Source organism: Salmo trutta, chromosome 21, assembly GCF_901001165.1.
Source record: "Salmo trutta chromosome 21, fSalTru1.1, whole genome shotgun sequence".
In the NCBI taxonomy this organism is placed as follows: Eukaryota; Metazoa; Chordata; class Actinopteri; order Salmoniformes; family Salmonidae; genus Salmo; species Salmo trutta.
Window position 1 is genome coordinate 10,228,168 of NC_042977.1, and position 137,560 is coordinate 10,365,727.

The 137,560-nt window shown below is 41.8% G+C and overlaps 1 protein-coding gene across 1 annotated transcript; it reads right to left on the minus strand.

Annotated features, from left to right (window-relative positions):
* Positions 1-42,917: 42,917 nt before the first annotated feature.
* Positions 42,918-117,160, minus strand: LOC115156646 (potassium channel subfamily T member 2-like). Its single transcript, XM_029704161.1, has 30 exons — positions 116,864-117,160; positions 116,582-116,661; positions 116,232-116,331; positions 113,291-113,335; positions 112,657-112,705; positions 112,411-112,470; positions 111,916-111,990; positions 111,531-111,614; positions 111,183-111,277; positions 101,551-101,731; positions 100,728-100,892; positions 100,337-100,473; positions 100,004-100,067; positions 92,240-92,348; positions 91,901-92,009; positions 91,489-91,638; positions 83,551-83,753; positions 83,064-83,280; positions 82,101-82,206; positions 81,643-81,815; positions 79,265-79,336; positions 78,777-78,911; positions 57,288-57,399; positions 52,653-52,754; positions 52,137-52,220; positions 51,559-51,687; positions 51,246-51,266; positions 47,580-47,892; positions 44,585-44,675; positions 42,918-43,725 (listed from the first exon to the last, which is right to left on the minus strand). The coding sequence occupies exons 1-30, from the start codon at positions 116,956-116,958 to the stop codon at positions 43,611-43,613; spliced, it is 3,471 nt and encodes a 1,156-aa protein (XP_029560021.1). The 5' UTR covers positions 116,959-117,160; the 3' UTR covers positions 42,918-43,610.
* Positions 117,161-137,560: the final 20,400 nt, after the last annotated feature.

Genomic DNA, 137,560 nt, shown 5'->3' on the forward strand with positions numbered 1-137,560 from the left:
AAGGAGACCAAGTCAAGACGCTGGACAGGGTGGATTCAATTATAGTAAGGCAGCTTTATTAAGACACAAAGATATTTGGCATAGCGTGCACGGACTCGTTCTGTCACCTCTTAAGGAGTCAGCAGAAGAGAGCCCCGAAAACATGTTGTGTTTACATTTTATACAGTGTAACAATAATGAAATGACGTAGGTTGAGTCTGGTAGATTCGCTCTCCTGACTGGTCGATGAGTGTTGAGGGCGGTCCCGTCCCCGACTAATGTCGACTTCTCATTGGCTCTTGACAGTGTTCTTTGTTCTTGAAACCCAGCCCTCAGGGATGTGTGTGTGTGTGTGTCACGAGTCTACTCAGCCTACACTACTTCTAGCTTATCTTCATGTGTGTACCCGAGAGTCAGACACCCAAGGACAGTGCCTGTTTTTATGCTACATTTAGGACAGTTTCTGCTACCAGCCCCTCCCGTACACCTGTCCTTGAGCGGCCCCACAACCAGGCATTGTGTGTGTGTGTGGGTGGTTAGGATTAACTGTTCTGCAAGATGTTATCTTGGTATAATGATTGTGTAAGGTTACTGGCAGTGTTTAGGCAATATCGCATTAGTATCAAGAGACATAAAGAATATATTTATTACAAATCCCCCTCTTCACGTCTCCAAAGAGACGTGACCACCAAACAAGTTTAAAAGTAAATTTGCAGAAGCAAATTTTTAGTCCCCCTCTTCACGTCTCACAAGAGACGTGACACATCTAGTCTTGAAATATGTAAGTAGGTTCTGCTTCCTCAACAGTAAACCAAGGATCATTGCCCAGAGCTGGATTCGGTGTCCTCCGGGGTCACTTCCATCAAAGGCATCATTCCGGTTGCCCATCTGCTCCGTTATCAATCTCTCCAGAATTCTGGTGATTAAACCTTTCATACCTGGCATATACTCATCAATCAATCAACACACTCATACCGGTGAAAGCAGCCCATAATACAGTTCTTACAACACTTTTCCATTTCCCAAACATGGGATGTGTTCTCAGGAATGTACGTGTATCGCTGAACCTAATCATTCTACCTACACTGCCCTCTTCTGCCAATAACATATCGAGAGTCAGTCTATTGTACCAGGTCATGAGGGAGGTGGCGGATAATTGATCAGAGAACCTCTTTACTGCATCCCCGTTTTCATTCATGAATCTCTGTTGATTATAAAATATGTCATTAATCCCATCCACATTTTTATTTGTTGTCAACCACCAAAATAATGTAGTGTTAAAGCCTTCACATATTTGATTCATAGCTTTGTATTCATCTGGAACTTCCCTGAGGATGCCACTAGCATCCATCTAGACAAAGCTACTCCCATCCTGGTCAAAACTCCTCCTGTGCCTACTTTAGCCTCCTATAACTGGCCTCTGATGACTAACTCGAACTGGTTGGACCAATAACCCCAGGGCGCAAGTTCCTAACCACCCTTTGTGGTAATTTCCGTCGTATGCGTCCTTTGCTGGTACTAGCCCACCCTTCATCAGTTATAGGTGCTGTGAGGTTAAGAATGTTCTATTCATCTCTCAAACCTAAGTCAGTCACATCACCAACTACCTTTCAGTCATTAAAATCATCTAAGTTCTCGGTGCCATTCTTGTATCTATAACACTGGTATTCTTGATTTTCTTTAATGCCTTATTCTGTATGTCACTCATCAGTGTATTATATAGTTTATCTTCTACTTCTTCTCAATGACAACGGTATCGTATGATTTGTACCAGAAGGTGGTGGATCTGAATGTATCAGTCAGATTAGACTATGATGCAGCTCAGAGTCTCTACTCTTCCCAAAAACCGCCAACCCTCACCTGCCCTTAGTCTCTCTGCTAGGTGTCACCCCATACTCACACCTCTAGGAGCACACACAGTGATGAACGGTCGGGATAGGAAATCTTCGTTAAGGAGGTAACCCCCGGACCTTATTGGTACTCGGTTCTTCTCCTAACTCTGTGTGTGATCAGCAGTGCTCATATGTGTACATACCTTCTTGCAGTGGGTAACGTGGACCCAAGTGACTCTCTCAGCTTTTCTAATGGCAAAGGCAGTGGTTTAACAGAACCTGGTATGGGCCTTCCCAACGGTGTTGCTTCCAGTTTTTTCTCCTCAGGGACTGGATCCACACCCAGTCTCCTGGTTGGATTGAGTGAATCACCTTCTCCTGTAATTAACCTGTTGGACACAAAATCTTGGACATACGGGTTTGGTTAACAAACAGTCTTCTCATGTGCTCTGCTAGTATTTCTTCAGCTTCTATGTCTACCTGTTCTGGTATCTCTAACTCTGTCATTCTATAGGCTCTACCTGATTAGCTAAACTGTCATCCATCATTTAAAGAGATAGATCCTAGTAAACCAACTCTAGGGATAATATCTTGACCTAATATTCTAGCTACCATAATCATGTCCACCAAGTAAGTTGGGAATGCTTCTACCCATTTGCTATACTTATCTGTTATTGTTAAACACCCCTTCTTCCCCTCAATTCGGAATAGTTCAATAAGTCAATTTCCAAATGTTGGAATGGATATTCTACAAAAAATGTTTTTGTTTAAGTAATTATCCTAACCTGTTCTATCGCCTGCCCTACCATACTCCCCCTATTTATACATGGCTCAGGCCATGTATCAATATTGCTGCATATCTAAACAAATTATCCTTATGTCAGCCCTTCTCTTGTAGAAGTGCCCCCTTTTATTTTCCACGTCCAATTCGCCCTGGGGCCTTCATCCTCGGCTATTCTGTAACAATTCTCTGTCAAGTGTTTTATCTTCTTTAAGATTTATCTGTGCTGTTTTGTATGGTTTTAAATGTCTATGTGCTTGTCTATGTAAATAGTAACTTTTCTCTCCTTTCTTATTTCACCAGTTCTAGTCAATGTTACTATTTCGGCCTACTGTGCAGAATAGTGTCTGGGCAATGGTTCAGTGTCTAACACCTGAAACCAACTAAGCTTTCATTGCTCTTTTAGTTAGGGTAACAATTACTTTCAACAAAATGATCATATCTCCTCCTAGCGATTTTACCAAACATAAACTTCAAATCAAAACTAAAATACATGCCTGCCAATGGAGCCGATAGTCTCTCCATGAATTAATATCCTAAAGCTAAGTGAACCAAATTCTCTTCCTATCTACTCCTGCTGGCCCCCCCCTCCTTTCTTCCTGCTACTCCCCAACCCTCAAGGTTTCAGCAGTGCAGGGGAGGATCTCTCTGTCTGCCCTTCTATCTGTCTCCAGCTTTTTCTCATAACAGAAAGTATCAAATCTGGGTTGTTTCCAAATATCGACTAAATGTCTCATTGTCTCCTTGGTTGCACTCCTGAACTTTAGAAAAATCAACCTGTCTAGATATTGCATATCTACTTAAATTTATCTCGATACCCTCAATAATCCTGGATCACCTACAGATGTCATATATCCCTGTCCTGTTGACATAAGTCTACCATTATTAAACTTATTCACAACAAAATATAGTAATAAATCTCTTACACTGAATTCAACAACAGCTGACTTCCTAAGGGAAAATAAACGTATCTAGATCATGTAAAAAAATACCCCTGCTACTGGTCAAAATATTTTCAAATCACATAATCAGATCAAACTGACTCATCTGATTTACTCCACCCAGGAAAAATATTTTACCCTTATTGTTCTAGGAAAATAGACTTAAAGAAGCCTACCCTTAGTCTAAGGCAGTGGTTCTTAACCTTGTTGGAGGTACTGACCCCCACCAGTTTCATATGCGCATTCACCGAACCCTTCTTAATTGGAAAAATGGCTCTCTTCACCTTGAATTCAGCGAGCGTTGTGTTCTTGTATTGTCCATCTCCATGCAGCTTAAGGAAGTGTTCTCTTAGTTTTGCCGGTGCTAGACTAGAATTGCTCAACTTGGCATTGCAAATCATGCAGTTAGGACGCTGACTCTCATCACGTTCCGTTATACATGTGAATCCATATTGTACATATTCGTCCGACCACTTTCTTTTTTTGCCCGACATAGTTAGTATGAAGGGATTAAAATATTAAGAAAGAAATCACACGACGTACCATCACGACAGTCACAATTCGACTACTGAGCGCGCTAAATTCCCTGCAGCACAGATAGGCCAAGCGATGTTGCGTGATCACCTGCAGCCAATGATGGCCAAGCGGGGCGTGTCATCACGAATCATATGAGTCGGGTGTGTGTCTTGACCTCCGCCGAACCCCTGAGACTGACTCACCGAACCCCTGGGGTTCGATCGAACCCAGGTTAAGAACCACTGGTCTAAGGCTTTGCCCTTTTAGTCTTCTCATTGGTTCAAATTGTCAATTGTGTCTAAGAACTTTAACTCCATCATAATTATCAGTTCTCCAAATTCCCTTAAAATCAATATCACCAATGACCTTAATTCACCATCCAAATGGCTTTTCAATGTGGCTGATCAGACCACACAGGAAAAGTCACCAGAGGGGTCAACAAGTCATACCACCCTTTCAGAACCGTGTTTCTTACTACATTAAACAAATTAAAGCTAAGAACTTTATCTACATTTGTATCCCAGGTTCCCAGAACATCCCTTATCAAAAGAATTTCGTGTGTTTATTAAACTCAGAAAACAAAACTTCCAAAATGCCATGTGTGTATACCCCTTTAAGATATCCTGTCCCTAGGATTTTTTCCAAAGACAGTTAAGCGCTCCATTTTCCATAAAATAACCACTTGGTCAGCATTTCCTCATACTACACCGATTCAAAAACCCAAACGTTAACTACAAACAAAACCTAAAAATACTTTATAATTCCATTATACTCCCCCCGGTCATTAGTTTTAAACATAATTGAACATGCGCTACCCTTGGATACAATACTGTACTTCAAACCTATTAAACTCCCCTACTTTAACATACTACTTGACTAATTTAACCCAAGATTGCTTAAAACCTTAAACCCCTTCAGTTTGTCTGCAAACCGGCCCATTCTGTTTGCTAAGAATACCCTGCCATTATACACAACTGTGTTTAATGTGCACCGTCCCTGTAAAAATAAAATTAACTCCACCTGCAATTCACTTTACTAACTTAATATTTTTCCATGCAATGTTCAAATCCCCACCAGTGAGAGTTCCTAAGGATACTCCGGCAATGATTATGAAAATAACAAACAGGGGAGCTGATATCCCCAGCCTCTCCCAGGGAGGGAGATAACCCGACCCTGGGCGTGGCGCCTTAGGTCGTGGAAACGGGAGCTGTGGTCCCATTTTCCCCAACTAAGGTTTCAGTGGTTGGAATCGAATTTTAGGGCGCACAAATCGGCCCTGGTTTCAGTCAAAGTTCTGGAAGGGGTTGGGGCCGGAGTGCAGTGTGTAAGGTGGTGCCAAGGCGCGCCTGATTTGCCTTTGACCTGAACAGAGTGTGAAGTAACTTCCTTCACTTCGTACGGTCCAGTCCACCTGGGTTCTAGCCACTTTCTCTTGTGGACTTTGACCCTCACCCAGTCCCCAACTTTTACCTTCAGTGGTCGCGAGTCTCCCGACAGCTCCCCCTCTTGGACCTTGCGGATCTGTGTGGAGAGAGCTGCAGACAGTTCCGTCAGTTTTCTCACATAGTCAGACATTCCAATTCTCAGCACATCAAGAGGGGGCATATGACCTCCCTCCCTTGGTGGGCCAGGCATGACTCTCCCCGTCATTATCTCATGGGGAGAGAGATGGGTCCCCGCCCCTGGCAAGGCCCTCATGGCCATCAGTGCCAGTGGTAGGGCTTCCACCCAGGTTAGCTTCGAACCTGCACATACCTTAGCAATCTTAGCCTTAAGAGTTTGATTTGCACGTTCTGCTAGGCCCTGAGATTGTGGCCTGTACACTGACCCGAATTTGTGCACAATTCCAAACCTTTCCTCCACCTGTCTCAGGTGTTTATTGCTGAAATGGGATCCGTTATCGGAACGGATTTGTCTCGGAACCCCATACCTAGGTATGAGGTCTCTTTGCAGCCATTTGATGACTGATTTGGCATCTTCCCGTGCCGTTGGTATTGCCTCTACCCACCTAGAGAACCTGTCTACCATTACTAACAGGTACCTTTTTCCTCCCACCACGTTATCTGCTCCCATGTCTGTGTAATCTATACTAATGTCTTGGAAACAGGCATTGGGTACTGGGTAAGCATATCTGTTTTTTTATATGGAAGCGCCCTTCTAGTCTCCTCTATAGCCCAAACTCCTATTCTCAATTCTGCTTCAGCCTTTTCTCTGTTTTTAGTTCCTTGTTTCTTAAACATATGCCTCCTGTTGTCTTCCACTTCCCCTGCTATTCCTTTCTGCACTGCCTCCTTCAACCCTTCTTCCATCACTAACAGCTGGCTTTTAGTGGGGACTCCTCCGCTAAAATAGCCCGCCTGTGTCCATCTCAGTTTCACTTCCTCCCACACCTTTCTAATTGCTTTATACTGTTCTTCTCCTCCCGCTCTATCCTGTATTTTTTGTTCCAAATATTCACTGAATTTAAGTTTGGTCGGCGGAATAGACGCCATATTTATTTATGAATTACCCACTATCCTTTGTATACTTAGCCCGTCGTTGGTCAAGACCAACGATGTATTCACGGTGCCGGCACAGTCTTACCTCTGGTGCCCCACCCTCGTAAACAAAGTTATTTTGAAATATTAGGACTAATATTTTGAATAGGCTAAAACATTAACCCGGTCAATACCAACTCCCCGGTGATTACCCCAATTTGGTGTTCAATGTTATTTAGGTCCCCCGCAGTACTTGCACATCAAATCCTCACTCAGTTCTATAGACAGACAGATCGCACACCCGGGCTGAAACCCAAACTATTGGTATAGTTTCGGACCTTCGGGGTACGTACAAACAAGCACACTCAAACAGGGCTGGAAACAAATTCCAGACGCACTGGAGGCGCACAAATCCCTCCCTAAACAAAGTCAAAACCGGAACTATTTCTAGATCTCCGGGACGAAACTAAACACGTTATTACAATGTACGGGACTTCCGACCAAAATCGGTTTATCTACCTACTTGCTACTTCAATTATTCCCTAAGCAAAGTCAAAACCGGAACCAGAATAAATTCCAGATCTCCGGGACGAAACTAAATAATTTTAACAGGATTAATATGTTTAAGTTATATTTACTTTACTGAATCCGCTTGTTCTGAGTGTTCCCTTCTGGTCAGCTATTCCAGTAGGCCTTCTCTAGTTAGCAGATGTATACTATCAATGTTGCGCCACACAGGCTTTTACTTTAACAGGGAAGTCACACAGACTTTGACCCACACAGGATCGCCACACAGGCTCACAGATCCACACAGGATCGCCACACAGGCTCACAGATCCACACAGGATCGCTCTATCCAGTCAAATATCTTTGTAATCAGCCTTAACAGAGTAATACAATTTGCATTAAATTTAACAACAATTCATACTCACACCCAGTACTACTGATCAAAATTTGGATAGGACTATAATACAATCTGCAGATTTTGTTTTAACAGGCTCTGCTTACCTTTTTTAGTCGAGCTCGTTGATCAGTTTCCCGGGGCAAGCAGAATCGCCGATGGCTCCTGCGGACAGGTCACCCGTCCTCACAAGATTGTCCTGGACTTGTCCCCTCTCACATCAACCATCTATGGACCGAATTCAGAAGTATGAAACCATCCTCTGCTACCAAGTTTTGTTGATGAACAGTTACTTGAGAAGGAGACCAAGTCAAGACGCTGGACAGGGTGGATTCAATTATAGTAAGGCAGCTTTATTAAGACACAAAGATATTTGGCATAGCGTGCACGGACTCGTTCTGTCACCTCTTAAGGAGTCAGCAGAAGAGAGCCCCGAAAACATGTTGTGTTTACATTTTATACAGTGTAACAATAATGAAATGACGTAGGTTGAGTCTGGTAGATTCGCTCTCCTGACTGGTCGATGAGTGTTGAGGGCGGTCCCGTCCCCGACTAATGTCGACTTCTCATTGGCTCTTGACAGTGTTCTTTGTTCTTGAAACCCAGCCCTCAGGGATGTGTGTGTGTGTGTGTGTGTGTCACGAGTCTACTCAGCCTACACTACTTCTAGCTTATCTTCATGTGTGTACCCGAGAGTCAGACACCCAAGGACAGTGCCTGTTTTTATGCTACAGTTAGGACAGTTTCTGCTACCAGCCCCTCCCGTACACCTGTCCTTGAGCGGCCCCACAACCAGGCATTGTGTGTGTGTGTGGGTGGTTAGGATGAACTGTTCTGCAAGATGTTATCTTGGTATAATGATTGTGTAAGGTTACTGGCAGTGTTTAGGCAATATCGCAATAGTATCAAGAGACATAAAGAATATATTTATTACAATACACATAAGGCAATTCTAGGTCTTGTGACATAAGTTGGTTAAACTATCCCCAATTCAATGGAGTTGCAACCTTCTGCATGCACAGTGCATTCGTCTATCACATATGCAGTGCACTCTTCCATCACATGTACTGCTGATTCTCAAGATCTTGCACACTAATGAGATGCTATTGAGCCCACACTACTACACTGTCTGAGACAAGGACTACATGCTTTCTGATAAGTTTTGATTACAATACTGGGTGGGGTGAATATATTTTATATGACATACATGATTTTTTGTTAACTAGTATATAGTAGCCTACAGCAAAGTGTGATTAAAACATTTCTAACTCATTAACAATTTCTGCTAGTTAGTTTTCGCTACCATGTGGGTTTTAGCTTTCTTGAGCCTGCTAACTGAGAGTTAATTCACCTGTTTCCATACATGTTACATTTTAAAACATCTGTCTTACAAAGTTGTTTAGTCTAACTGCTTAACTATTTATCTGTACATGGAATTGTATTTGGGTTTTTTTAACAAAAAAAATTATAATCTTTATAGGAAAATACCACAGGCAAGATCTGATGTGTAGAGATATTTCACTGCAGCTAATGTAGAAGGAAAAGCTGTGTACATTTTTAAATACTGTGCCAAATCATATGTGAAGAATGCAACAAAGATGCAGCATCATCTGGCCAAGTGCATAAAGTTCCCTCAGCGCTCACAACAAGCAACCTCTGACAAAAGTCCCTCTACTTCTATTCGAGGTGAAAATGGTGAATCAGACACCTTATCGATAGCAACAGCTCATGGTCCTCCTGGAATCAGAAGTTTTTTTGACTCAATTGAGGAACCGAGTCAGAGAAATCTAATGAATGTCTTGCTTGAGCTGTGTATGCAACTGGTTCACATCTGATGCTCACAGGCAATGTGTATTGGAAGAGATTTCTGAATGTACTTCGCCCAGCATACACCCCTCCAACCAGACATGCTTAATCTAGTCATTTGCTGGATGCAGAGTTCAACAGAGTTCAAGTGAAGGTCAAGCAAATTATAGAGAAAGCAGACGGTATTGCAATCATATCTGATGGCTGGTCAAATGTTCATGGGCAAGAAATAATTAACTAGATCTCTACCCCTCAACCAGTATTCTACAAGAGCACAGACCCAAGGGACAACAGACACACCAGTCTCTACATTGCAGATGAGCTGAAGGCAGTCATCAATGTCCTTGGACCACAGAAGGTATTTGCATCGACAATGCTGCAAACATGAAGGCTGCTTGGTCTAAAGTGGAGGAGTCCTACCCTCACATCACACCCATTGGCTGTGCTGCTCATGCATTGAATCTGCTCCTCAAGGACATCATGGCACTGAAAACAATGGATACACTACACAAGAGCCAAGGAAATGCTTAGGTATGCGAAGGGTCATCAAGTTATAGCAGCAATCTACCTCACCAAGCAAAGTGAGAAGAATAAGAGCACCACATTAAAGCTGCTCAGTAACACCCATGGGGGGGGGGGTTGTCATCATGTTTGACAGTCTCCTGGAGGGGAAGGAGTCTCTCCAAGAAATGGCCATATCACAGTCTGCTGATATGGACAGCCCCATCAACAGGATCCTCCTGGATGATGTATTTTGGGAGAGAGTGGTAAGCAGCCTGAAACTCCTGAAACCTATAGCAGTAGCCATTGCACGGATTAAGGGAGACGATGCCATCCTGTCTGATGTTCAGACTCTGCTTGCCGATGTAAGAGAAGAAATCCGTACTGCCCTGCCCACTTCATTGTTGCTCCAAGCAGAGGAAACTGCAGTTCAGCGTACATGTTGGACCCCAAGTATGCTGGCAAGAGCATCCTGTCTGGTGCAGAGATCAACAAGGCCTATGGTGTTATAACTACCGTGCTGACCAATACAAGGGTTGAAAAATTGGTGACCATCCGGGCAAATTTGAGGATTTTGAGCCTGACAACGCTAGCTTACTCGAATTGACTCACCAGCTAAGGTAATTTAGTAGTTCTAGCAATGGCAAACCAAATGTCGATTGCTAGGTTTTTCAAAAAAAGACGTCTGGAGGAAAAGGAGTGTGTGCCAGAAAATAATTTGGATCAATCTACCGATAGCTTCCAGAATGAAAATTTGAATCCTACAAGGCGACCCATGGGCCTAGAAGTCGTGGGACTGTATTGGACCAAATACATGGTGATGCAAACATGGATTTTATAGAAAGAAACCGTACACATGTTAAAGTGGTCATAGATATTGTTATAATGTGTGCAAAGCAGGATATTCCACTCAGAGGACATAGAGAAACCAAAGAGGCAATCAACAAAGGTATCTTTTTAGAAATCTTCAATTTCATCTCAAAGTATGACTCAGAAATACAAAACAGGCTTAATGAGCTACCTCGCAATGCCCCGCTTATGAGCCCCGAAATTCAGAACGAGTTGCTGGAGTGTGCAGCATCGTTGTTACTGTGGAGGATAAAAGATGAAGTTCATTCTGCGCCTTCCACGTATTTTGCCATACTAGCAGATGAATATAAAGATCAATCTAAACGAGAACTTATTCCTGTGTGCATCCGATACATTCATGCTGGAATGATTAACCTGTTAGGGTATAGGGGGCAGTATTTTCACGGCTGGATAAAAAAATGTACCCGATTTAATCTGGTTACTAATCCTACCCAGTAACTAGAATATGCATATACTTATTATATATGGATAGAAAACACCCTAAAGTTTCTAAAACTGTTTGAATGGTGTCTGTGAGTATAACAGAACTCATTTGGCAGGCAAAACCCTGAGACAGATTCTGACAGGAAGTGGATACCTGATGTGTTGAATTGACTTTAAGCCTATGCCATTGAAAAACAAAGGGGTTGAGGAATGTTTTGGCACTTCCTATGGCTTCCACTAGATGTCACCAGCCTTTACAAAGTGTTTTGAGTCTTATACTGTGAGATCTGACCGAATAAGAGACTTGGAACGGTGATGGCCGATTAGACCCCTGGCGTGCGAGTTGATGGTGGGTACTCTCGTTCCGAAACGTTTTAAAAGAGATCCCAATGGTCCGCCTTGAATTTTATTCATGTTCTGGTTAAAAAAGTCACTAATGTTTGACATGTTTGAACGAACTTAAATATATTTTTTCCGTTCGTGAAGTGAAGTGAAGTCCGGCTGGCTTAGATCATGTGCTAACAACATGGAGCTTTTTGGACATAAATGATGAGCTTTTTTGAACAAAACTACATTCGTTATGGACCTGGGATTCCTTGGAAGTGACATCTGATGAAGAGAATCAAAGGTAATGGATTATTTACATAGTATTTTCGATTTTAGATCTCTCCAACATGGCGGTTAGTCTGTATCGCAATGCGTATTTTTCTGGGTGCAGTGCTCAGATTATTGCAAAGTGTGATTTCCCAGTAAGGTTAATTTTAAATCTGGCAAGTCGATTGCGTTCAAGAGATGTAAATCTATAATTCTTTGAATGACAATATAATATTTTACCAATGTTTTCTAACATTAATTAATTATTTTGTTGTCATGACTTGACTGCCGGTTATTGGAGGGAAACGATTTCCTGAACATCAACGCCATAGTAAAACGCTGTTTTTAGATATAAATATGAACTTGATAGAACTAAAAATGCATGCATTGTCTAACATAATGTCCTAGGAGTGTCATCTGATGGAGATTGTAAAAGGTTAGTGCATAATTTTAGCTGATTTTATGGTTTTGGTGACGCCTGTCTTTGAATCGACAATACATTACACACAGCTATTGTCAATGTACTCTCCTAACATAACCTAACTTTATGCTTTCGCCGTAAAACCTTTTTGAAATCGGACGACGTGGTTAGATTAAGGAGATGTTTATCTTTCAAAGGGTGTAAGTTAGTTGTATGTTTGAGAAATTTGAATTTTGACATTTATTTGGTTTCAAATTTGTCGCTCTTGAAATGCACCTGCTGTTGATAGGGTGCGCAACGGGTGGCACGCTAACGTCCCACATAGCCCCAAGAAGTTAAAGAAAGAGCTGTTGAGTTTATGGAAACCGCTGATTTGTCTGCACAAGGAATTTCTCAGAAAATACTTGGAAGTGTTGCAACCCCTGAAGTTGGATCCCGCTTCAGTCATGTCAGGGAACAGAGGAGGGGTACATGTCCTACTAAAGCAAACATTTAAGCAAGAGGTATAAATATAAATTGTAACATCAAACAGTGGCTTGTTTGCCCATTGAGATTAAAGTGCGCCTGAAGATGAGTTTTATGTTGTTGGCAACTGGTCTAAAGTTACTGTCATATTTTAATATGCTGGGATAGGTAATTATTTGTGTAACGAGGTTGCTCCAAGTACTATGCACTAGTATAAAATGATTGTATTACGAAATAATATACGGTGCACATCGCAAAATAAATGTAATAAGTAAGTAGAAAAAATGCCTATCCAACTTTTTCTAGGCCTATCCAAAACAAATACATCTGGCTACGCCCCTGGTGTAATGATCATGCTGTTTAATCAGCTTCTTGATATGCCACACCTGTCAGGTGGATGGATTATCTTGGCAAAGGAGAAATGCTCACTAACAAGGATGTAAACAAATTTGTGCAAAACATTTGAGAGAAATAAGCTGGAACATTTTTGTGATCTTTTATTTCAGTTAATGAAACATGAGACCAACACTTTACATGTTGCATTTATATTTTTGTTTAGTGTGTAGGTGATGCTAACCCAGACACACCTGTCTAAATGTATGTGAAATAAATGCTACTCCACCCTCCAGCCACATCTAGCTAAGTGGATGGATCAGTAAAGTCTAGACATGTTCACATGTTCATGAAATACAATGGTGGCCGTAATCCCTTTCAGACACACCTGATTAACTTGATGGGTCATGTAATCATCTGGCGATGTGGAGTCTTTTGTTTAGACATGTAGTTAGCTAAACAATGAACCATAATCCCAACCCATACAATACAAACAGATTGTCATAGCTAGCCACCACTCATAAAATGCAGTAGTATGTATTTGCAAGTAGCTAAAACTAACCAACTAGGTTCAATGTTAGCTAGCTAGCTAACATTAGGCTACAACTAGCCATGCAAATGGGTTTCTGAGATATGAATAATATTACTACTCAGAACGTACACGTAACGTTAGCTAGCGAGCAATCAAGTTAAGGTTCGCTAGCTAGCTAACAATACTCTTTAACTTGTAATGAAAACAACTTTCTGCCTAAATTAGAAACGTATGATATCTGAAAATGTAGCTAGACTCTTACCCATATACATGCAGGAACGCTTCATGGCAGAACCCCTTTAACGAAGTAAGATGTCCTGTGTCTTTGTTTATACAGCTTGTTTGGCCCGTTGTGACAAGTCACTCTGGGTTCACACTGACCGTGTGCAGAAAGTAGTCCATCACAACTTTTTCCCACTGATCTTTGTCGATATAGTGCCTGCTAAATTCAGGGCAGCAATGTTGTTGAGAGCAGTAGTAATGCTTTTTCAGTTCTCCATGGCTAACATATCTTTCAAAAAAGCTTCAGTAGCAAGGATTATCTACATACTGAGCAGCTCAAGTTATAGACAGAAGCATGCTACATGGCAGACCAATCCGAACTCATCTCTCGGCATGTCCAGCCCATCCATTATCTCAGCCAATCATGGCTAGCGAATAGGTTCCTGTATTTTTCCATGGCTGAACCAACTAGGCTCGTAATTTAACAATTATATTCTTATTTACAGATGGCATACAAGTTTGTTATTAAGGCACATGAAAGTTCACATGTTCCCGAAGGCATTTCTGTCAAACGCATTTTGATGGAGATAATTGTTTTTCAAATGCCTCTCCTGTGAATTAGTGACGTGCAACATACTCATTCATACATATCTCTCTCCCTTTCTTTTCTGTGTGTGTGTGCGTGCGTGCGTGTGCACAGAGGAGATAGACTGGCTGTCTGAACTGATAGAGTTCACACATAGATGGATATATACAATAATATAATATACACTGAGTATACCAAAACATTAGGAACACCTTCCTAATATTGAGTTGCTCCCCCCACCCCTTTTTGCCCTCAGAACAGCATCAATTCGTCGGGGCATGGACCCTACAAGGTGTCGAAAGCGTTCCACAGGGATGCTGGCCCATGTTGACTCAAATGCTTCCCACGGTTGTGTCAAGTTGTCTGGATGTCCTTTGGGTGGTGGATCATTCTTGATACACCCTGAAAACAGGTTGAGCGTGAAAAACCCAGCAGCGTTGCAAAACCGGTGCACCTGGCACCTACTACCATACACCACTCAAAGGCACTTACATTTTTTATCTTGCACAATCATTCTCTGAATGGCACAACAACTCAATCCATGTCTCAAGGCTTAAAAAACATTATTTAACCTGTCTCCTTCCCTTCATCTACAATGTTTGAAGGGGATTTAACAAGTGACATCAATAAGGGATCATAGCTTTCACCTGGATTCACCTGGTAGGTCTGTCATGGAAAGAGCAGGTGTTCTTAATGTTTTGAACACTCAGTGTATAAGCCATTTAGCAAATGCTTCTATCCAAATAGACGGATGGATGGATGAAAAGGCTGACAGACAGACATACAGACAGACAGACGAATGTCAGTTAACAGAAAAAGACAGACGTGTGTTAGCACAGATAGACTGACAGACTGACATTGACTACTACAATAGACGTAATCTAGCACAGACAGACCAACACACAAAGACAGACAGGCAGACGTCAACCATCACAGACAGACAAAAGCTATTTTTTTTTACAATACAGAAACAAATTGCCCAGATGTGGGCTTGATGTATATACTTTTCCACATACTGTACATATACAGTAACACAAAAGTATACTGACCATCAAATGCATGTTGCTGTCATTCACTATTTTCTTAAGTACAGTATTTGTTTCTTTCTTTTTACAAGCTATTGATACACATTGTAAGTTAAATAGGACCCTTTTGGATAACTGAGTTAGTTAATTTTGTAAGGATGAAAGCCATTAAAGCGCTAATTCGCGTTAGCCGACAAACAGATAGCTTTTCATAACTTTTTTTATTAGCTGGTCAGAGGTGTAACCAATGATGTACAAATCTCTTGCTGTGTGTTCGGCCTGGCAACGGTGGCAAAATGAGTTACCTTCAGCCCATATGTTAGAGTAGGACGATGGCCTCCTCCGTTCGGCCACAGTGGGGTCAGCTCTTTGAAAGGGTTTCAGCTCCTGGATGATGTCACTTGTGAGCGCCTTCATCTGGTCCTTAACCTCTTCCATGATTTATTTTTTTAAAGCCTGCTTCCAGTCAGTTTCCTGTGGACGAGATCTCCTACAGCAGAACACATTACCTCAGCCATCCTTTTCCCATGATGTTCCTTTTCAAGTAGCAGGGCCTCCTGGCATATCCGCAAATCCCTTTTCTGGGTTACAACGGGCATACAGTTGAAGTCGGAAGTTTACATACACCTTAGCCAAATACATTTAAACTCAGTTTTTCACAATTCCTGACATTCAATCCTAGTAAAAATTCCCTGTCTTAGGTCAGTTAGGATCACCACTTTATTTTAAGAATGTGAAATGTCAGAATAATAGAAGAGAGAATTATTTATTTCAGCTTTTATTTCTTTCATCACATTCCCAGTGGGTTAAAAGTTTACATACACTCAAATAGTATTTGGTAGCATTGCCTTTAAATTGTTGAACTTGAGTCAAATGTTTTGGGTAGCCTTCCACAAGCTTCCCACAATAAGTTGGGTGAATTGTGGCCCATTCCTCCTGACAGAGCTGGTGTAACTGAGTCAGGTTTGTAGGCCTCCTTGCTCACACACGCTTTTTCAGTTCTGCCCACAAATTTTATATAGGATTCAGGTCAGGGCTTTGTGGTGGCCACTCCAATACCTTGACTTTGTTGTCCTTAAGCCATTTTGCCACAACTTTGGAAGTATGCTTGGGGTCATTGTCCATTTGGAAGACCCATCTGCGACCAAGCTTTAACTTCCAGACTGATATTTTGAGATGTTGCTTCAATATATCCACATCATTTTCCACCCTCATGATGCCATCTATTTTGTGAAGTGCACCAGTCCCTCCTGCAGCAAAGCACCCCCACAACATGATGCTGCCACCCCTGTGCTTCACGGTTGGGATGGTGTTCTTCAGCTTGCAAGCGTTCCCCTTTTTCCTCCAAACATAATGATGGTCATTATGGCCAAACAGTTCTATTTTTGTTTCATCAGACCAGAGGACATTTCTCCGAAAAGTACGATCTTTGTCCCCATGTGCAGTTGCAAACCGTAGTCTGTCTTTTTTATGGCGGTTTTGGAGCAGTGGCTTCTTCCTTGCTGAGCGGTCTTTCAGGTTATGTTGATATAGGACTCGTTTTACTGTGGATATAAATACTTTTGTACCTGTTTCCTCCAGCATCTTCACAAGGTCCTTTGCTGTTGTTCTGGGATTTATTTGCACTTTTCGCATCAAAGTACGTTCATCTCTAGGAGATACTGAGATACTGAGCAGTTTGATGGCTGCGTGGTCTGATGGTGTTTATACTTGCGTACTATTGTTTGTACAGATGAACGTGGTACCTTCAGGCGTTTGGAAATTGCTCCCAAGGATGAACCAGATTTGAGGAGGTCGGCAATTTTTTTTCTGAGTTCTTGGCTGATTTCTTTTGATTTTCCCATGATGTTAAGCAAAGAGGCACTAAGTTTGAAGGTAGGCCTTGAAATACATCCACAGGTACACCCACTGGAATTGTGATACAGTGAATTATAAGTGAAATAATCTGTCTGTAAACAATTGTTGGAAAAATTACTTGTGTCATGCACAAAGTAGATGTCCTAACCGACTTGCCAAAACTATAGTTTGTTAACAAGAAATTTGTGGAGTGGTTGAAAAGCGAGTTTTAATGACTCCAACCTAAGTGTATGTAAACTTCCGACTTCAACTGTATTACCTCAATTACCTTGACTAACCGGTGCCCCAGCACATTGACTCTGTACCGGTACCCTCTGTATATAGCCTCGCAATTGTTATTTTTCTGCTGCTCTTCAACTATTTGTTACTTTTATTTGTTACTTTTTTTAGGTATTTTTCTTAAAACTGCATTGTTGGTTAAGGGCTTGTAAGTAAGCATTTCACTGTAAGGTCTGCACCTGTATAAGTCGCATGTGACAAATAAGATTTGATTTGATGCTCGGCCCAGGTAGATATTGTGTTCAAAGAATTTCGGATGGAGCCAATGCTTTTTCAATGGGAGTCATCCATTGCCGGATGAATGAAAACAGATGACAATCGAAGATGATTGTCAGACAAAAAAACTCACAAACGGTCCGTCTTTTTATGTACAGTGTCTTCAGAAGGTATTCATACCCCTTGACTCATTCCAGATGTTGTTGTGTTACAGCCTGAATTCAAAATGAATTAAATAGATTTCTCACCCATCTACACCCGATACCCCATAATGACAAAGTGAAAATATGTTTGTAGAATCTTTTGCAAATTTATTGAAAATGAAATACAGCGATAACTCATATACATAAGTATTAACACCCCTGAGTCAATACATGTTACAATCACCTTTGGTAGCAATTACAACTATGAGTCTTTGTGGGTAAGTCTCTAAGAACTTTGCACACCTGGATTGTACAATTGTTTTTCATCTTCAAGCTCTGTCAACTTGGTTGTTGATCATAGCAAGACAGATATTTTCAAGCTGATTTAAGCCAAAACTGTAAGTAGGCCACTCAGGAACATTCAATGTCATCTTGGTAAGCCAGTGTATATTTGGCCTTGAGTTTTATGTTATTGTCCTGCTGAAAGGGTAATTTTTCTTTCTGTGTCTGTTGGAAAGCAGACAGAACCAGGTTTTCCTCCAGGATTTTGCCTGTGCTTAGCTGTATTCCCTTTCATTTTATCTTAAAAACGCCCTGGTCCTTGCTGATGACAAGCATGCCCATAACATGATGCAGTCACCACCATGCTTAAAAATATGAAGAGTGGTACCCAGTGATGTGTTGGATTTTCCCCAAACATAACGCTTTGTATTCAGGACATAGAGTTCATTTCTTTGCCACATTATTTGCAGTTTTATAATATTTTTATTCTGTACAGGTTTCCTTCTTTTCACTCTGTTATTTAGGTTAGTATCGTGGAGTAACTAAACTAAGCAAAAAAAGAAATGTCCTCTCACTGTCAACTGCGTTTATTTTCAGCAAACTTAATATGTGTAAATATTTGTATGAACATAACAAGATTCAACAACTGAGACATAAACTGAACAAGTTCCACAGACATGTGACTGACAGAAATGTAATGTGAGCAACGGCGGGGTCAAAATCAAAAGTAACAGTCAGTATATGGTGTGGCCACCAGCTGCATTAAGTACTGCAGTGCATCTCCTACTCATGGACTGCACCAGAGTTGCCAGTTCTTGCTGTGAGATGTTACCCCACTTTTCCACCTAGGCACAAACAACTTCCCGGACATTTCTGGGGGGAATGGCCCTAGCCTTTACCCTCCGATCCAATAGGTCCCAGACGTGCTCAATGGGATTGAGATCCGGGCTCTTTGCTGGCCATGGCAGAACACTGACATTCCTGTCTTGCAGGAAATCATGCACAGAGCGAGCAGTATGGCTGGTGGCATTGTCATGTCAGGATGAGCCTGCAGGAAGGATACCACATGAGGGAGGAGGATGTCTTCCCTGTAACGCACAGCGTTGAGATTGTCTGCAATGACAACAAGCTCAGTCCGATGATGCTGTGACACACCGTCCCAGACCATGACGGACCCTCCACCTCCAAATCGATCCCGCTCTAGAATACAGGCCTCAGTGTAACACTCATTCCTTCAACGATAAACGCGAATCCGACCACCGCCCCTGGTGAAACAAAACCGCGACTCGTCAGTGAAGAGCACTTTTTGCCAGTCCTGTCTGGTCCAGTGACGTTGGGTTTGTGCCCATAGGCGACGTTGTTGCTGGTGATGTCTGGTGAGGACCTGCCTTACAACAGGCCTACCAGCCCTCAGTCCAGCCTCTCTCAGCCTATTGCAAACAGTCTGAGCACTGATGGAGGGATTGTGCGTTCCTGGTGTAACTCAGGCAGTTGTTGCCATCCTGTACCTGTCCCGCAGGTGTGATATTAGTATGTACCGATCCTGTGCAAGTGTTGTTACACGTGGTCTGCCACTGCGAGGACGATCAGCTGTCCGTCCTGTCTCACTGTAGCCCTGTCTTAGGCGTCTCACAGTATGGACATTGCAATTTATTGCCCATTATTGCAGTCCTCATGCCTCCTTACAGCATGCCTAAGCCACGTTCACACAGATGAGCAGGGACCCTGGGCATCTTTCTTTTGGTGTATTTCAGAGTCATTAGAAAGGCCTCTTTAGTGTCCTAAGTTTTCATAACTGTGACCTTAATTGCCTACCGTCTGTAAGCTGTTAGTGCCTTAACGACCGTTCCACAGGTGCATGTTCATTAACTGTTTATGTTCATTGAACAAGCATGGGAAACAGTGTTTAGAACCCTTTACAATGAAGATCTGTGAAGTTATTTGGATATTTACAAATTACCTTTGAAAGACAGGGTCCTGAAAAAGGGATGTTTCTTTTTTTGCTGAGTTTACAATGTTGTTGATCCATCCTCGGTTTTCTCCTATCATAGGCATTAAACTCTGTCACTGTTTTAAAGTCACCGTTGGCCTCATGGTGAAATCCCTGAGCGGTTTCCATCCTCTTTGTCAACTGAGGGACTTTACAGTTATTGTATATGTGGGGTACAGATATGAAAATAATCATGTGAAACACTAGTATTGCACAAAGAGTAAGTCAATGCAACGTATTATGTGACTTGTTAAGCACATTTTTACTTCTGAACTTATTTAGGCTTTCCATAACAAAGGGTTTGAATACTTACTGACTCAAGACATTTCAGCTATTCATTTTTTATTAATTGTAAACATTTCGAAAAACGTAATTGTACTTTGTCATTAGGCCAGTGATAAAAAAAAATCTCAATTTAATCAATTTTAAATTTGTCTGTTACACAATAAAATGTTGAAAAAGTCTCTACAGGCTCTGTACATCCTTAAAATTGTAATATTTGGTTGCGTTGTCAACCAAACTTAATTCAATATTTATTTTGTAATACAGTAAATAGACTAAAGTTAAGGCTATCTTAAAAACGAATGTAGGTTAACAGTATTTATTTAACCTTAAAATGAGTAACACATCCATGGCCAAATTTCGAGGTTACTGTAACTATAATTGTCTTCTTATGTAATCATAGAAAGCATGCATGTTCAAGATAGCATGTAAAGTCACAGGTCTGTGGAGCTCTTTACAACTGCTATAATAATCTGTTCAGAATCTCGAATGGCATTAATCACTTGCACTATGTACTTTTAATGTAATCTCAACTGCAATACAGGTCATTTGGTTGTGCTATTAGACGAAGCACAGTGATAAAACTTAGCTTGGAAATAAAAATACTATTATGTTTTTTTCATCAGAAATGATTGTTTATAGGTACCTTCATGTGTGTGTAAAACATTACTGTTTTCAGATTTTTAATCTGAACATCACCTAGCTATTTTACTGTAAATCGTAAATGTAGCATTTGCTAAATTACTAAAATGTAAAATGTAAACATTTTACATACAGATCTCATATTACTGTATTGAATTTGTTTTTTATATATTCATGTCACAAATGTATCATTTGTACAGTTCTTTATTAAATGTTTTGTTATTTGTTACATTTGAGTGTGTAAAACATAGCAGTACTACTTATTTCTCTGAGAGTGAGGCAGACATATAGCATTTAGCAAAAAAAACATTATTTGTCTCTCTGAAATTAAATCATCAAGTGATAGATTTTAAACAAAAACATTTCTGTCATTGAACGTTTTAATCATGTAGCAGACACTCTTATCCAGAGCAATTTACAGGAGCAATTATGGTTAAGTGCCTTGCTCAAGGGCCCATTGACCAATTTTTCACCTTGTCGGCTCTGAACCAGCAACTTTTCGGTTACCGGCCCAACACTCTAAGCGCAAGGCTACCTGCCACCTACACATTGGGAATTCAACAAACTTTTGGCTGTCTTTTTGAGTGGCTGAGTATAGGTGGCAATCTCACTTATCACGACTCATCCAAATATTACTAAATTGTCCACATTGAAATGACGTGGTGTACCCAGTGGGATCCATGTCCATGTGTTTGAGTGTGGCCGTAGCCAATGCAAATCTCCTTCGGTCTCTCCCTTCTTGTTTTTACATCTACTTTGTATCTCTGTGTATATCCCTCTAATATGATGAACCTACTAGGCATGTAAACATTTAGCATACAAAATGTCATACCCAAATCATCTCAAACTAAATTACTTCAAGCCACTGAACTACACAATCCCTTTCAGAGATGAACATGTAATGCATATGCTAAGGGACATTGACATTAGTTTTTGCTTAGAAAATGCTGATATTAGCGGATGGTGGAAGTAACTAGATTAACAAAACCGAAGTGTGGGTTAAACAGTCTACCCTTGTCCATAGACTGCTTTCAAGGTAAGGAAACAAAATATATATTTGTAATTTAGCTGAAATGTCCCTTTAAAGTGGCAATCAGCAGTTGCTACATCCATTTTAAATTAAATGAATGATGTACCCAATGATTATTGTAGAATATAACTGATAAATGCCTCATGAGCTTAGTTCAACTTCCGTACCCCTTCATAACCCAAAATGTAAGCTTATTTTACTCCAATGTTTGTAAACAAAGTAAATGTAAACAAGCACTATATAGCCTCAAAACATGGTTAAAACTATAATTTTTTTTTATCATGGATGGTCAGTTCTTGCATTCATAGCTCTTTCTATACATTTGAGAGTGGTTACATTTCTCCAGCCATATCCCTCAGCTTTTTACCACGTTATTGTTTCTACTACTTTAAGGATATTATCAATGATTTGATTTGGTGGGAAACTTGTCTATCATCCCTGAGCTATTATCCGTGAGCTCCGAATTCTCCCACATGCTGTCACCTACTAAGAAAATTACCTCGATAACAGCATTTATCGAGGTAATCGATTTTCGGCAGTTTTTATCGACTTTCGGCAGTTAAATGCAACAACAAAACATTATTTATAACAAAGCAATCGGTTAATATGGTTTTTGAACACTATAATTTGTTCATTTGCATGAAAGTTGTACTTTTAGTTTATGGTTGACAACAGCTTGTTTGCTATTAACCAATCAGCGTTTTGTAGCGAGTTCAAAGCATGTGAATGCATCCAACTCGTATTTACGACTTCACAAATGGTAAATAACACCTTCCCACTTGGTTGAACGCAGCATTAGCAAGACTTGAGTAGATTTTAAGGCAAGGAATTTGACAATCTTGTGGCGAGCCTTAAAACTGCACGTAAACAACTGTCAAAGGAGTGTGTTGGCATGGTCTCATGTTTAGATGAGATTACTCTCGGTTGACCAGACACAAATATTAGGTATCTGCTTTTTAGCTATTCCTCTCTCCTTTAGAAACATCTACTTAAAACAGAAAACCATTAGAAGAGACCAGCTAGCTACTTCCTTTAAAGAGTCCCTTTGTGTGCTTATATAATGTTTTAAATATTCATGCTCTCCCCCTAGTTCCCGGACACTGTTTTAATAATGGGCTCCAAGTCTGATTTACGACTCAAATGTATGAAGCTGCTAGGAGTGGGGAAAACATATACGCTAACGCCTGGTGTCCCTTTAAAGAAAAGGAACAGGAAATCTATGTGCTGTGACCCAGAGAAGGTTACTGCAGTACCTTGTAATTGGCCCACAGAGAATTGCCCTTTTCTAGTCAGGATGGAGGGACAGTTTTCAAGGCACAATCTGCGATATTTTTTTTTTAAATGGTCATTTCCATTAATATCCATTGCTTCTTGAAGAATATAGGTTAATGCCTCATGAGTTTAGAACGGTCTCTTACCCTATCATACTCCAAAATACAAGGTACTCCATTGAGTAGCTCCATTACTCCATTGAGTAGCTCCATTACTCCATTGAGTAGCTCCATTACTCCATTGAGCAGCTCCATTACTCCATTGAGCAGCTCCATTACTCCATTGAGTAGCTCCATTACTCCATTGAGTAGCTCCATCTATGAATTTGAGAGTGGTTACAATTCCCCAACCCAATTCCTCAGCTTTATCGCAAACCAAGTGGTGGGGCTGTCACGTCTGGGCTGAAACACAAACTAAGAACTGTGTCTTTAAAACTACTCTGTATGTTGATGCTGTGTCTTATCTCTTTGAATTAAGATGTATGCATGCATGTTGTTGGCAGCTATTCTCATTGGTAGACACCCTACTGCTAAGTCTGCTGTATGACACATAGGAAATGTTCATCAGATCAATTTCACACTTGCAAGTATAAAGCATTACATTCATCTCCTGTGGTTGTTATCAAGGTTGAGCGTTTCACTTGACATCTGATGTAAGTTTCAGTCCAAGAAGGCAGGAGAATCATTGAGATACAGGTGAGAATGCCTATCAATGACAACAGTCACCCATGCGCTACGCTCAGTACATGTCACAATTATCTCGAGTGTATTTCTGCAGCATCTATTAGACATCATCTATTAGACATAATTACACATAATCATATACAGTTGCTGGAAGAAGAAAAAAAATCCCCATTAATCCATTTACAAGGATGATTCAGGAGGACCACCGCCCATTTCCTACTTGGACAAGCCTCCTCTGCATAGTGATATTTCATTATGGGAATAATTATTGGCTCACCTATTTCTCACACACTGTCACCTTGTTTCAATAGTGTGATTGTGAACACTTGTAGTGTGACAAATCCCCCTTGCTTGGGTACATCAAAACTATGATGAATATCAAATACATGACCAGACAGATAGTTTCAGGACTGTTTTCCCTCCACAATTGATTGGACAGCTTTGAGGCAGGAACGCTCGTAGAGGCTTGAGGTGGGTGATGGGAGCAATCTAATGTACTCATACAGAGGCTGACATATACAGGAGTCGCCATTGTCACGTCCTGACCATAGTAAGATGTTATTTTCTATGGTAGAGTAGGTCAGGGCGTGACAGGGGGTGTTTTTCTATGTTTTGTATTTCTATATTGTTATGTTCTAGTTTTGTATTTCTATGTTGGGTTGTTCTAGTTTTTGTATTTCTATGTTGGGCTTTGTTTGAGATGATCTCCAATTAGAGGCAGCTGGTCATCATTGTCTCTAATTGGAGGTCATATTTAAGTTGGTGTTTGTCCCACCTGGGTTTGTGGGAGATTATTTTTGAGTAGTGTTTGTTTCACCGCTGCGTCACGGTTTGTTGTTTTGTTTATTCAGTTTATTTATGTATTGCATAGTTTCACAGAGTACATAAAATGTGGAACGACACACACGCTGCACTTTGGTCCGCTCATTCCTACGACAACCGTGACAGCCATGTCATCTCATTTGTATCACATGCGATGGACAGAAATGAAATCCTCCAAGAGTGGTTGTTGTGGTGTAGCAAATCAAAGTTTATTGGTCGGGTGCACAGTTCAGCAGATGTTATTAGCGGGTGGAGCGAAATGCTATTAGCCCCTAACAATGCAGTAAAATGTCAAACAGGTGCAAAAATAATCAATTTAAAAAATGAAAAACAACAAGAAGGAATCCAATTAACAACCCAAATAGCATTGTAACAGTAATCCAAATGCAATATCGTGTCTGACTATGACTACATTATATGACATGCTATTTTATCAGAACGATTACCTAACGTTTAATTGATTACGTGATTGAATTAAAACATGTAACAATTAAACCATTAATAACCTGGGGCACCAAGGAAGCAATCATTTATATAGCGTGGTTATCTTCTCTATTAAAAGATCTGAACATATTTTATATCAATAGCAGTCAATTATTATTTGTCATCTCGATCGGTCTCATTCTGATTGTCGTAAGTACTTGGTTATCTGCACGAACCCTAGCTAATAAGTTGAATCAGCAATACACAAGTTGGCTTAATTATTTATTTACTAAATACCTAAATAATCACACAGAATTACATATATACACACACACAGGATAGATCAAACATCGATTACTCATCATGTCATGAAAAGCCCCTAGTGGGCTAACCCGATATGACGGCTGGTTACACAAAGGAAGGGGGGTTGGGTTTGAATGAAAGAGCAGGAAGACTGAGGGACAAAGGGATTGGGTCTATCAGACCTTGAGAAGCTATGCTACCGTAAATACAGAGTCTTATGCATTCTACTAACTTCCCATTCGGAAAAGGAAAATACAAGACATATATATTTACTGCTGCGCCTTGATAGATGGATGAGAGCTGGAAGACTGCTTCACCCAGCAGAGATCGCCATTGTCCTTTGAAGAATCTTTCTGGTTGTAGTGCTGTAGAGCGGATACGGTAAAGCACCCTGTCGTTCTTCGGAGATTGTTTGTCCTCGTCCTAGGTCACGTACGTTTACAGCTGCAGCTGATAACTCGACATCTAGGAGGTATCACTTCTTTAGTGTATAATAGTTCAAAGTTCATACCAAGTTGCTATAATCAGCTGGCGCTGTATTCTGGCTGGTCTAGTCAAAATTCACAAAGTTGAAATTGGCACTTTTAAACGTTAGGCCAGCAGTCCTAACATTTCTGGAACTAAATGTTAATTTTGTTAGTTTGTAGTTGAAATTAGCCCTTTTAAACATATGGACACCAGTCCTCATGTCATCGGGAACTGAGTTTGACTTCCGTCAACGTTATTTTGTACTGGGAGAGAAGGGCGTGATTCATAGTTCTCAACCAATGTCTGTTCACTTGGGCGTGGCCACTGAGTGGGCCCACGTTTTACTATGAAACAATTCTCTTATTTAGGAGGCTAAAATTACATTTCATCTTTTCACAAATGGTTTCATATTTAAACATTTAAATTGCACAACAATTCCTTGTGAATCTGATAACTAGAATGTGTAGACTTTCCAAGATACAATTTATGGCCGGGGTAGGCCGTCATTGTAAAATAAGAATTTGTTCTTAACTGACTTGGCTAGTTAAAAAAAGGTTAAATAAAATAAAAAGGTATTGGGACAGTGACACATTTTTTATTGTTGTGGCTCTGTACTCCAGATTATAAATGATACAAATAAATCAATTCAATAATTTTTTATTTATAAAGCCCTTTTTACATCAGCAGTTGTCACAAAGTGCTCATACAGAAACCAAACCTAAAACCACAACTTCACCAAGACATGCTAACCTCTCACCATTACGGTAGCAGGGGAGGTTTGCAATTTGGGGGGGGGGTTGATAGTTGTGCGTCTATAACTTTCTCACTAATCATTATTCACAATTCATTCAGGATTATCGGTTATCATGGTAGCATCCACATTAATGTAGAAGTCAATAAAAGTGACTCCAAAATGACACAATACATTATTTACCATTCATTTCTATTGAGCACAAAATGAACAGAAACACAACCAAAACCAACAGCAAATGCATCCAACAAATGTGTAGTCACAAGCTTTGATGTAATCATTGCTTGCTATGAATATGGGTCCAAATACTTAACATTTTACTACTTGAATACACATATAGCTTGCAGAGAACACCGCAATAAGAATTTTAATTGAATTACCACAATGAATTATTGTAATGTTTGTTTATTTAAGGGATGTGTTGGGGATGTGTAAGGAATGTGTTGCCAATTGGCGATTTGACACGAAAATAACATTTTATTCATTTATTTATTCCTTCCTTCCTTCCTTCATATAAGTGAAGTTGTCCCAATACTTTTGGTCCCCTAAATGGAGAGACTATGTACAAAAAGTGGTGTAATTTCTAAACGGTTCACCCGATATGGATGACAATACCCTCACATTAAAGCTGACAGTCTGCACTTTAACCTCATAGTCATTGTACCATTTTAAATCTATAAGTGCTGGAGTACAGAGCCAAAACAACAACAAATGTCACTGTCCCAGTACATTTGGAGCTTACCGTATAAGTAAATATGTGGTGTGTATAAACAGTGTAACTAACATGCAATGTTAAGTGGTAGAAATATTAGAATGAGCTGTGTCGAGAATGTTATTGTAATGGTGAGAAGTTATTATGTCTTGGGGGTATGATATTTGTGTGTCTGTAACTTTCCCACTCATCATTATTCAAGTGCTGAAATGCTTTCTCTCCCCTTCCTTCACCCTTTTATCTTTCCCTTCCCTTCCCCAGATAGGTTGAGTATAAAATGGCACCCTATTCCCTATATAGTGCATTACTTGACCATAGGGCTCTGGTCAAAAGTAATGCACTATGTAAGGAATAGGGTGCCATTTGGGAGGCACAAATAGGCTTTCAGCTTTGATAGGAATGTACATCTCTGCAGTGTCACCCTCAGGTCCATTTCGGGGTTAATTGGATGCGTTTGCTCCAAATCCGTAGCTTTAGTGTTTCAGTCAGAGGAAGTATTTGTTCTGCAGGTGGTGCTGTGCGTATGTCCTTCCCCCAGGCAGGGAGGCAGATATTCAGGCAGACAGGCTGTTCCCATGACCCCTCCCCTGGTTCCCAGGCCCCAGGGCTCCAGACAGAGCTAGGAGGATTCACCGTGCTGACCTCCTTCACACCACAGCCTGGCTCACTGGAAATCTCAGACACAGCACTCATCAGACCCAGAAGTGTTCTGTTCAGTTTTCATTTGGCTGTGTTTGAGAAGTAGATCATCTATGTGTCAACTAATTGTCACTTCACCGATTGCTTTCAAAATAGAAACTGAGAATATTCATATAATTACCTGAGCTAACCACTTTTTCTCCTGGACTTTACTATTGGGAAAACGTGTGAATCGATGTATCAAAAGGATGGGGGTATCGTCGGAAATCATAGACACGGGACCAAAAACATTTGACACGTGTTTATGTGTTTTGGTACAAACCAACATTTCTGCCTTGTGTTTAATATTCTAGGAAACGTCAATCATGAATAAGTAACGTCACACATCTTTTGGTAAAAGCCATGCTGGAAGTTGATGGGAGATTGTAAGGGGGGGAGTACAGTTTTTTATATTTGACATTCAATTAATTACATGAAGTCCCACCAAAAAGGTTGGATTCCATGGACTTTCGGTCTCTCATTATACAATTGTTTATGTGCCATAATACAGTCAATATTTGATGGTTTTTTTTATTTAAAAAAAGTTGAGTATCTTACTCCATTATGCAGATGTTACATTTATCAGAACTGCATTTTTGACCTTATATCAAAGGTCAAACACGTCAGCAGTAGAATCAACACATGAAATGAGACTGAAATGTCGGGAAGTCTTTTGGATCCTTGTCAAGATTTATAACCAGGTAATCCAGGTTGTTTTTGAAGATGTTAATTATGGTAGATATTAGAAGAGAGGCGCATGTGTGTGCGCGTCCGTACATTGCTTGTGAAAGAGACAGGGACAGAGAGGGAGGGAGGGAGGGGAATAATATGTAGTGCAGATGAAAATGCTCACTTTATGACTGTATATGCAGTTCTGCTGTGAGATTGTTGGAATAGATTGGGAGATTTAGACTTACAGAGACGACCAAATCCAATTCCTCAACTTTTCAATGACGTTTGCTTGGCAGCAATATCTCCATGAATCTGAGGAGAACATGATGAACTTTTGATCAATTGACTCAGCTGTGATACCCTCAAGGTAAACTCATCTTGTGTGAGGGAAGTTGACAGTTTCAGAATTCTGAGTCACACCCCAGCTATCAGATAACGTTCTGAGAACCATATGCTTTTTTGAGCTTGGTTGTCCTATGGTTATTTGGAATACAACCTTCCCAAAACGTTCTGGTAATGGTGCAGGATAGTTGCTTGGCTTTGGAACGTTCTCAGCACATTTAAAGAACTTGACCAACATTTTTTTATTTTATTACAGAAAATGTCCAGGAATTTCAAACACGATTACATTTAATTTCAATTTTGTTTATGTCCTAGGAATGTTCTCCGACTGGTTTGACATTGGGAATATTCTCAAATAGTTCAGAGAAAGTTAAGAAACAACATTCTTCTCTCCGAATTTCAGTACTTCAGCATACAATGAGTGTACAAAACATTGTCACATGTTCTTTACATGACGTAGACTAACCAGGTGAAAGCTATGATCTCTTATTGATGTCGCTTGTTAAATCCACTTCAATCAGTGTAGATGGCGGCGAGGAGATGACGGGGATGGGCAAGACAAAAGATTTAAGTGCCTTTGAACGGTGTGTGGTAGTAGGTGCCAGGCGCACTGGTTTGTGTCAAGAACTGCAACTCAATATTAGGAAGGTGTCCTTAATGTTTTGAAAACTCAGTGTAGTTTCCTACAGGTTTCCTCGTGGTTCTATTTAAAGTCATGTTCTCAAATTGCTCTGAGAACATTAAGAAAACTTTCCATAAAAACCCAAAGAAAACTTTCACTTTCAGAGAATGTTGTTTAAAAACACAGTTTTCCCACATCAACCAGACTTGCTTTATCCTCTATCTTTTTAAGTGTGTTCAGGTGTGTTGGCCGTGCCCACTAATTGGCCATGCCTGATCTTAATAATTGCTTATTTCCTTTGAAATGGGCTCTGTTTGAATAGACTAAAATGAACAGCTTTAAATGCATAAAAAAAACAAGGCATGCTAGCGCCATTGTTGATGGCGCAGTGGATTCATTCCATGGGAAAAGAACAGACGATTATACAGTAGGTTCTAATCTCACTGATGATGTGTCACAATAAAAAAGAAACACATTTGCATGATTAGAGCCTAAGCAAATTAATTTCCATGTGTGCTTGGAGTTCAAAAAAGTTTACCCAAATGAAGTTAGCAGTGTTATTAAGCCAGGCACCACAGGCTGAAATGACATTTTTTGAGATTTTTTGTACTTTGGTCCATTAATATTAATTTGTTTTTAAACTTGATGAAAATTTATATTTTCTTTAGTTTATCATACTACTATCTTCAACATTTTAATGAATTGTAATGACTTTAAAATTGACACAACAATAACTTCAAAGCTCACTACATTACACAATTTCAAAGCCCATTTCACAGAGAATGTTACAAACTGGACTATATTTAGTAACTTACTTTGAAGAAATTGTGTTTGGGTCTAAATTGTTGTTTGGTAGTTTAAATTCAGTGTATTTGCCTTTAACTGCCATTTCCCAAAAGTCAGACTCTTCCCACATGCAAACTCATTTTTCTCAGCTTCAGAAGCATTTGCATTCACCACATGTTGTGTGGTTATCCTTAGATATATTCTCCAGACTTGCCCAGAGGGAATTGTTTATATTCTCCATTTTTTAATTCTAGATAACATATTCTCTCTGTAAAAATTGGCCAAAAAGGCATTTTACATGCATGTCTTTTCGTGTTTTACAGACAGAAAGATGAAAAAAGTATTTATCCAGTATTTATTTTGGGGCGGCAGGTAGACTAATGGTTAGAGCTGACAAGGAACAAAACTGTCGTTCTGCACCTGAACAAGGCAGTTAATCCACTGTTCGCTGGTAGGCTGTCATTGTAAATAGGAATTTGTTCTTGCCTAGTTAAATAAATAAAAAAATACACAATCTAGTCTGGTCCTGAAGTGTCTTAATAAAATGAAACCAAAATATTTTAACTGACTTCATCCAGGGTCCAGAAAAATGCATTTGCGCGATATGCAAATATGTACATATTTAATGAGATATTAAAGATCAGTCGAGCAGTGAATTTCAACCACAAAGACCAAGGAAGATTTCTAATGACTCGCAAAGAAGGGCACCTATTGGTAGATGGGTAAAAAAATATCCCTTTGAGCATGGTGAAGTTATTAATTACACTTTGGATGGTGTATCAATACACTAAATAGATACAGGCATCCTTCCTAACTCACTTGCTGTAGAGGAAGGAAACTGCTCAGGGATTTCACCATGAGGCCAATGGTGTCTTTAAAACAGTGAAAGTTTAATGGCTGTGATAGGACAAAATTGAGGATGGGTCAACATTGTAGTTACTCCACAATACTAACCTAAATGACAGAGTAAAAATAAGAAAGCCTGTACACAATACAAATACTCCAAAACATGTATACTGTTTGCAAAAAGGCACAAAAGTAAAACTGCAACAACAAAAAAATGTAGCAAAGAAATATACTTTACGTCCTGAATACAAAGTGTCATGTTTGGGGCAAATCTAATAACACATCACTGAGTACCACTCTTCATATTTTCAAGCATGGTGGTGGCTGCATCATGTTATTGGTATATTTTTAACCTTTATTTAACTAGGCAAGTGAGTTAACAAATTCTTATTTTCAATGACGGCCTAGGAACAGTGGGTTAACTGCCTTGTTCAGGGGCAGAACAACAGATTTTTACCTTGTCGGCTCGGGGATTCAATCTTGCAACCTTTCAGTTACTAGTCCGACACTAACCACTAGGCTACCTGCCGCCCTGTATGCTTGGATTGAAAACATATGTAATAAATTATCAACCCTGCAAGCGATACAAGACTATTATTATGGTGGGAGATTGTCACTTCTAGCTCAAAAGCCCAAAAAGGACAGCATGTCACGGCTGTGCTTTATAACAGACTTCAATCATCGCTCAAACAAAATCAAAAGTGCAATCCTGAAATAACGGCCTTTCACAAACAGTATCGATGCTCTAGCCTCTGGTGGAAAATTCCGCTCTGTTTTCATACACGATAGGAACACTGGTTCATTCTTTCCAAAAAACATGACCATTCGTTCAAACTGGTAATCATTACCAGGGAACTGTAAGTGTGGAAGATGTGTTCAATATAACAACACTGGGAGCAGCCCTCCTACTACTGTAGGGTTTGAGCATTGCATGAAGGTAGGGAGAGGCAGTTCCTCTCGCTGCTCCTTAGGCAAGTACCATGGTCTTGTAGTGGGTGCAAGCTTAGACTGGAAGCAAGTGGAGTGTGCGGAGGAGCGGGTGACATGGGAGAACTTGGGAAGGTTGAATACTAGGCGGCCATTCTGGATAAGTTGCAGGGTTTTGATGGCATAAATGGGGAGCCTAGCCAACAGCGAGCTGCATTATTCCAGACGGGAGATGACAAGTGCCAAGGATTAGGATCTGCGTCACATCCTGTTGTAGATCATGAACCTGCAGGAACGAGTCACTGTTTGATGTTTGCAGAGAATGACAGGGTGTTGTCCTGGGTCACACCAAGGTTCTTTGCACTCAGTTGTCAACTGTGATGGAAAGGTCTTTGAGTGGACAGGCCTTACCCGGGAGGAAGAGCAGCTCCGTCTTGTCGAGGTTGAGCTAGACGGGGTGGGCCGACATCCAACCTGAGATATCTGCCAGGCACGCAGTGATGCAGTGATGGAATTACAAAAAGTTTCCATGGATTAATTACAAACAGCCAACAAGTCCTCAGCATATGTGGGAACTCCTTCAAGACGGTTGGAAAAGCATTCCAGGTGAAGAATCTCAAACAAATCAAAATATATTTTATATTTAACACTTTTTTGGTGACTACATAATTCCATATGTGTTATTTCATAGTGTTGATGTCCTCACTATTACTCTACAATGTAGAAAATAGTAAAAATAAAGAAAAACCCTGGAATGAGTAGTTGTGTCCAAACTTTTGACTGGTACTGCATATCTTCACCAAATCTTTGCAAACTGGTTGTCACGTCCTGACCAGTAAAAGGGGTTATTTGTTATTGTAGTTTGGTCAGGGTTTGGCAGGGGGTGTTTGTTTTGTGTGTTTTGGGGTTATGTTCTATGTTCTTCTATTTCTAGGTTTATTCTAGGGTATCTATTTCTATGTTGGTATTGTTTGGTGCTGGTCTCTAATTGGAGGCTGCTGAATCTCGTTGCCTCTGATTAGAGTCCATATTTTAGTAGGGTTTTTTCTCATTGTGTTTGTGGGTGGTTATTTTGACAAATCAATTGTAAATTTCGGTGTTCCTCAAGGTTCCGTTCTAGGACCACTATTGTTTTCACTATATATTTTACCTCTTGGGGATGTCATTCGAAAACATAATGTTAAATTTCACTGCTATGCGGACGACACACAGCTGTACATTTCAATGAAACATGGTGAAGCCCCAAAATTGCCCTCGCTAGAAGCCTGTGTTTCAGACATAAGGAAGTGGATGGCTGCAAATTTTCTACTTTTAAACTCGGACAAAACAGAGATGCTTGTCCTAGGTCCCAAGAAACAAAGAGATCTTCTGTTGAATCTGACAATTAATCTGGATGGTTGTACAGTCGTCTCAAATAAAACTGTGAAGGACCTCGGCGTTACTCTGGACCCTGATCTCTCTTTTGAAGAACATATCAAGACTGCTTCAAGGACAGCTTTTTTCCATCTACGTAACATTGCAAAAATCAGAAACTTTCTGTCCAAAAATGACGCAGAAAAATTAATCCATGCTTTTGTTACTTCTAGGCTCGACTACTGCAATGCTCTACTTTCCGGCTACCCGGATAAAGCACTAAACAAACTTCAGTTAGTGCTAAATACGGCTGCTAGAATCCTGACTAGAACCCAAAAATTTGATCATATTACTCCAGTGCTAGCTTCCCTACACTGGCTTCCTGTTAAGGCAAGGGCTGATTTCAAGGTTTTACTGCTAACCTACAAAGCATTACATGGGCTTGCTCCTACCTATCTTTCCGATTTGGTCCTGCCGTACATACCTACACGTACACTACGGTCACAAGACGCAGGCCTCCTAATTGTCCCTAGAATTTCTAAGCAAACGGCTGGAGGTAGGGCTTTCTCCTATAGAGCTCCATTTTTATGGAATGGTCTGCCTACCCATGTGAGAGACGCAGACTCAGTCTCAACCTTTAAGTCTTTACTGAAGACTTATCTCTTCAGTAGGTCCTATGATTAAGTATAGTCTGGCCCAGGAGTGTGAAGGTGAACGGAAAGGCTGGAGCAACGAACCGCCCTTGCTGTCTCTGCCTTGTCGGTTCCCCTCTTCCCACTGGGATTCTCTGCCTCTAACCCTTTTACAGGGGCTGAGTCACTGACTTACTGGTGTTCTTCCATGCCGTCCATGGGAGGGGTGCGTCACTTGAGTAGGTTGAGCCACTGACGTGGTCTTCCTGTCTGGGCTGGCGCCCCCCCCTTGGGTTGTGCCGTGGCGGACATCTTTGTGGGCTATACTCGGCCTTGTCTTCGGACGGTAAGTTGGTGGTTGTAGATATCCCTCTAGTGGTGTGGGGGCTGTGCTTTGGCAAAGTGGGTGGGGTTATATCCTGCCTGTTTGGCCCTGTCCGGGGGTATCATCGGATGGGGCCACAGTGTCTTCTGATCCCTCCTGTCTCAGCCTCCAGTATTTATGCTGCAGTAGTTTATGTGTCGGGGGGCTAGGGTCAGTCTGTTACATCTGGAGTATTCTCTTGTCTTATCCAGTGTCCTGTGTGAATGTAAATATGCTCTCTCTAATTCTCTCTTTCTTTCTTTCTTTCTCTCGGAGGACCTGAGCCCTAGGACTACCTGGCATGATGACTCCTTGCTGTCCCCAGTCCACCTGGCCATGCTGCTGCTCCAGTTTCAACTGTTCTGCCTGCGGCTACGGAACCCTGACCTGTTCACCGGACGTGCTTGTTGCACCCTCGACAATTACTATGATTATTATTATTTGACCATGCTGGTCATTTACGAACATTTTAACATCTTGACCATGTTCTGTTATAATATCCACCCGGCACAGCCAGAAGAGGACTGGCCACCCCTCATAGCCTGGTTCCTCTCTAGGTTTCTTCCTAGGTTTTTGGCCTTTCTCAGGAGTTTTTCCTAGGGAGTTTTTCCCAGCCACCGTGCTTCTTTCACATGCATTGCTTGCTGTTTGGGGTTTTAGGCTGGGTTTCTGTACAGCACTTTGAGATTTCAGCTGATGTACGAAGGGCTATATAAATAAATTTGATTTGATTTGATTTGATTTATTTTCTGTTTAGTTCATGTTAACCGGACACAGCTATTTTCAGAGATGTTGGATTGGGTTCAGGTCCGGGCTCTGGCTGGGTCACTCAAGGACATTCAGAGACTTGTCGCGAAGCCACTCCTGCGTTGGCTTGGCTGTGTGCTTAGGGTCGTTGTCTTGTTGGAAGGTGAACTTTCGCCCCAGTCTGAGGTCCTGAGCGCTATGGAACATGTTTTCATCAAGGATCTCTCTATACTTTGCTCTGTTCATCTTTCCCTCAATCCTGACTAGTCTCCCAGTCCCTGCCACTGAAAAACATCTCCACAGCATGAAGCTGCCACCACCATGCTTCACTGTAGAGATGGTGCCAGGTTTCTTACAAATGTGATGATTGGCATTCAGGCCAAAGAGTTCAATCTTGGGTTCATCAGACCAGAGAATCTTCTTTCTCATGGTCAGAGTCATTTAGGTGCCTCTTGGCAAAATTCAAGCGGGCTGTCATGTGCCTTTTACTGAGGAGTGGTTTCCGTCTGGCCATTCTACCATAAAGGACTGATTTGGTGGAGTGTTGCAGAGATGGTTGTCCTTCTGGAAGGTTCTCCCATCTCCACAGAGGAACTCTGGAGCTCCCCAGAGGAACTCCAAGGCCCTTCTCCGATTGCTCAGTTTGACCAGGAAGCCAGCTCCAGGAAGAGTCTTGGTGGTTCCAATCTTCTTCCATTTAAGAATGATGGAGGCCACTGTGTTCTTGGGGCCCTTCAACGCTGCAGAAATCTTTTGGTACCCTTCCCCAGATCTGTGCCTTGACACAATCCTGTCTCGGAGCTCTATGGATAATTCCTGCTCTAACATGCACTGTCAACTGTGGGACCTTATATAGACAGGTGTGCCTTTCCAAATAATGTCTAATTAATTGAATTTACCACAAGTGGACTCCAATGAAGTTGTAGAACAATCTCAACGATGATCGATGGAAACAGGATGCACCTGAGCTCAATTTCGAGTCTCATAGCAAAGGGTCTGAATACTTATGTAAATAAGGTATGTTTATTTTTAATACATTTGCTAAAATTTCAAAAAAACTTTTTTTGCTTTATCATTATGGGTTATTGTGTGTGGATTGATGAGGAACATTTTTTATCAAGGGGTCTGAATACTTTTCGAATGCACTGTATATGAGCACCAATGTGGTTTTATTGTGTATGCAAATTGGAGTGGGTCTAGGGTTTCTACGATAACGGTGTTGATGTGAGCCATGACCAGCTTATTCAAAGCATTTCATGGCTACAGACGTGAGTGCTACGGGTCGGTAGTAATTTAGGCAGGTTACCTTAGTGTTCTTGGGCACAGGGACTATGGTCGTCTGCTTGAAACATGTTGGTATTACAGACTCAGACAGGGAGAGGTTAAAAATGTCAGTGAAGACACTTGCCGGTTGGTCAGCGCATGCTCGGAGTACACGTCCTGGTAATCCGTCTGGCCCAATGGCCTTGTGAATGTTGACCTGTTTAAAGGTCTTACTCACATCGGCTGCGAAGAGCGTGATCACAGTCGTCCGGAACAGCTGATGCTCTCATGCTTACTCACAATATTTCTTATTCTTAACAGTGATTACAATGAAGGTGAATATTTTTTTTACATTTAAAGATAATTTGTTAATCTGAACCATTCTGAAAATTTTGCCATGCCTGAGTAGGCTTCATTGATTAGTGCATTGAAATTATTGTGTGATTGTCACGACACCGACGGATGGTGGCACCCCCCCTCGACCGGGCGGGGCTTGGCGGTCGTCGTCGCCGGCCTACTAGCTGCCATCGATCCTTTTTGTTTCACTTTCTGTTGGTTAGGTCTAGGTAGGCACGCACCTGTTTTGGGTTAGTTATTAGTAGTAGTTTAGCGTAGTATGTCTGTGTTTGTGCGTGATTATGTTCCTTGTCGGGTTTGTGTGCTTGAGGAACGTGTGTTTTTTTCCCCCCTCTGCCTGTGGTTGTTTTTTTTGTGTTTTACCACCGCAGAAGTATTTAAGGGCTGCGTCCCTATTTTCTGACGACCATAACAGTTTTCTTGAATTAAAGTGTGTTCAAGAATTGACTGTCTCCTGCGCTTGACTCTACCTCTCCTGCTTCCTTGAGCCAGCCTTGACAGTGATAAAACAAGTTGGTATCATCAGCAAAATGTATAGGAAGTACAGTAGACGACACATCAGCAAGGTCATCCATATAGATTTGGAATAAAAGGTTCAAGGATTGTAATGTAAACATATTGTATGATTACTTAAGGAAAATAGTTCATTTCCACTTTTTTTTACATTAGCTAGCATGCCCAATTTGAAAACGCTAGCTCGAACATCCCTGACCTAAGTGTCGTAGCTGACTTGCCCTATTCAAGATAACATGCTACAGATCACTGAAATCAGGCTGGTTTAGACACTGAATAATTAGCTAGCTAATTAGTAATGTTGTCACACCCTGATCTGTTTCACGTGTCCTTGTTATTGTCCCCACTCCCTCCAGGTGTCGCTTGTTATCCCCAGTGTATTTATCCCTGTGTTTCCTGTCTCTCTGTGCCAGTTCGTCTTGTATGTTCCAAGTCAAGCAGCGGTTTTCCCGTACTCCTGCCTTTTGCAGTCTCCTTTTTCTAGTCCTCCTGGTTTTGACCCTTGCCTGTTCTGGACTCTGTACCCGCCTGCCTGACCATTCTGCCTGCTTTGACCTCGAGCCTGTCTGCCACTCTGTACCTCCTGGACTCTGAACTGGTTTTGAAACTTTGCCTGTCCACGACCATTCTCTTGCCTACTCCTTTTGGATTATTAAACATCTTAAACTCCAACCATCTGCCTCCCGTGTCTGCATCTGGGTCTCGCCTTGTGTCATGATAAATGTAGTAGTATAAAGTTGTAATTTACAATCTACAAGTAGCCGTACACCAGAGCTAACGTTCATAAGAGGTTCACACCTTTCTTCCGATGTTGTTTGATCAGTGAGTAGGCCTATCATCTGGCCAAAATGACATGAAAAGTGATCAAAATATATGAACAGTATTGCAGTAATTTCAGCAGTTCAGAATTATTTTGATTTTAGATAGCAAAGCAATCGACATCCTATCCTAAACTTGTCGGAAGCGAGAGGCATCCTGCTGTCATTCGTTAGCCATGTCATTTTGAGCTGCATCCCATTTCATGCTAGCTCTGGCCACTCACCTTAACTCCTCTGAAAGGTGTAAAAGCATTGATTGGATTAATTGTCTACCAATACAGTTACAACAATCCACTACTTTTAATCTTTGAGGGGGGTGAATGAGTGCACAGGTGAGAAGGGGTGCATGCACACGCACATTGTCTTCCCATTTTCTAATTAGTCAACAATCATTGAAGCTGACAGCTGACTTGTTTCAAAAATGATTGCTTTAAAAATAATCAATATAGTGACAATCTTTTTTTTGAAACAATCAAGCTGAGTGTTGTTTTTTATCTCATGCCCAAATGGAATTAGACAATTTACTCATCATCTAAAATACATTTGCAAGACTAGCCATCCCCTCTAATTACTTGGCTCCATCTGCCCCTCTGTTTAAGAAACTCAATATCCAATTATGCACCTTCATTTACAAATACACATACCTCCCAGACATCCTACCCAAACCCTTCAATCGATTCTTCCAGGTTCATTCCCAAATCCATGCATACAACACAAGACACTCCGATAACCTTCACCCTCCCCACTGCCGCACCACACATTTTCACTTCTCTATCAGATACAGAGGTTCCATACTCTGGCATTTATATCTTCACATTGCCAAAACATCATCATTGTACATCGTCTTTTTGGGGTGTGGTTTTCATATAAACCCATCTGCACTGTTTTGACCTTGTTTTTATCTGTACTGTTGTGTCTTTCACTTATCTTCTTTGGTGCGAATAAATCAAACCTAAAAACAGGTGTAGACGATTAAAAGATGCATTGTGATCTGATTGTGATCTTGGGAGGTAGTCAGGCACGCATTGTGTCTGGATATCTTACCAGAATAGATGGATCTGGACAGTGAAACCATTTCTATCATCATTATCCCGCCGTCTAAAGTAATTGAGAGGTGGCACCATTGACTTACGGCATCAATATGTGTCTTAAAATATAATTATTTAAGAATACCTATCAAATGATTTGCATATAGGAAATCTGGTCACAATGTGAACACAGTGGATGGATATGAGACACATTTTAATCCCATGTGTAGACATATTTCTGAGAAGGTGGGCAAAATCAGAATGTGGACAAGATCAGGGCAAATGACGCATGTTAGCGGCAGGTATAAACAAGTCTTTTTTTTGGTCATTGTGTCAATTCAAAGTTGGCAACAATGTCACCTCGATGAACACTGTGATAGTAACCAATGGTGTAACTTTTACTAGGTACCGTACATGGGGGACCTGCCCCCCCAAAAAAAACTTTTGAAAGAGACAATATTATGGTACGACTATGTATGTGCATGAGCAGCGAGGGTTAATTCTATTGGATAAAACAGCCATTGAAAAGCAGTCACCACTGATATCAGTATTCATCCCTTATACTGTACATAAAACACATTTCACAAAGTGTGTGAAAATGTGTCTTAAAAATGTGCCTTCACGCGACAGCTGGTCTCTGTAGTCTGCTCTCTCTCCCTCCCTCTATCTCAATCTCTCTCCTTCTCCCCCTTTCTCTCCCCCGTCTCACACCATTGTAGGTAAAGAAGTACCCTTGAGTCTCAGATCTAAACGTTCTCTTTCCTTCTCCCTCTCTATCTCTCTCTCCTTTTCTCTATCCCCCTTCTCTCTCCCCAGGCATGTAAATAAATGCCATCGAGTCTTAGATCTAAACTACCATCACTGTCAGCACACAGGCCTTGATGTTTGTTTCCCCGATGACTCTTCTTCTTCCTTCGATCTTACACGATTCCCGTGGCTACAATTAAGGCTTGAATTTGCATATTGAAGTGTCAAGCGAGCAGCGAGCGCTGCCCTCATAAGCAGAGATGAGGTTGTTGTTTCATTTCTTTATGAGACCACAACGATTGAGATTACGTGAAGGGATCGTTTGCTGTGGCTCAGGAGACCACCACTTGAAGAGGCGTTGACACCTCAGCGGTGAAAGATATCATCCAAAGACATTAGCAACTTTTTAATGTGACTAAGCTCCCCGCTAGTCCACTACCTTACGTGTCCCCTGCTGTTTCCCGGCATGTACGCATTTTAGCGGCTCTTCATTGAGGACCTGTCCTTTAAAAAAAGGACGTTTCTTTTTGAAGATGATGTTTCTGGAATGAGATGAGTGGTGCTGATGAGACGTGTTTTGATTAATTCTTTATTAATTAATTAAAGGAAAATATGAAAGAGTGTGAAGGAAGCGGAGTGAAGCGGAATAGATCCAAATCATGACAAAAAAAACATTGGATTACTTTCCCCAATATTTTTTTATGTTGATTTTCACTGATCTCCTTCCTTTGAGTAAATTCAGACTTAGATGTTCTAGCATTGGCAGAGACAGCTGTGGAGCGCCAATGAGGTGGAGTATGTAGGCTAGTGCTGCAAATCAACAGCTATGTCTTGTTCTCGGTACAGTTCTAAATCTCCCTTGGGAGGCTCACTGATGTTGGGTGTGTTGTTGTGTGAATCTCAAAGGGTGGGTGTGTAATAGGGCAAAAAAATTGAAAACAGCATAACACAAGATCATTATTTGGTGTTCTAGATCATGAATTACAGAGAATGCTATTGGTCCTGGGAAGGATGCAACATTTCCCCGATTTTATTTGTCGATGAGAGATGACATATCACAAGCCATTGCCAAGGACTGTCACCTAGAATTTCAATTTGCAAGTTGTTTGTCATAAGCATTATTTCATTCCATTATCTGGGTAGTCTTATAGTGGCCAGAAATCAATGATAATTAATGCAAGAGCTATTCTTTCTATTAAGAAAGCATAACATTAGAGAAGACATCCCCAAAAATCTACAGATTTGATGGCAATCCAGGGTGGGATATACTTCATATACAGTCTGTGTTTGGACAGTTGTGATTTTATCACACCAACTAAGCTGTACCTTACCGTCTAATAAATGTGAGTACTACTTTAGATACCTCACCCAAGGGCATTGTAAAGCTGTCAGTCTGCCATCTCCCTTCTTCTGAGATTTCTACTGTCTTCCTCTGAGCTCTCAAGCCTTTGTCTAATGCCACACAGAAACAACATTATCTAACCACACACACACACACACACACACACACACACACACACACACACACACACACACACACACACACACACACACACACACACACACACACACACACACACACACACACACACACACACACACACACACACACACACACACACACACACACACACAGATAGACACGTGTGCCCTCTCTCTCTCACACACATCCACCACCCACTCCAATACAGAGAGCTTTATCTCCAGTACTCCATGCCTTTGGCACTGCCCACATCACAGACCCAGGAAATACCGGAGTCCAAAAAACACTCCTCACCTGCAGACTAGAATAACTAAAAGACAGTATATATATATATATATATATTCACAGAAAATGAGTTGTTTCTATGGCCACTCTGTAGGGCCTACTTTTGAATACTATTATGCTATTATGACTTATGTCATCGTGATAAAATGTTGATTAACGTGCACGGTCCCTGTCAAATAAATATAAAAGCAATTTAATGCAAAGCGTGGTGCACTATACAGCCGAAAATGCGCCTTTTAAAGGCATTTTCCCCGCATTTCCCCCATCGCACTATTGCATTCGTGGTAATTACTGCGCATTTTGGCTCAACCATAATTTCCTTTAAAAGTATGTTAGTGCGCCGTGCTCTAACATGCCTTGCATTAAATCCCAGTCTAAATAAACTTAAAAGCTAATGAAGAAAAGAGTTCCCCACAAGTTCAGAAATCTATTTGCATTCAAAGTGTGCAAAGATAACGAGAGTAAACATTCCATTATTTATGACAGTCAATATGAATGACAACAAACATTCAACAGGTGAGTATAGTGCAATGCATGATTCACATGACTATACAAATGAATAAATAAACAGTAAATATGATATCATGAGGTATAGAGAGCAATGGTAATAGAGCAATGTGGCGTCTTTTTGTAGGCACTAACTCTGGTATGGCTCGTTGGGCAAAGCCTATGGGGAAATTAATGTTTTATTTTTTTGGCAAAAATAACGTCTGTGGTAAACAGAGGCTTATGAGATCTTCTAAGTTTTGTTCTAGAACACAATGTATAGAAGTTCTCCTAAGCCTGTGTTAACCTCAGACTTTATTTTCGCCGTTTATCCCAAAACCCTATTATTTCCCCATTCATTTCCGTCATAGCAATGGTTGAACGAACCAGAGGTTACTCATTTCTGTTTTTTTAGGACTACAAGCTGGCGAGTTCTATACTGTAAACTATGAGGGCAGATTTTTGCATAGCAACCCAAACAGTTCAGTCACCACCCCCCAAACATGCAAACAAATACCACCATTTACATTTTAGTAATTTAGCAGACGCTCTTATCCAGAGCGACACAGTTAGTGCATTCATCTTAAGCTAGATAGGTGGGAAAATCACATATCTCAGTCATAGTAAGTACATTTTTTTGCAATAAAGTAGCTATCAGCAAAGTCAGTGCTATTTGGATGGGGGGAGGGGATCAAGTGTGAGGGTTATTTCATGAAAGGCAATAAATATTTGGGGTGAGGGGTGAGGTGGGGGTGTGAATGCTGTGGGATTATACCATACTAAAATACTATTTGACGAGGTAGGGTTTCAGACATATTTGGAAGATGGGCAGGGACTCTGCTCTCCTAGATGAGCTTTGACCATGGAGTGTCTTTAAAATCATATGAGTTCCTAAACTGAGTTTATCCTCTGGAAAAGCCACATTGTGAAAGAGAGAGATACAGTTTAAGACACACGTATATCTATGTTAATTGAAAAGTAGATAAAGTATGGGGATGATACATTCCAAGATTATATTGATTGCCCCACCCCATGCTCTGCGCAATGCAATGTGAATTGTAGCACATAACATAATTACGGCATTAAAGGGATCGTTCACTTTGTTGAAGTTTTAGCTCATTTTCGATGTTGTCATTTCATCCTAACTGTTTCACATTAGTTGGTTATTTAGCTCGTTTTATTATTATTATTTTCTAATTTAACGTCCAGAATCTCCTGGCAAGGATGTAGCAGTGCAAAAAATGAATTATCCCTTTAACACCCCAATACTACTGTAAAGGCAGGTTGTGTGTAGGTATGGATCAGAAAGAAGACTCCGTCTTGGTGTGCTCCCCAAGACAGGTGTTGCTTCCCAGACTCTCCCTGCTGTCACCAGCCTTAGGGACATACCCCACGGGATCTGAACGGATGATATACCTGTAAAACAGGATGGAGAATTCCTCTCACTCTGAGTGGTTTGATATGTTCAAACATTTGTTTATCCACAAAATAATACGGAAATGGGAGTAATATCGAGTAGGAGACATTCTTGATTTTTTTCAACTTTTATGATCTGACACACCATTTGAACATTGAACAGTGTGTGTCGGCAGAGTGTCGGCAGTCAAACTCCTTGGAAGACCTTGGAAGTCGTCAGCCACTCAGCCTTGTTAAAATAAACCAGAAGGTGGCAGTAGCGTTGTTTGGCAATGCATATCCGTGTGTATTGCTTATTGTCTAGATTCCAAGCTATCTGCGCTAATGTTGCTATTTTGTAGAAAGCCCTTATTGATACTAGCCAGATGGCCACAGCTAGATAACTACCTAGCAAGATGACGAAGAAACGATTTAATTCACTCTCTATGATCCCATACTGCCAGTACCAGCCCGTAGCCAAATGTTTAGCTAGCACAGGACACTGCACTAACTCAGCAGCTAACACTGGCAGCTGTTTCATGGAAAGTAGCTTATCCATTGTGATTTAATTATTATGTCAATACTAGCTGCAGTGGTTAGCTAGCTTGAAGGAAGTATTTAGTGTTGTGCTACCATCCCATAGCCTACTTTGCATATGAAGTGTGACTGGCTCATCCGTGGATGTACGGAGAAAATGCCCTCTTTTTTTATGGGGTCGTCACGCAGCAGGTACCACTTTTGTTCTAGCAAGAGACGGAATGGCCGTCCACTGTGATAAGTACCTATTGGCAGTGAGATTCTAGGTGTTTCATGCTTTCGTCCGCACATCGTGTTTGAGTGCGTCTTTAGCCCGTAATTAACTACTTACTGCCATACTTACACTATGTCATTCAGTTCCAGTTTGGTGTCAGGAGGTGGGTTGATCAACACATATGTGTGGGAATGAGTGCTCTGGTTCTCGCTCATGTCATCTAGAATACGAAAAAACAGCAAATCATAGGTCCTAGTGGTCATAGGTCCTGTTCATACTTGTGAACTGTTGATAAAGTTTAAAACGTACAGTTTTTAGCCATCTCAAAATTTGCATCAGCCAATTAGAATTGTCGACGTAGTTGAACATGACAGAACGCTACATGTTAGCTTTTCCCATGAGCTAGCCTGGCACACATAGCCCTATGCTAACACGTCCAGCTGGTAGCCTAGTCAACAAAGGTAAACCTTGAATTTTGAGGTTTAAAATATCCCTCTGTTGGCCAAGTTTACCTATTGTAAGCAGTGGTGTAAAGTACTTTAAAGTACTACTTACTAAGTAGTCTGTACTTTACTATTTATATTTTTGACAACTTTTACTTCACTACATTCCTAAATAGAATAATGTACTTTTTACTCCATACGTTTTCCCTGACAACCAAAAGTACTCGTTACATTTCGAATGCTTAGCAGGACAGGAAAAGGGTCCAATTCACACACTTCTCAAGAGAATATCCCTGGTCATCCCTACTGCCTCGGATCTGATGGACTCACTAAACACAAATGCTTTGTTTGTCAATTATGTCTGAGTGATGGAGTGTGCCTCTGGCTATCTTCAAAACATTTTTTTTAAATGGTGCCCTCTGGTTTGATTAATATAAGGAATTTGAAATGATTTATACTTTTACTTTTAATACTTAAGTATATTTTAGCAATGACATTTAATTTTGATATTTAAGTATATTTAAAACCAAATACTTGTAGACTTTTACTCAAATAGTATTTTACTGGATGACTTTTACTTGAGTAATTTTCTTTTACAGTATCTTTCCTTTTACGCAAATATGACAATTGGGTACTTTTTCCACCACATGCCATTGTTTGGTGGATAAAGTTTAAGATCTTTGATTGACTGATACGGAATTTGATACAGGAAATAATCGTGGCCAGCTGATTTTGTGTTAGCATAGGGCTAAGTGTGCCAGGTAATTTTGTTATACACTGAACAAAAATATAAAACGCAACATGCAACAATTTCAAAGATTTTACTGAGCAACAGTTCATATAAGGAAATCTGTCAATTGAAATACATGTATCTATGGATTTCACATGACTGGGAATACAGATATGCATCTGTTGGTCACAGATACCTTTAAAAAAAGGGCCGTGGATCAGGGGCGTAGATCAGAAAACCAGTCAGTATCTGGTGTGACCACCATTTGCCTCATGCAGCTCGACAATGGGCTTCAGGATCTCGTCACGGAATCTCTGTGCATTCAAATTGCCATCAATAAAATGCAAATGTGTTCGTTGTCCGTTGCTTATGCCTGCCCATATCTTAACCCCACCGCCACCATGGGGCTCTCTGTTCACAACGTTCACTTAAGTAAACCGCTTGCCAACACAACGCCATACATGCTACGCTGTCTGCCATTTACGGTTAAAACAGGGATTCATCCGTGAAGAGCACACTTCTCCAGCCTGCCAATAAGGTCAAAACCCTGGTGAGAATGACGAGCACGCAGTGGACTTCCCTGCAGTCAGCATGCTAATTGTACATCTGTGGCATTGTGTTTTAGAGTGACCTTTTATTGTCCCCAGCACAAGGTGCAACTGTGTAATGATCATGCTATTTAATCAGTTCATTGATACAGTATGCCACACCTGTCAGGTGGATGAATTATTTTGGCAAAGGAGAAATTGTCACTAACAGGGATGTAAACAAATTTGGGCACAAAATGTGGGAGAAATACGTTTTTATGCAGATGTAAAATTTCTGCTATCTTTTATTTCAGCTCATGAAACACAGGACCAACACCTTACATGTTGCATTTATATTTTTGTTCAGTGTATTTTGTGTTTTTATGTGCAATTATTGGGAGACTATTCAGCCTGAAGAACACCACGGGAGATTACTCGGGCTGGTTCAGAGCAGGGACTGGCGACTGAGGAGCTGCAGGGAGGTGACTTGACTCAGCGAGGATGGCGAAGCAGTGGAAAGATTTGCAAGGCAAGGTGGAACCAGTCTACTTGCAAGTCGTCGCCACCAACGTGGTTTGGACAGCGATGGACGCTGGATGATTAGTTCTGCGAGCTATTCTCAAGGAGTGCAACCACTGCCATCTGGTGGACTATTTAAATGTGTTATTGTTTTGGTCTTTGCACAGTTGTTGAATTATTTTGACCATGTGATGTTTACTACAGATCAGCATTTAACTGTGAATGTGTAAAAAATTAAATGTGCTGAAGAGGACCACAATGGAAATAATTTTTTACTTTTTAGTGTTATGCTCAACACATTTTTTATGCATTTCTGGCTGCATTGTGTTTTTAAATTGTCAATTAAATCAACCAATCTCATGGGAAATGCTCAAATGTAGCGTTCTATCACGTCATCGATTCTAATTGGCTGATGCAGATTTTGAGAAGTTTAAGTATGGACACCCAGTGATTTAAGCTACGGCCAGCCAGAGATTTTACAGATTGACGGATGATGGACAATGGAGATGGACGGATGATGGACAATGGAGATGGACGGATGATGGACAATGGAGATGATTGTTCTTTAAAACCTCACAATGTCTGCCTTTCCCACAAATGCAACTTGTCCGAAAATAGTTAAATAGAATTTAAACTTTTGACAGACAAAAACGGACAATGAGGAATGCGGCCAAACTGAGACGTATGAATATGTATTCAATTATATGCATTCATCATTGTCCGTTTTTGTCCGATGTTGACTGACAATCATCTCTGTCGTCCATCCACCCACCCATCCATCCATTAATCAACTAAGCCAGAGTATCATGTTTCAAACACATAACGTATTTTGCCTTCTATTCCAGGTCTTGGAAATCCAACTAGCAATCCCCCAAAAACATCCCTCCTCAGGTGTGGTTTCTCACCGTAAGCCGTGGCAGAGAGTCCCAGGCTCTTCATCCGGTTGTTCACCAGCTCAGCCAGCTCCTGTCTCTCCGAGCGTCTGGCCCTCAGACCCTGCTGGGCCCCACTCTGAGCCCCCCTCTGGTTCCCCCGTTGGCCTCTCCGGCTCAGCTTTCGTGCCCACTGCATGCTCTTCCTCCTCAGCAGGGGGGCCTTCCCGTCCAATGGGTCGCTGGAGTTGGAGCTGCGGTGGAGCCCTCCGGCCACAGGGGGAAGCTCTATGTCGGTCTGCTCCTTGGCGTCGTCAAAGTCCTCGACACATATCGAGAGCTGTGACTGAGTATAATCGAAACACAATGCCATATAAATTAATGAAGTCCATAGTATGTCCATGGTGAAACAGGGTAAAATGAAATGACCAGAACAAAGTGAATTAAAACACACAGAAATATGGAGTTAAATTGATGCCCAAAAAGTTTCACAAATGATCAAGAGCGAGGCCAGAGAATTTATAAGTGGTTTTGACGATGATTTCTTACTGACATTACCACCAGTGGCGAGTCTCACCGCGTTTGTCAAGCACAATTTAACCAAGACATATTACAGCAGAGGAAATCCACCTTCATCTGCACTAAAATGAGATTTAGGGCTCTATTTTTGGCTGGTGCTAAGGAGGCGCAAGAGTCAAATGCACGTTAGTTTGCAATTTCTTCATGTAAGAACTGGCACACTAGAATTTTCCACCCCTTATACCAGGTTAGGCAATTGACCTGTCTAACATCAACTGCTCGCTTGCACTGAGGTGGGAGGGATGGTAATATTTGAGGTGTGTCCTTAAAATCAAGCGTAAAAGTGACAATTTCATGCAACACTAAAATAAAATGTCAAGACCCACCAAAAGCAGGTCTTTTAGAGCGGCAGCACAGCCTATCCAGCCGGGATGCCCATGGAACGAGATTATTATTTGCTTCCTCCCATTTCATTTCATTAGATAAAAAAACAAGAATAACCTACCCTCCCCTTAATCAAGGCTGGTTTAGCAGCTTCACAGAAGTGCATATTTGTATCCTGGACAAATATTAGCCAAGTAGCCTATGAATAAAGGGGTTTTAAATTATCTACTGAGAGTGTCTTGAAATATTTGAGTTTTTTGCTTTTTTTGGATGAGTGGGACAAAATTCCTCCAAGAGCGTGGTGGGACTGATCAACAACTACAGGAAGCATTTGGTTTGAGCAATTGTAGCTAAAGGTGGCTCAACCAGTTATTGAGTGGGACAACATTTTCACACGGGGGCATTGGGTGTTGCATAACTTTGTTTATGAATATGTCACTGTTGTGCTATTTGTTCACTCAGGTTCCCGTTATCTAATATTAGGTTTTGGTTAAACATCTGATAACATTCAGTATAAAAAATATGCAAAAGTAGAGAAAATTAGAAAGGGGCAAATACTTTTTCACAGCACTGTATATGTTTTTTTTGCATGGGCTGCGTCTCAGTCCACCGCATCCACCGCTATGCCAGCCTTCCACATCTGCAGTGTAAGGCACCTGTGCTGCAGCAGTGTTTATCAGACCATGAGACATCCCGAAAATCGGTCTTCTCATGAAAACGGTTTGGCCTACAAACTAATATGACTACTCTATGGAAAGATGAGACTCTCACAAACCTAGGACCAAAACAAACGGGACTCGTCTTAAGATAACCGGTACCAGTTTAAAAAATGAATGGATGTATAGAAGTTAGTTTTGTGCCTACCAAAAAAAATTGTTAAATATGTGTAAAAAAAATATATATATATATATATTTCCTGAGCTTTCTTATACAGTTGAAGTCGGAAGTTTACATACACCTTAGCCAAATACATTTAAACTCGATTTTTCACAATTCCTGAAATGTAATCCTAGTATAAATTACCTGTCTTAGGTCAGTTAGGATCATCACTTTATTTTAAGAATGTGAAATGTCAGAATAATAGTAGAGAGAATTATTTATTTCAGCTTTTATTTCTTTCATCACATTCCCAGTGGGTCAGAAGATTACATACACTCAATTAGTATTTGGTAGCACTGCATTTAAATTGTTTAACTTGGGTCAAACGTTTTGGGTAGCCTTCCACAAGCTTCCCACAATAAGTCGGGTGTATTTTGGCCCATTCCTCCTGACAGAGCTGGTGTAACTGAGTCAGGTTTGTAGGCCTCCTTGCTCACACACGTGTTTTCAGTTCTGCCCACAATTTTATATAGGATTGAGGTCAGGGCTTTGTGATGACCACTCCAATACCTTGACTTTGTTGTCCTTAAGCCATTTTGCCACAACGTTGGAAGTATGCTTGGGGTCATTGTCCATTTGGAAGACCCATTTGCGACCAAGCTTTAACTTCCTGACTGATGTCTTGAGACGCTGCTTCAATATACTCACATAATTTTCCTGCCTCATCATGCCATCTATTTTGTGAAGTGCACCAGTCCCTCCTGCAGCAAAGCATCCCCACAACATGATGCTGCCACCTCCGTGCTTCACGGTTGGGATGGTGTTCTTCGGCTTGCAAGCCTCCACCTTTTTCCCCCAAACATAACGATGGTCATTATGGCCAAACTGTTATATTTTTGTTTCATCAGACCAGAGTACATTTCTCCAAAAAGTACGATCTTTGTCCCCATGTGCAGTTGCAAACCGTAGTCCGGATTTTTTATCGGGGCTTTGGAGAAGTGGCTTCTTCCTTGCTGAACGGGCTTTCAGGTTATGTCGATATTGGACTCGTTTTACTGTGGATATAGATACTTTTGTACCTGTTTCCTCCAGCATCTTCACAAGGTCCTTTGCTGTTGTTCTGGAATTGATTTGCACTTTTCACACCAAAGTACGTTCATCTCTAGGAGACAGAACGTGTCTCCTTCCTGAGCGGTATGATGGCTGCGTGGTCCCATGGTGTTTATACTTCCGTACTATTGTTTGTACAGATGAACGTGGTACCTTCAGGCGTTTGGAAATTGCTCCCAAGGATGAACCAGACTTGTGGAGGTCGACAATTTTTTTCCTGAGTTCTTGGCTGATTTCTTTTGATTTTCCCATGATGTTAAGCAAAGAGGCACTAAGTTTGAAGGTAGGCCTTGAAATACATCCACAGGTACACCTCCAATTGACTCAAATGAGGTCAATTAGCCTTTCAGAAGCTTCTAAAGCCATGACATCATTTTCTGGAATTTTCTAAGCTCTTTAAAGGCACAGTCAATTTAGTGTATGTAAACTTCTGACCCACTGGAATTGTGAAACAGTAAATTATAAGTGAAATAATCTGTCTGTAAACAATTGTTGGAAAAATGACTTGTGTCATGCACAAAGTAGATGTCCTAACCGACTTGACAAAACTATAGTTTGCTAACAAGAAATTTGTGGAGTGGTTGAAAAACGAGTTTTAATGTAAACCACCGACTTCAACTGTATCTCCTAGAGATATTTTTGCCATTTATGAATGTGTTATTCAATACGTTGCCATGGGATTTGGTACTAAAGATCAAATACATTGATTTTTATTATTTTCTTAATCCCTAAAGGGGAACTAAAATGTAAAAATTCAAATACCTAAATGATCCATGGTATGACCATCTTAAAACAATTCCATATGTCAGCTTGAATATTAATTGGTTTTCACAAATCATGGAATCTCATAAATGGGGCTGAACTTACTTGGGAGTATGGCTCGCATTGCTTACGGGGAAATAAAAAAGGAAAGAGGAATAATATCAATGACTCTTACTGTGTTGTAATGTGCTTAAATAATCATGAAAGCATGCAAACACTAAACATGTTAACGTAACAAATGAAGAAAAACACACACACACACACAAAGCACGACAGAATGACTTCAATGAACCATAATGACACTATAATCAATGTCGCTGTAATATGTAATTAACTCAAACATTCAACCTAAACTGGCATTTTACAGCCAAACAAATTATATAACATTATTAGAACACCCTTGGAGTCTAGAGGGCACCTCGGAGGAATCAGCCATCTGGGATTCTGTCCTGTAGATGCCGATGGGAATGTCACCGACAGTGGAACACAGTTTCTGATAGAGCCTTCCATACGTCTGGATCCACAGGTCATCCTCGGAGATCTGCATCTAAAAGGTGAGGAGGAGGTCATTTCCAATGCCATTTCTCTATACAGGAAAAACACATTCCTTGCAGCAGCAACATATTTGATCTAGACTCCAGAAACACTGTGCATTACACTATAACCATGAGAAGTACACCGACTGGAGTCACTTACCTGTCAATATAAGGATTTGGACAGACAAGGGAAGCATGCATTAAGCAGTTTGCTGAGTATATTCTCAGATCTTAACTGCTGTGCTGTCACACATAGGACTACTGTACCGTACAACAGGTGCATCTTAAAATAGTCTACAGAAGCCTCCTTACTTCTTTCCTTCCATCTGACATAAGGAGAGGAAGCCACATTATACTATTGGGATGAACCAAGAGAATCCTTGCCTTTTTGCCTATCATCTGGAATGAGAAGGAAGATACTTTTGACTATTGAGGTGCACCCCGACAGAGAGTAACTCACAGAGCAGAGGAAGCCAGAACCCGGGGTGGTGTCCAGGCCAAGCAGCAGCCTGGTGATGGAGATAATATAGTCTTTGACAAACGACTGGGAAAGCAGACCAGGACAAACAGAAGAAAAGTTAAGGAAATGATGTCAAAGAGTGTTTTTGTGCACAGTAATTTAATAAACAGGGGCATTTATGATCAATTCAACTAGCATTATATCCTATGAACACTGGGATACATATGAACACATTGTATGTTCCATTAAGGGTTTTAAAAGTAAATATCTGGTTGGTACATTTTTTGGGCAATAAATAACTATAATCACTCCAGCACTTGCCCTTTCGCAAAACCAGTCTCTGCCACAGAGATAACCTTGTTTTAATTAGCCTCTGTAGGCTAATTAAAGAGATTAGCCTCTGTATACAGTACCATAAACCTCTAATTAGGTAGCTACCTCAACAGTGAGTATACATCCAACAGCATTCCTATGCTCTCTGCTGCAGTACAGTACAGGTTATTACTGCCTGGTTACCTGGTAGAGGAGAGTGTCCAGCATGCCGATACTGAAGACCCTCCCGGCAGCGAACGGCAGGCGGAACATGAAAGCCAGGTTGGAGCCTTTCTCCCGCTCTTTCTAATAAATAATAAGTCATATTAATACATATTTGTAGAGTGCTTTTCAATACATGCAGGAATCACTCTTTCTGCTCCCATAGATATACTGTATACCAGTCAGGGACACAGAAGACCAACAAACTAATGTTAGGACAGCATCACAGGGTGTATAAATCTGTAGCATCCATTTAGAATTTCTTCTCACCACCAAATATGGTGAAGAGAGGAAGTCTAGCGGTGGGAAGTTGGAGAAGATGGAGCTAGATTAAACATGGCCAACATTTTCTCATCGATGAAACATTTGATCTCAATACAGCTTTCTGTTACCGAAACTAGAATATATTATGAACAGAGTGCACTAAGCTTTGTAGACTTGACCCATTCAAAGAGTTTCAAAAAATGGCATTGTTTAGAAGTAGTGCAAGGGCAGATTGTTATCGCACATGCGCACTTCACAGATTAGGCATTCCCTAACGGAAATATGGAAATACATGCCAATAGCATCTCATTTACTTGAATCTCGTAAGCCTGTGCTTGGCTCTGCCCACCTCTTTGTTTGTTCTGCCCACTATGCTTAATTTGCTCCCATTGGAAATGACACCAATGAGATACAGTCACCTTCAAAATTATTGCCATCATTGATAAAGATAAAGACAGTATAAAATAAACAATACAAATACTGAGCTATATTATATGGTCAAAAAACGTTGAACATTAGATTATTTTATACTAATACAATTGCTCAGAGAAAAATATTTAGTTTAACAAGTCATTTAAAGCCAATAGAGAATTTTTGTCAGCTGGTAACTCTCTTGCAAATAACTACCGGTTCCGCGGTAATTGACCATTAATTCATATAAACACGTGTAGGTTATTTACTTTAATTAACATAAACACATTTAGCATCTCTGGGCTTCCATGCATAGCCTACAAGCTACTGATGCAGACATTTGGAACATGTAGCCTATAAAAGTCACCTCGTCATAGAGGGATTAACACGGTTATCAAAACGCCACGCCGGGGTAAGCCTACATGAAACACAGCCTTTATTTTAAGTGTTTCTAAAAACCCTCATGGGAAAAATGAATGGTGGAAAAACGATTAGAACCATTTCTGTTTGACCGCTAGGTTTTATGGGTATTATAACTCATACCCTGGTACTCTTTGACCATCAGCGGCATCAGAGTTCCGTTTTGGATAAGCATAGTTCCTGTGACACGTGACTGCAGTCATGACTCGTGACTGCTGGTGTGTTGGTAATATAGTCACTGTAACAGCCCTAGGTAAGACATGTAAAATCCATTTGTCATCCATCACTATAGGAAAAAGTACAGATCTCACAAACAAGAAGAGAAAAATTGTTGTTGATCTTCACAATTCAGGAATTGGGTACAAAACAACTGCCTAAAAAACAAAACGCATACTATTATTAGAGCAACAATTAAGACATTTATAACCACTGGAACATTGGTAAACTTGCCTGGTATTGGACACGAGGGTATTTTGTCCCCACGCGCAGTAAGGAAGATGGTTTGGGAGGCAAAGGAAAAATCAATTAGACACCACCTCCATGCCAATAGGCTCATTGGAAGGGTTGCCAGAAAAAGCCTCTATTGAGAGCAACCAACCAGCCTGGAGTAGGCTAAATTACATTTGCACTCGGATTGAACCCGTTGCTATGGTCAGATGACACAATGTTTAGCTCTTTGTCCATGCACACCAGTGAAGGATGGATATGCTGAAAATAACCTCATACTGTAAAATAAGGTTGTGAATCTTATGATATGGGGCTGTTTTGCTTCCACTGGTCACGGGGCCCTTGTTAAGGTCAGCTGCATTATGAACTCTAGCAAGTACCAGGGCATTTTTGCCAAAAACCTGCTGGCCTCTGCCAGGAAGTTGTAACTTGGCCGCAAGTGGATCTTCCAGAAAGACAATAACCCTAAGCACACATCAAAATAAAAAAAATGTATGGTTATTGACCACAAAATCATCCTTTTGCAATGGCAATCTCAAACCCCTTTGAAAACCTGTGGTTTGAATTGAAGTGGAATCCATAAGATCAGATCAAAGGATATCAAGGATCTGGAAAGATTCTGTATGGAGGAATGGCCTAAGATCCCTCCCAATGTGTTCTCCAAATGCATAAATTATTTTAGAAAAAGGCAGTTGTATTAGTATAAAATAATATAATTAACACATTTTTTAGAATACAATATAGCTGAGTATTTGTATTATTTAATTTATACAGTATTCTTTGCTCATCTTTATCAATGGTGACAATAATTGGGAGGTGGCTGTATCTTGGGTTAATCACCAGTATCTTTGGAAATGGAAACGTAATATGTTTGTACTGTATGTAGGCAATTGTCCAATCTTTGCATAATTATGTATAACCATCTGCTCCTTTGCTTTGAAGACTACTCAATGTGAGTAGCCTTTGCTGCTGGAGACAACAAGACATTAGTGTAGACGTTGAATTTATAGAGCTACAGACATCTGCACACAATAGTTTGAAGAAATAATTAGTAAAAATACCTATACAATCCAATGCGTGATATAGAGCAGCACACTGAACAGACGATAACGAGCTTCTACTTTACGGTTGGGCTGACATCTCCGCCAATGTCCGGGACATATGTTGTGTTCAAAACAACTGGGAAATGGGAATTTGAAAATCTCTGACTTCCGACTTCAGTGCGCTCGAGACAACGAGCTCCGACTGGTAAAAATAGTTTTGAACGGTCATCCAACTCGGAATTCCAAGTCGGGAACTCTGGCCTCTTTCTAGTGTTCCGGCTTTCCGACCTGAAGATCACCGACGTCATGATTTCATCGTCTGAAGGTAACCAAGTACTGGGCCGTCAAAATTGCAAAAAGTGCATAGGTGGTAAAATGTACCAAAAAATAACGTGACCAAAAATGGGTCTAAAAAAAGTATTTTCTCAGATCTAGGACAGACACTCCAAAACCTTGTTCCTTATAATACATTTTTTCCTGTCTGTTTTGCCATTTAAGAATGTGTTATTTTATGCGTTTCTATGGATTAGCCTATAGCAGTAAAGGCCAAAATTCAATGTTTCATCAAATATTTATTTAATAAAAAATGTTTATGCCAACAGGGGTTCTAAAATTCAGAATCAAATGGCTAAATTATACATTTTATTACCATCTTTAAACAATTTCATACAGTACCAGGCAAAAGTTCGGACACACCTCCTCATTCAAGGATTTTTCTTTATTTTTACTCTTTTCTATGTTGTAGAATAATAGTGACGACGTCAAAACTATGAAATAACACATATGGAATCATGTAGTACCCACAAAAGTGTTAAACAAATCAACATTTATTTTATATTTGAGATTCTTCAAAGTAGCCACCCTTTGCCTTGATGACAGCTTTGCACACTCTTGGCATTCTCTCAATTTAATGCATTTGAGCCAATCAGTTGTGTTGTGACAAGGTAGGGGTGGTATACAGTAGATAGCCCTATTTGGTAAAATACCAAGTCCATATTATGGCAAGAACAGCTCAAATAAGCAAAGAGAAACGAAAGTTTCTCTGTCCTTTGGTCTGATGAGTCCAAATTTTAGATTTTCGGTTCCAACCGCCGTGTCTTTGTGAGACTCAGAGTAGGTGAACGGATGATTTCCGCATGTGTGGTTCCCACCGTGAAGCATGGAAGAGGTGTGATGGTGCTTCGCTGGTGACACTGTCTGTGATTTATTTAGAATTCAAGGCACACTTAACCAGCATGGCTACCACAGAATTCTGCAGCGATACGCCATCCCATCTGGTTTGCGCTTAGTGGGACTATCATTTGTTTTTCAACAGGACAATGACCCAACACACCTCCAGGCTGTGTAAGGGCTATTTGACCAAATAGGAGAGTGATCATACATACAAACGGACACCCCTCCATGTTGCTGGTGTGGTGAAGATGCTGCTTTTGTAGTCTGAGATTCCTTTACACCCAACCGCCTAGCAGAAACCTGTATTATAGGTTATAGGCTGCATCAGATGAGCTTGCCTCCAACAATCACCCGACCTCAACCCAATTGAGATGGTTTGTGACGAGTTGGACCACAGAATGAAGGAAAAGCAGCCTACAAGTGCTCAACATACTGTATGTGGGATCTCCTTCAAGACTGTTGGAAAAGCATTCCAGGTGAAGCTGGTTGAGAGAATGCCAAGAGTTTGCAAAGCTGTCATCAAGGCAAAGGGTCGATACTTTGAAGAATCTAAAATATAAAATATAGTTTGATTTGTTTAACACTTTTGGTTACTATATGATTCCATATGTGTTATTTCATAGTTTTGATGTCTTCACTATTATTCTACAATGTAGAAAATAGTGAAAATAAAGAAAAACCCTTGAATGAGTAGGTGTGTCCAAACTTTTGACTGGTACTGTATGTTAGCATAGTATATATGACAATCTAAGGGCTAAGACCTATAGGGGTTTTAAAATGTGCTTTGTCCGGCGTCCAGTGTGTTGCTCTATATCCCGGCCTTGAAGTACAGTTTGTGTACATTCAGTGACGATTTTACCTTCTCCAGTTTAGAGAGAGCCAGAGAGTACCAGTCCTTAGCTCTGAATTGCATAAACCTCATGTTGGCCGGGTGGGTTAGCTCTGTGATGATACTGAGACTGGAGAACAACCTGTGTGAGAAGAAACAATATACAGTGCATTCGGAATGTATTCTGACCCCTTCCATTTTCCACATTTTGTTACGTTACAGCCTTATTCTAAAATTTATTAAATTCATGTTTTTCTTCATCAATCTACACACAATACCCAATAATGACAAAGAGAAAACAGGTTGTTAGACTCGAAATTGAGCTCAGCTACATCCTGTTTCCATTAATCATCCTTGAGATATTTCTACAACTTCAATGGAGTCCACCTGTGTTAAATTAAACTGATTGGACATGATATGGAAAGACACACACCTGTCTATATAAGGTTCCACAGTTGATAGTGCATGTCAGAGCCAAAACAAAGCCATGAAGTTGAAGGAATTGTCCGTAGAACGCCGAGACAGGATTTTGTTGAGGCACAGATCTGGGGAAGGGTACCAAAACATTTCTGCGGCATTGAAGGTCCCCAAGAACATACTGGCCTCCATCATTCTAAAATGGAAAAAGTTTGGAACCACCAGGACTTTTCCTAGAGCTGGCCAAACTGAGCAATCGGGGTAGATGTTTTGTATTTTTAATAAATTTGCTAACATTTCTAAAAACCTATCTTCGCTTTGTCATTATGTGGTATTGTGTGTAGATTGATGAGGGGCAAAAACGATTTAATCAATTTTAGAATAAGAATGTAACATAACAAAATGTCAAAAAAGGGAAGGGGTCTGAATACACTGTATATTAAATGACCTGATATAGTTTATATCATATCGCTAGATAATAACAGTGGGTGCAATTAATGAAACATTAACCCCAAATCAATGTTTTTCAAAACATGTTTGTGCAAGTTTCTATGTTGTCTGGTGAAAATACTAAGGTGAGTTGAAATGTTTTGATTAACCTTCTGACAACATGAAAACTATAATAAATCAGAAAACAAATTAATTCACTGATGCATTGTGGTAAGGTTGCCAAGGAAACTAGCTCTGCAGTGTGTACCTTTTCCTGTCTTTCATCTACAATCCCTCTCATCAAAATTAATCTTGAAACCCATCTCTAAAATGTTAAACTGTGTTTAAAGGTTTATTAAAACATTAGCCTGTATATGACACTTAATATCATATAAATGCCTGCAAAAAATGCCTGAACATGTGGTCCGGTGTATTGGACTATAAAACAGTTTTACCAAAGATTAAAAACTTAACAGTGATTTTGGTAACCCTGTCTGCATATTGATAGTGGTTTTCTTTCAAATGCTTTTTTCGATGTCTCACAATAGGGATTCGCTGATAGGCGGATCACTACAGGAAGAACCAATCACACAGTGTCTGTCAGAGACAGACAGATCAAGTGGCAAATGAGGTGAGCACCTCCATCCTTATAAGGCGCCACTTGCCCCACCCTCTGGTTATTCTCATTCTCATCACTACATTCTCTGAAGCTCTCCTCAGCATGACTTGATCCCTGTCTTCCTGCTTAACTGTTCTCAGGCCAACCGTGAGGTTAACGCTGCCAAACGTCGGACCTCAGCTCCTGTCGATAGTGTTATGTACTGATGAAAGTTTTTGCTTCAAGTAGAATTTGTTTTGTACTTCTTAGTAGCTAGCGTCATCGTTATCTCATGCTGCAAAGCATAAGCTAACTTGTCTTGCTCGTTGGAAAGCAAGCTAACCACACTAGCACAGACGGTATATCTCCCTTCTCTCGTTTTGTTTAATATACGTTCACTCGTTTGTGTCAACTAGACCGACCGTTTTTAGCGTCACGATTCTAAGGTCATAGGAGAATATCGGACCGAAGTTAAACACTGTGGTTCCCTTCGGCTAGCACTGTGCTAGCTACAGCACATCTTAACCACGCAAGGTAGCTGCTAGCTAATGAAACTCTTACTAGTCTCATGGCTATAGCATTAATACTGTGCTCACCCTAACTAGCCATTAGCCGGAAGGCTTTTAACAAGCTAGCTTACTCCTATTCAAAGCCTCCTTGCTGGCACATTGTTTTTACAACAGGAGCCTTGGTATTAGCAAGCCCTGTTCTATACAATGGCCACTGCTACCCCATCCCAGGATAAGTCAAGCACTCAAACCACCACGTTCTTGCGCTTGGGGAAACATGATTGCAGGGAAAGATTTTCACCTTCTATTCATCAACTGCATGGGAAGGGAACTTGCTCAAGCAGCACTCAATGACCCCGAGTCCTTCGATCACTACAAAACACTGACTAGGGCGGGTTTGAGGAGGCGGCTAAAACAAACCTCTCTCTCTGCCGCCCCTCTAACATCAAAGCCATCGGCCAAGGCTGAGATTCAGCTCTCCGTGACCGGGCCCAGCTGGGGCGAAGTCACAGCCTAGATTCCCTCCACTCACTGTCTGACGACTTGGTGTCAGGGGAAGGCCAGCTAGGGGATGACGAGGATGACGACGGGATTAATCTCGTGGTTCTCCTCAACTTTGCACCCGAAAGACCCTGTTCGTCCCCCTTCATAATTCCCAATGTCACCCTGCTACCAGAATGGGGGGGCTGCCCTCCCCAGCTTGGAGTTCGACATTTGCGAGCAAGCCGTGGCCAGACTTCGGGATCAAGTGGCCCACTCCCTTGGTGTCAGGATTCTGTGAGGGACCTGTACAATGGGAAAATACTCTGCTTCCCACGGTCCCAGCTTGCGACAGGGAGGCAAAGGGCTCATGGGCAAAAACCCTTACCAGAAAGATCCTTGCTAGGGGCTCCCCTAGCCTGGACATGCAAAATGTTCCCCAGCTGGCTGACTACCTCAACCCCACTTGCCAGACAGAGCACTTTTCTGCCTCCAGTTTTCAGAAGACGTACAAAGCCCAGTCAATCAGAGCACTCAACTTGAAACTCGCGACCCGCTCCACTACAGCCCCATCGATGTTAATGGGGGCCTGTTCGGCCCCCTTTATCCTGTAGTCCACGATCAGCTCCTTTGTCTTGCTCATGTTTGGCAACGCAGTCGTGGGTGAACAGGGAATACAGGAGGGGACTAAGTACACACCCTTGAGGGGCCCCAGTGTTAAGGATCAGTGTGGCAGACGTGTTGTTGCCTACTCTTACCACTTGGGGGCAGCCCGTCAGGAAGTCCAGGATCCAGTTGCAGAGGGAGGTGTTTAGTCCCAGAGTCCTTAGCTTCGTGATGAGCTTCGTGGGCACTATGGTGTTAAACACTGAGCTGTAGTCGATGAACAGCATTCTCACATAGGTGCTCCTTTTGTCCAGGTGAGAAAGGGTGGTGTGGAGTGCGATTGAGATTGTGTCATCTGTGGATGTGTTGGGGCGGTATTCAAATTGGAGTGGGTCTAGGGTGTCCGGGAGGATGCTGTTGTGAGCCGTGACCAGCCTTTCAAAGTCCTTCATGGCTACCGACGTGAGTACCACGGGGCGGTAATCATTTAGGCAGGTTATCTTCGCTTCCTTGGGCACAGGGACTATGGTGGTCTGCTTGAAACATGTAGGCATTGCAGACTCGGTCAGGGAGAGGTTAAAAATGCCAGTGAAGACACTTGACAGTTGGTCCACGCATGCTTTGAGTACACGTCCTGGTAATCTGTCTGGCCCAGTGGCTTTATGAATGTTGACCTGTTTAAAGGTTTTGTTCACATCAACTACCGAGAGCATTATCACACAGTCATCCAGAACAGATGGTGCGCTTGTGCATGCTTCAGTGTTGCTTGCCTCGAAGTGAGCATAAAAGGCATTTAGCTCATCTGGTAGGTTCGCGTCACTGGGCAGCTCGCGTCTGGGTTTCCCTTTGTATTCCATAATAGTTTTCAAGCCCTGCCACATCCGACAAGCGTCAGAGCTGGTGTAGTAGGATTCGATCTTAATCCTGTATTGACGCTTTGCTTGTTTGATGGTTCGTCTGAGGGCATAGGGGGATTTCTTTTAAGCGTCCGGATTAGTGTCCCGCTTCTTGAAAGCGGCAGCTCTAGCCTTTAGCTCGATGGCTTCTGGTTGGGATATGTACGTACAGTCACTGTGGGGGGGACGTCATTGATGCACTTATTGATGAAGCCGATGGTGTATTCCTCAATGCCATTGGATGAATCCCAGAAAATACTCCAGTCTGTGCTTGCAAAATAGTCCTGTAGTGTAGCATCCGCATCATCTGGTGTTTCCTGTTTTAGTTTTTGCTTTTAAGCAGGAATCAAGAGGATAGAGTTACGGTCAGATTTACAAAATGGAGGGCGAGGGAGAGATTTGTACGTGTCTCTGTGTGTGGAGTAAAGGTAGTCTAGTTTTTTTCCCATCTGGTTGCACAATTAACATGCTGGTAGAAATTAGGTAAAACGGATTTAAGTTTCCCTGCATTAAAGTCCCCGGCCACTAGGAGCGGTGCCTCTGGATTAGCATTTTCCTGTTTTCTTATGGCCATATACAGCTCATTGAGTGCGGTCTTAGTGCCAACATAGGTTTCTGGTGGTAAATAGACAGCTACGAAGAATATAGATAAACTCTCTTGGTAAATAGTGTGGTCTACAGCTTATCATGAGATACTTTACCTCAGGCAAGCAAAACCTCGAGACTTCCTTAGATTTCGTGCACCAGCTGTTGTTTATAAATATACATAGACCGCCACCCCTTGTCTTACGTGAGGCCGCTGTTCTATCCTGAAGAAAAAGCATAAAACCCACCAGCTGTATGTTATTCAAGTCGTCGTTCAGCCACGACTCGGTGAAACATAAGATATTACAGTTTTTAATGTCCCATTGGTAGGATATACATGATCGTAGTTTGTCTATTTTATTATCCATTGATTGTACGTTGGCTAATAGGACCGATGGTAGAGGAAGATTACTCACTCGCCGTCGGATCCTTACAAGGCACTCAGACCTTTGTCCCCAATATCTCTTTCTCTTTCTCCTGCGAATGATGGGGATGAGGGCCATGTTGGGCGTCTGAAGTAAATCCTTCCCGTCCGACTCATTAAAGAAAAAGTTTTGTCCGGTACGGGGTGAATAATCTCTGTGCTGATATCTAGAAGCTCTTTTCGGTCATAAGACATGGTTGGCAGAAACATTATGTACAAAATAAGTTACAAATAACACAAAAATACACACACAATAGCACAATTGGTTAAGGGACCGTTAAACGGCAGCCATCTCCTCCGGTGCCATTATGATACATTATGATGCAGATGCCTTGGATAAGATTTGTAAGATTACAGACCTAAACCTGTAGTCGTACCATGAGCCTGGCGGTGTTGAGAGAGGGTGCTCTTTGGTTAAGCTTGTCCAGGTTGACAGGCAAAGAAAAAGTGGACTTCCTGAATTCCCCGGTGACACCAAAGGAGTTGTTCTGGCCCCCTTTCACCGCCATGTGCCAGAAGTGTGACATGCGTAAGAAAAAAGGCGAAGCCTTCAACTTCTGCCTGCCCTGCACACCCGGGACCCGTGGCAGCCCATTGCTTCCTGGAACTATCCGTCCCAGCTTTACAGCTGGGAGGAGGCAACAAGCTGACTCTGGGGGACCAAAACCCCTGGTGACATAGCAGACTGCCAATAACCAGGTTAGACCCTTCAACCAGGGCAAACCTGGAGGTAAACAGTCCTTTGTGGCAGCCGCAGCAAGGTTCCGCCCTCTTTTAACACCCTATGGTCGACGTCCGCGCCCCCATGGAAATCTAATTAGCATAATTAAAAATCTGTTAGTTTAAGCTAGATATCTGTTTTTGCATTGATCCTCCGCATCCGCCTATGTCACACTTCCGCATCTGCGGTGAAAGGTGACAGAGCTAGAGTGGTGTTTGTCAGACCATGAGACATCCCGAGTATCTGTTGTTCCATGTGGTGAATCTGTTATTCAATGCGTTTGTATGGGCTAATAACAGTAAAGCCAAAAAGTAATTTTCATCAAATACATTTTTTGCAATATTTTTTTTTATACTTCAAGGGGTCTTAAAATTCAAAATCAAATAGTAAAATTATCCTTGGTATGACCTTCTTAAAACAATTCCATATAGGTCATTCCTCCCCCACTCAGCTAGAGGACTCCTGATATCTCCAGGAGTGATAAGTATATTTTTGGTCTTTATCTGTTTATCTGTCTAGTACTGTCTTTTTGCTAGCTAGGGCCATCTATTTTAAGTGCTGCCTGTCTTCCCAGTAGCCTACTGGGTGTGTGAACTGCTGATTGCTCATAACTTGCAAATGATTGTTGACACATCAACCAGGATTAAGGGGTAATTTGTGACTTGTTTTGTTAATCAGTGGCTGTATTGGAGGGGGAGTGGTTTACCTCTCCTAGGCAATCAGCAATTAGTACAAGGAGGTGTGCTCTTCACCTCTGCTAGGCAATAAACAATTACATTTACCATTTAGCAGACGCTCTTATCCAGAGCGACTTACAGTAGTGAATGCATACATTTTCATACATTTTGTTTTTCCTCCGTTCCTCCGTACTGTTAGTACAGTTTCCCCTGGTTTCTCAGCGGAGTTTGTGTCAGCGGCAGTCTCGTTGGTAAAACTAAGATGTTTCTGTGGAGTTGTTCGTGGAAGGAAAGAGAGGAAGGCTCCACACCACTCTCACTTGAGTATCTTACCTAGTTATTTTCTGATGATCTCATTTGTGACTTTGGCAACTCTGTGTGTGTTTTCTATACTTGTTCGCTCCTCTCTCTGTAGGCTTAACAGACTCGCCCCACCCCTTGGCTGCAACCCTTCTAATTTAGAGTATCCTGCACGCACAACCCATGTGTGGAAATCCTGGTATCTGAAAGTGTTTGGAACTGTCGATCAGCATTCAAGAACGCAGACAATCTCAGCCTATGCTGCTCTTCAGTCCCTTTTAGGCCCCATTGGAGACATGGATCACCCCAGAGAACACTGCTACTCCAGCTGGTCTCTCTTCATCTGACTACATTTTCTCTCATAGTCCAAGAGCATCTGGTCATCCCGGTAGTGGCACAGGGCTACTCACTTCTCCTAACTGGAGATTTTTCTCTTTTTCCCTCTCTCACCTGTCCATCTCATTTGAATTCAATGCTGTCACTGTCAATTGTCCACTCAAACTTAACATTTGTCATCTATCGCCCACCAGGTGCCTTTGGAGAGTTTCTCAATGAGCTTGACACATAAACTAATTTCCTAATGATGGCTCACTGCTCTTCGTATTTGGCAACTTCAACCTCTCGACGTATGCCTTCGATTAATTTCTTTCCAACTCTCTCTATTCCCTCCTTGCCTCTTTTGACCTCACCCTTTCCCAATCCCCTCCAACTCACAAGGCAGGCAATACACTTGACCTCCTCTTTACTAGAGGCTGTTTGCCCACTAATCTCACTGCAACTCCCCTCCAGGTCTCTGATCACTATTTTGTTTCCTTCTGTCTCCTTTTCCTCCAACCCTAACCACTCAGCCCCTACACAGATGATCATGTGCCGTCGCAATCTTCGCTCCTCTTCTATCCTATCATCTCTCCCTTCTGCTAAATTCTTCTGTCTCCTGATTCTGCCTCTTCGACCCTACTCTCCTCCCCCTATGACTCGCACTGTTCCATTTCCTCCTTGTTGTCTAGGCCCTCCCCTCCTGCTCCATGGCAGAGTGACTAATTGCGAACTTATAGAACATGACTGTTGGCAGCTGAGCAAAAATGGAGGAAAACTAAACTTCCTTATCATCCTTTCACTCCCTCCTCTCTACCTTCTCTTCCTCTGTATTTGCTGCTAAAGCCACTCTATCACTCTAACCCTAAACTATTTCCACCTTCTCTCTCCTTAATCCTGCACACCCTCCTCCCTCTCTGCAGACGACTTTGTCAACCACTTTGAAAAGGTTGACATCTGCTCCTCCGCCAATTGAGTTCACTGGTCCCACTCACACAGAACTACCCTAGGCATTAACCTCTTTCTCCCTTCACTCTCCAGATGAAATCTTCCGACTAGTGAGGTTTGGCTGCCAAACAAACCTCCCAGCTTGACCCCATTCCCTCCTCCCTTCTGGAGACCTCCCATTCCTTACTTCCCTGACCACTGGCTGCATCCCCTCTGACTTCAAAATGGCCTGAGTTGCTCCCCTTCTGAAGAAGCCAACATTCGACTCATCTGACGTCAAAAACTATAGACCTGTATCCATTCTTTTATTTTCAAAACACTTGAGCGCGCTGTCTCTGACCAACTGTCTTGTTGTCTCTCTCAGAACGATTTTCTTGACCCTAACCAGTCAGGCTTCAAGACGGGCCACTCAACCGTGACTGCTCTTCTGTGTCATGGAGGCTCTCCGCATGGCCAAAGCGGACTCTCTCCTCTGTTCTTATCCTCCTAGCTATATTTGCTGCCTTTGACACAGTGAACCATCCGATCCTACTCTCCGCCCTCGAAGGGCTGGGCGTCTCAGGCTCTGCACACTCCTGGATTGCATCCTACCTGGCTGGCCGCTCCTACTATGTGTTGTGGAGAAGATCTACAGTGCATTCGGAAATTATTTAGACCCCTTCACTAAAGTATTCATCCTGTTTCCATTGATCATCCTTGAGATGTTTCTATAAATTGATTGGAGTCCACCTGTAGTAAATTCGATTGATTGGACATGATTTGGAAAGGCACACACCTGTCTATATAAGGTCCCACAGTTGACAGTGCATGTCAGAGCAAAAACCAAGCCATGATGTCGAAGGAATTGTCCATAGAGGTCCGAGACAGGATTGTGTCGGTCACTCTACAGCACTCCACCAATCAGGCCTTAATGGTAGAGTGGCCAGATGGAAGCCACTCCTCAGTAAAAGGTACATGACAGCCCACTTGGAGTTTGCCAAATGCACCTAAAGGACTCTCAGACCATGAGAAACAAGATTCTCTGGTCTGATGAAACCAAGATTGAACTCTTTGGCCTGAAAGCCAAGCATCACGTCTGGAGGAAACCTGGCACCATCCCTACGGTGAAGCATGGTGGCAGCATCATGCTGTGTGGATTTTTAGCGGCAGGGACTGGGAGACTAGTATGGATCGAGGGGAAAGATGAACGGAGCAAAGTACAGAGAGATCCTTGACAAAAACATGCTCCAGAGCGCTCCGGACCTCAGACTGGGGTGAAGGTTCACCTTCCAACAGGACAATGACCTTAAGCACACAGTCAACACAATGCAGGAGTGGCTTCGGGACAAGTCTCTGAATGTCCTTGAGTGTCATACCCAAGAAGACTCAAGGCTGTAATTTCTGCCAAAGGCACTTCAACAAAGTACTGAGTAAAGGCTCTGGATACTTATTTAAATGTGATATTTCCGTTTTCTTTTTTATATATACACATTTGCAAAAACCTGTTTTTGCTTTGTCATTATGGAGTATTGTGTGTAGGTTGAGAAAAAAACTAACAATTTAATACATTTTATAATAAGGCTGTAACGTAACAAAATGTGGAAAAAGTCAGGGAGTCAACGCACTGTATGTCTGCACCACATACGCTCACTACTGCTGTCCCCAGGGCTCGGATCTTGGCCCTCTATACACCAAGTCACTCGGCTCCGTCATCCTCACATGGTCTCTCCTATCATTGCTATGCGGATGACACTCAACTACTTTTCTCTTTCCCCCATTCTGACACCCTGCGTGCCTGGCAGATATCGTAGCTTGGATGTCGGCCCACCACCTCAAGCTAAGGCCTGCCCACTCAATGACCTCTCCACCATGGTTGACAACTCCACAGTGTTCCCAGAGTGCAAAGAACCTTGGCGTGACCCTGGACAACACCCTGACATTCTCTGCAAACATCAAAGCAGTGACTCACTCCTTCAGGTTCATGCTCTAAAACATCCGTAGAGTACAACCCTACCTCACATAGGAATTGGCGGAAGTCCTAATCCAGGCACTTGTCGTCTCCCGTCTGGATTACTGCAACTCGTTGTTGGCTGGGTTCCCCGCTTGTGCCATAAAACCCCTACAACTTATCCAGAAAGCTGCAGCCCGCCTGGTTTTCAAACTTGCCAAGTTCTCCATTTCTACCCCGCTCCATGGTGCACTCCACTGGCTTCCAGTAGAGGCTTGCATCCACTACAAGACCAAGCTGTTTGCTTACAGAGCAGCAAGAGGAACAGCCCCTTCAGGCTATGCTCAAACCTTACACCCCAACCCAAGCACTCTGTTCTGCCACCTCTGGTCTCTTGGCCCTCCAACCCCTACGCGAGGGCAGCTCCCGCTCAGCCCAGTCCAGTCCAAGCTCTTTTCTGTGTTGGTACCCAAATTGTGGAACCAGCTTCCCTCTGAAGCTAGGACAGCAGAGTCCCTGCCCATCTCCCGAAAGCACCTGAAACCCTACCTCTTCAAAGAGCATCTTAAAAAATAACCTTCCTCACCTTGACACCCCCCCCCCCCAAAAAAAAAGAAATCCTGAACCAACAAAATTGCACTTGACCCACCCCTTACTATGCCTGTGATACGTGGTTGTCCCACCTAGCCATCTTAATTGGGATCGGTGTCCCGTCCGCTGGATGGTTGAGCTAACACAGGCTAATGCGATTAGCATGAGGTTGTAAGTAACAAGAACATTTCCCAGGATATATACATATCTGATATGGGCAGAAAGCATAAATTATTTAATCTAACTGCACTGTCCAATTTACTGTAGCTATTACAGTGAAATAATACCATGCTATTGTTTGAGGAGAGTGCACAATTTTGAACATGAAGTTATTAATAAACAAATGCTGCCATCTAGTGGCCAATCTAAATTGCACCTAGGCTGGAATAATACATTATGGCCTTTCTCTTGCATTTCAAAGTTTTTTCTTTTACCAGATCTATTGTATTATATTCTCCTACATTCCTTTCACATTTCCACACATACATTTCCATTTTAGTTATTTAGCAGACGCTCTTATCCAGAGCAGTAGTGAGTGCATACATTTCTTTTTTTTCTTCTCCGTACTGGTCCCCCGTGGGAATCGAACCCACAACCCTGGCGTTGCAAACACCATGCTCTACCAACTGAGCCAACACTTCAAAGTGTTTCCTTTCAAAATGGTACCAAGAATATGCATATCCTTGCTTCAGGGCCTGAGCTACAAGCAGCTAGATTTGGGTATGTCATTTTAGGTGAAAATTGACCGTCTGCTAAATGACTAAAATGTGGCAGTGGGGAGGCACGTCTATGAAAAAATAAATAAGATTCCATGTGCAGCAGCTCACGTTCATGGTCTTGCTCACATGGGAAAATAGAGGAGCTGCATTCCCAAGTGCCCTCCTCCCCTAGACTCTCACTTCAGCACCTTTTCAGGTTCCAGCCAGGAACCTGAAAAGGAATTCTCTCCCTCCGGTCTCAGACTAACAGAGCAGGATGACGGATTGCCAGTTGCCATCTATTTTGGTCCTTCTCTTATGCCCTGCACATTCTGCCTAAACTGTCCATTCTGTGCAAGCGAACACAGTTGAATAGGTTCACGAATACACCTCCTCAGAATGCCATGAGGGGGAACCATCACTCTAGGTGAGGAACGGGTTTTCTTGGCTAACTAACTCCCTTGGCCCACTCTCTTAAGGCACTTATTAGGCGACAGAGCCCCATACAACTATCTGTACCTCCCTTTACAGGAGTGAGCAGCTGGGTATACTTTTGCTGTTGTTAATCTTCATCTTCGGAGTAGGGACAAGAAAGACCAGACACATAGCTACTCTACTGCTTAGGATTAGGACGTCTGGGTAACCAATATGTTTCCTTTTTAGCTACACTGTTTGATGGCTTATGTTATTCCGCCGGCTGCTCTGTCTTGCCGATATCCCCGCTTGGTGACACCGTATAGCCAAACCTATTGCTGCAAACCTGTTGCTGCTCACTAGGGGCACAGTCTAAGAGGATCAAGTATGTTTTTCAGAAAATAACTCTCTGCTCATATGCCTCGTACACATTGCGAGGTATCCCAGTTACTGGGACACACTCTCTGCCCCTTTGGCAGCGTTGTTGCACTCAGGGGTGCGCATGACACGCGTATTCCAACCTCTAGAGAGCCCGCTGCTAGAAGTGACAACCCTCAGGGTTTTTTTGGTGACTCCATCGCCAAGTAGTGAAAATGCACCACAGGGGGAGAGAGGGGGTGATGCCAGCACACCCCTGGCAAGGGTGATGCCTTATGCTTTTTCCTTCTCTATGCCTGACACTCCCCACTCTGGTAAACATAGTGAGGAAACAAGGCTCATTCCTCATCTTAGAGTCCATCTATAGCCAGGGAAGCTCTGGTTTACAGAGATCACTCTCCTGCTTTACAACCAGCCCTGGCAGCTACCATTTACGCAGGGATCTTTTTGACCCAAGTGAACAAGGAGATTTTCTACTCTCACCCAGAAGCCATGGCCCTCTGGGCCTGGCCTGTGAGTGGATACATTTGAATACGACAGGATTGCAACGCAAGGTCATTGCGTTGCAATCCTGACTATCCAAAATGAAAGTTGGATGTTTGGAATGTCAGAACACTGTTTCAAATGGGGCGCCTTGCTCAAGCAATACAACAGATGCACAAATACAAACTCTGTTAGGAGTTAGAAGAAATATGGCCAGCTGAAGGAAAAAGGAGACTGGCAAGTGGGGACTCCGTTCTTAATTTGTCAAGCACAAATAGAAGTACCCAAGCATGATGTCCTACTCATAATAGGAGTTGAAGACAATCATGGAAGAGAAAAGGATAATGGGGAAATATGGCATCGGTGCAAGAAATGAAAATGGTGAACGTCTGTGCAGTTTGTGTGAAGAAAACAACTCGGTCATAGGTGGCACCCTGTTCGAGCATAAAAGGATACACAAGCTTGCATGTAAATCACCAGATGGCAAGACAGAAAGTCAGATTGACCACATTCTGATAAACAGCAAGTGAAGATCTCTGCAGGATGTATGAGTCAAAAGAATGGCAGACATCAGCAGCGACCACAATATGCCGATTGGAAAAAATATTAATGAAGCTGAGGAGGGCCAAACTGGAAACATCGTTTTGATCTATCCAAGTTGGAACACCCAGACGTGAAGAAGGATTTCAACGTCATCCTAAATAACAGGTTTGCTATCCTAGATGATGGTATGGAGTTAACCATAGAAAGCTTCAACAAAGCTATGGAAGAAGAAGGAGGGGGGGGAAAGTGCTTGGTCACAAGAAATCAAGAGTAGAGGAATGGATATCCCAATCTACCTGGAGAAAAATGGAAGAATGGAAACACATACGAAAACGTCTGCTTGATGCCATATCTACTCTACTGAAGGAAAGGGTAGAAAAATAACTCAGCAAAGGACAGAGGTCAAGAAAGGAGCAAGGAAAGACAAGAGAATATAGCTGCGAGCAGCAATGAACATGGTTCACAGGACGACAGAAGGGACACAAGGTCAGTTGGATAACAAAGCAAGCACTCTATCTTCCTTTATGTGCAATGATGAGTCTAAATACAAAATCTGGAGTGAATTTGGCGTCTGGTTCATGTGGAAAAGATGATTGCAGATGATTTTGAGCACAAACCGCAGCAGTTAAGATAAGCTCCTGCTAGAAATTTCTAAGCAGACAGAATGCACTCTTAATGTGCTATATTTTTAAAATGTCCTTTTCAAAAGCTTCGAATGTATATTTTTTTATTCAAAGGAAGTGCACTTTTTCCAACAACAGGACCAATTACAGGATTTATCAGCTTCAGGAAAAGCTAGAAAACCACTGAAATCTTCTGAGAACAACTATATCGGAAAAACATATTTCAAGGTCCTCAGGACTAAAGTATTGACAAACAAGTGCAAAAAGAAATTACAAGAGTAAACCTGTGAGTAAACTTGAGACACTTGAAGGGGAGGTAGGCCTACTCCTTTAATGATACTGGACTGAGCATAATTGTATCTTACTATAAGTCATTATTATTACTTATGTCAGAATATTTTGTTGTAATTGTATAAACCTCAATTGAAATATTTCAAAAACAAACAAAAGTCATTATAAAAAAAATCATCATCCCAGCATTGTTCAAGAGAAACATTGTCCAAGAACTTGTCATGGAGATTGTTTACCATGAATAATTACAAAGCACAGATGCCAAGAATCAAAGTATCTGTGCTTTAAAACCACTGCTAATATACACTGCTCAAAAAAATAAAGGGAACACTAAAATAACACATCCTAGATCTGAATGAATGAAATAATCTTATTAAATACTTTTTTTTTACATAGTTGAATGTGCTGACAACAAAATCACACAAAAATAATCAATGGAAATCCAATTTATCAACCCATGGAGGTCTGGATTTGGAGTCACACTCAAAATTAAAGTGGAAAACCACACTACAGGTTGATCCAACTTTGATGTAATGTCCTTAAAACAAGTCAAAATGAGGCTCAGTAGTGTGTGTGGCCTCCACGTGCCTGTATGACCTCCCTACAATGCCTGGGCATGCTCCTGATGAGGTGGCGGATGGTCTCCTGAGGGATCTCCTCCCAGACCTGGACTAAAGCATCCGCCAACTCCTGGACAGTCTGTGGTGCAACGTGGCATTGGTGGATGGAGCGAGACATGATGTCCCAGATGTGCTCAATTGGATTCAGGTCTGGGGAACGGGCAGGCCAGTCCATAGCATCAATACCTTCCTCTTGCAGGAACTGCTGACACACTCCAGCCACATGAGGTCTAGCATTGTCTTGCATTAGGAGGAACCCAGGGCCAACCGCACCAGCATATGGTCTCACAAGGGGTCTGAGGATCTCATCTCGGTACCTAATGGCAGTCAGGCTACCTCTGGCGAGCACATGGAGGGCTGTGCGGCCCCCCAAAGAAATGCCACCCCACACCATGACTGACCCACCGCCAAACCGGTCATACTGGAGGATGTTGCAGGCAGCAGAACGTTCTCCACGGCGTCTCCAGACTCTGTCACGTCTGTCACGTGCTCAGTGTGAACCTGCTTTCATCTGTGAAGAGCACAGGGCGCCAGTGGCGAATTTGCCAATCTTGGTGTTCTCTGGCAAATGCCAAACGTCCTGCACGGTGTTGGGCTGTAAGCACAACCCCCACCTGTGGATGTCGGGCCCTCATACCACCCTCATGGAGTCTGTTTCTGACCGTTTGAGCAGACACATGCACATTTGTGGCCTGCTGGAGGTCATTTTGCAGGGCTCTGGCAGTGCTCCTCCTGCTCCTCCTTGCACAAAGGCGGAGGTAGCGGTCTGGCTGCTGGGTTGTTGCCCTCCTACGGCTTCCTCTACGTCTCCTGATGTACTGGCCTGTCTCCTGGTAGTGCCTCCATGCTCTGGACACTACGCTGACAGACACAGCAAACCTTCTTGCCACAGCTCGCATTGATGTGCCATCCTGGATGAGCTGCACTACCTGAGCCACTTGTGTGGGTTGTAGACTCCGTCTCATGCTACCACTAGAGTGAAAGCACCGCCAGCATTCAAAAGTGACCAAAACATCAGCCAGGAAGCATAGGAACTGAGAAGTGGTCTGTGGTCACCACCTGCAGAACCACTCCTTTAATTGGGGGTGTCTTGCTAATTGCCTATAATTTCCACCTGTTGTCTATTCCATTTGCACAACAGCATGTGAAATTTATTGTCAATCAGTGTTGCTTCCTAAGTGGACAGTTTGATTTCACAGAAGTGTGATTGACTTGGAGTTACATTGTGTTGTTTAAGTGTTCCCTTTATTTTTTTGAGCAGTATATTATTTTCCACAATAATAGATCAGCCATATTGAAGACAGTGCTGTGCAGATCCTATCCCTATGTAAGAGAACAGGATATTAATAATTATTATAAATAAGGACGCAGAACTTGATATTCCCAAATTAACCATGGACATTTATGACAGTGGAACTGTCCCACAGTAATGAGGATTACCTTAAGTCATTTAAGGAATTCTTTACTACACTGAAAGCTGAAGTTGAAAAAGAGTCCTATTTTCTGCCAAGGATGATCACAACAAGGAACAATTTGAAGAGACATTTAATGCATCTAACTTTCAGCTTTACTTTTCCCAATACAAATAAATTATAGTGCACATATGAGGCAAGCCACATTCAGCACTTGAGGTATGGAATCATCAAAAACCAAATCTCTTAAGGAACTACGGTCTCAGATGAATGAATGACAACCAGACAATCGGTCTCTAAAAATACTAATTAAAGAGACCCAGGACAATATGGTGCAGTGGAAGACCCTTTCTAGTGAGCTACAATTTGTAAGTCAGGCAATGGCCCAGCCCAATGAACGCAGCCAGTTACACAAAGCTGAAATAAGCCATGTCACTCTACAGGATCACCAGAACTTATTGCAGAGCAAAAAAAACTAAACCACTGTTGGACTAATCTGAAATCCTTGACTAACATGCTGACCACACCACTCGTGTCGCGTGCGCGGCAAAATAAATCTACACATACATGTTATTCAATCATTGCACCTCATACTGCTCGCAGGCATCAGCGAGCGTCTGCGTGGGCAGGTGCTAAAATATGAATTGGTTCTATTTGTGACAGTCAACGCGCTGCAAGTCCGGCCTCTCCTGTCTCCTCATTGGTTTTTAGGAGCATATTCCCACATGCCATCTCCTCATTGGTTTTTAGGAGCATATTCCCACATGCCATCTCCTCATTAGTTTTTAGGAGCATATACCCACGTGGGTGATTGAAAGATTAACTCAGGTCCACACTCCGGTAGGTTGTAGTAAGGCTGTAAAGTTGGTTGCCAACCGCCATATAAAGTCCAATGAAGAAAAAGAAGCCTTAAGGAAGGAGAGATGACCCGAAATGAATTCGGTTTATCGTTTTATCTATGCATTAATTGTCGGAATTGAGGACTTTTGTGCATTTCAGGTAAAATAATAACCGAATGTTTATTATTCCAGGGAAAATTAGCTAGCAACAGCAAGCTATCTAGCTAAATTGCCATGAATGTTTAATGCTTTTCGACCTGTCCCCAAATTAATATAGTTGGTTCAGAGTTTGTTTTGATATTTCAACCTGCGTGTCCTGATCGCATCTAGTGTGGGTGAACAAAATCAACCTGCGTGCGTCCGGTTTGGTCAGCATGTAAGAGTCTATAGAAACAGGCAAGAAAACACTAACAGACCATCCTGATAGCCAGCCCTCAGCTTCCATGCAGACAGGAGGTGGTGACAAAATACCTCTAATGGACCCCAATAGAAAATACAGAAGAAGATCACGTCAACCCTTCCACTCTCAGGTGTCACGTCGACCCTTCCCCCTTCATCCAGAGGAGCCACGTCGACCCTTCCCCCTTCATCCAGAGGAGCCACGTCGACCCTTCCCCCTTCATCCAGAGGAGCCACGTCGACCCTTCCCCCTTCATCCAGAGGAGCCACGTCGACCCTTCCCCCATCATCCAGAGGAGCCACGTCGACCCTTCCCCCATCATCCAGAGGAGCCACGTCGACCCTTCCCCCATCATCCAGAGGAGCCACGTCGACCCTTCCCCCATCATCCAGAGGAGCCACGTCGACCCTTCCCCCATCATCCAGAGGAGCCACGTCGACCCTTCCCCCATCATCCAGAGGAGCCACGTCGACCCTTCCCCCATCATCCAGAGCAGCCACGTCGACCCTTCCCCCATCATCCAGAGCAGCCACGTCGACCCTTCCCCCATCATCCAGAGCAGCCACGTCGACCCTTCCCCCTTCATCCAGAGGAGCCACGTCGACCCTTCCCCCTTCATCCAGAGGAGCCACGTCGACCCTTCCCCCTTCATCCAGAGGAGCCACGTCGACCCTTCCCCCCATCATCCAAAGGAGCCACGTCGACCCTTCCCCCCTATCATCCAGAGGAGCCACGTCGACCCTTCCCCCCTATCATCCAGAGGAGCCACGTCGACCCTTCCCCCATCATCCAGAGGAGCCACGTCGACCCTTCCCCCATCATCCAGAGGAGCCACGTCGACCCTTCCCCCATCATCCAGAGGAGCCACGTCGACCCTTCCCCCTTCATCCAGAGGAGCCACGTCGACCCTTCCCCCTTCATCCAGAGGAGCCACGTCGACCCTTCCCCCTTCATCCAGAGGAGCCACGTCGACCCTTCCCCCTTCATCCAGAGTAGCCACGTCGACCCTTCCCCCATCATCCAGAGGGTCTACGAAAGACAACAGAGACATAACAAGGAAACTCTAGCTAACCCAACTGATTGAAGGCCCGACTAGGATAACAAAATCTACAAAGACACAACTGGACTTCATATTCTCCAATAAGTCTGACTGAATAAAAAAAATCATACAACTTAATTTCTGGTTTATCTAACCACAATCTTACTTTGGTTGCAACAAAACTCACCAAACAGAGGTTCAGATAGGACAGTAAGAGGACCAAAAGTAACATCTGTCGCATTCCTAAAAGAGATTTGGATCTTTTTGAAGATAAACTAAGGCAAATCAAATGGTCTGAAATAATTTATGGTGTACAATGCCTTCAGAAAGTATTCCTACCCCTTGACTTATTCCACATTTTGTTGTTACAGCCTGAATTCAAAATGGATTAAATTGACTTTTCTCACCCATCTACACACTATACCCCATAATGACAAAGTGAAAAGTACCTTTGGCCAAATTTGGTGTCCTTTGGTCCTATGGTTCATAAAATAAAATGTTTGCATATGAACGTATGTGGTAATATGCATCTGTTTTGACTTTGTAACACTAATGCTTAGAATAATCATACAAATATATTTATCTCATTGACCAAAAGTCAGATTCACTCCAGATTTGGTCTTTAGTTTGAGAAAATAACATTGATGCATTCAAAGATGGCCACACTATACCAACAGATGCATATTACCACGTACGTTAATATGCAAACATTTTCCTTTTATGAACCATAGGACCAAAGGATACCAAATTTGGCCCAAGGTACATGTCTTAACTTCTTGCGGATCTTTGGGACGCTATCGTCCCATCTGGCCAACATCCGAGGATATTGCAGAGTGCGAAATTCAATTTAAATTACTATAAATATTTAACTTTCATGAAATCACAAGTGCAATAAATCAAAATAAAGCTTAACTTGTTAATCCAGCCGCCGTGTCAGATTTCAAAAAGGTTTTACGGTGAAAGCAAACCATGCAATTATCTGAGGACAGCGCCCAACACACAAATGCATAACAAATCATTTTCAACCAGGGAGTTGCGACACAAAAGTCAGAAATAGCGATATAATATATGACTTACCTTTTGAAGATCTTCTTCTGTTGGCACTCCAAAAGGTCCCAGTTACATTACAAATGGTCCTTTTGTTCGATAAAGTCCTTCTTTATATTCATAAAAACTCAGTTTAGCGGGTGCGCTTCAGTCAATGACTTACCTTTTGAAGATCTTCTTCTGTTGGCACACCAAAAGGTCCCAGTTACATTACAAATGGTCCTTTTGTTCGATAAAGTCCTTCTTTATATTCATAAAAACTCAGTTTAGCGGGTGCGCTTCAGTCAATAATCCACTCGGTTTCCCTGCTTCAAAATGCATACAAAATGAATCTAAAATGTTACCAATAAACTTATCCAAACAAGTCAATCAACGTTTATAATCAATCCTTAGGTACCCTAATATGCAAATAAACAATACAATTTAAGACGGAGAATCGTTATTGTCTTTACCGGAGATAAACAAAAAGAACGCGCTCTCTTGACCATGTGCTTGGAAACACTACAGCCAAAATGGGAGCCACTTAGAAAAACTACAACTTCTCCCTCATTTTTCCAAAAACCAGGCTGAAACTCTTTCTAAAGACTGTTGACATCTAGTGGAAGCCCTAGGAACTGCAATCGGGGACGATTTCGCCCTATTATAAAAGTGCCAGCCATTGAAATCAGTGGTATGCTGATTTATTTTTTATGGTTTTTCCTCCATTTCAGTTCTGTTATACTCACAGACATTATTTTAACAGTTTTAGAAACTTGAGTGTTTTCTATCCAAATCTACCAATTATATGCATATCCTAGCTTCTGGGCCTGAGTAGCCGGCAGTTTACTTTGGGCACGCTTTTCATCCGGACGTCAAAATACCGCCCCCTATCCCAAAGAAGTTCCCTTAGTTTTTCTCAAACTAAGTTATTGGTGAAAAGAAGGTTGAGTTATTGACAAATCAAAAATCTGATTTTACGTGTCCATTTAAACCACTGTAAATCCACTCCACAGTGGCCTATCAACTTGTCATCACTTTCATGGATGTCCCTAAGGTGAACTACACTGAATTTGGTATTGATATAAAAAAACAAGGAAACGATTAACTCATTCTTTGTTTGTACAGATGAACGTGGTACCTTCAGGTGTTTGGAAATTGCTCCTTTTTTTCTGGGGTCTTGGCTGATTTCTTTTGATTTTCCCATGTCAAGCAAAGAGGCACTGAGTTTGAAGGTAGGCCTTGAAATACATCCACAGGTACACCACCAATTGACTCAAATGATGTCAATTAGCCTTTCAGAAGCTTCTAAAGCCATGACATTTTCTGGAATTTTCCAAGCTGTTTAAAGGCATAGTCAACTTAGTGTATGTAAACTTCTGATCCACTGGAATTGTGAAATAGTGAATTATAAGTGAAATAATCTGTCTGTAGACAATTGTTGGACAAATGACTTGTGTCATGCACAAAGTAGGTGTCCTAACCGACTTGCCAAAACTATAGTTTGTTAGCAAGAAATTTGTGGAGTGGTTTTAAAACAAGTTTTAAAATGACTCCAACTAAGTGTATGTAAACTTCTGACTTCAACTGTACCATGGGCCTACATACAGAATTTCGAACATATAGTTCATGAGAATACTGTACGATTTTCAAAGGTTGTCCAAAATTTCCAAGATTGATACAAATGTATCCTGACGGACCTTATGGGTCCTTGAGGAAAATGTGTTCAGCATAAGGAACGACACCTACATATACTGAACAAAAGTATTAACGCAACAATTTCAAAGATTTTGCCGAGTTACAGTTCATGTAAGGAAATCAGTCAATTGAAATAAATTCATTAGGCCCTAATCTATGGATTTCACAACTGGGCAGGGGCGCAGCCATGGGTGGGCCTGGGAGGGCATAAACCCACCCACTTGGGAGCCAGGCCGACCCAATGGGGAGCCAGAATTCGTTTTTCCCCACAAAAGGGCTTTATTACAGACAGACATAGTCCTTTGCTGTAAATGCCTAAATATGTAGAAAGACTTGCCTCTGGAGCAGAGATGGCAGTTAGAAGGAATGACATGAGGTAAGTGTACAAAATCACAAAGAAATTCACGAGAGACAAAAATGCCAGCCAAGATGTTCCACTGAAAGATGAAGACGGGAGACCGATGAAACAGATGAAAAAGAAATGGTCAGTCCAGTTTCTTGAACAGTGTTTGCATATTGACGATAGTTGTGCTACCTGAACAGTGTCTGAGCACTAACAAGGGTTTCGCTACCTAAACACTAACAATGGTTGCGGTACCTGAACAGTGTCTGCACATTGACGATGGTTCCGGTACCTGAACAGTGTCTGCACATTGACGATGGTTTTGGCATCAGCCATGTAGTCCTCCTCTGCACTCATGGTGCTCTCCTTGTCCACCACCACCATGTTGGCCGCAAAGGACACACCGCAGCGCAGGAGGTCATCCAGGCTATGCGAGACACACACATTTGACTTGAATTTGACTTCTTGACTTGAAAAGGTCAGGAAAAATTCCAGACCGTAATTATAGACTGTCAGGAAAACCTCTGGGCCCTGCATATGAGCTAGCTATATTTTTGAAAGATTCGCTGTGGAGAGAGAATTGTAACTAATAGTTTCTCAGGGGCTGTCTAGAAAGTTGACTTTTGACAAAGGACCTTTTTGAGAAATTGATACTTCGGTTCACTCAGTCCATTTCCTTTAGAACTATTCTTGATAGGGAGACTAATAGCATACAAATGCAGTACATGCACTACATTAGATATTTGATAAGGTTATAAGGTGATGTTGTGCGTCACATACTTATCGATGGAGCCGACCATGTAGAACACCATGGGGAACGAACAGATAGCCTCCAGGAACTGTGTGTCAGGCCTGGTGAGACAACATAACACATCACAACATAGAAAATAATAGAATAGAATGGAATATAATTAAATTGAATAGATCTTCATTGTCCATATAAACAGATAGTTATTTTTGTTTTCACAGTACCCAACCCCGACATATCCAAAAGAGACAGTCGCTTTTATAAAATAGAGAAAATATGGTAGGAAGTGCTGATTTGCTTGCGGTTAAAGTACCAAAAAGGGCGCTCATTGGTATCTTGCTGAATTCAAGATAAACTATAGCCATTCAATCTCGTTTGACATTCATTTAGCAGCTAGCACATAACGTTTTGAGAAACATATGTTTCTTAGAGCTTGGTGAGCGAGTGGTTGTCCTATGGTTATTGTTTTGAATACAACCTTCCCACAACTTTCTGGGAATGGTGCCAGATAGTTGCTTGCCTTTGGAACATTCTCAGCACATTTAAGGAACTTGACAACTTCACTACATTCCTTGGTATTTCATTACTGTGGGGGGTGGAGGGGGTCGGATGGTTGAGGAGCGGCTCTCGGGGGAACAGTTGGGGGATCTTGGATGGTTGGTGTCCTGGTAGTTGGGAGCTGGTGCAGGTCCCCGATTTGGCATGGTGGGAAATCTGTCAATGTGCTCTTGGGCGGGGCGCTTGTCCCTGGTTGCTCCTGTGGGTCACTCTGGATTGGAGTGTCTGCTAGACGACTGAATGTAATGTAAATGTTGAGCGGCTTCACTGCAGTTAGATTGTATGTTTTATAAATGTAAGGGAAAAAAAGACATATGCTTACTGTCGCTAAGAGTTGTTCAAGTTCAGCATAGCTAGCTAGCAAATTGATTCACATTTCTTGCTAGCTAACCAAATGACACTTGCATCTCTAGCAGTAGCCATCAAAAACGATATGAGGGGAAAAAGTCAGTCACTCATCCATTCCTCCAATGACATTACATCCTCATAGTAGCTAGCCAGCTAACGTTAGGCTCTGTGTTTTCAGCTTACAAAATAAATAATGAATGCAGCATTGCTGTATGTTGCACTCAAAATGTTTTGTAGTTTAGTAGCAAGTCTAGGCTACGCCCCTCATCACCACAAACGATTTCAATGATGGCAGTCTCAGACTAAAGTATGTCGCAAACGACAGAGCACCGGAATAATTTAGTGTGAGTCATCAGGCTAGACTAAAGTAACACTGACATCATCTTTTAGGGAGCGATAATGAGGTGACCAATAATGGTTGCAATTGAGATCAGCTGTGTGCTTATTGACGGTCTAACGAGATATCAACTGGCGATAATCTAGAGCCATCGATGGTTGCAATATGCCCCTTGTTATTTGATTATATTCCAATACATTCTGTAGGCTACCAGTTAGCCCATCCACTGTCACATAAGGTGTGAAACCCGATAATAGCCTACTGTTTGTGTTTCTGTGGATGAGTTGATTTGCAATGGTGTAAAGTATTTAAGTAAAAATACTTTAAAGTAGTAGTTAAGTTGCATTTATATTTTTGACAACTTTTACTTCACTACATTCCTTAAGAAAATATTGGACTTTTTACTCCATAATTTTTCATGAAACCAAAAGTACAAATTCCCGCACTTATCAACCGAACATTCCTGGTCATCCCTACTGCCTCTGATCTGGCAGACTCACTAAACACATGCTTCGTTTGTAAATAATGTCTAAATGTTGGAATGTGCCCCTGGATTTCTGTAAAAAAAAAAAAAAAAAAAAGGCATTGTTACTTTTACTCAAGTATGACAGTTGGGTACTTTTTCCACCACTGCTGATTTGGGCCATCAGTTGATTGGCAGATATAGGCTTACTGTAGAACAATACACTTACCTTCAGTGTGGATGCTCGCCCACGTTTTATAGCTAGGCTGTGTATAATTTGTCAATATACAGTAGTTATGGTCTTTGGCGTGGATGGCCCTTACATTGCTAAACTGTTATACGCCGGCTACAGTAGTACAGGCCTACTGTAACCACTGGACCACACTGACTCCACCACTAATTTATTCTGCTTATTGCTTGCCTTGAACATATAATAAAACTACATAGGCTACTTGAACTGGCGCCCAGTGGACCTGCAGTCTAAGGTACAACGTGGGTAGCTATGGTACTGCATTGTATACAAACACTGCTTCCAGCTGCACCCTGGCGGCGATTGTAAATATTCCTTCAGATATTCAAATCTTCCTGATGCAGGATTATTTTCATCCTGCGCCGAAAATCTGTAACGCTTTTACAATGGCGATCTGACCAAGAGGGCAGCACAATTAAAAGGGTAAGAAGATCAAATAAAACGCTGTTCTTACTGATTATCCAGGAGCAGCACAATCGGGTTCAGCTCTTTCTTTAGTCTGTAGGAAGCTCTAAGTGGGACGATGAAGTTGTACAGTCCATTCCCCGCCGTCTCAGCCGACACAATGATCAGCTTGTTCTTAAAGCTATACACTTTGGCGTCCTCAAAGTTGTTATGCTGACAACCCTATGGGGAAAATAACATTATGTTGTTGTTTTTTATGTATTAATTCAAATACATAAACAAATATGTATTTGAATTAAAATAGCATAGGCTATACTTTGTGGTCCGGTTTCCCGGACACAGATTAAGCCTAGTCTTGGACTAAAAAGCAGATTCCCCATTGTGCATGCATTTTAGTTCAGGTCTAGACTTAATCTGTCTGGAAACAAGCATCAATAGTGCCAATGTTTAACATGACTTAATACTACTTATATTGCTTGAACTGATTAAGTAACTTGCATTATTTACCCCTTCCAGTCTGAGGCAACAGTATGGTACTTTCTCCTTCAGTAGATGGCAAAGTGTTGGAGAACTACCGATGTAGGGCAGGTTGGGAGAATAGCCTTTCACATAGCTTCAAATAAACAGACACACAATTCATATTTTATGAGTATGGATCTCCCATTCAAATTCATAGCCAAACAAATGTCATTATTGTCTCACAAATCATAATCTACTGCAGGTGTTCTCCAATTCCAGTCTCGGCGAGAGCTACCTGGTGTGCAAGTTTTCGTTCCAGCACTAACCTACCTGAATCAATCAACTATGCATGGTCTTCAGTCTAGAACATACAGGTGTAGGGTCTTAATTTGATCACTCTTTTGTTGCTGAGAATTTTCTTGCACCACAGGAAATGCAGATGAGCTTTGTGATTTACATAAATTCACTGAAAACCTACACTAACACACATTTATATTAAAATTATTGGATATGTAACCTACTTTTGGCCAGCTAATAGCCTAACCACTGATCAAGTGACATTATGGACTAAACCAGTGGAGGCTGGTGAGGGGAGGATGGCTCATAGTAATGGCTGGCATGGCGTAGATGGAATGGAATTAAACACCTTCCATTCCATAAAGTCCATTCCAGCCATTACTATGAGCCGTTCTCCCCTCACCAGCCTCCACTGGACTAAACGTTCAAATCCTGTTGCTGCAGGATTATTGTGCTGTGACAAAATAGGTCAAATTAAGATCCTATATCTGTAGTTAATTGAATCAAGTGCACACTGTAGCACTCCAGGACCAAAGTTGGAGACCCCTAACTGAAATAACCAAAAGGCTTACTTTTTTTATCCCATTTTTTTTTTTAATTGGAGAATAAAAAGTAAGACATATTGCATGGTATCAATGTTTCCCAAAATATTTCTGGGGTTTTTTTGCGCAAAGTTTGGCTTACATCCTCTTATAGAAATAATACAAAACATACTCCTCAGTTGATAGGTCCTCGTCAGAGGGCAGGTTCTCGTCCTCTGATTGGTCGCTACAGAGGTCACCTGTGTGCAGATAGGAAGTGTCTGGCACCTCTAGCACGGGGCTGATGCTGGGCCTCCTGCTGTTACCCTTAACGTCCTCTGGGGGGAGACAGAGAGTGGGCCCACAGCGGGACTTGCAGCCTGCGTCCTGGAGGTCTATGGCCACAGTGCCTGAACAAGGATACAAAGTAGCACAACATTTACAACATGCTATTAATTGTTGGCATTTTTCTGTGTCTGTCTTACAAGTGAATTCATACATAATATTTCAGAAAAATACCAATTGTAGTTCAATAACGTAGAATAATCCATGTTAATATATACCAATATCCACACTAGCACACTATACTTGTCCAATACATTACTCACTTGTTAGTGTACATCACTTCATACTACGTAGTACATACATTTTGATATTGAAATAGAGCTCATATTACTGACCCATGCTGGCGATGACACTGGGTACTGGCAGGCTAGGCCGGCTGACCATCCTCTCCCTCTGGGTCTTAAAGGTAGAATACTCCTCCTTGGTGATGTTGATGTAGAAGCAGGTGTCATTGGGGCTCATTCGGAACTGGGGCCCGGGGTTCAGCAGGATGCTCTTACTGTCCTCCCGGCACACCCCGATCAGACACACACCATACCTGAGGACAGAGATAGAGATATACCTGGCCATGCTGCTGCTCCAGTTTCAACTGTTCTGCCTGCGGCTACGGAACCCTGACCTGTTCACCGGACGTGCTTGTTGCACCCTCAAAAACTACTCTGATTATTATTATTTGACCATGCTGGTCATTTATGAACATTTTAACATCTTGACCATGTTCTGTTATAATATCCACCCGGCACAGCCAGAAGAGGACTGGCCACCCCTCATAGCCTGGTTCCTCTCTAGGTTTCTTCCTAGGTTTTGGCCTTTCTAGGGAGTTTTTCCTAGGGAGTTTTTCCTAGCCACCGTGCTTCTTTCACATGCATTGCTTGCTGTTTGGGGTTTTAGGCTGGGTTTCTGTACAGCACTTTGAGATTTCAGCTGATGTACGAAGGGCTATATAAATAAATTTGATTTGATTTGATTTGATATAGGGCAAGTGTTAGATTATACAAAGTGGAGATACAGAGGAAAATAACAGAGGGAGAGAAAGCCTATTCAAAGCCTATTTGACTGGGCGCCTGAGTTTTTCCTGACCACATGATGAGACCAGAGTGTTTGCTAAGGCCCTAGGTTTTTCCAGGTATGGTCATGAGGAGTCGCTTGAAGCGTAAGAGGAATTGGAGATGGAGGAATACAGCGCTGAGGCAGAGGGCTCGTAGAGAGGACGACAGGCTACTATTCTGAACATTGTGGTGAGCTTTCTATTGCCCAGAGCTGCCGACGCATCACCCAAATGGGTGCTTCACAGAGTGGAAGAGGAGAAGTCCAGTGGCTATATGATTAATGCTGGTTCCGACTTGCCCTCTATAAGATCATCAGTAGACTCCATCACCATCATTTACCATCCTCTGAACAGCTTTCAAAGACTTGATTGGTTGACCTGTCATGATATATTGCTTGTTTGTTTGTTTTGTGCTTATGAAGTGCTTTGGATTTCTGTTATGAAAAGTTCTATAGAAGTTTAATCCATTATTATTATTATTATTATAATTGTTATTATTATTGTGGTCAAGGCCCTACTCTTGCCCTTTGATCTACATTTTGTCACCTGTATTAGAATACTCATAAATAGGACTGGTTTTAAATATGTAGGATCAGTCCTAATTTCAGCAAAAACAGAAACGTCCTCTCACTGTCAACTGCGTTTATTTTCAGCAAACTTAACATGTGTAAATATTTGTATGAACATAACAAGATTCAACAACTGAGACATAAACTGAACAAGTTCCACAGACATGTGACTAACAGAAATTGAATAATGTGTCCCTGAACAAAGGGGGGGGTGAAAATCAAAAGTAACAGTGTGGCCACCAGCTGCATTAAGTACTGCAGTGCATCTCCTCCTCATGGACTGCACCAGATTTGCCAGTTCTTGCTGTGAGATGTTACCCCACTCTTCCACCAAGGCCCCTGCAAGTTCCCGGACATTTCTGGGGGGAATGGCCCTAGCCCTCACCCTCCGATCCAACAGGTCCCAGACGTGCTCAATGGGATTGAGATGCGGGCTCTTCGCTGGCCATGGCAATCACTCACAGAACGAGCAGTATGGCTGCTGGAGGGTCATGTCAGGATGAGCCGCCAGGAAGGGTACCACATGAGGGAGGAGGATGTCTTCCCTGTAATGCACAGCGTTGAGATTGCCTGCAATGACAACAAGCTCAGTTTGATGATGCTGTGACACACTGCCCCAGACCATGACGTACCCTCCACCTCCAAAATCGATCCCGCTCCAGAGTACAGGCCTCGGTGTATCGCTCATTCCTTCAGCGATAAACACGAATCCGGCCATCACCCCTGGTGAGACAAAACCGCGACTCGTCAGAGAAGAGCACTTTTTGCCAGTCCTGTCTGGTCCAGCGACGGTGGGTTTGTGCCCATAAGTGGCGTTGTTGCCGGTGATGTCTGGTGAGGACCTGCCTTACAACAGCCCTACAAGCCCTCTGCCCAGCCTCTCTCAGCCTATTGCGGACAGTCTGAGCACTGATGGGAGGGACTGTGCGTTCCTGGTGTAACTCGGGCAGTTGTTGTTGCCATCCTGTACCAGTCCCGCAGGTGTGATGTTCGGATTAACCGATCCTGTGCAGGTGTTGTTACACGTGGTCTGCCACTGCGAGGGCGATCAGCTGTCCATCCTGTTTCCCTGTAACCCTGTCGTAGGTGTCTCACAGTACGGACATTGCAAATTATTGCCCTGGCCACATCTGCCGTCCTCATGCCTCTTTGCAGCATGCCTAAGCCACGTCCACGCAGATGAGCAGGGACCCTGGGCATCTCTATTTTGGTGTTTTTCAGAGTCAGTAGAAAGGCCTCTTTTGTGTCCTAAGTTTTCATAACTGGGACCTTAACTGCCTACCGTCTGGAAGCTGTTAGTGACTTAATGACCGTTCCACAGGTGCATGTTCATTAATTGTTTATGGTTAATTGAACAAGCATGGGAAACAGTGTTTAAACCCTTTGCAATGAAGTTATTTGGATTTTTATGAATTATCTTTGAAAGACAGGGTCCTGAAAAAGGGACGTTTCTTTTTTGCTGAGTTTATGTACATAAAGTAGTCGGAGGTTTACATGCACTTAGGTTGGAGTCATTAAATCTCGTTTTTCAACCACTCCACATATTTATTGTTAACAAACTATAGTTTTGGCGAGTCGGTTAGGACATTAAGTTAACTGTGCCTTTAAACAGCTTGGAAAATTCCAGAAAATTATGTCATGGCTTTAGAAGCTTCTGATAGGTTAATTGACATAATTTGAGTCAATTGGAGGTGTACCTGAATATGTGGACAACTACAAATACCTAGGTGTCTGGTTAGACTGTAAACTCTCCTTCCAGACTCACATTAAACATCTCCAATCCAAAATTAAATCTAGAATCGGCTTCCTATTTTGCAACAAAGCATCCTTCACTCATGCTGCCAAACGTACCCTCGTAAAACTGAGCATCCTACCGATCCTCGACTTCGGCGATGTCATTTACAAAATAGTCTCCAACACTCTACTCAACAAATTGGATGCAGTCTATCACAGTGCCATCTGTTTTGTCACCAAATCCCCATATACTACCCACCACTGCGACCTGTTCACTCTCGTTGGCTGGCCCTCACTTCATACTCGTCACCAAACCCACTGGCTCCAGGTCATCTACAAGTCTTTGCTAGGTAAAGCCCCGCCTTATCTCAGCTCACTGGTCACCATAGCAGCACCCACCCATAGCACGCGCTCCAGCAGGTATATCTCACTTGTCACCCCCAAAGCCAATTCCTCCTTTGGCCGCCTTTCCTTCCAGTTCTCTGCTGCCAATGACTGGAAAGAACTGCAAAAATCACTGAAGCTGGAGACACATATCTCCCTCACTAGCATTAAGCACCAGCTGTCAGAGCAGCTCACAGATCACTGCACCTGTACATAGCCCATCTGTAAATAGCCCATCCAACTACCTCATCCCCATACTGTATTTATTTATTTATTTATCTTGCTCCTTTGCACCCCAGTATCTCTACTTGCACATTCATATTCTGCACATCTACCATTCCATTGTTTAATTGCTATATTGTAATTACTTCGCCACCATGGCCTATTTATTGCCTTACCTCCCTTATCTTACCTCATTTGAACACAATGTATATATACTTTTTTTCTACTGTATTATTGACTGCATGTTTGTTTATTCCATGTGTAACTCTGTGTTGTTGTATGTGTCGAACTGCTTTGCTTTATCTTGGCCAGGTCGCAGTTGTAAATGAGAACTTGTTCTCAACTGGCCTACCTGGTTAAATAAAGGTGAAATAAATAAAAAATTACAAAAATAAACCTGTGGATGTATTTCAAGGCTTACCTTCAAACTCAGTGTCTCTTTGCTTGACACCATCGGAAAATCAAAAGAAATCAGCCAAGACCTCAGAAAACAAAATGTAGACTTCCACAAGTCTGGTTTACATTTAAGTCATTCAGCAGACGCTCTTATCCAGAGCGACTTACAAATTGGTGCATTCACCTTATGATATCCAGTGGAACAACCACTTTACAATAGTGCATCTAAATCTTTTAGGGGGGGGGGGGGGGTTAGAAGGATTACTTTGTCCTATCCCAGGTATTCCTTAAAGAGGTGGGGTTTCAGGTGTCTCCGGAAGGTGGTGATTGACTTGGGAGCAATTTCCAAATGCCTGAAGGTACTATGTTCATCTGTACAAACAATAGTACGCAAGTATAAACACCATAGGACCACGCAGCCATCATACTGCTCAGGAAGGAGATGCGTTCTGTCTCCTAGAGATGAACTACATTGGTGCGAAATGTGCAAATCAATCCCAGAACAACAGCAAATGACCTTGTGGAGGAAATGCTGGAGGAAACAGGTACAAAAGTATTTATATCCACAGTAAAATGAGTCCTATATCAACATAACCTGAAAGGCCGATCAGCAAGGAATAAGCCACTGCTCCAAAACCGCCATAAAAAAAAAGACAGACTACGGTTTACAACTGCACATGGGGACAAAGATCAAACTTTTTGGAGAAATGTCCTCTGGTCTGATGAAACAAAAATAGAACTGTTTGGCCATAATGACCATTGTTATGTTTGGAGGGAAAAGGGTGAGGCTTATAAGCTGAAGAACACCATCCCAACCGTGAAGCACGGGGGTGGCAGCATCATGTTGTGGGGATGCTTTGCTGCAGGAGGGACTGGTGCACTTCACAAAATAGATGGCATGATGAGGCAGGAAAATTATGTGAGTATATTGAAGCAACATCTCAAGACATCAGTCAGGAAGTTAAAGCTTGGTTGCAAATGGGTTTTCCAAATGGACAATGACCCCAAGCATACTTCCAAAGTTGTGGCAAATGGCTTAAGGACAACAAAGTCAAGGTATTGGAGTGGCCATCACAAAGCCCTGACCTCAATCCTATAGAAAATGTGTGGGCAGAACTGAAAACGTGTGTGCGAGCAAAGAGGCCTACAAACCTGACTCAGTTACACCAGCTCTGTCAGGAGGAATGGGACAAAATTCACCCAACTTATTGTGGGAAGCTTCTGGAAGGCTACCCAAAACGGTTGACCCAAGTTAAACAATTTAAAGGCAATGCTACCAAATACTAATTGAGTGTATGTAAACTTCTGACCCACTGGGAATGTGATGAAAGAAATAAAAGCTGAAATAAATCATTCTCTCTACTATTATTCTGACATTTCACATTCTTTAAATAATGTGGTGATCCTAACTGACCTAAGACTGGGAAACTTTACTAGGATTAAATGTCAGGAATTGTGAAAAACTGAGTTTAAATGTATTTGGCTAAGGTGTATGTAAACTAGAGGTCGACCGATTAAATCGGAATGGCCGATTAATTAGGGCTGATTTCAAGTTTTCATAACAATCGGTAATCGGTATTTTTGCCCACCGATTTGGCGATTTTTTTTTTTAATAATAATAATATTTTTTTTATTTTCTTACACCTTTATTTAACTAGGCAAGTCAGATTAAGAACACATTCTTATTTACAATGACGGCCTAGAAACGGGGGTTAACTGCCTTGTTCAGGGGGGATTCGTTTTTGCAACCTTCGGTTACCAGTCCAACGCTCTAACCACCTGCCTTACATTGCACTCCACAAGGATTAACAGGCTGACTACCTGTTACGCGAGGGCAGCAAGAAGCAAAGGTAAGTTGCTAGCTAGCATTAGACTTATAAAAAACTATCAATCTTAACATAATCACTAGTTAACTACATATGGTTGATGATATTACTAGTTTATTTAACGTGTCCTGTGTTGCATATAATCGATGCGGTGCCTGTTAATTTTCATTGAATCACAGCCTACTTCGACAAACGGGTGTTGATTTAACAAGCGCATTTGCGAAAAAAGTACTGTCGTTGCACCAATGTACCTAACCATAAACATCAATGCCTAACAGGAATATTTAGCCTTAGCCACCCGTTAGATTAAATACGGAACGGTTCCGTATGTCACTGAAAGAAAAAAACTTTTGTTTTCAAGATGATAGTTTCCGGATTCGACCATATTAATGACCTAAGGCTCGTATTTCTGTGTGTTTATTATATTATAATTAAGTCTATGATTTGATAGAGCAGTCTGACTGAGCGGTGGTAGGCAGCAGCAGGCTCGTAAGCATTCATTCAAACAGTCCTTCGCTGTGCTTCAAGCATTGCGCCGTTTATGACTTCAACCTGGGTGGGTATAATTTGTGGAACGTTCCAACAGGAATCTATTCCAAAAACTTCGTAAATAACAAGGTTTCCAAAAAACAACGCATACAAAGTTGTATAGCGGCAGAATAAGATACCGGGTAGGGAGTGGTCTATTTCATTGCGTTTTTCACTCATCACATTTATTCCGAAAAATGTCTGTCCTCACTCTGGTTGCCTATGTACAAACATTAAGAATAAGCTACGTGGTGAGTTGATGCCTATTCGGCAGCTAGTTAGCTAGGTTTGTATGCGTTGCTACTTTGTATGCGTTGTTGGTTGGCAACCTTTTACTTTACATTTTTTGGAACAGATTCCTGTTGGAACGTTCCACAAATTATACCCACTCCTTCAAGCCTATCAACTCCCAAGATTAGGCTGGTGTAACCGATGTGAAATGGCTAGCTAGTTAGCCGGGTGCACGCTAATAGCGTTTCAAACGTCACTCGCTCTGAGACTTGGAGTAGTTGTTTCCCTTCCTCTGCATGGGTAACGCTGCTTCGAGGGTGGCTGTTGTCGATGTGTTCCTGGTTTGAGCCCAGGTAGGAGCGAGGAGAGGGACGGAAGCTATACTGTTACACTGGCAATACTAAAGTGCTTATAAGAACATCCAATAGTCAAAGGTATATGAAATACAAATCGTATAGAGAGAAATAGTCCTATAATTCCTATAATAACTACAACCTAAAACTTCTTACCTGGGAATATTGAAGACTCATGTTAAAAGGAACCACCAGTTTTCATTTGTTCCCATGTTCTGAGCAAGGCACTTAAACATTAGCTTTCTTACATGGCACATATTGCACTTTTACTTTCTTCTCCAACACTTTGTTTAGCATTATTTAAACCAAATTGAACATGTTTCATTATTTATTTGAGGCTAAATTGATTTTATTGATGTATTATACTAAGTTTAAATAACTGTTCATTCAGTATTGTTGTAATTGTCATTATTACAAAAAACTAAAAATAATCAGCCGATTAATCGGCACCGTCTTTTTTGGTCCTCCAATAATCGGTATCGGTATCGGCGTTGAAAAATCATAATCGGTCGACCTCTAATGTAAATGTCCAACTTCAACTGTATCTACCTTAATTACAACGTACCCCTGCACATCGATTCGGTACTGGTACCCTGTCTATACAGCCAAGTTATCATTACTCATTATGTATTTATTATTACTTTTATTATTACATGTTATTACTTTTCTATTATTACTCTATTTTCTATCTCTCTGCATTGTTGGGAAGGGCCCATAAGTAAGCATTTCACTGTTAGTCTACAGCTGTTGTTTAAGAAGCATGTGATGAATAAAATAACATTTGTTGGTGAAAAGTGTTTCTTGAGCATTTAAGCCCACATTTCCGTCCTCATCCATGGATACAAATTAAATAGCACAGTACATCTAACCATTAGAACCAGGATCACAAGAAAATATGGTCATTTGTCAATAGGGCTGTTAAATGGCAAGTCTGTGACCCTTGACCCCCCCCCCCCCAAACGTATTGGTGTTTTCTACTTACTTCTTATGCGATTTGAAGGAGGTGTAGGTGAAGCTTTTCCCCATGTATTCCGAGAAGATGATGCTGTCTCTCATGGCGATGTTGTAAACCTCGTTCCCGGAACACTTGCCATAGGTCCTGTGCCAATGCTCTGGAGACTGCTGCCCCTCCCTGAAGCACATAGAGTAATGAAGAGGGTATTCATATGAAGTGTAACCGTTTAGTTGGGTTTAGTTTAGGCTTTCGCTGCAGACAATTGAACAGGTATCACATGAGGGTCTGTAGCGTTTTTTCCTTTCGTAGACTTGGTGGGTAGAGGAAAGACTTGGGTAGAGACTTGGTGGCTTGGTGGGTTGCCTACTGTACTTTGCAGATCTTATGGAGTGTACACCATTGAAGTGTTGACTAGATATGAGGGTGGATGTGTACTTACAGGCCCTGTGAAGTGTGGACCAGTAGGGTTATGAGGGTGGAGGTCGCTGGACAGATGCAGTTCAGGGCCAACATGGCGTACTTGAATTCCTCCTCACACACAACATGATCTAAGGCAAAGGAGAATAATAAAATTTGACTACGTTTTAAAAAGAGTTTTACTGGGATGGGACTCAATGAGACTAACCTGAATGCATAGAGAAAATATAAATACAAAACTATAGAAGGAAGGGTTAAACCATTATTGGGGCCACAATTCAGGATATTCCCAAAAAATCTATGCCAAGGTCCCATATCATCTAAACAAACGTTTCTTAACAATACATTCATCCGTCTTTACCTGCAAATTTCACATGGAATTTATTCTCTGGCTTTAGAATCTGGACATAAATGGGGCACTTTGGAGCGAAATCCTTCACAGCCCAAGCTCGCAGAATTGTCTGATGGTCCTTAGAGGCAAACAAGACAACAAAAACACATCAGAGGTACATTTGTTAGAGCTGTTTAAAGTTACATTGCTTTATGCACTGCAGTGTGGTTATAACATTGGCGCCTAAAAACAATGTGTGAACGAGCATTCTGGGGTCTCGGGACCTGGCTCTGGAACGAGCTCCACCTCCACACACCCCAGACCACCACTGCCTTTAAGTCTGAGCTCAAGAAATACTTCTTCAAACTGGCTTTCGCTAATTGTGATACATTTTGTGGTGTCTTCTGTTGGTCTTATACGTTAGTTTTAAGTTGTATTGTTTTGTCCTTGTCGCCTCATTATTTTGTGTATCTTGTATAGTGCTGTGCTACTAGCTATCTTTCAATTTCTCGCCTAATGTTTTTAGCCCTTTTATTAAAGCATTTTTCTTTTAATGGTTGCTTTTAATGTAAAGAGCTTTGGAATTTACTTCAATAAATGAAAAGCGCTCTACAAATGCAATTTATTATTGTTATTAGAGGTATGTTTATGTCAGATGTCATACAAAGCTTGTGCAATACAAAAGTCCCTCTGTCTACCTTGTATAAGTGATACTCTTACCGGTGTGTATCATAGTATTGTCAACTTAATTTGCAATAAACACTTATTTTAACTCCACCATGCTATAACCAGTCAGATCAGGCAGAGCTTGAACACTACTAAACTGAATAAACTGCTGTATCAGAAATTAGAGGCATGGTTTCATGAATTCTTCAATGCGAATCTACTCATAATGACATGTTCAGAACAGTTTCATAGCGCAGTTTCGCTGCCCCCCGCAAAGTCAGAGCAAGCCCCCCCCTTCCATGGGGCAGAAAAAAAATGTGCAGTATTATAGCTAATCTCATTCGATTTTACACATTTTGACAGGCTGAGAGGAAATGTTGCTTTTATAGAGCCCAGGGATTCTTGAAAGACGGTACTCAACTGAACTTTTTCCCCACAAATATTTGTGTTAACATTAAAAAGTTTCAGCTATCACACAATGAACAACCAAATTTGTTTTGTTATTTTTTATCATAACATGCAACTAACTGGATTTATGTCATTTCCATCAGACACCATAAAAGGCATTTCATTTTTACAGTTATTGTCCAACAAGTGTTTAAACGACTTAATTGTTTAATTCGAACTTTAGATTACTGAAATATGTAATACAAATCTCCAAACTTCTTTTTGCTTTGTTTTATAGTACTATTAAATGGTCAAGGGCTAATTTCGTTAGCATTTTGGGATGTGTTTCTCGATTTATACTGATCAAAAATATAAATGTGTTGGTTTCATGAGCTGAAAATAAAAGCGCTGAATAAAATAGATATTTTCCATACGCACAAAAAGCTTATTTCTCTCAAATGTTGTGCACAAATATGTTTACATACCTGTTAGTGAGCATTTCTCCTTTGCCAAGATAATCCATCAACCTGACAGGTGCGGTATATCAAGAAGCTGATTAAACAGCATGGTCTTTACACAGGTTCACCTTGTGTTGGGGACAATAAAAGGCTACTCTAGAATGTGCAGTTTTGTCAAAGAACACAATGCCACAGATTTCTCAAGTTTTGAGTGAGCGTGCAATTGCCATGCAGACTGCAGGAATGTCTACCAGAGCTGTTGCCAGAGAATTTAATGTTAATTTCTCTACCGTAAGCCACCTCCAACATAATTTTATAGAATTTGGAAGGAAGTTCAGCCGGCCTCACAACCGCAAACCACGATTAACCACACCAGCCCAGGACCTCCACATCCGGCTACTTCACATGCGGGATCATCTGAGACCAGCCACCCGGACAGCTGATGAAACTGTGGGTTTGCTCAGCCGAAGAATTTCTGCACAAACTGTCAGAAACTGTCTCAGGGAAGCTCATCTGCATGCTCATTGTCCTAACCGGCGTCGTAACCAAATTCAGTGGTGAAATGCTCACTTTCGATGGCCACTGGCATGCTGGAGAAGTGTGCTCTTCACAGATGAATCCCGGTTTCAACTGTACGGTGCAGATGTCAACATTGTGAACAGAGTGCCCCATGTTGACGGTGGGGTTATGGTATGGGCAGGCATAAGCTACGGACAATGAACACAATTGCATTTTATCTATGGTAATTTGAATGCAGAGACATACCGTGACAAGATCCTGAGGCCCATTGTCATGCCATTCATTCGCTGCCATCACCTCATGTTTCAACTTGTAGACTTGTTTACGTGCTGCTGTGCGGTTTGTTGCTAACCTTACTTTGCTACCTGCCAACTTTACGGTTTTTATTTAATTACTGTTTTATATTTTTATTTATTCCCTCGCTCGACTTCTTTCATTCAACTTTTTCATCACGGACGCTTTATCTGGACGTGGTTCGTCAGGACGTCCACCAGCCAAAGCTAAGTAGTAACAATAACATTATGCCTTCTAATTGCAGTCGCTGTACTCCTAATTTACAGGGGAACGATCGCCTTATGGCGAGGATAGCTGTGCTGCAAGCCCAGATTCAGACGCAATCATTAGGCAAGGGTAATTTAAGTGGAGGAAAGGATGAAACAGCGTCTGTGCCACCAGTAAGTACAGATAGTAACGTTAGTATAAATCCCCTCGCACCGTCCCCGCAGCCAGACAATTTTCTCATGGCTTCTGGTAGGAATGCTCAACCGGTGTTGCTCACAAACTTTCAACCGGTTCTCCCCATTAAGCAACGGGTCGAAGTCAGAGGCCGAGCCTTCTCTGGTCTCTACTCCTCCCATTACGGGGTCTGAGACGCCGAAGCCTCCCACCATTAGCTCTGACAAATTGAAAACCCTAGTCATTGGCGACTCCATTACACGCAGTATTAGACTTAAAACGAATCATCCAGCGATCATACACTGTTTACCAGGGGGCAGGGCTACCGACGTTAAGGCTAATCTAAAGACGGTGCTGGCTAAAGCTAAAACTGGCGAGTGTAGAGTATAGGGATAGTGTTATCCACGTCGGCACCAACGATGTTAGGATGAAACAGTCAGAGGTCACCAAGCTCAACATAGCTCAACGTGTAAATCAGCTAGAAAGATGTGTCTGCATTGAGTAATTGTCTCTGGCCCCCTCACAGTTAGGGTGAGTGATGAGCAGAGTCTCACAACTCAATCGCTGGTTGAAAACTGTTTTCTGCCCCTCCCAAAAGATAAAATGTATAGATAATTGGCCCTCTTTCTGGGACTCACCCACAAACAGGACCAAGGCTGGCCTGCTGAGTGACAGACTCCATCCTAGCTGGAGGGGTGCTCTCATCTTATCTACGAACATAGACAGGGCTCTAACTCCCCTAGCTCCTTAATGAGATAGGGTGCAGGCCAGGCAGCAGGCTGTTAGCCAGCCTGTCAGCTTAGTGGAGTTTGCCACTAGCACAGTCAGTGTAGTCAGCTCAGCTATCCCCATTGAGACCGTGTCCGTGCCTCGACCTAGGTTGGGCAAAAGTAAACATGGTGGTGTTCGCCTTAGCAATCTCACTGGAATAAAGACCTCCTCCGTTCCTGTCATTATTGAAAGAGATTGTGATATCTCAAAATAGGGATACTTAATGTTAGATCCCTCACTTCCAAGGCAGTTATAGTCAATGAACTAATCACTGATCATAATCTTGATGTGATTGGCCTGACTGAAACATGGCTTAAGCCTGATGAATTTACTGTGTTAAATGAGGCCTCACCACCTGGTTCCACTAGTCTTCCCTGTGGCTCAGTTGGTAGAGCATGGTGTTTGCAATGCCAGGGTTGTGGGTTCGATTCCCACGGGGGGCCAGTACAAAAAATGAAATGTATGCATTCACTACTGTAAGTCGCTCTGGATAAGAGCGTCTGCTAAAATGTCTAAAAAAAAGTAGTGACCATATCCCCCGCAAAGCTGGAGGTGTTGCTAACATTTACGATAGCAAATTTCAATTTACAAAAAAACAGCTGCGTTTTCGTGTTTTGAGCTTCTAGTCATGAAATCTATGCAGCCTACTCAATCACTTTTTATAGCTACTGTTTACAGGCCTCCTGGGCCATATGCAGCATTCCTCACTGAGTTCCCTGAATTCCTATCGGACCTTGTAGTCATGGCAGATATATATTTTTTTAAACTTTAATATTCACATGGAAAAGTCCACAGACCCACTCCAAAAGGCTTTCGGAGCCATCATCGACTCAGTGGGTTTTGTCCAACATGTCTCCGGACCTACTCACTGCCACAGTCATACTCTGGACCTAGTTTTGTCCCGTGGAATAAATGTTGTGGAACTTAATGTTTTTCCTCATAATCCTGGACTATCGGACCACCATTTTATTATGTTTGCAATCGCAACAAATGATCTGCTCAAACCCCAACCAAGGATCATCAATAGCCGTGCTATAAATTCTCGGACAACCCTATTACAGGGGCTGAGTCACTGGCTTACTGGTGCTCTTCCATGCCGTCCCTAGGAGGGGTGCGTCACTTGAGTGGGTTGAGTCACTAACGTGATCTTCCTGTCCGTGTTGACGCCCCCCTTGGGTTCATGCCATGGGGGAGATCTTCGTGGGCTATACTCGGCCTTGTCTCAGGGTAGTAAGTTGGTGGTTGCAGATATCCCTCTAGTGGTGTGGGGGCTGTGCTTTGGCAAAGTGGGTGGGGTTATATCCTGCCTGTTTGGCCCTGTCCAGGGGTATCGTCGGATGGGGCCACAGTGTCTGCGCACCCCTCCTGTCTCTGGTATTTATGCTGTAATAGCGTATGTGTCGGGGGACTAGGGTCAGTCTGTTATATTTGGAGTATTTCTCCTGTCTTATCCAGTGTCCTGTGTGAATTTAAGTATCTCTCTAATTCTCTCTTTCTTTCTTTCTTTCTCTCTCTCAGAGGACCTGAGCCCTAGGACCATACCTCAGGACTACCTGGCCTGATGACTCCTTGCTGTCCCCAGTCCACCTGGTCGTGCTGGTGCTCCAGTTTCAACTGTTCTGCCTGCGGCTATGGAACCCTGATCTGTTCACCAGACCTGCTACCTTGACTCAGACCTGCTGTTTTCAACTCTCTAGAGACAGCAGGAGCGGTAGAGATACTCTGAATGATCGGCTATGAAAAGCCAACTGACATTTACTCCTGAGGTGCTGACCTGTTGCACTCTCTACAACCACTGTGATTATTATTAATTGACACTGCTGGTCATCTATGAACATTTGAACATCTTGGCTATGTTCTGTTATAATCTCCACCCGGCACAGCCAGAAGAGGACTGGCCACCCCTCATAGCCTGGTTCCTCTCTAGGTTTCTTCCTAGGTTCCGTTCTTTCTAGGGTTTTTTTTCCTAGCCACCGTACTTCTATACCTGCATTGCTTGCTGTTTGGGGTTTTAGGTTGGGTTTCTGTACAGCACTTTGTGACATCAGCCTATGTAAGGAGTGCTTTATAAATACATTTGATTGATTGATAATGCACAGCCCTATGTCTGAAGGATATGTACACAATGCCTTGAACCTGAAAATGTTCCAGTCTTCCATGGCCTGCATACTCACCAGACATGTCACCCATTGAGCATGTTTAGGATGCTCTGGATTGATGTGTATGACAGCATGTTCCAGTTCCCACCAATATCCAGCAACTTCGCACAGCCATTGAAGAGGAGTGGAACAACATTCCACAGGCCACAATCCATAGCCTGATCAACTCTATGCGAAGGAGATGGGTCGCGATGCATGAGGAAAATGGTTGTCACACCAGATACTGACTGGTTTTCTGATCCACACCCATACCTTTTTTTTAAGGTATCTGTGACCAACAGATGCATATGTGTATTCCCAGTCATTTGAAATCCAAAGATTAAGGCCTAATGAATTCATTTCAATTGACTGATTTCCTTATATGAACTGCAACTCAGTAAAATCATTGACATTTTTGCATGTTGAGTTTTTATTTTTGTTCAGTATAGAACATAAAACTTTATCCATTAGGTCTAGCACAGCAAATACTTTAATTGTTTAAGCATATGTTGCAGAACAGTGATCAAAATATTATTTCAGAATATTGACGGGCCTCCCGAGTGGAGCAGCAGTCTAATGGCATCACTACAGACCCGGGTTCGATCCCGGGCTGTATCACAACCGGCCATGATCGAGAGTCCCATAGGGCGGCGCACAATTAGCCCAGTGTCATCCGGGTGGTATAGCTGACATTGCCTATTCCGGATTAATTTATGATTTTAGACAAATTTGACATAGTTCATCAAGTCTATAGACACATCTTTTATGAATCACAGTTTTGAGATAAATATTATTTAAAGTCACAGAGGGCTATTGCAATAAAATATATATATATATATATATATATATATTATAACTATGCTAACTAGTAGTTAGTTACCTTTAGCATATGGTTTGCTAGTGCCCATTCAGGTCTGTATTGACCTAATGACCACACGCTGTTTATTCACATTATGCTAATGCTCCCGAGTGGCGCAGGGGTCTAAGGCACTACATCTCAGCGCTAGAGGAGTCACTACAGACCCTGGTTTGATCCCGGGCTGTATCACAACCGGCCGTGATCGGGAGTCCCATAGGGTGGCGCACAATTGACCCAGCGTCTTCCAGGTTAGTGGAGGGTTTGGCTGGGGTAGGCCGTCATTGTAAATTAAGAATTTGTTCTTAACTGACTTGCCTAGTTAAATAAAGGTTAAATACATTTAAAAAAAACGCAAATGCTACATAAGCCACTAATGTTCCTTTATGCTTAGTATGCTTAGGACACCTGAATATCACAGTATAATTTGCACTATGACTTAGTCTTTAGTTTCAGTAGTACAATACAACTCCACTCTAGCCTGGTCTTATAAGCCACTTCATGTATTTATTTCAGTTTATATGCCCTACACTCACTAGAAGTACAGTTCTGACTGAACTCTGCCAGAGAGAACAACAGACAAATGGTCTACTGGTGTGGGCAAATAGAGGAAACTATCTGTACTTTTAATAATCAGACTAGCTGAAACTAAAATGATCTAATAATATTACTGTACACTGGCTAAAATGCCTTGGGTATCAGCAAGTTTTGTTTACGGATATTCAGCAATGAACAAAATATGAATTTAACCTCAATCTAACACAAAAAGTCTGTGTCACACCCTGATCTGTTTCATCTGCCTTTGTGCTTGTCTCCACCCCTCTCCAGGTGTCGCCCATCTTCCTCATTATCCCCAGTGTATTTATACCTGTGTTCTCTGTCTGTTGCCAGTTCATCTTGTCAGGGCCTACCAGTGTGTTTTCCCATCTCCCAGCTTGTTCAAGTTCTGTTCCCCAGTTCTGACCATTCTGCCTGCCCTGACCCCGAGCCGACCTGCCATTCTGTACCTGCCTGACTCTGACCTGTTTATGAACCTCTGCCTGTCCTAACCCACGAGCCTGCCTGCTGTTCTGTACCTTATTGACTCTGCCCTGGATTACGGACCTCTACCTGCCTTTGACCTGTCTTTTGCCTGCCCCCTGTTTTGGGTCAATAAACATCTGTGACTCTAGCTGTCTGCATCTGGATCTTATCCTGAGTTCTGATAGTTTGGACAAATGCCTGGTGGGCTGGTCACTCCTTAGGCCAGTGGGCTGGTATCTTGGTCCCAGTCTGCCACTGATTTAACACTTGTTCTAGTGGTAATAGTAGCAAGTGTACGTACTGCGGCAGTGCGGTCGACCTCACAGCGACTGCTTAGGATGAAACAAGCCTCGGCATTGTCCAGTCTGGAAAAGAAGGACAGCCATTCAATACTAAGTGGTAACATCTCAATATTCTACAGTGGCTTCCTCTCATCTCCAACTGTATACCTACCCACACTCATCTTAAACATAGGAGAGGTGAAAGGAAAGCAATATGGTGGATGCCTATTGCCTATTCACTATTGGTTTTTACCAGTCCAGCTCTCCACATCAGTGCAGTTGAAGGAAAGGAGACCAAAGAGAGGAAACAATTTTAGCGAAATGAGACGCAGCCCTTAGTGTTGGTGACTCACTTGGCCCGTATGAGGTCCTGGTCTTTGAGGGCTGAACCCTGGAGGTAGATGACACGCTGGGACCACAGGGGGATCTGGAGGACCCGACGAACCTGGGGGTCCATCTCTGTCGGACACAGGATGATGACGTAGTGGTCCTGAATGGGGAGGAACACAGAGGAACAGCCTGGGTCGTGTTCATTAGACACCAAATAGACAAAAACGGACTTAAACAGGGAGGGACTACCTGGACTTGTCCAATAAATAATGCACATTTCTGTTACCAAGTGTTTTAAAACCTTTCCTGTTATGTGCCTGAATGAACAAGACCCAAGCATACACGCACGCACACACACACCAACTCAATCACCAACCCACACGCATGCATGCACGCACATACAAACACACACACCTGCAGCCCGGGGTGGGCGTAGAACTCATTGAGGAAGTCCATCAGGAGGTCTATCTTGAGGGAGCTGACACACAGCACCACATGTTTCTCCGTCTGGGCCCGGTGACGGCTGTAGTTCCCCCCCGACTTCTGTCTCTCCATCCACAGGTAGGCTAGCTGCTCAAACTGACCAACAGCGCCCAGCACAGGCACACCTTACTAATAATACTGCTCATTGTTGTGCAAAACAAATGCTCAAATCAATCAAATAGGCTAAATACATGGCTAAATGCATACAGTTCACCCAATCCAACACATTTCGGAATATAGAGTAAAGCATTTATCTTTTATCGCTGGGTTCTTCCATCCTGGTCTTATTGAGCTATTATTTTCTCCAGCCCAGTACCAACACACCTGATTCATACAGTCAACTAATCATCAAGTCAGGTGTGTTATTACAGCTAGCTGGTACAAAAGCCTGCATACCCTTTGGGTCTCCAGGACTAGTACTAGAAAAAAGCTGCTTCAACAGAACATTGAAATTGTGTCCATAAAAAAGGCGGCAGTAAATGCCTGTTTTTGTCTTCATTGAGGCAATATGTTTACAGGGAGAATGGCAGAACAGCAGCAGTAGGGATACTTTTGGCCTACCAAAGCCTTGAGCATGATTATGCACCGTCTGGTTCAGCTGACTCCCTACTCGCATGTGTTCTATCGATTTGGCATTTCCTAGATGTCCAAAAATGAGTCCAGTTGATTTCCCTTTAGCAAACCGTGTGGTAATTTTGTGTGTGTCTGTCTGTATGTGCGGTGCAATGTGTGTGTTTTTGGCCAACTCTCTCACCTGAATGGGCAGCACTACAAGGGCCACTGAGATCATGATGATCACTAGCAGTTTGGAGGGCCACACGTTGGGCGTGACGTCGCCGTAACCCACTGTGGAGAACGTGACAACACAGAAGTACCAGGAGTCGAACAACGTCAGATTCTTGCCCGCCCGCTCCAAGTGCTGGATTCCACAGATACTACCAGGGATACAGGGAAGCAGTAACACAGAGGTTGTGAATGGAGTGGTGTCTTTGCATCATTTGGGGACAGTTTACCAGACACAGATTAAGCCAAGTCTTTGATTTATAAGGATTTTCAATTTGAGGTTCGACATTGAGTTTGTGTTTTAGTCCAGGGCTAGACTTAATCTGTGTTGGAGAAATCGGCCCTTGGTGTCTACACTGAAACATATGAAGTAGGCCCGAGACTTTTTCCAGACCACATGACCAAACCAGGAAAAACGCTGGGTCTTTAACCTTTAACTAAGACAGATGGTCAAGAAAAACTATTGGTACTGCACATAGGGCCAGTTTTCCGGACAGTTGTTACTGTTACTCCTTGAATGTTACTCCTTGACTAAAAAGCACTTTCAATTGAAATTCTCATTGAGCTTTTTGGACCGGGACTAAACTTAATCTGTCTCCGGGAAACCGGCCCATATGGTTTTAGTCGAGAAGAAACAAAGCTACAAGACTTTCATCTGAACTCCCCAAAGCCAGGCATATTTCCTGAAATCTCTTTGTAACATATATCGCTCATCGATATATTTATATGTACATATTCTTATTCTATCCCTTTACTAGATTTGTGTGTATTAGGTAGTTGTTGTGGAATTGTTAGATTACTTTTTGATATTACTGCACTGTCGGAACTAGGAGCACAAGCATTTCTCTACACTCGCATTAACATCTGTTAACCATGTTTATGTGATCAAATAAATGTGATTTGTTTAGATTTTTTTTATTGTTAATGATGATCGATATACTGTATGCCCTCAAATATATCTGAGGATGTATTTATTAACAAAAATGCTCTGCATATTGTGGAAACTTATTTTTTCAATCCTTCAATGAATACATAGTATCCATCCTATCGTTTTTTTTGTTGAACGTTGTGGTCAGTCGTATTGACATTGGAAGTAGCTTAACCTGTGATCCCACTGGTCCAATACATCGATTAGTAAAACTTGGCCAACTGAATAAGTGTTTGGACTTATTGTATTTTTTAGAGGAATGATTACATGGAGCAATGTCGTCATTCCAGTAAAGCTGCATTTACCATCCTGGACAAACAGACCTTAAGAGGAATATTCTGTCTACACAGACATAAGTGTGTCTCAACGTGATTTCATTTAATATCCGTTTTTTTTTTTTTTTTTACATCCTATACATCTAAATATCATCTCTAACATATATGTTGTTTTGAGAAATGATAACTGGCGGACTACCAGACAAGGGTGTGTACGCACGTGCGTGTGTGACCATCATCATGAGTATCACTTTATGACCATACAGGGACAGAGAAAAAAAACCACTATGTTCACACACACACACACACACACACACACACACACACACACACACACATTATGGGCAGGGCAGCAAAAGGCAGAACTGAGATCACTTAGCGGCCATTACCCCCAAGGCCATTACCTACTCATTTCTGGGTTTTTCTTTATTTTACTACTTTCTACATTGAAGAATAATAGTGAAGACATCAAAACTATGAAATAACACATATGGAATCATATAGTAACCAAAAAAGTGTTTAACAAATCAACATATATTTTAGATTTTAGATTCTTCAAAGTAGCCACCCTTTGCCTTGATGACAACTTTGCACACTCTTGGCATTCTCTCAACCAGCTTCACCTGGAATGCTTTTCCAATAGTCTTGGAGTTCCCACGTATGCTGAGCACTTGTTGGCTGCTTTTCCTTCACTCTGCGGTCCAACTCATCCCAAACCATCTCAATTAGGTTGAGGTCGAGTGATTGCGGAGGCAGGGTCATCTGATTCAGCACTCCATCACTCTCCTTGGTGAAATAGCCCTTACACAGCCTGGAGGTGATAGTCCCACTAAGCACAAACCCGATGGGATGGCGTATCACTGCAGAATGCTGTGGTAGCCATGCTGGTTAAGTGTGCCTTGAATTCTAAATAAATCAGCGACAGTGTCACCAGTAAAGCACCCCCACACCATCACACCACCTCCTCCATGCTTCACGGTGGGAACCACGCATGCGGAGAACATCTGTTCGCCTACTCTGCGTCTCACAAAGACAAAGTGGTTGGAACCAAAAATCAAAAATTTGGACTCATCAGACCAAAGGACAGATTTCCACTGGTCTAATGTCCATTGCTTATGTTTCTTGGCCCAAGCAAGTCTCTTATTATTGGTGTCCTTTAGTAGTGGTTTCTTTGTAGCAATTCAACCATGAAGGCCTGATTCACATAGTCTCCTCTGAACAGTTGATGTTGAAATGTGTCTGTTACTTGAACTCTGTGATGCATTTATTTGGGCTGCAATCTAAGGTGCAGTTAACTCTAGTCAAGTCAGTTAAGAACAAATTCTTATTTACAATGACAGCCTAGGAACAGTGGGTTAACTGCCTTGTTCAGGGGCAGAACGACAGACCTTGTCACCTCAGGGATTCAATCCACCAACCTTTCGGTTACTGGCCCAATGCTCTAACCACTAGGCTACCTGCCTCCCCTTATCCTCTGCAGCAGAGGTAACTCTGGGTCTTCCTTTCCTGTGGCGGTCCTCATGAGAGCAAGATTCATCATAGCCCTTAATGGTTTTTGCGACTGCACTTGAAGAAACTTGGCATTTTCCGAAATGACTGACCTTCACGTCTTAAAGTAATGATGGACTGTCGTTTCTCTTTGATTATTTGAGCTGTTCTTGCATTAATATGGACTTGGTCTTTTACCAAATAGGGCTATCATCTGTATACTACCCCCACCATGTCACAACACAAGTGATTGCTTCAAACGCATTGAAAATGAAAGAAATTCCTCAAATTAACTTTAACATGGCACACCTGTTAATTGAAATGCATTCCAGGTGACTACCTCATGAAGCTGGTTGAGAGAATGCCATGAGTGTGAAAACGTGTCATCAAGGCAAAGCGTGGCTCCTTTGAAGAATCTCAAATATAACATATATTTCGATTTGTTTAACACTTTTTTGGTTACTACATGATATCATAGGTGTTATTTCATAATGTTGATCCCTTCACTATTATTCTACAATGTAGAAAATAGTAAAAATAAAAGAAAAAACATTCAATGCGTAGGTGTCCAAACTTTTGACAGGTACTGTATATTTAATAGATTTGAAATACATTCCAAAATATATTATGGAATGTATTTAAAGCGTATATATACATATATTGCATTCGGAAAGTATTCATACCACCATGGCCTTTTTTGCCTTTACCTCCCTTATCTCACATCATTTGCTCACATTGTATATAGTCTTATTTTTGTCCACTGTATCATTGATTGTATGTTGTTTTACTCCATGTGTAACTCTGTGTTTTTGTATGTTGTCGAACTGCTTTGCTTTATCTTGGCCAGGTCGCAATTGTAAATGAGAACTTGTTCTCAACTAGTCTACCTGGTTAAATAAAGGTGAAATAAAATAAATAAATAAATAAAATACCCCTTGACTTTTCCCACATGTTGTTACGTTACAGACTTATTTTAAAATTGATTAAACATTTTTTTTTTTACTTCTCATCAAACTGCACACAATACCCTATAATGACAAAGTGAAAACAGGTTTTTAGAAATTTTTGCAAAGGTATTACAAATAAAAAACCTTATTTACATAAGTATTCAGACCCTTTGCAATGAGACTCAAAATTGAGCTCAGGTGCATCCTGTTCCATTGATCATCCTTGAGATGTTTCTACAACCTGATTGGAGTTCACCTGTGGTAAATTCAATTGATTGGACATGATTTGGAAAGGCACACACCTGTCTATTTAAGGTCCCACAGTTGACAGTTGTGATAGAAACAGTACGTACAGTGAAGTCGGAAGTTTACATACACCTTAGCCAAATACATTTAAACTCAGTTTTTCACAATTCCTGACATTTAATCCTAGTCAAAATTCCCTGTCTTAGGTCAGTTAGGATCACCACTTTATTTTAAGAATGTGAAATGTCAGAATAATAGTAGAGAGAAATATTTATTTCAGCTTTTATTTCGTTCATCACATTCCCAGTGGGTCAGAAGTTTATATACACTCAACTGGTATTTGGTAGCATTGCCTTTAAATTGTTTAACTTGGGTCAAACGTTTTGGGTAGCCTTCCACAAGTCTTCCATAAGTTGGGTGAATTGTGGCCCATTCCTTCTCACAGAGCTGGTGTAACTGAGTCAGGTTTGTAGGCCTCCTTGCTCGCACACACTTTTTCAGTTCTGCCCACAGATTTTCTATAGGATTGAGGTCAGGGCTTTGTGATGGCCACTCCAATACATTGACTTTTTAAGCCATTTTGTCACAACCTTGGAAGTATGCTTGGGGTCATTGTTAATTTGGAAGACCCATTTGCGACCAAGCTTTAACTTCCTGACTGATGTCTTGAGATGTTGCTTCAATATATCTACATCATTTTACTTCCTCATGATGCCATCTATTTTGTGAAGTGCACCAGTCCCTCCTGCAGCAAAGCACCCCTACAACATGATGCTGCCAGCCCCGTGCTTCACGGTTGGGATGGTGTTCTTTGGCTTGCAAGCCTCACCCTTCTTCCTCCAAACATAACAATGGTTATTATGGCCAAACAGTTATATTTTTGTTTCATCAGACCAGAGGACATTTCTCCAAAAAGTACGATCTTTGTTCCCACGTGCAGTTGCAAACCGTAGTCTGGCTTTTTAATGGCAGTTTTGGAGCAGTGGCTTCTTCCTTGCTGAGCGGCCTTTCAGGTTATGACGATATAGGCCTCGTTTTACTGTGGATATAGATACTTTTGTACCTGTTTCCTCCAGCATCTTCACAAGGGCCTTTGCTGTTGTTCTGGGATTGATTTGCACTTTTCGCACCAAAGTACATGCATCTCTTGGAGACAGAAAGCATCTCCTTCCTGAGCGGTATGACAGCTGCGTGGTCCCATGGTGTTTATACTTGCGTACGATTGTTTGTACAGATGAACGTGGTGCCTTCAAGCATTTGGAAAATGCTTTTGATTTTCCCATGTCAAGCAAAGAGGCACTGAGTTTGAAGGTAGGCCTTGAAATACATCCACAGGTACACCTCCAATTGACTCAAATTATGTCAATTAGCCTATCAGAAGCTTCTAAAGCCATGACATTTTCTGGAATTTTCCAAGCTGTTTAAAAGGCACAGTCAACTTAGTGTATGTAAACTTCTGACCCACTGGAATTGTGATACAGTGAATTATAAGTGAAATAATCTGTCTGTAAACAATTGTTGGAAAAATTACTTGTGTAATGCACAAAGTAAATGTCCTAACCGTCTTTCCAAAACTATAGCTTCTTAACCTTATCTTGGATTGGGGGCAGTATTTTCACGGCCGGATAAAAACGTACACGTTTTAAACTGTTTACTACTCTTGCCCAGAAACGAGAATATGCATATTATAAGTAGATTTGGATAGAAAACACTCTGAAGTTTCTAAAACCGTTTGAATGGTGTCTGTGAGTATAACAGAACTCATATGGCAGGCAAAATCCTGAGAAGATTCCAAGCAGGAAGTGGCCTGTCTGCGAATTTGTAGTCCTTCTGTTGCTTCTCTATCAAAACTACAGTATCTGAGCTGTTATGTGACACTTTCTAAGGCTTCCATCGGCTCTCTAAAGCCTTCAGAAACCGGATTGAGGCGTCTCCTGTCTCTGGGCAGATATCAGGAGCACAGTTTGTTAGTGGACTGCCTGGTGACAAAGAGATTGAAGATGCGCGTTCACGAGATCACGCCATTTTTTCTTTTCCTCTTTGAATGAATACAGCATTGTCCGGTTGGAATATTATCGCTATTTTACGAGAAAAATAGCATTAAAATTGATTTAAAACAGCGTTTGACATGCTTCTAAGTACGGTAATGGAACATTTTGAATTTTTTTGTCTGGAAATGCGCTCGCGCGTTACCCTTTGGATAGTGACCTGAACGCATGACCGAAACAGGGGTATTTGGACATAACTATGGATTATTTGGAACAAAAACAACATTTGTTGTGGAAGTAGCAGTCCTGGGAGTGCATTCTGACGAAGAACAGCAAAGGTAATACAATTTTTCTAATAGTAATTCTGAGTTTAGTGAGCCCCGAAGTTGGCGGGTGTCTGAATAGCTAGCCTGTGATGGCTAAGCTATGTACTCAGAATATTGCAAAATGTGCTTTCGCCGAAAAGCTATTTTAAAATCTGACATAGCGATTGCATAAAGGAGTTCTGTATCTATAATTCTTAAAATAATTGTTATGTATTTTCTCAACGTTTATGATGAGTAATTTAGTAAATTCACTGGAAGTTTTGGGTGGGAATGCTAGTTCTGAACATCACATGCTAATGTAAAAAGCTGTTTTTTGATATAAATATGAACTTGATTGATCAAAACATGCATGTAATGTATAACATAATGTCCTAGGAGTGTCATCTGATGAAGATCAAAGGTTAGTGCTGCATTTAGCCGTGTTTTGGGTTTTTGTGACAAATATGCTTGCTTTGAAAATGGCTGTGTGATTATTTTTGGCTGTGTACTCTCCTAACATAATCTAATATTTTGCTTTCGCTGTAAAGCCTTTTTGAAATCGGACAATGTGGTTGGATTAACGAGAGTCTTATCTTTCAAATGGTGTAAAATAGTCTTATGGTTGAAAAATTGAAATAATTGCATTTGAGGTATTTGTATTTCGCGCCACGTTCTTCCATTGGATATTTGGCGAGGCGTTCCGCTAGTGGAACGTCTAGATGAATAACAACAAATTTGTGGAGGTGTTGAAAAACGAGTTTTAATGACTCCAACCTAAGTGTATGTCAACTTCCTACTTCAACTGTATTTAACTGATCTATTTGATATTAATGGTTAACAATTCATATTTAACTAATAGTAAGAGATTTCTGTCCTACTAGTGTCTGTGTTTTCATGGGCTCCACTCTCGTTCCCTGTAACTAATTTGGGCGTACAGTATGGTCACTGGAGATGGCTTAAGCTTACAAATGAGTTAAAGACTGCATCGCATAGACAAGAATGTGTTTTACTAGAGATAGCTTAGGAGTAGAACAATCCCTCATTGTCTCAAAATCATCCTTGCATCTGGGAAACTAAGCACGGGTGGGGTTAAGACAACAACCCACGTGCAGATAATGACAGGATGAACCCAGAGTGGCTTATGATGCCCCTTGGTCTGCATGAGGTGAGTTGAACCAACCATGACTGAGCATTGTTAGTGTCCACTATATATAGTACTCTGCATTTGTGTAAAGGTTAGGTTACTCGGTCCAACACTCAAGGGTGTGGGGATGACCAGACTCATTATTGCAATAATGAATCACTATTAAATAAAGATGGTTGTTTGAAGAAATGACCAAGTCTCTCTCAGTACTGAATTTCCATGACACCGTGCATGGACTCAAGGACATTCAAAAACGTATCCCGAAGCCACTCCAGCATTGTCTTGGCTCTGTTCTTAGGGTCGTTGTCCTGTTGGACTTTTTCCATTTAAGAATGATGGAGGCCACTGAGTTCTTGGGGACCTTCAATGCTGCAGACATTTTTTGGTACCCTTCCCCAGATCTGTTCCTCGACACAATCCTGTCTCAGAGATCCAAGGACAGTTCCTTCGACCTCATGGCTTCGTTTTTGTTCTGACATGCACTGTCAACTGTGGGACCTTATATAGACAGGTGTGTGCCTTTCCAAATCATGTCCAATCAGTTGAATTTACCACAGGTGGACTACAATCAAGTTGTAGAAACATCTCAAGGATGAGCAATGGAAACAGAATGCACTTGAGCTCAATTTCGAGTCTCATAGCAAAGGGTCTGAATACTTATGTAAATAAGGTATTTCTGTTTATTTTTAATAAATGTGCAAAAATGTCTGAAAACCTGTTTTCACTTCGTCATTGTGGGCTATTGTGTATAGATTGCTGAGGAATTGTTTTTATTGAATCAATTTTAGAATAAGGCTGTAACGTAACAAAATGTGGAAAAAGTCAAGGGGTCTGAAAACTTTCCAAAAGGTACTGTAAATACAAAATGCAAGCATAAACACTTCCATAAAAACAGACACATTCATGACTAATATAGTCCTCAGAATACATTTTAAGGCATTACCTGCATTTGAGCAAAGATGCAAATGTACTACATGTGACTTTTAATATATTGCTTTTTTCATATGGGATGACTTTATTTCACATTTGAAAGATCAATTGATAATGACAGATTCACACATTGTATAAGATTACTTCCCAAGCAAAGTCTAATTTCTTTGCAATGCCATAGAGACAAAACAAAGATATTCCCATGTGCATCAGCGTTGAGTCATCCTCGGGCATGTTACCACTTGTTGTTAGCCTAAAGCATAGCAGATTTGAGTGTTTTAGGTACAAACAATTGCAAATTGTAAAAAATAGATATATATTTTTTATCCCTCAAATCAAGGAAGGTCCCACGCCCCTACACGAAATGTTGCCCCTAGATTGGGGACCCCTACCTTAGATAACATAACTAATCACTGTCCTTCCATTTCACTTCCATCTGGTCATTCGACTACCTGTCTACTGACTAGCTGTCTATTGACCAATAACAAACCAATTCAGTATTGTGACATCATTCTATTACCGTCACGAAAAGCAACGGCAACATCGTGCTAGCATTATACCTTAAAAACAAAATAAACCATGATCTCACTGGGCACACACTAGTTCAGTCAATGTTTTTTTTAAACGTAATTTCAACAAAATTATGTTTAACCAATGTGGATAGACGTTGAATTGACATCTGTGCCCAGTGGGATATTTAATGTTGTAGGCAATGTGAATAAACACAGTGAAATACTGTCTGTTGAGTGCAGGGTTGGTTCTTTGGAATATGTGCCTTCAAACTTCCTTAAAAATACATTTTCCAGGATCTAGTAGTAATTGCTGCCACTACCTTGCTTTTGTGGCATAGCACACATTACATTAATGGTCTTGTGGCAGTCAACAGGAAGCCAGATATTGAGGGAATTGTTCCGAGGTAATTGACATTGTAATGCCATTTACACAGAGTGCACTGAAGAAAATAGGTCCCAGAGCTGTACACTTGGTAACCCAGAAATATGATGTCAGACGTGGTGCATTAGTGGCAAATGACTGTAAGTGCTTGAAGCTCTGAGGTGGAAAACCACAGATAATGGCCAGCAATTCAATCTGGGCTGACCCCGTAAGATCCTATTGGATGTGGGAGAGATGGTCCAAAGCAGGGTGCTTTGCCTCCTCCATCCACTTATTGAGTTAGCAATTTAGCATGTCCTCTCAGTCTAAGTGCTAACATCTTTTTTGTTGTTGTTTATTGTAGTTTCTGAAACTAATTGTTTGCTTCATTTAAAATTGGTTTTCGAAATGCCCATGTTTGGGATGCAGACTGCAATTTACCAGCGCACACACATTCAAGCACACACTCACACACTCACCAAGTGAATATGAGGCAGAAGAGGGTGGAGATGAGGATGAGCACCTGGTTGAAGATGGCAGACTGTGTTCGCTGTATGGCACGATGCAGGTCATTCTAGGAGGGAGAGGTTATGGATGGTTGGTAAACCTCTTACCTGCATTTTTGTAAAGAATTTTTTATTTTTTTTCATTGCTAAATAAGGTAGATACACATAGTTGAGATGGGGAGACAGAACAGAGGGATAGAGCAGTGGCAGGACCAGGGATCGAACCACTGCCTCCCAGATGTAATGTGTGGTCCAGAGGCAGCAACACTATCGCGACATGCTGATTCAGCCGTATCTGAGTTGAGGCAGGTTAAAACTCACAATCATATTCTCCAAGGCGTGCTTGGCCAGCCAGCAGTTCAGGAACACAGGGATGAAAAGGTTCCGCAGAGGGAGCCACATGATCTGAAAGAGCACAGAGATCGTTATAGGCCATCCCATCTACAGAAGCCCAAAAACGTTCCTGACAATGTTGCCAGATACAAAGAGATAGGTTATCACAATGTTTCAGCATTGTAGCTGTGTTAGCTGTGACTATGGGATGAGACCATTATAGCCCTGCCATAGCATTGTGTTTTGCTAGAGTCCAGGGCCCATATTCACGTCTCAGAGTGGGAGTGCTGATCTAGGATCAGGTCCCCCCTCTTAATTATTATTTAAATGGAAAATCTGATCCTAGGCCCTGTTAGAGTGTGTTAACTCTTACGGTGAGCAGGAAAGGCACTGTGTTCACCATCTCCAGGATAAACGTCAACCGAATTATCTGCTCCCATATGTTGCCCTGAGGACAAAGTAGAGAGCAGTCATGTTTCTTTCTTTGTATCTCTTTTAGCCCTTTTGGGGGTTTATCTTCTGCTTCCCTGTGGGGTTGCAGGTAGCCTAATGGTTAGAGTCTTGGTCCAGTAACTGAAAGGTTGCTGTATCGAATCCCCGAGCTGACAAGGTAAAAATCTGTCGTTCTACCCCTGAACAAGGCAGTTAACCCACTGTTCCCCAGTAGGCTGTCATTGTAAATAATAATTTGTTCTTAACTGTCTTGCCTAGTTAAATAAAGGTTATGTTAAAAAAATTCACAGTTAATCTGTTTCACAATCTATTGACTTTGTATATAGATATAGATATTGATATGACTGTAGAGTAGACATTACAATGAATGTTTCCTTAGACTGAGTGACATCCTATGGAGTGGGATGGTACTTACCTTGTAACTCAGGTAAGTCAATAGAATAGTTTCAAAAAGACAGATAACTGCCACAGACACCTGTTGAAGAAATAGAAGCATGGACTCTTTGTTTTCATCGAGTCTTATAAAAAATTATTGGGAAGCAGGTTAACTGAGAAAATAAACGACAAACAGTAGTAATTTCCTAGTGCCCATGTATACAGTAGTTAGCAAACAACTACAATTGAATAAATTATGAAGACAATTTGTTGGCAGAAATTTCACCTGTAACGGCCATATTAGAAGACTTCGTTCGACCCACATTATTGGAGACCTGGTGGGGAAAAAAGCTGTGTGTTAGTTCACAACTGGAGATTGAGATGAAGAGAGATATTTGAATCATGTCCAGAGATTGACTAGCCATCAGGGGTGTGTAGGGAATAACTAATTGGTTGTGCTTGATGTTGGATTAAAGACAATAAATTGTCCAGGAGTTTTCCCAAACTTAGACTAAGTAGGACAATGTTTCTGTTCAGGATGGTACCCTAGTATGAGAGTGGATTTAGGGACACTGGTGTAGGGTTGAGACATGAAACCACTACAAACATCTGACAAGGCTTTAGAAAAGGCGAACAGCTAAAGCAGTGGATGGCTGTCCTATTGCTTGCAGTCATCATGGTGTGTTATAGCGACCACCTGCTGGCTTCCGGTGGCTGTTTGTGCAAATTCAACATGTAGAATTGTTGGGAAATAACTGGAAAATGGCGTACGATTTTTTTTGGTCAGAACCACGTTGTTCTGCTATGTTTCCTCTCTAAGTGAGTGTGTCTCGATGCATTGTTACCGGGTAATATTGATTATTATTAGGTCTGGATATGCTTCTCTTTTATTTAACAGAGTAGATAGAGTAAACACTCACCAGTCAATCTTTAAAAAGATGTATGTTTGATTGGGGCATCCCCAGCTGTAGAGAGAAAAAATATGTCAAAATATTTAACATGCACTATGCACAATAATATTGAAGAAAATTAAATTCTACAGTCATTTCAAAACAAGGACAACGGCAAGGAAACTGACTGTACCCACCTCATAATTTTATCAAAACTGAGTACAACGTGAACCAACTCTTATTTGCTTATGTTTCCAGATGAAAATGATGTATTGTAAAAGCATTTCGATTTACAAAGCTTACATAAAGTAACCCAATTGAAGCTACGCTGACAAAAATGTAATAGCTCAGATCAAAAAGCGACTCAGATGTAGGTTACAATGCTTTCTGTCCACCAGCATTATAAAGTCCACCCACACAGACATGGCCAGAGAGGAAGAGGCACAGCAAGAGGGTTTACTCAAAATCCTAAAATCTATCAACGTTAAGCAGATCATTAATTATTAAGCCAGTTTTTGCCTGGGGGACAACAACTGTCGAATTTAGACAATATAAAAATGTATTGCTATTTTGATACGAGACTTATTTGATCTAATAGAAGTTTCTTAATGCTTAGGTTATTACGAGTGTACTGATATACAGGGCATTTGGAAAGTATTCAGACTCCTTCCCCTTTCCCATGTTTTGTTACGTAAACAACCTTGTTCTAAAATTGATTCAATTATATGTTTTGTTAATCAATCTACACACAATACCCCATAATGACGAAGTGAAAACAGGTTTTTAGACATTTTTGCAAATGTATAAAAAAATTAAATAAATGCAAATGTTGTAGTCCCAGACATGAATCAGGTGATTTTTCAGTTTTTTTCTTTTTACTGCTGTTTTGACTGGAGTTGGGAAACACTGAGCTAGAGTCTAGAAAGAATGATACAGTGAATTGAATGATTCCGTACATGTTCAGTGCATTCACTTCCTCTGTTTCCAGGCATAGAAATGAAAGTATTAGAATCATTGTCGTTAGCTAGGTTTCCCTCCAATTGGCGACAGATTTTCATGTGAATATTAAAAAAATACTGACATTTTCCCACCATAGATGTGTTTCCATCAAACTGACTTATTGCGGTAAAAGGCTGTGCATGATGACATAGTGCACATAAAAATAACTGTGGTTAAATTCCCATGTACCGAATAAAACGTACAAGTTAAATGGGTTTCCATAGAATCTTCAACTCTACTGATCCCATTGGGCACAAACTGGTTGAATCAACGTTGGTTCAACATCATTTGTCAACATATTGTGGCGTGGAATCTAAGTGGAGAATACATTGGATTTGAAAAAAGTAATCAACTGTTGTTTTGAGGGTGACATTTCAGCCACAGGATTACGTCATCATGGTAACCAAATTTCAACATAGACAAACCTTGTATGAAATATGTTGAATTTGCATCTTTAAAACAATGTCAGATCTTCAACATTATATTCACTATCAGAAAAAAAACACAGGACAGAACGTCCTACTGGAGAGTTGATCTGTCTACATCTACCTTTTGGTCTCCAATCCAGGGTTTTAACCAAGTTCAGCCCTTCTTAGCTATGTATGATATTTGTCACTGACTATTACCGATGAGCTATTGTGAGAATGACTGTTGAGAGATCGCCATGTAAAAACTAAATAGATTCCCTGTTGCTATTGAAATCATTCCAAAAGGGTAGATTTAAGAGCAAATGAAATGTAACCATACTTGATCACTCATAAATCAATGATGCTATTTAGGCCTATATAGCATTTGCAAAGTCATCAAAAGCTATTGTTTCATTTCAACACAGAATTCATCAAATATACAATACAATAGGCCTTGGGTTTCCAACATGAATCCAGCATATCAATTATTAATTTGTAGACCAACTGGAATTAAAGCCAGACTAAGTCAGTGGCACAGATGGAACTATCCAAGCAGAATATAAATCCCCTTTAAATGTTTATATTTGGTTGCATTGACAACCAAACACGATTCAATATCTCTTTTGAAATACAATAAATAGCCTATTAACTTGGCAAAAAGTTAACAAATTATATTCTGAATTCGCCACTTAAACTCCAAAAATAAAAGTTTTCCTTTATTCAAGCTGTAGATACAACTCCTTTAAATGTTGATATTTGGTTGCATTGCGTTGCCAACTGAACACAATTCAATATTACCTTTGTAATACAGCAAATAGCCTAAAGTTAAGGTTATCTTACAAACTAATGTAACATTTAACCTTAAAATGTGTGACACATACATTGCCACATTGAGGTTACTGTAACTATTAATTCATTTTTATGTAATCATGTTCAAGATAGCATGCATAGGATGTCACAGGTCTGTGGTGATTTCCACAATTGCTATAATAATCTGAGCAGAACCTCAAACGGCATTGATCACCTGCACCATGTACTTTAATGTTATCTCAACTGCAATCCAGGTTATTTCGTTCTGCCATTCGATGAAGCACAGTGATAACACATTATTCAGTTGTATAAATAAACAAAATATCTGACATTGTATTCCTACTGTATTTGGAACTTTGCATAATTAATTATACCGACACAAAAAGATCCCACTATGTCGAATGAACTAATTGTCTGTCGACATTATAAAGGTGAACCGGCATTTTCTGTTTCCATCAGCCCGATTGTGATTTTTTTCATGCAACAGGTAATTCATCCGCATGAAATGGCTGGATGGAAAGCTGGTTAGTAAAACATTTTCTATTTCATGGTTTTGGTACTGTTAATGGCTAATAGTTTCCACATTCTCTATTAATTATCCCTTGTTTCTTCTCTGAGAATTACTATACCTTGAGGGCCATCTTTAGAGGCTGTTGTCAAATTGTAGTCATAAAAATGCAACATTTCTGTGACAATTCAGTGAACACCAGGTGGTATCTACATGTACCTACGAGACAGTCAATAACTATCCTTACCAGCCATGTCCTTTGGATGGGTCATCTGTCAATACGCGACACATGTATAAGACACAGCTCAGGACCTTTAGGGAGAAGTCAAACACTTGTATTCTCAGGCCTGGGAGACAAAGACAGAGAGGTTATAATGTCATACCTAGGGTCAGTACTTCCTCACCATGTGACCTGACCAGGAACATCTCTGGGCCCCTTTGCTATAACTGGTTCAACAGTTTGCTATTTGTTACTGATACAACGGGTGTATTTTTACTATATCTTTAAAATAAAGTACAAATAAGATTTATTAGATAGATAGTAACAGCATAATGTGTAGTTCAACTGTCACTACACAGTTAAAAAACATGACTTACTTGATCTTTGGTTTTTGATGAAGAACAGTTTAAGTGTCTCTTTGAAAGTACTTTCATTGGCATAAAATTCGACTTGCACCCTTAAAAAGAAATATAAATAGTTTCTATAAATAAAATGAATAATGTCATATTTACTAAGCATTTTCACATGGGTAAGGCTGGATATTAAACAAGTGCAAGGATTCCACAGATGCAAACTCTTAAATAATATACCATGTTAAACCACATGATAATTATGTCTTTTTTAAATTGTAGCCAACACGTCAAACAAACTCAACCTACCTGTCATCATTTAGTAAATTCTGGTCCCCGAGAAGTAAGTCCCTGAATCTATACCTCGAGGGAAGACGGGGTACTTCGCTCTCCAAATCAACCATAGTTCTCCTTAGCTGTAGCTACATCAGTTGGAACAAAAGCTCGATCCAGATCTCAAATGTACACTTTTATAACAATGTTTCAAAACAAATTGTTGCACTCTGTCGTGCATCCTTTTTCCAAGCGCCCGTAAAGACTGCATCCATCACAAAAATATTGTTTAATTATTTGGAAAACAAGGAAGCAGCTATATAGGCTAATTATTCAAAATCGTTCCATTGTTGAGAATCCTTGAGTGCATGTGTGCGACTAGACACCCAAGAGCATCATCATGCTCGAGACGTTGTGCATGTGTCATCTCACTGCAAGCATCATCCAAAGCGCACATCGCAGTCATTGGAGTCGTCAGTTTATTGGTGATGATGATTAGGCTAATAATGATGATGTGAATATACACTATATATAAAAAAGTATGTGGACACCCCTTCAAATTAGTAGATTTGGCTATTTCAGCCACACCCGTTGCTGACAAGTGTATAATCTCCATAGACAAACATTGGCAGTACAACGGCCTTACTGGAGAGCTCGGTGACTTTCAACATGGCACCATCATAGGATACCACTTTTCTAACAAGTTAGTTCTCAAATTCTGGCCTTGCTAGAGCTGCCCGGTCAACTGTAAGGGCTGTTATTGTGAAGTGGAAACTTCCAGGAGCAAAAACGGCTCAGCTGCGGTGGTAGGCCATACAAACCCACAGGACCGCCGAGTGCTGAAGCGCGTAAAACTCGCCTGTCCTCGTCTTGCAACAATCACTATTGAGTTCCAAACTGCCTCTGGAAGCAACGTCAGCACAAGTACTGTTCCATGGCTGAGCAGCCGCACACACACCTAAGATCACCATGCGCAATGCCAAGTGTCGGCTGGACTAGTGTAAAGCTCGCCGCCATTGGACTCTGAAGTGGTGGAAATGTGTTTTCTGGAGTGATGGAACATGCTTGAAGTTACATCCTATACTATTCAAAACAATACTGTTTTGTTTGAAATACATTCATATGCGCAAAAATGTAGGCTACATAGCCAGAGAAGAAGAGGTGAAGCAAGAGGATTTACTAATCTGTCTGTGTGAGATAAGCACTTTTCACTCAGAGTACAACAGTATGATTCATAATATCCATAAAACCCAGCGGTCAAACAGGGAAATAGTTCTAATCATTTTTCCACCATACATTTTTTTCTCCATAAAGATTTTAGAAATAATTCAAATAAGGGCTGTGTTTCGTGTAGGCTTACCCTGGCGTGACGTTTTGATAACCGTGTAAATCTCTCTAGGACAAGGTGACTTTTACGCAAAAATTACCCAATTATCCAAGCTGAAATGACATGGTGTGCCCAGTGGATAATGACCCAACAGGTTCATTTTCACAGATCTACTGTAACTTTCTCTAACAGGTGATGAGGCCCCACTGCCAGACCACAACCTAGTGGCTCAGGTCTATTTTTACCTGGTAATGCAAACTTTTTACCAGACTATTTTATCATATTTAGTGACTCAAATAGAAGCTAGTCCAGTAACACTTACATCCAAGTATAATGATGACATGATTACAAGGTATATAAAAGGTTATATTATACCTGGATTCTCAAAGTTGAGTGTTACTGTCAAACAGTCGAGGCTAGAATCTAGCCGTACTACGCCACTAGGTGTGATATGAGCCCTAGGAACTCAATTGAATAACTATAAAATAATAGGTTCTTGGTTTGGGGAGGAAGCAGTGTAACAGTGACCCAGAACCAAACCAAGAACCTATTACATTCAGTTTCTTGGGCTCATATCACACCTAGGTGGCGAAGTACGGCTACATTCCACCCTTGGCTGCCTGACATTTGGCATAGTCGTCAGAATTGGGTTTTTGGGAGCAGTGTGCAGTTGACCAATGGACAGCTTTAAGCTAAACAAACATGATGCTAATATACCCCGGTGCACCCTGGGTGCCCATATTTTTATTTGACCTTTATTTAACCAGGTAGGCTAGTTGAGAACAAGTTCTCATTTACAACTGCAACCTGGCCAAGATAAAGCAAAGCAGTGCGACACAGAGTTGGAATAAATACACATGGAATAAACAAACATACAGCCAATAACACAATAGAAAAAAAAGTATATATACAGTGTGTGCAAATGAGGTAAGATAAGGGAGGTAAGGCAATAAATAGGCCATAGTGGTGAAATAATTACAATTTAGCAATTAAACACTGGAGTGATAGACGTGCAGAAGATGAATGTGCAGGTAGAGATACTGGGGTGCAAAGGAGCAAAAAAAATAAACAGTATGGGGATGAGGTAGTTGGATGGGCTATTTACAGATGGGCTATGTACAGGCGCAGTGATCTGTGAGCTGCTCTGGCAGCTGGTGCTTAAAGTTAGTGAGGGAGATATGAGTGTCCAGCATCAGTGATTTTTGCAATTCGTTCCAGTCAATGGCAGCACAGAACTGGAAGGAAAGGCGGCCAAAGGAGGAAAATGTAAAGGCCCTAATGGTCATTTGAAGTATGGTGAACGGAAAGAGCCGATTCAGGCGCTTTTAGGCATTCAAGAATTTACAGGAACAAAAATCCGAATGAGGACCTTAATTAGGGAAGCTAAGTAACAGGTACTGTAAGAGGGGGACCGCGACAGAGCCACCAAGATATTTATGCATTTAGATTCCCTTTACAGTAAGATCAGTTTTATAGTTACAAGCAAAAGACTGATGAGACTAAAAGCATACGTATTACGTTTAAGGGAACTAATTTGCAGGCTTCAGCAGCACAGCCCAGAGGATGCCCCAACTGACCGAAACCTATTGGATCAGTTTCTTGGACTTGAAGATGGCACCCTGGGCTAGGTCTTTTTGACCTATGCAGTGGTGCAATTGTCACACTTGAGTAAAAGCATTGACAACTTAATAGAAAGTCAGTCAAGTAAAAGTCACCCAGTAAAATAGTACTTGAGTAAAAGTCTAAAAGTATTTGGTTTTAAATATACTTAAGTATCAAAAGTAATTGTAATTGCTTAATATAAGGAATTTTAAATTATTTTTACTTCTACTTTTGATAATTATAATTTAGCAAAGCAGACACCATTTTCTTGTTTTTAAAATGTGCGGACAGCCAGGGGCACACGCCAACATTTACAAAAGATGCATTTGTGTTTCGTTAGTCCACCAGACCATAGGCAGTAGGGATGACCACATGTTCTCTTGATAAGTCTGAATTTCACAATTTTCCTATCCTGCTAAGCATTCAAAATGTAACGAGTACTTTGGGTTGTCAGGAAAAATGTATGGAGTAAAAAGTACAATATTTTCTTTAGGAATGTATTGATGTAAAAATTGTCAAATATAAATAGTAAAGTACTGTCACGTTGTATAAATGGTTGGAGACAGGCGCAGGAATACGTAATAGGGGGTTTTAATACTCAAACTACACAACATGCCATGAAAGGCACGGGGACGAAGCCCAAAACAAACACATATACAAAACACGCAGGGATGTAACCCAAACAAAAGAGTGAGGTTAAATCTCTAATAATTGCACGGGACGAGACCCGTAATAACAATTGCACAAATGTATTTAGAAATCCTTTTTTACATCAGCAGATGTCACAAAGTGCTGTACAGAAACCCAGAACTAAAACCCCAAACAGCAAGCAATGCAGATGTAGAAGCACAGTGGCTAGGAAAAACTCCCTAGAAAGGCCAGAACCTAGGAAGAAACCTAGAGAGGAACCAGGCTCTGAGGGGTGGCCAGTCCTCTTCTGGCTGTGCCGGGTGGAGATATAACAGAACATGAGCAAGTTAGTCAAACGTTCCTAGATGACCAGCAGGGTCAGATAATAAACACAGTGGTGTTAGAGGGAGCAACAGGTCAGCACCTCGGTAGTAAATGCCAGTTGGCTTTTCATAGCCAATCGTTCAGAGCACGCAGCACAAAAGTCGAAACAACACCACATGTACTCACAGGACCAACGGACATGGTAAGAAAAACCAAACAACACAATGGTGAACAGAGGGCACATATATACTGTCACGCCCTGATCTGTTTCACCTGTCCTTGTGCTTGTCTCTACCCCACTCCAGGTGTCGCCCATCTTCCCCATTATCCCCTGGGTACTTATAACTGTGTTTTCTGTCTGTCTGTGCCAGTTTGTTTTATTCGTTCAAACCTACCAGTGGTTTCCCTTGCGCCTGTCTTTGCTATAGTCCCTGTTTTCCAGTTTCCCGGTTTGACCTTTCCTGCTTGTCCTGACTCTGAGTCTGCCTGCCTTGGCCCACTATTCTGGATTACCGACCCCTGCCTGCCTTGACTTGTCGTTTGCCTGTCCCTGTTGTTGCAATAAACATTGTTACGTCAACACAGTCAGCACTTGGGTCTTAAATGAAATGTGATAATATACAATTAATAATCAGTGGGAAATAGAAACCAGGTGTGCGTAATTAGACAAGACAGTCTGGGATTGGTGGTAATGAACCAGTTCAGTGACACCTAGTAGCTGGTGATCTAGAAGTTCGGATTTGGTGCACGGAATGAGCCGCAGTACCGGAGGGATCCGTGACAAGTACAGATACCCCAAAAACTACTTAAGTAGTACATTAATGTATTTTTACTTAAGTACTTTTCACCACTGGACCTACAGTTAAAGTCAGAAGTTTACATACACTTGGAGTCATTAAAACTCTTTTTCAACCACTCCACAAATTTCTTGTTAACAAACTATAGTTTTGACAAGTCGGTTAGGACATCTACTTTCTGCATGACACAAGTAATTTTTCCAACAATTGTTTACATACAGATTATTTAAATTATGATTCACTGTATCACAATTCCAGTGGGTCAGAAGTTTACATACACTAAGTTGACTGTGCCTTTAAACAGCTTGGAAAATTCCATAAAATGATGTCATGGCTTTAGAAGCTTCTGATAGGCTAATTGATATAATTTGAGTCAATTGGAGGTGTAACTGTGGATGTATTTCAAGGCCTACCTTCAAACTCAGTGCCTCTTTCCTTGACATCGTGGGAAAATCAAAAGAAATCAAACAAGACCTCAGAAAAAAACTGTAGACCACAAGTCTGGTTCATCCTTGGGAGCAATTTCCAATCGCCTGAAGGTACCACGTTCAACTGTACAAAAAAATTGTACTCAAGCATGAACACCATGGGACCACGCAGCCGTCATACCGCTCCTAGAGATGAGCGTAATTTGGTGCGAAAAGTGCAAATCAATCCCAGAACAGCAAAGGACCTTGTGAAGATGCTGGAGGAAACAGGTACAAAAGTATCTATATCCACAGTAAAACGAGTCCTATATCAACATAACCTGAAAGGTCGCTCAGCAAGGAAGAAGCCACTGCTCCAAAACCGCCATAAAAAAGCCAGACTACGGTTTGCAACTGCACATGGGGACAAAGATTGTACTTTTTGGAGAAATTTCCTCTGGTCTGATGAAACAAAAATAGAACTGTTTGGCCATAATTACCATCGTTATGTTTGGAGGAAAAAGGGGGAGGCTTGCAGAAGCGGTTGGAAATTGTTGTTCTAAAGCCATGACCATACTTTTCTGGAATTTTCCAAGCTGTTTAAAGGCACAGTCAACTTAGTGTATGTGAACTTCTGACCCACTGGAATTGTGATACAGTGAATTATAAGTGAAATAATATGTCTGTAAACAATTGTTGGAAAAATGACTTGTGTCATTCACAAAGTAGATGTCCTAACCGACTTGGTAAAACTATAGTTTGTTAACAAGAAATTTGTGGAGTGGTTGAAAAACAAGTTTCAATGACTCCAACCTAAGTGTATGTAAACTTCTGACTTCAACTGTAGATTTTTTTTGGGGGGGGATACAGGAGCCCTTCCTAACTCAGTTGCCGAAAAGGATGGGATTTCACCATGATGCCAATGGTGACTTTAAAACAGTGTTTAATGGTTGTGATAGGAGAAAACTGATGATGGATCAACAACATTGTAATTACTCACAACAAAATGTATGTTTTATCCTGAATACAAAGCGTTATGTTTAGGGCAAATACAACACATCACTGAGTATCACTCTTCATATTTTCAAGCTTGGGGGTAGCTGCATCTTGTTATGAGTATGCTTGTCATCTGCAAGGCCTAGGGAGTTGTTTTTATAAAAATGAACAGAATACAGCTATAAGCACAGGCCAAATACTAGAGGAAACCCTGGTTCAGTCTGCTTTCCAACAGACACTGGGAAACTAATTCACCTTTCAGCAGGACAATATCCTAAAACACAAGGCCAAATCTACACTGGGGTTGTCTAGCAATGATCAACAATCAAATTGATGGAGCTTGAAGAATTTATTTTAATAATAATGGGTAAATGTTGTACAATCCAGGTCTGCAAAGCTCTTGGAGTTCACCCCAAAAGACTTGCGGCTGTAAACGCCGCCAAAGGTGCTTCTACATAATATTTACTCAGGGGTGTGAATACTTATGTAAATTAGATATTTCTGTATTTCATTTTCAATACATTTGCAAACATTTCTTAAAACATGTTTTCACTTTGTCTTTTGAGGGTATTGTGGGTAGATGTGTGAGAAATCTATTTCATGTATTTTGAATTTAGACTAACACAACAAAATGTGAAATAAGTCAAAGGGTATAAATACTTTCTGAATGTACTGTACATACTGTATAATGTGTGTAAAACAGTATGTATACATTATTAAAGTGACCAGTGTTCAATGACTGATAGGGCAGCAGTCTTTAAGGTGCAGGGTAGAGTGCCGGGTGGTAGCCGGATAGTGACAGTGTCTAAGATTCAGGGCAGGGTACTGGGCACAACAGTCAGATGGCCTGGAGATAGAAGCTGTTTATCAGTCTCTCAGTCCCAGCATTGATGCACCTGTACTGTCTCCGCCTTCTAGATGGTAGCGGGGTGAACAGGCCGTGGCTTGGGTGGCTGAGGTCTTTGATTATCTTCTTGGTCTTCCTGTGACCCCGGGTGCTGTAGATGTCCTGGAGGACAGGCAGTGTGTGTTGGTCTAACCTCACCACTCTCTAGAGAGCACTGCGGTTGTGGGCGGTGCCATACTAGGCGGTAATATAGACCGACAGAATGCTCTCGATGGTGCATCTGAAGACATTTGTGTGGGGTCAAACCAAATTTCTCCAGCTTCCTCAGGTTGAAGACGAGCTGTTGCACCTTCTTCACCAAGCTATCGGTGTCAAGGAACCATTTCAGGTCCTCAGTGATGTGCATGCTGAGGACCTTGAAGCTTTTGAAACTCTCCACTGCGGTCCCGTCCATAACTTATGCACACTCAATGGACTCTACCCACACACTCGCTACACTCACACATGCTACACTGACACTCCGTCACACAAGCACACACAAGGTCTTGTACAGCTAACCTTGCTGGGACACACAATTCAGTCCCATTCAAAATCCAATTTTCCCTAAACCTTACCCGTACTCTAACCATAACCCTAACCATAACCCTAACTTTAACCCAAAACCTAACCTTAACCCTAACCCTAGTTCCTAACCTTAAAATGAACCATAGCTCCTGACCCTAAACCTAATTCTAACTTTAACCCTAAACCCCCTAGAAATAGCATTTGACCTTGTGGGAACCAACAAAATGTCCCCATTTGGTAAAAAGTTTTTTTGGGGGGGGTTGTTTACTATTCTTGTGGAGACTTCTGGTCCCCACAAGAATAGTTAAACACATCCACACACACTCACAAAACACACACACATGCATATTGATGCCACACACACACATTCAGACACTCACACTTTTACCCCTACCTACATGTACTGTACACATTACCTAAATTACTTCAACTACCTTGTACCCCTACACATTGACTCGGTATCGGTACTCTTTGTGTATAGACTCATTATTGTTATTTTATTGTGTTACTATTTCCTTTTTTAATTTTCTTTTTTACTTGCTAATCTTTTCTTACTTTTTAACTCCGCATTGTCCGCTCATTTTATGCACGAAGGTGATGACTAAAGTGTCTTATTAGGAATGTTGAAATCTGACTTCTCTATGTGGCCGTGTATGGAAGTTATATTTTTAGTGAAATATACTGCTCAAAAAAATAAAGGGAACACTTAAACAACACATCCTAGATCTGAATGAAAGAAATAATCTTATTAAATACTTTTTTCTTTACATAGTTGAATGTGCTGACAACAAAATCACACAAAAATAATCAATGGAAATCCAATTTATCAACCCATGGAGGTCTGGATTTGGAGTCACACTCAAAATTAAAGTGGAAAACCACACTACAGGCTGATCCAACTTTGATGTAATGTCTTTAAAACAAGTCAAAATGAGGCTCAGTAGTGTGTGTGGCCTCCACGTGCCTGTATGACCTCCCTACAACGCCTGGGCATGCTCCTGATGAGGTGTTGGATGGTCTCCTGAGGGATCACCTCCCAGACCTGGACTAAAGCATCCACCAACTCCTGGACAGTCTGTGGTGCAACGTGGCGTTGGTGGATGGAGCGAGACATGATGTCCCAGATGTGCCCAATTGGATTCAGGTCTGGGGAACGGGCGGGCCAGTCCATAGCATCAATGCCTTACTCTTGCAGGAACTGCTGACACACTCCAGCCACATGAGGTCTAGCATTGTCTTGCATTAGGAGGAACCCAGGGCCAACCGCACCAGCATATGGTCTCACAAGGGGTCTAAGGATTTCATCTCGGTACCTAATGGCAGTCAGGCTACCTCTGGCGAGCACATGGAGCGCTGTGCGGCCCCCCAAAGAAATGCCACCACACACCATGACTGACCCACCGCCAAACCGGTCATGCTGGAGGATGTTGCAGGCAGCAGAACGTTCTCCACGGTGTCTCCAGACTCTGTCACGTCTGTCACATGTGCTCAGTGTGAACCTGCTTTCATCTGTGAAGAGCACAGTGCGCCAGTGGCGAATTTGCCAATCTTGGTGTTCTCTGGCAAATGCCAAACGTCCTGCACGGTGTTGGGCTGTAAGCACAACCCCCACCTGTGGACGTCGGGTCCTCATACCACCCTCATGGAGTCTGTTTCTGACCGTTTGAGCAGACACATGCACATTTGTGGCCTGCTGGAGGTCATTTTGCAGGGCTCTGGCAGTGCTCCTCCAGCTACTCCTTGCACAAAGGCGGAGGTAGCGGTCCTGCTGCTGGGTTGTTGCCCTCCTACGGCCTACTCCACGTCTCCTGATGTACTGGCCTGTCTCCTGGTAGCGCCTCCATGCTCTGGACACTACGCTGACAGACACAGCAAACCTTCTTGCCACAGCTCGCATTGATGTGCCATCCTGGATGAGCTGCACTACCTGAGCCACTTATGTGGTTGTAGACTCCGTCTCATGCTACCACTAGAGTGAAAGCACCGCCAGCATTCAAAAGTGACCAAAACATCAGCCAGGAAGCATAGGAACTGAGAAGTGGTCTGTGGTCCCCACCTGCAGAACCACTCCTTTATTGGGGGTGTCTTGCTAATTGCCTATAATTTCCACCTGTTGTCTATTCAATTTGCACAACAGCATGTGAAATTTATTGTCAATCAGTGTTGCTTCCTAAGTGGACAGTTTGATTTCACAGAAGTGTGATTGACTTGGAGTTACATTGTGTTGTTTAAGTGTTCCCTTTATTTTTTTGAGCAGTGTAGTTCAACTGCAGTACCGAAGCAACACTGTAGGAGCAGTCGAAACCATAACTCTAGACCAGAACCCTGACCCCTTGCTTGAGACAATGGCTGCAATCCAAACACTTAAAAGACACACCCTATCCCTTCAGCCCTCAAATTAAGTGGAAAACTTCTGATGGCGTATAATGACGTCTGACGAGTGTACACTTGCAGGGCGAGGGCCGAGGGAGGAAGGAATAATTTTTTAATGGACCGCCCTTGCCCGGAAATTAGTAACTTGTTCATCCGCGATGATTGTGTTTTCAGCCACCGGTAGCTTGTGGTTGCTTTATATGCACTACAGTCAATTATGATTGCATGTCTACTTACATTAAATATATAATTATTAATATATGCTTACTGTATGATAGCTAGCAAATTAATTAGCTAAATAACTTTAGCCTGCCTAGCTGTAACTTCTGACAAAGGAAAATTGTTTTATTTCTACAATTTCCAAAAGCATCATTATTTGGCTCACATCAACAGCATCCTCCCGGACACCCTAGACCCACTTCAATTCGCATACCGCCCCAACAGATCCACAGATGACGCAATCTCAATCGCACTCCACACTGCCCTTTCCCACCTGGACAAAAGGAACACCTATGTGAGAATGTTGTTCATTGACTACAGCTCAGCGTTCAACACCATAGTGCCCACGAAGCTGATCACTAAGCTAAGGAACCTGGGACTAAACACCTCCCTCTGTAACTGCATCCTGGACTTCCTGACGGGCTACCCACAGGTGGTAAGGGTAGGCAACAACACGTCTGCCATGCTGATCCTCAACACCGGGGCCCCTCAGGGGTGTGTACTTAGTCCCCTCCTGTACTCCCTGTTCACCCACAACTGCGTGGCCAAACACGACTCCAACATCATCATTAAGTTTGCGGACAACACAACAGTGATCCTGATCACCGACAATGATGAGAAAGTCTATAGGGAGGAAGTCAGAGAACTGGCAGTGTGGTGCCAGGACAACAATCTCTCCCTCAATGTGAGCAAGACAAAGGAGATGATCGTGGACTACAGGAAAAGGTGGGCTGAACATCGACGGGGCTCTAGTGGAGCGGGTCGAGTGTTTCAAGTTCCTTGGTGTCCACATCACCAACGAACTATCATGGTCCAAACATACCAAGACAGTCGTGAAGAGGGCACAACAAAACCTTTTCCCCTCAGGAGACTGAAAAGATTTGGCATGGGTCCTCAGATCCTCAAAAAGTTCGACAACTGCACCATTGAGAGCATCCTGACCGGTTGCATCACCGCCTGGTATGGTAATTGCTCAGCATCTGATCGTAAGGCGCAACAGAGGGTAGTGCGTACGGCCCAGTACATCACTGGGGCCAAGCTTCCTGCCATCCAGGACCTATATAATAGGCGGTGTCAGAGGAAAGTCCATAAAATTGTCAGACTCCAGTCACCCAAGTCATAGACTGTTTTCTCTGCTACCGCACGGCAAGCAGTACCGGAGCGCCAAGTCTAGGACCAAAAGGCTCCTTGACAGCTTCTACCCCCAAGCCATAAGACTGCTGAACAATTAATCAAATGGCCACCGGACTATTTATATTGACCCACCTCCATTTGTTGTACCCCCTGTATAAAGCCTCGTTATTGTGTTACTTTTTAATGTATTTTTATTTTTTACTTGAGTTTATTTGGTAACTATTTTCTTAACTCTTCTTGAACTGCACTGTTGGTTAAGTAAGTAAGCATTTCACGGTAAGGTCTACACTTCGGCACATGTGACAACATTTTTATTTGAGATGGGTTTGTGCCATCATGTGCATTAGTAGCACAATTTCTAACTTATTTACATTTGTTTTTACTTACACTTGTATGTTAACTCCATATTGACGTTGAGGTTTTAATTTTTGGCTGACTTTTCTTGGCGGATGTACAATCGTCGCGAATTGAATTATGGGGAGTTACAGGCCCTGAGGTGAACATAGTTGTACACTCAAACTCGACTAAAAATGAGGGCTGAGGGACTTACGTTGCAAACTTCCCTTGCTTGGCTAATAATTTGGACCGCCCTCCAAGATGAACCACATTGCTAATCTTGTGCCTAACCCTAACCTTAAATGAACACCAAAAAATTCATTTTTGTTTTCATAAATTTTGGACGATATAGCCAATTTTGAAGTTGTGGCTGTGGTAACTAGTAGAAACCGTTGATAATACCAGAGTCCCATAAGAATCCGGGAGGGTGAGGAAAACCAAGGTGTCCGTCAGGAAACCAAATTTCCCTCGAGTCATCAGTGAAGTACCAAAACTGTGTATAACATACCATTCGGAGAAGTCTTAGAAACCAGGAAGTAATTAAATCTGGGCAGGTCAATACAGTTCCCTGTCATTAACGTTTCAAGACTGCCACCTTGTGGCCAAAAGCGGATACAACTTTCAACCTGAGCGATAAGAACGTGTCATCTATCTGTAGAGTAAACCATTATAATATCTGTGAAGAGGCCCTCAAATCATCACCCTTAAGATGTTGGGAAACCCAGGGACTGAATGCAAAATCAATTAGTATATGGTAACATTGATGGACCATCAGAGTAATGTTGACTTAAAATATGTCATTTATCTTCCCCAGAATATGACAAGCCATAGTTAACTACAACAAGCCATAGTTTGTTTATAATAAAATGCAGTAATTCTGTTGTGATACTCACACTAAGGTCAGAGTTCACCATGCTGTGGTAAGAAGTGCAGGGGTGCCTCTGTGGAGTGCATCTGATGTGCCAGTTGCAAAGTTGACCTACAGCCACCCCGACCAACCACCCTCTTTTTGTTTTAGCCTTAAGTAACCTTCTGTCTTATGTAACCAAACTTAGCATATCATACTCATTTGAGTGTCCCGGATTTTCAAATAAAATCAAATAACATTTTATTTGTCACGTGCCAAATACAACAGGTGTACCTTACCGTGAAATGCGTACTTACAAGCCCTTAACCAACAATGCAGTTTTAAGAACAATAAGAGTTAAGAAAATATTTACAAAATAAACTAAAGTAAAAAAATATATAAAATAAATAACACCCCAAAATAATAATAACGAGGCTATAAACAGGGGGCACCAGTCAATGTGCGGAGTTACGGGTTAGTCAAGGTAATTGAGTTAATATGTACATGTTGATATGGGTAAAGTGACCTTCAGAAAGTATTCAGACCCCTTGACTTTTTCCACATTTTCTTACGTTACTGCCTTATTCTAAAATGGATTAAATAAATACAAATCCGGAGCAATCTACACACAATAACTCATAATGACGAAGCGAAAACAGGTTTTTAGAATTTTTTTCAAGTTTATAAAAAATGTACCTTATTTACATAAGTATTCAGACCCTTTGCTGTGACTCAAAATTGATCTCAGGTGCATCCTGTTTCCAATGCCAAGCTTGAGATGTTTCTACAACTTGATTAGAGTCCACCTGTGGTAAATTCTATTGATTGGATATGATTTGGAAAGGCACACACCTATCTATATAAGGTCCCACAGTTGACAGTGAATGTCAGAGCAAAACCAAGCTATGAGGTCAAAGGAAATGTCTGTAGAGCTCCGAGACAGGATTGTCTCGAGGCACAGATCTGGGGAAGGGTACCAAAAACTTTCTGCAGCTTTGAAGATCCCCAAGAACACAGTGGCCTCCATCATTAAATGGAAGAAGTTTGGAACCACCAAGACCCTTCCTAGAGGTGGCTGCCCAGCCAAACTGAGCAATCAGGGGAGAAGGACCTTAGTCAGGGAGGTGACCAAGAACCCGATGGTCACTCTGACAGAGCAGAGGTTCTCTGTGGAGATGGGAGAACCTTCCAAGAGGACAACCATCTCTGCAGTGCTCCACCAATCAGGCCTTTATGTTAGAGTGGCCAGATGGAAGCCACTCCTCAGTAAAAGGCACATGACAGCTCGCTTGGAGTTTGCTAAAAGCCACCTAAATACTCTCAGACCATAAGAAATAAGATTCTCTTCTCTGATGAACCCATGACTGAACTCTTTGGCCTGAAAGCTAAGTGTCACATCTGGAGGAAACCTGGCACCATCCCTACGGTGAAGCATGGTGGTGGCAGCATCCTGCTGTAGGAATGTTTTTCAGCGGCAGGGACTGAGAGACTAGTCAGGATCGAGGAAAAGATAAACGGAGCAAAGTACAGAGATCTTTAGTGAAAACCTGCTCCAGAGCGAAGGTTTACCTTCCAACAGGACAACAACCCTAAGCACATAGCCAAGACAATGCAGGAGTGGCTTCGGGAGAAGTCTCTGAATGTCCTTGAGGGGCCCAGCCAGAGCCCCGACTTGAACCCGATCGATCATCTCTGGAGAGACCTGAAAATAGTTGTGCATCGACGGTCCCCATCCAACAGATCTTGAGAGGATCTGCAAAGAAGAATGGGAGAAACTCCCCAAATACAGTTGTGCCAAGCTTGTAGCATCATTCCCAAGAAGACTACCAAGAAGGCTGTAGTCGCTGCCAAAGGTGCTTCAACAAAGTACTGAGTAAACAGCCTGAATACCTATATAAATGTGATATTTCAGTTTATTATTTATCCATATGCAAAAATTTCTAAAAACCTGCTTTTGATTTGTGACTATGGGGTATTGTGTGTAGATTGATGAGGGGGAAAAAACAACATAATCAATTTTAGAATTAGGCTGTAACGTAACAAAATGTGGAAAAGTCAAGGGGTCTGAATACTTTCTGAAGGCACTGTAGATAATAAACAGTGAGTAGCAGCAGGTAGAAGCTGTTAAGGAGCTTTTTGGACCTAGACTTGGCGCTCCGGTACCGCTTGCCCTGCGGTGACAGAGAGAACAGTCTATGGGTAGCTGGAGTCTTTGACCATTTTTAGGGCCTTCCTCTGACACCGCCTATTATAGAGGTCCCGGATGGCAGGGAGCTTTGCCCCAGTATGTACTGGGCCGTACGCACTACCCTATGTAGCGCCTTGCGGTCGGAAGCCAAGCAGTTCCATACCAGGTGGTGATGCAACCAGTCAGGATGCTCTCAATGGTGCAGTTGTAGAACTTTTTGAGGACCGGAGGACCCATGCCAAATCGTCTCCTGAAGGGGACTCGTTTACTATGTTATGTCTAATCTATGAGACTAGGCTGGTTTGTCCTCAGGTCTATTGACTGGGAAAGAGTGAAACTTAGTCAAGAAGACCAACTCAAATGCCTTCACTACAGAATGGCATAAATATCCAACAGAGTGAAAGTTAGACAGGACATGCACAGAGGATGTTGTTCCTACTGTGACCATAAGAACTTATCCAAACCAAAAACGTGGATAGATGGCAGCATTTGCGCAAAACTGAAAGCGTGAACCGCCGCATTTTAGCACGGGAAGGTGACTGGGAACATGGACGTGTACTGTACAAACAGACCAGCCATGACCTCCATAATGCAATCCCTTACAAAAAAAGTCCTACAGGAATCCTGCCGGAATTCAACCTTTTGTGAAGGAATTGTGCAGGTGTCCTGCAGGAATCCTGTAGTTTTGATAAAATCAGGAAAAGTCCCTGACAATAACAACTTATCCAAACCAAAAACCATGGATAGGTGGCAGCATGTCCTGCAAAAGTTTTGAAAATCCTGCACAAACATGACAATTCCTGCAGGACCAAAACCTTCAGGATTTTGATATTCCTGCAGGATATGCCAAGTCGTGTAGGACCATGGCAATTCCTGCAGGACCCAAAACCTGAAGGATTTTCATATTCCTGCTGTCACAGGATCCAACGAAAGTGGCGCCCCTCCTCGGTCGGGCGGCGCTCGGCGGTCGTCGTCGCCGGCCTATTAGCTGCCACCGATCGTTGTTTCTGTGTCGTTTAGTTTTGTCTGTCTGTTCCGCACCTGTTTTGTGTATGTCATTTGTGGTGACTTATTTAATGTGTGTTTTCAGTTGGGATTTTGTGCGGGATTGTTTATTGTCCACGTTGTGAGATCGACAGTTTGCTTTTGTAGTAAGATTTACCGGGCTGCGCTCCTTACCTTGGGAATTATATTTTGTGCTGTACGGGCGCAGTTCACTAATTACTGGTACTTTGTATAGCGCCCTGTACTTTTCGGCGTGTGTGTGAGTAGAATTATTAAAAGACACTCATCTCCAGCACCTCTGTCTCCTGCACTTGATTTCACCTATCAGCCAGTCCAAGTCCGACGTGACACCTGCAGGATATGGCAATTCCCGCTGGACCAAGAATATCCCAGCATGAATCCTAAAGAACCGAATCCTGCAGGATTTTGATATTCCTAGGGCCATATCAGATAGTCAAAGTGCTGGAGAAGATAAAGTGTGTGGAGGTGAAAAAAAGGGTTTTAAACTCTCCTTTACAATTTACAACAAGAAGACGAACAGTCATGTGACATCTTGGTCACAATGGTAACAATTGACAGTTGGCAGTAATAGCTGCCAGTCAGTTTAGCTAGCTAGTTCAAGTACTGCTAATATTACAATTTCTTTTCAGGTAAGGAGTCAGAAACATACTAAAACTACAACACATTCTATATGAATATGTTAGGGGGTATCAGTTATTTTTTTATGTGTTGTATTTGCAAAATATGTGTTAGTTAGCTTTGCTCGTGTGTTCTCTATCACTGGCTGCTAGCTAGCGAGCTAGCTAGCCTCCAACATATTTTTTGAGAATTTGGCAGTACGTCCAACCGGCCTCACAATCGCAGACCAAGTGTAACCATGCCAGCCCAGGACCTCCACGTCCGTCTTCTTCACCTGCGGGATCGTCTGAGACCAGCCATCCGGACAGCTGATGAAACTGAGGAGTATTTCTATCTGTAATAAAGCCCTTTTGTGGGGAAAAACTAATTCTGATTGGCATGGCTCCCAAGTGTGTGGGCCAATGCCCTCCCAGGCCCACCCATGGCTGTACCCCTCCCCAATTTGTCCACATTACATCAGCCATAATAGCAGTATTTTGTCAGTATATTGTGTTGTTTGGCTCCATCTAGTGGGTGTTTATAGAAAGTCAGCCACACCAATGTGTCAGAAGAAACACTTCCAACAGGCAACTGCTGTCAGCTTGCAGGTGCCCAGCCCACCACAAGGAGTCACTAGAGCACAATGGGACAAGGAAATCTCAGCCAGCCAAACCCTCCCCTAACCTGGATGACGCTGGGCCAATTGTGCACCGCCTCATTGGTCTCCCAGTCACAGCCAGTTGTGACACAGCCTGGTATTGAACCCGGTGCTGTAGTGACACCTCAAGCGCTGCGATGTAGTGCCTTAGACCACTGCAGCACCCACCACTTTTGCCCTCAGAACAGCTGGAACATGGACTCTACAAGGTGTCAAAAGCATTTTTATTTTTTATTTGTATTACTAGGCAAGTCAGTTAAGAACACATCTTTATTTACAATGACTGCCTACCCCAGATGTGATATAGCCTGGATTCAAACCAGGAAATGTAGTGACGCCTCTTGCACTGAGATGCTGCGCCACTCGGGAGCCCCTACGTCATTGAAAGAGCAGATGTTCTTAATGTTTTGTATACTCAGTGTTCATGCCATTTCACTTGTTAAGATCAACATAATATCCCAGTGTGAAATCTCTTTTATTAATGTTTTGTATACTCAGTGTAGAGACACATCAGGGCCTCCCGAGTGGTGCAGTGGTCTAAGGCACTGCATCGCAGTGCTAGCTGTGCCTTTAGAGATCCTGGTTGGAGTCCAGGCTCTGTCGCAGCCGGTGGTGACTGGGAGACCCATGGGGTGGTGCACAATTGGCCCAGCATTGTCTGGGTTAGGGGAGGGTTTGGCCGGCAGGGTTGTCCTTTAGAAACAGGTTAGGAAAACTTACCCAGCAGGTTAGGGGAATTAACTTAGCAGGTTTGGATAATTAGATTATGGTTAGGGAAAGGTTTAGGTATAGCTAGAATGCTCTCCTGACCTGCTACAGAAAGTAACTTCCAGTCGTAGCTGTACTCTTTTGACAATCGTGGTTACTGCCTTCATCTCATCCTCATTCGTCCTTCTCCATGTCTTCTTTGGGCAGCAAACCTTCCTTTTACTTCAACAGTATTTAATGTTCTGCCCTTATTCTCCCTTATTTCAGACTCACTTGCAATTTGTATTTTGAATATGACATGCTGTTCACATACGGTACATTAGGCAACTCAGTATGTCAGCATCAACAAATATAAATTAATCAGCATAAACGTAAAAACAATACCTCAGTGAGATTTACTGACGTCATGCAAATTGGCTGCCTATGTACAGTATACTACTGCTGTCTTTTACTGTACAGTAGGTTTGATTCCACGCGTTTACCAGTGTTTCATTATTGAACATGTTTTGGTGACAGAAGTGCCACAGCGAGACAGACTACAGCCATATTGCCTCCGCTGGCCTCTGGCCAATGCAGATTCTGCCTCAACTGGCTAAACGCACACTACTTAACAACTACGTAAGAGAGGGGTCCTCCTACTCCTAATATAGGTGAGGTAGGTTCCAGTCTCTTATGTAAGCTTTCGTGTTTCTCGAATGGAGATGTTCACCATTGCTCAAATTAGTCCTGTAAACTCCTCCCTGGACAACACTCCATTTGTAAGACATTTTAAGTGCATTAACTTAATCCAGAATAAGCTATTTGGCTTGTCGTGATCCCAGCATTAGACTGAACTGGGCAGCCATTCATGTATGGGGGAAACACAAGGGAAGAAGCTGATATCTGTTGTTATGGTTTCCAAACCACTTCTATGAAATGCAATGGAGTCATATATCGATATTTCGATTTCTTCTGATTAGGAGGACTTGGCAAGGACCATGTTGAGAATCAACGTGTGTGTTTGGATTTTGTGGTTGTGCTATACAGGTAATTTTGCTCTCTTGTTCATGCCCACTGGACACAGACGTCAGTTCTGATTTACATCTAGCTTTGATTTACATTTGGTTGAGTTGTCAACTAACGTCAATTCAAGGTTAAAAGTTGGGTGAAAAAAAATACAAATGTCCCTTTGATGACTTAAAAAAAAATCAAATCAGTTTTCACACATTGATTCAACATTTTTGTTTTATGATATGGAAACAATGTTGATTCAATTAGTTGTTGCCCAGTGGATGTTGTTTGTTGTTTGTTCTGTGAGGTCCCATGCTATATAGTGTGCACTGTATGTTACAATGAGTATATACAATTGTGTCATCATGCTAATGTTTGCATATACAGTTGAAGTCGGAGGTTTACATACGCTTAGGTTGGAGTCACTAAAACTCGTTTTTCAACCACTCCACAAATCAAACTATAGTTTTGGCAAACTATAGTTTTAGGCCATCTACTTTGTGCATGACACAAGTCATTTTTCCAACAATTGTTTACAGACAGATTAATTCACTGTATCACGATTCCAGTGGGTCAGAAGTTTGCATACACTAAGTTGACTGTGCCTTTAAACAGATTGAAAAATTCCAGAAAATTATGTCATGGCTTTATAAGCTTCTGATAGGCTAATTGACATCATTTGAGTCAATTGGAGGTGTACCTGTGGATGTATTTCAAGGCCTACCTTCAAACTTAGTGCCTCTTCGCTTAACATCATGGGAAAATCAAAAGAAATCAGCCAAGAACTCAGGAAAAGAATTGTCGACCTCCACAAGTCTGGTTCATCCTTGGGAGCAATTTCCAAACGCTGAAGGTACCACGTTCATCTGTACAAACAATAGTACGCAAGTATAAACACCATGGGACCACGCAGCCATTAAACCGCTCAGGAAAGAGACGCGTTCTGTCTCCTAGAGATGAACGTACTTTGGTGTGAAAAGAGCAAATCAATACAAGAACAACAGCAAAGGACCTTGTGAAGATGCTGGAGGAAACAGGTACAAAAGTATCTATATCCACAGTAAAACCAGTCCTATATCGACATAACCCGAAAGGCCGCTCAGCAAGGAAGAAGCCACTGCTCCAAAACCGCCATAAAAAAAGCCAGACTACGGTTTGCAACTGCACATGGGGACAAAGATCGTACTTTTTGGAGAAATGTCCTCTGGTCTGATGAAACAAAAATAGAACTGTTTGGCCATAATGACCGTTGTTATGTTTGGAGGAAAAAGGGGGAGGCTTGCAAGCCGATAAACACCATCCCAACCGTGTAGCAGTGGCAGCATCATGTTGTGCGGGTGCTTTGCTGCAGGAGGGACTGGTGCACTTCACAAAATAGAAGCCATCATGAGGAAGGAACATTATGTGGATATATTGAAGCAACATCTCAAGACATCAGTCAGGAAGTTAAAGCTTGGTCGCAAATGGTTCTTCCAAATGGACAATGACCCCAAGCATACTTCCAAAGTTGTGGCAAAATGGCTCAAGGACAACAAAGTCAAGGTATTGGAGTGGCCATCACAAAGCCCTGACCTCAATTCTATAGAAAATGTGTGGGCAGAACTGAAAAAGCGTGTGCGAGCAAGGAGGCCTACAAACCTGACTCAGTTACACCAGCTCTGTCAGGAGGAATGGGCCAAAATTCAACAAATTTATTGTGGGAAGCTTGTGGAAGGCTACCCAAAACGTTTGACCAACGTTAAACAATTTGAAGGCAATGTTACCAAATACTAATTGAGTGTATGTAAACTTCTGACCCACTGGGAATGTGATGAAAGAAATAAAAGCTGAAATAAATCATTCTCTCTACTACTATTCTGACATTTCACATTCTTAAAATAAAGTGGTGATCCTAACTGACCTAAGACATTTTTACTAGGATTAAATGTCAGGAATTGTGAAAAACAGAGTTTAAATGTTTTTGGCTAAGGTGTGAGTAAACTTCCGACTTTAACTGTACCTTTTTAACCTAATGATGTATTTTCTATCATGTTAAAACTAAATGTAACAAAATAAATTACAAGTATCTATTTCCAAAATTAAAGTTATATTTATTGTTTGATATCGAACAAGTAATGAACGTGTGCAAGTACGTGAACATGTTCTACCAACCAATAGTGTCAT

What these genes read in the sequence shown, in the direction of transcription:
- LOC115156646 (XM_029704161.1), bottom strand. Translation starts at nt 116,958, where the DNA reads ATGGTTGATTTGGAGAGCGAAGTACCCCGTCTTCCCTCGAGGTATAGA. An exon ending in CAGGACCTCATACGGGCCAA is followed by an intron (nt 100,068 to 100,336) that starts GTGAGTCACCAA and finishes CTTCTTTTCCAG; the next exon opens with ACTGGACAATGCCGAGGCTT. An exon ending in AGGTCGACCGCACTGCCGCA is followed by an intron (nt 92,349 to 100,003) that starts GTACGTACACTT and finishes TTTGCCTCTAAG; the next exon opens with GACCATCAGACAATTCTGCG.